Source organism: Equus caballus, chromosome 1, assembly GCF_041296265.1.
Source record: "Equus caballus isolate H_3958 breed thoroughbred chromosome 1, TB-T2T, whole genome shotgun sequence".
NCBI classification, from domain to species: domain Eukaryota; kingdom Metazoa; phylum Chordata; class Mammalia; order Perissodactyla; family Equidae; genus Equus; species Equus caballus.
In genome coordinates, this window is record NC_091684.1 from 146,387,437 (window position 1) to 146,531,615 (window position 144,179).

A 144,179-nucleotide genomic window follows, 5' to 3' on the forward strand; every position below is an offset into this window, starting at 1 on the left:
AATTTCTTTTTAGGTCCAGTTTTAGCTTCATCCAAAAATGTTTAGTATGGCATATTTTTTGTTCTATTAGTTTCTAATTTCCATTATGATTTTTTTCTTTGATCTGTTAGTTGTCTATAGGTGTGTTTTAAATGTTGAAATGTAAGGAAATTTTGGAAAGCATCTTTTATGTTACTTACAGGGAATCAATTACACTGTGATCAAAAAACGTGATCTTCATCATATCTCATATTTTAATTGGTTAAGTTTTAATGCGTATCTCCAAATAGCTTACTGATATTTCAGTCTGAGAGACTGAGTTATGAGAGAGTTGTCTTAAAAATCTCTCAGCATGATGGTGAGAGAAAAATCTCTCAGCATGATTTGACTATTTCTTCTTGTGGTTTTGTCAATTTTTACTTTATATACTTTGAGAACTTATTAGTGCATATAATTTTAGAAATGTTATTTTCCTAGTGAAATAAACTGTTGGTTATGTGCCTTTACTCTAGTAATCATTTTTTTGCCTTGAAGCCTATTTTGTCTGATACTAATATCAGATAAAAACCAGGTCTCCTTTGGCAGTTGTCTGATCATTTTTAACTTTTTTTTAAATAATTGTTTATTATCTTTCAACAATTCTGGGAAAATTCTCAGTTATTATCTCTTCAAATTTTGCTTCTTCCCAATTTTCCATTATCACCTTCTGAAACTCAAATCAAGCATTTGTTAGTCCTTGGCATTCTAACCTCTATGTCTCTTTATCTCTTTCACATTTTCCATCTTTTTTTCTCTCTGTATTCTGGAAATTTTTCTTGAATCTATCTTCAAGTTCACTGGTTCTTTCCTGAACTATGCCTAACTCTTATTATGTCAAATTTTGATTTTTTATTTTCAATTATTGTATTTTCCTTTCTAGAATTTTTACTTGACTCTTTTTTCAAGTCTGTGTGGTCATTCTTACAGTCTCTTATTTTTATTCAAGTCTCCTTTTTACTTCTTAAAGCATGTTAAACATATGTATTTTATATTCTTTGGTAATTACAATATCGGAAGTCTTTATGGTTCTAACTTTGGTATGTATTGGTTTTGCTGGCTGTTCCTCATGATAACTTATTTTCTTGTGTTTTGTAATTTTAACTGTAAATTCATAAGTGGGAATTCTTTGAGACTCAGGCTAACGTTGTGATCCTTCAGAAAGGGCTTGTGCTTGCTTCTGCAGGTTCATGGGAGGGTTACCTTTCTGGAAACACTTTATTTTTATTTCACAGTATATTTTATTTCACAATATAAATTATATTTATATTTTTATTTTTGAAACAATCTCACTTACAGAAAAGTTGCAAGGACTGTTCAAAGAACTTTTTTCCTGAACTATTTGAAAGGAAGTTTCAAAAGTGATGTTCCATCACTTACATTTATTCTACTATTCCCTTCACAGAAGGACATTGTCCTACATAGACACAATACAACCACCACAATCAGGAAGTTAATATCGACATATTACTGCTATCTAATCCTCAAACCCCATTCAAGTTTGAGCCATTGTCCCAATAATGTATTTTATAACAAAAGAAGCCAGTCTAGAATTATGTGTTACATCTACTTATCGTGCTTCTTTAGTCTCCTTCAATTGAGAAGATTCTTTTCTATACTGTCTTGATCTTGACACTTTTAAACATTACAGACCAATTATTTTGTAGAATGCCCCTCAATTTGGGTTTGTCTGACATTTCCTCACGATTCAGTTGAGAAAGAACACAATAAATGAGGCAAGATTCTGGGACTGAGAATGGAAAGTGAGCTCAAGAACTCAGGTGGAGAGGCAAATCCTGGCCCAGAAGAATGGGTTTCTTCAGAAATAATTAATATTAATGAGAAGATTTTTAAAAATAAATGTTGAGGCTGAGTAGGGGGAAGTTGGAAGAGCTCATGTCCTACTGCCTCGTCCTTCATGGCCAAACTTCTTAAAAGACTGCTCCGTCTCCACTTCCTCCTCACCCACCCACTTCTGGTCCCACTATTTCAGAGAAGAAATTCCCTTTTTAAAGGTCACCAGTGAACTTTTAATCATCAAATCCTATAGCCTTTTCTCAGTATTCATCCTGCTTGAACTTCCTGCAATAACTGATACTATGGACCACTCCCTTTATCATTCTTTCTTCTTAAACAGCTATATTGATATATAATTCATACAGTTCACCCAGATAAAGTACATAATCAATGGCTTTTAATATATTCACAGAGTTGCGCATTATCATTACAATCAATTTTAGAACACTTCATTACCCCAGAAAGCAACCCCACTCTCCTTAGCTGTCATCCCACAATTTCTCCCACATGCCCTCCAGCCCAGGCAATCACTAATCTACTTTCTGCCTCTATGGTTTTGTCTATTTGGTATTTTATATAAATGGAATCATATATGTAGTCCTTTGTGACTAACTTCTTTCACGTTAGCATAGGTTCATTCATGTTGTAATGTGTATCAGTCCCTCATTCCTTTTTATGGTTGAGTAATTTTCCATTGTATAGGTATACCACATTTGTTTATCCATTTACTAATGGCTGGACATTTGTTTCCACTCTTTGGCTGTTGTGAATAATGCCTCTTCCCTTCATCTTAAATATCTTCCTTCTTTTGGCTTTGATATTACTGTACATCATCTTACTTTAAGGGTTTTCTGTTACCTTCTGAATCAAAAAAGAGGGAAAGAAAGGAAACCGACCAGCCTGATAATCAGTAATCTCCATGGTATTGGTTTCCTTTTCTGTCTCTACCTTCTATCTCATCTCTTTAACGAGAGGCCAACCATATCCAGTGATTACAAGCCTCTGGATTTCTAGATGCTTTTTCCTTTATTCATTCCTGCCAAAGCCATCCTTCCCCATCTTTCAAGGACCAAAAAAATCCTACCAAATCTTCAAGCTTCTCAAATGACATCAAAAACTTTTCCATAATCCTCCTAAACTACACTTTTAGTGCTTTGTTTCTGCCACTCTTAGGTTACATGTTTTACATCATAACTACTTTCTTATTCACTATCTTCCCTACCAAACATACTCCTTGAGGGCAGGAACTATGTCTTACCTTTGTATGTCTGTCACATCTCACATACTTGACATATTCAAAGTATGGGCTTGATAAACATTTGCTTGTGAAACTACTTGAGGGGAATCGTGAATTACTCAATATTTCAAAAGAATATCTAGGTAATTGGGGAAAGGCTATTTTGTGATTCTGAATTATCCAGAATCTAAAACCTCAGCTAACTTTAAATTTAAGGCATGACCACAGAAAGATGATTATTCTTTTCTGACTAATTTCTATCATATTCTTTTTGGGGCAATGAGTCATTGTTTTAAATGTACTTTGACTCAGTACTAACTAACTAAATATCTATATACATAAATAGTGAATGACTTAAAAAAATAGTTGATTTACTAGACTTAGGGGTATCATAGTGTCCAAAAGTCCTAGATTATAGCCTTTTATAAAAAAGCAAACAACAATGAACCAATACAGCCACATCCAATGGCAACAAAAGCTCACAAAGTTTTGAGGTAAACTGAATGGAACTACCAACAAGGTCATGATTATGTTTGAGTTTGTGGCAGAGAAAGATTTCTGAGACCGATTTTAAAGCAGTTAAAAATACATCGTTAGTCATCTTCAAAAGATTGCTATCTCTAGCACCACTTGTGAAGTATTCTTGCCTATAAAATTTGTACACAAACCTAATCAGGCCTCTAGATCCAACCACCAGCATACAAGAAATGCAGGAGATGGTGGAACAAGTTGAATCCCAAGCGGAAACCATTCCATAACACAAACAACATGTTTTCTTGCTTGTTTTTTTCTTAACAAATCAATGGCATAAAGTAAAAAAAATACAAAGGATTGAGGACTACTTTACAATAAAAGAAACTTAAGAGCATAATAAATACTATATGTGGACCTTTTGGGGAGCCTTTTTCCAACAAATTGGCTATAAAAAGTACCTTTAAGATAATCAAGAACATTTGCATATTGACTGGGTTATAGATGATATTAAGGAATCACTTTTAATTCTGTTAAGTATAATAATGCTATGGGAGTAAGCTGGAGATGCCTCCTAAAGTATTTATGTGTGACATAACATAATGTCTAGGATTTATTTTAAAATATTTCTGAAAAAAAATTGTCAAGAGATAAATAAAATGAGTTTGACAAACGGTTGACACATGTTGAACAGCGGGTAATGGATATATTGGGGTTCTTTATAATTCTCTCTCCTTTTGCATATGTTTGACATTTTCCATAATAAAAAAGGTTTTCAAAAAGTTGCTGATACAACAATTTTTGATTTAACCAAAATATGGCAGGTACTTTCTTTCTTTTTTTTTTTTTTTTCTACTTATTTTTTTTTTTTTTATTAATGTTATGATAGATTACAAGCTTGTGAGATTTCAGTTGTACATTTTTGTTAGTCATGTTGTGGGTACACCACTTCCCCCTCCGTACCCTCCCCCCACCCCCACCTTTTCCCTGGTAACCACTGATCAGATCTCCTTCTCAATATACTAATTTCCACCTATGAGTGGAGTCATATAGAGATCGTCTTTCTCTGACTGACTTATTTCGCTTAACATAATGCCCTCGAGGTCCATCCACGTTGTTGTGAATGGGCCAATTTCGTCTTTTTTTATGGCTGAGTAGTATTCCATTGTGTATATATACCACATCTTCTTTATCCAGTCATCAGTTTCTGGGCATGTAGGCTGGTTCCACGTCTTGGCTATTGTAAATAATGCTGCGATGAACATAGGGGTGCAACGGACTCTTGAGATATCTGTTATCAGGTTCTTAGGATAGATACCCAGTAATGGGATGGCTGGGTCATAGGGTATTTCTATTTTTAACTTTTTGAGAAATCTCCATACTGTTTTCCATAGTGGCTGTACCAGTTTGCATTCCCACCAACAGTGTATGAGGGTTCCTCTTTCTCCACAACCTCTCCAACATTTGTTGTTCTTGGTTTTGGATGTTTTTGCCAATCTAACGGGGGTAAGGTGATATCTTAGTGTAGTTTTGATTTGCATTTCCCTGATGATTAGCGATGATGAACATCTTTTCATGTGTCTATTGGCCATATTCATATCTTCTTTTGAGAAATGTCTGTTCATGTCCTCTGCCCATTTTTTGATCGGGTTGTTTGTTTTTTTGTTGTTAAGCAGTGTGAGTTCTTTGTATATTATGGAGATTAACCCTTTGTCGGATAAGTGGCTTGTAAATATTTTTTCCCAATTAGTGAGCTGTTTTTTTGTTTCAATTCTGTTTTCCCTTGTATGGCAGGTACTTTCTATGGGTCAGTGTGCTAGACATAACATTTTTTATAAGCTATACCTTACACAATTCTCAGTATAATCCTAAGAGGGGTATTCCTCTCACCATTTTGCACATCAGGAAGCAGAGCCTCAGAGAGATCAAAGAACTGACTTGTGCTCATGGAGTTGGTAAACAGTGGAATTAGAATGCAAAGCCAGATCCTATGATTCTGAATCCCAAACTCTTTCACAGCTATATCACATCTCTTTCATAATCTTGTCAATAATTTTGACATGATTTTAGCCAGATAAATTAAACTGATCATTCTCTTATGTTATGATGGGAAGACAGATCAGAAGAGAAGGATAGGAAAGCTTTCAGAGGTTCATTTCTTTCTGTAAGGTGATAAAATCTTAGAAAGAAATAAAAGATGAAGGAACCTGGAGTATTATGGATCCAAAGGGAAATCTATTTTAGGAGAGGGAGGATGAGAATGTGTGAAGTCAGTGACTTCTGGGGAAACATAGAGGAAATCAGACAGGACAATTTTGAGAAAAATTGAGTTGCTGGTGTTGAACTGTACCGATTCCACTCCCCTTTGCCCTGGTTACATGGCCTTCTCCTTATGTTAATGATATTTTAATGAGAAAAGCCACTTGCAATTGAGGTAAAACATTACTAGGGACCAAGCATCATGTTGTCTAGCTACCTCTGCCTTGGAGCAAGTCTAGGAAGGTGTTTTCCAAGATTTATGCAGCAGACAAAAGATTAGGTCACAGAAAGATGGACTTGGTTTCTAAGTAAAACTAAGAACCTACAGTGGCGAGCCTGAGAACGACTTGAGGTTGGCAGTTCTGTTGGATCTTCCAATAGTGCAGGCATGATCAACGTAACTAAGCTCAGTGTTTGTGGTTCCACCTTGCCCATCAGCTAAAAACAGGCCACTGCTGCATGGGAAGAAATTCCAGCACTGGAACTCTCTTCTGGTGTCCCACTCTTTGAATTAAGTCATCAACAACTGATAACAACTTCCTTTTGTTAACTTAGATCCTTAGTAACTAACAACCGTGGTAGCCTGCTGCCTTAATTGCTTACCCTACTGTTTGCTGCTAAGGAGAGTCGAGACCCCAAAGGTCTTTCGACAGAAGGCTGAGTCACAGGATGATTAGAGCTATTTGATTAAGCCCATTGCAGGAGCTTGCTCCTTCACATAAACTTTCTGACACATCCCTGGGCTAACTGATACACAAGGTGTGAACCTAGCCTTTCCTTGCTCTGCCACCACATTCTTAGCTTCTCCCTCCACTCTCTGTCCTTTTCTTTCTGTTCAGATCTTCTATTTGACTGCCTTGAAACAGCCAAATTATAGCTATTTCTAAGTTAAATGATGAGAAACTTTTGAAGTAAGCCCACAGAAAATATTCTGATCAATCTTGTCATTTTCTAGCAGATCCACTTTCTGGGTCCCACCAGGTTCTATGTTGTGTATATGCAAAGGCAGGTCAATGACAGGTTGCACAGTGGGCCCTTAAGGGTGGTTTTACTTCTCACGTACCTTCCCCTAGAATTTAGCAATCCAGCTAAAAGCCCAAGAGGATTCTACAAGCTATCTTGTTTCAACAAAGTGTCTACGTATGTCTCCTACTGCCAGGGACAATATCCTTGCCTTGGGAAATTGTGGTGATTTATATAACTCTTGTGAAGGACCACAGCTCCTACCCAGTAGACATGTTAACATACTCTAAATAGTCATGTGATGGGCTGACTTGTGTCCTGCACAAATTCATATGTTGAAGTCCTAATGCCTCCCTCCTCACAATATAACCATATTTGGAAATAGTGTCGTTAAACAGGTGATTAAGTTAAAATGAGGGCCTTAGGGTGAGCCCTAATGCCATCCAACTGGTGTCGTTATAAGAAGAGGAAACTTGGACACACAGAGGGATGCCAGGGATGTGTAGGCACAGAGAAAAAACCACATGAAGAAGCAAAAAGGGTGGTCATGTTCAAGCCAAGGAGACAGGCCTCAGGAGAAACCAAACCTACTGATACCTTGACCTTGGACTTCTAGTCTCCAGAACTGAGAGAAAACAAATTTCTGTTGTATAAGTCATCCAGTCTGTGGTATTTTGCTATGGCAGCCCTAGCAAACTAATCTAAGTCATCACTTATTTTGTCTAGTTACCATGATGATTGAAGAGATAGAGATTTTTCAAATACCAGACAATGGGAACCCATAAATCATGGCTGGAAAATTAGACTGTGAAAGAAAAAAAAAGCCATCTCTATACATATCCTGATGGACATATACACACAAACGCGCGCTATTAAATTACCGTACTAATTCCATCATAATTTATTGACTGCCTTTGGGTTCCTGGAATTGTGGTAGTAGTAGTAATAATAATAATGATGATGATGATGATGATGTCAAAAGCTTAAATAGCATTTGCTATGTTCCAGGCAATATTCTAAGTATCTTATCTACATTAGCTCATTTAATCCTAGCAACAAACCCACAAGATAAACACTATTATTATCGACATTTCCAAGTTGATGAACTAAGGCACAGATAGGTTAAACAATTGCTCAAGGTCACAGAACCGGCAAACTGCAGAGTTAGGATCTGAATCCAAATAGTTGGCTCCAGAAACTGGATTTTTAAGGACCATAATTGCCGGTCAAGTTCTCACAATGTAGTAGAGAATGATTGAGATGCTGGGGTGGACGCTTGCACAGGGCTAGTGAGAACGTCCACCTATTTCAAGGCTTAGCAGCTAAGATTTGAACACTCACCCCACTATTTGAGTATGATCTGTCAGTTTTTCACCGTGTGGATAAAAACAAATTAAACAATTATAACCGACAACTGCAGTTTACCTTCAATTACCGCCGTTGTAAAGATATGGCCTAAATCCACCATACTTTCTGTGAAAAGAGTACTGAATTTGAAAGTCGAAATACCTAGCCACAAGGCCCTGCTTTGTCACTGTGAGCCATTTAATCTTGAGCATATCACTTAGATTCAGAAAAGTTTTCCTAACTATCAAATAGTGATAAAACACTACTTTGTGGACTTGAAGTGAGGACTGAGTAAGATAATGAATATGAAAGATCCTGGGGGCTGGCCCTATAGCCTAGTGGTTAAGTTTGGTGTGTTCCACTTCAGCGGTTCAGATTTGGTTTCTAGGCATGGACCTACACCACTTCTCAGCAGCCATGCTGTGGCAGAGACCCACATGCAAAACAGACGAAGACTGGCACAGATGTTAGCTCCGGGTGAATCTTCTTCAAGCAAAAAAGAGGAATATTGGCAACAGATGTTAGCTCAGAGCAAATCATCCTCAACAAAAAAACAATCTTCCTAGGATGAATAAAAATGCATGACAGTGTATGTAATATCTTATTGCCCACCACTCCTAGGTAAATTTAGAGATCAGTCTAATATTTAGCAGGAAGAATAAAGCATAAATTAAGTTAAGGAAAACTTTAATTTATTTTGGTTTTGGCCTGCATTGCTTTCTTAAATATCTCTTAGACTTTTACACAGTACAACCAAATATACTAGACAATTGGTAATAGAGTCTTGCTCTAAATGGTGAATGGTATCCTACAGTTAACACTATACAACCAAATCATTTGTATTAGTAAACACATCCATACTCCTTCAGTATTTACCATCATCTTTGGTATCAAAATGGCACACAATTGTATAAATTATGTAAGTCTCATGATTATCATTATTACACTCATTTACATTAAAAAGGCCACGACCTGGGGCTGGCCCCGTGGCCGAGTGGTTAAGTTCGCACGCTCCGCTGCAGGCGGCCCAGTGTTTCGTTGGTTCGAATCCTGGGCGCGGACATGGCACTGCTCATCAGACCACGCTGAGGCAGCGTCTCACATGCCACAACTAGAAGGACCCACAACGAGGAATATACAACTATGTACTGGGGGGCTTTAGGGAGAAAAAGGAAAAAATAAAAAAATAAAAAAAAAAAGGCCACGACCTACCTTCCTACAGTTGAGACCCTCTTACCCTCCAACTTGTCTTCCCATGCCCCCTGTGAAACCCCAGGACTAAGGTTTCCTCTGAATCTGGATGCTATGAGTAGAGGCAACAGAAACTCTAGGTTCTGATGCCATGATGTTCATACCTGGAGAGGAGGCAAGGAGAGGACACCAACCAGGAGAAGTGTGCTGTTAGCCACTAGAGAGGAACGAGACTCCGTAAGTCTAGGATCTGGATATAAGGGAGGAGAGGGAAAGGCTGGGGTAGGAGAGGGTGGGAGAGAATCAGCTCAAACATTTTGCTGTCCTTACTGACTCTCACCTTTTAGGTACATAAAAGTAAGAGAGTTCCTAAATCAAACTAAAATTAGGACAATTTTCCTAAAAAGTTAAAAACTTTTTCCTGCCCTACCATTCCCACTGGCCTGGATAACGTAATAGCCTCCCAGCTGTTCTCCTAGCCTCTAAGCCATCCTTCCCCCACCATCCTATTTCCATATTACCACCAGGGCTACCTTTCTAATTTGCAATTCTTATGCCACTTCCCTGATGAAAACAACTTCACTGGTTCCCCAGTGTTTTTAAGGTAAAATGCAACGCCTTGGCATGACTGTATTCATTATCTATTGCCATATAAAAAATTACCCCAAAACCTGGTTGTTTGAAACAACAAGAATCGTTTGTTGTCTCTCATGGTTAGTATAGGTAGAAGTTCGGGCAGAAGACAGCAGGGGTGGTTTGTTACTTCTCTGTGATGTCTGGGGCTCTGTGAGAAAACTCACTGGCCAAAGTCATCTGAAGGCCTGTTCATCCCACGTCTGATGGCTGCTGCTGGCTGGGGCCTGGGTGGGGCCAGGGGCCAAAACATGCACATTTAGTCTCTCCATTGACCTGGCCTTCCTCACAACATGCTGACTTCCAAAGACGAGGGTCCAGAGAGATGGGGAGGGAGGCAGGAGGAGAGGGAAAGAAAGAGGGAGGGGCGGAAACACACTGGGCAGAAGCCATGTTGTCTTTTATGACGTGCCCTTAGAAGTCACGCAGCATCACTCCTGCCACATCCTATTGGTCAAGAGGTTATAGAGGTAGCCCACGTTTAAGGAGAGGGAACAGAGATCTCACCTCTAGATGGAGAAATGTAAGATCCTGTGGGATGGGATGTATATTGGTGAGGTCATCTTTGAAAAATAGTCTGCCACCTGACTTACCTGACCCTTCCCCTCCACCTGCCTTTTCAGCATCATTTTCTTCTACTCTTTGCCATTCACTCTATACTTTCCATACTGATCTTATGTTTTGTTTAGTTTTTTTCTTTGAACACAACAAACTTTTCTATGCCTCTGCACCCCTGTATATGCTGCTCCTTATGCTTGCAATCCTTCTCCCTGTTAACTCCCTAGTGAAAGCTTTCTCATGCTTTAAGTCCAAGTTCAAGTGTAGCGTCTCTGTAAAGCTTTCTTGCCCCAGTCCAAAGAGGGCTAACTATTCTCTTTCCTAGGCTCCTATATGTTTTGCATATCTCTGTCTTATAGTACTATCTGGTTGAATTTTTATCCTAATCAGACTGAGCAACTCAAAGAAAAGGACTAAGCCTTGCTCTTTTTTTCCTTTTCCCCACATTTTCTTTATTTTCTCCTGGATGCCAAATATTTAACACAGTGCTTAACACAAGGTCCCCACTCACTAAATGCGAGTTGAATGGCTGAACAAAACTTTAAGGCAACCTTTGAAAAACTATCATTTCAAGAGCAAGGTGATTCCCTTGACATTCTAATGCAAATACTTTTTCCATCTCTATTGTTACTTGAAATACTTTACTTTTTAAAGACTTATGTTTATAAATGAGAGAGAAAGAGAGAGAGAGAGAGAAAGCTAGCTAGTAGAAATGCCTGGTCAAGGCAAAACACTGCCTCAGTCAAAGTATGGATGATGACAACAAAGCCATTTCTATGTATCTAGGGAAGGAAAGGTAGAGAACAAGGGCACACTGGTAGAATGGAGGGGTGAGGACACGAACAAGGTGGGGAAAGAAAGCAAAAATGGAAGGCTGTATATATACCACATCTTCTTTATCCGTTCATGTATTGATGGGCACTTGGGTTGTTTCCAAGTCTTGGCTATTGTGCATAAAACTGCAATGAACATAGGGGTGCACATATTTTTTCAAATTAGTGTTTTCATATTTCTCTGGATAAATACCCAGAATTGGAGTAGCTGGATCACATGGTATTTCTACTTTTGATTTTTTGAGAAGTCTCCATACTGTTTTCCATAATGGCGCCATAAATGCACCAGTTTGCATTTCCATCAGCAGTGTATGAGGGTTCCCTTCTCTCCACATCCTCTCCAACAATTGTTATTTCTTGTCTTTTTAATAACAGCCATTCTGAAAGGTGTGAGGTGATGTCTCACTGAAGTTTTGATTTGCATTTCCCTAATTAGTGAGGCTAAACATCTTTTCATGTGCCTGTTGGCCATCTGTATATCTTCTTTGGAAAAATGTCTGTTCATATCCTCTGTCCATTTTTTGATCAGATTGTTCATTGTTTTTTGTTGAGATGTATGAGTTCTTTATATATTTTGAAAATTAACTCCTTATCTGATATGATTTGCAAATATTTTCTCCCAGTTGGTGGGTTGTCTTTGTTTTGTTGGTGGTTTCTTTGCCTTGCAGAAGATTTTTAGTCTGATTTTGTCCCATTGATTTGCCTTTTCTTTTGTTCCCCTTGACTGAAGGGACATGGTACTCAAAAAGATACTGCTAAGACAGATGTCAAAGAGCATACTACCTACATTTTCTTCTAGGATTTTTATCTTTTCAGTTCTTACATTCCAGTCTTTAATCCACTCTGAGTTAATTTTTGTTATGGTGTAAGATAATGGTCTACTTTTATTCTTTTGCAAGTAAGTTTCCAGTTTTCCCAACACCATTTAGTTAAGAGATCTTCCTTTCTCCATTGTATGTTCTTGGCTCCTTTGTTGAAGATTAGCTGACATGTAGGTTTATATCTGGGCTCTCAAGTCCATTGCATTGATCTGTGTGTCTGTTTTTCGGTCAGTACCATGCTGTTTTGTTTACTATAGCTTTGTAGCATATTTTGGCTTCAGGGAGTGTAATACCTCCAGCTTTGTTCTTTTTTCTCAGGATCGCTTTGGCTATTCTTGGTCTTTTGTTGTTCCATATGAATTTTAGGATTCTTTGGTCTATTTCCATGAAAAATGTCATTGGGATTCTTATTGGGATTGCACTGAATCTGTAGATTGCTTTAGGTAATATGGACATTTTAACTATGTTTATTCTTCCAATCCTTGAGCATGGAGTATCTTTCCATTTCTTTACGTCGTCTTCAATTTTTTTCAGTAATGTCTTATAGTTTTCAGGGTGTGGTCTTTCACCTCCTTGGTTAAGTTTATTCCTAGGTGTTTCATTCTTTTTGACTAGTACTCAGCCCTAGAAAAGAAAGCATGCCATTTACAACGACATGGATGGATCTTGAGGGTGTTATGCTAAGCAAAATAAGTCAGACAGAGAAAGACAAATACCATATGATTTCACTCATATGTGGAAGATAAACAAACAAACAAACACATCTATTAGGAGAACAGATTGGTGGTTACCAGAGGGGAAGGGGGTGGGGAGAGGGAGGAAGGGGTAAGGGGGCACATATGTAAGGTGACAGATGGAAACTAGACTTTTAGTGGTGAACACGATGCACTCTGTGCAGAAGTCGAAATATGATGTACACTTGAAATTTACACAATGTTATAAACCAATGTGACCTCAACCAAATAATTTTTTAAAAAGTAGAGGGGAGGAATGCTGTAGACACCAACAGCAAATTCTGCTGTGCTCAGAATTTTGCCCTCAGGCAAATCTTGCTTATCTTTAGCTGTCTCTGGATAGCTAGAAGCTGGGGGCAAAGTACTTCATGTTCTGCCTGATCCTGGTTCCTCAGCAGGAACACAGCCCAGGATTTCCCTCCCTTTCCTGCCCTCCCACTGCCTTCTCCAGCCCCTGCTGTCCAAGAGTCACTGCTGTTGTAGCCCCACAAGGTTGATGCAAACCAGAGAGAGGCCCCTCCCTGCCAGGATCACACACTCCCAGGAGCCCCAAGGTGGACCCTAGATTGGGTTCTGGCATGGACAACTGGGGAGATTATCATGAGGTCTGCAGTCTCATTCACAGCTATCCTTCTTTGCTGTCCCTTCCTTCTGGTCCCTGCCTTCATTTTTTGGACTTCTGCAACCAAGATGTCTCTCTGGACCTGAGTTTCCTCATCTGTTGTAAAAGGTGTCGGGTTCTACCACTGTTTCCCCAAACTGCCTGAGCATAAGAAGGCTCTGGGAGAGCTCAAGTTAGTAAACACACAGACTCCTGGGCCCTTCCTTGGGAGACTGATCCAGCAGACCTGGGAAGAACCTTAGAATCTACCATATTCACAAGTGATGAGGGGAGTTTAGGAAAGCCTGGATTAGATGACTTCAAATTCCTTTCTTGGGTTTGAATGGTCTACTTCTAAATTTTCTCTTCTCTCACGCATGGTTATATGATTAACCTTTCAAAGTCACAACTCTGATCAGTTATTCCATGTGAAGGAGTTTGGGCTTCATCCTATAGGCACTGGGAAGCCACTACAGAGAAGAGTAGCATGATCCTATTTGAGATGTTGAAAGGCCACTCTATTGGCAGTGTGTAAACAGTGGTACAAGACTAAAAGCTGTAAGGACAAAATTCCATTCATGCACTGCATAACGTTTTGGTCAACAATGGATGGCACAAACGACAGTGTCCCATTAGATTAGTACCTAGGTGTGCAGTAGGTTATAGCATCTAAGTTTGTGTAAGTACACTCTATGATGTTTGCACAGTGACGAAATTGCCTAAAGACGCATTTCTCAGAACATATTCCAGTTGTTAAGGGACGCATGACTGTATTACAAGAGTCCAGACATCCTCTTCTCCCATCAGTGGCTCAGAGCATTTCTGCTTCCCAAATCCCACAGGAACTGACCTGGTTATCACTTAACTTTAACTGAAATTCATTCTCATCAGTGTAGAACTTGGCAGAGTTATACATGCTATTCAAGAGATGGGGAGAACCAGGACCAGAGCAGTAGCATTAGAGGTGGACAGAAGGGAAAGGATGGGGGAATGACAGGGAGACGGAAGATACAGAACTTGGTGGGGAAAGGGTTAACACAGAGACCAGTCCATGCCTGGCAAACTATTGGAGGCAGTGGAGTGAGAGTGAATTCCTCTCTCTTTCTTAGCAGCACCTTCAGGCATCTCACAACCCTTTCCTTTCATCACCTCGCCTCCTCCTCCTATGGCCCTAGGAATTTCTCTCATATCTGGGAATCCTTCGATTCATGCATAAACCTTTTGGACCTTTTTCTTCTTTTGCTTGGCTATTTACAATGCTGAATGGCAATAACTTACACATCCCCCTTCTCTAGGACTTGCCACCATCTAACTCACATACTATCCCAGAGTAACAAGGTGAGAGAGTAAGAGACAGAGAGAATGCTGATTTACTCTGGCTCCCCATTCTACCAAATCAGATTCTTAGCTTATCATCTAGGCAATGTCCCAAGCAGTTCTCTATAGGTATGTTACAGGTTTTTTTTCTTTTCCAAAATTTGCTCCATCTTCCTGCCACGATCCTAGTCTTGCCCACGTGCCCTCCTGTCCTGTAGGTACAGCTCAAATATCACCCTCTGATTACCTTGGAGACATAGCCACTTCTCTTCTGATCTCCTTAGCACTGCACAACTGTTAGAGAATGATGTCACCACTATGCTCCCTGCTGGCCTGAACGCAGAGCTCCTTGACGGGAGACAATGGTTTATGCACCTTTATAGTCCCCACTTCCTAACAGTGTTGTGGTTGTTTTTGTTGGATTATGAAGATGTAATGATCATATTTCACTTATACCACAACTTATTTAGCCCAATCACACCCTAATTCTTTTTCCACGGTTTTGAGAATAGCTTTGTAATATAAATAAAAAGTTAGACTTGTTTTCCTTCTGTAGTTAAAAAAAATAATGCAGATCTCCTAATAGAAACTTTGGCACTTTCTCATGAGGATAGACTCCAACTAGCATGGACATTTCCTATTGGGGGAAGGGGAAGTAGGGAACATTTCAGCGACTCAACACAGTGAGTAAGGGAAGAGTCAGGAATAGCATTTGGGTTTCCTGAATCCTGATCTAGCATCCTCTCCATATTGAAATAAGGAACACAAACAAAAACTATTACAAGATAGAGAAAATCCCAACATTGACTCAACCTCTTAACAATACATGAAAACCACTTAAAAATGAAGAGCCAATTAACGTATTGAGTTCAAATTCGAACAATGTTTCTGGAACTACTTTACATACCTTTTCAGAGAAAATTTTAAAAATATGCGGAAGGATTATCACAAGACAGTCAACAAAAGCAAGCAGTGCAAACTCACTGAGTGTCTTTGGGAAGTGACCTGGAATCGGGACACAAAGAAACACCAATTTCTTAAGCCCATAGGGAAAAGCAGCTCCTTAGCTGGGGGCCCACCCCTAACATTTATGGGGTCCAGATAAAGAGGACAAATGGAGACCCAAACACCATACATTGACTATTTTACAATTTTAAACTAAACTTACAAATTCTTAAATAAAATGTTTTCTTCTGCTTTAACAAATAGACCTTCATGACAGCAGAATTTTTAAATATGTAAAGCTATACTTTTTATTTGACTGAAAGTCAGCAAACTATCAAGACTAGTGAATTTCATTATCATGTATGTCTAGCGTTCCGTTGATGTGAGAACGACGTTTGGGTAAGTAATAAAATAAAGATGTGCATGACTCATAAATTACATATTTACTCCCCAAAATGCAGCTTTTGCCTTTCTTTTATCAAAATCACTATATTGTTATAACCAAGATTTTCACGTAATTTGGTAATATTGACAGTAATGATTTAAAGTTTCTTTTAAAAAGGAATTATCTTTGAAGTGTACAAATCTGAACAGATTTCATCAGAAATGTGAGTTAAATAAAAATAGAAACAAAGTATTTCTCACAGATTTTTTCAAAAAAGTTTTTTTCTAAAATATATAAAATTTTCTATTAAAGTTAAAAGGCAAAATAGAAATTAAATAATGAGTGTCAAACCTACAAATAAGATTAGTCACTTTTTAAAAAATGCAATTACATCTCATAAAATATTTTTATATCAATAAAACTATTAGAAATTCTAGAATTTAACGTCCATCTAGTTGCCAAAGAATCAATTTCACACTTAATGCATGTTATGTGTGGAATTACACATGCACAAATTTTAGAGCACTATACATTGTTTAATATTGCAAAATGTTCCTTAGTTAATAGATAGAACTTTGAAGAATACCATGTTAATTTGTGACTACTTCAAAAACCATCAATTGGAACACAAAGAGAAGCAAGAAAATGGACACGGACGCTCTCGGGAAACAATACTTCCACTTTTGAAGAATCTACTGCATTCACACTGTCTGAGAAGAAGGATTTGATAAGTTAATTCATTTGTCTTTTCTCTCATCTCCATGCTTGCACTGCTCGTATCTTCCCTGTGTGCTATTGATGACAGCCGCTTAACACACTGATCTTCCAGCATTCAAATGTTGTCTTTTGTTTGCAGGACACAGGACAAGAGAAGAGGAAGAGCAATTCCTTGGGGCCTGAACGGTGTGAGTGGTGACAGTGGATGTTTAGATTCACTGGGGCTGAGAGTCAGATCCTGAGTGACAGAGTTCCAAGATATTTTTTGTTAAATTTGCTCTTTGTGTATTTGCAACTGCAGGGCCCTCTGTAACACGAGTACCGGGGCAGACATCTCTCTTACTTGGGTAGTGCTTATACGTTTGCCTTCCAGTCCCCCTGCGCATGCCAGGTGCCTTTTCTCTCTCTCTCTCTTTTCCTGTGCTCCTTACTTCTACTGAGAACAGCCTGGGGAACATTTACACTGTGACTGTTTTTCAGCTACTGAAGAGGGTAAACCATCCTTTAAACCATTAAATCTTGTGGGCCTCAGTATATTTGCTGTCAATTATGAAGATTTTCTTTATGAGATCAAACTATGAATTCCTTGAGGTGTGACGAGACCTATGGTTTTCTTTTTTATACACCCAGGCGTCTAGTGTGGCATGGAACATGGCAGTAATTCATTTTTAGAATATTTGATAAATGTGCATTTGATAATCTAGCAAGAATATTGGGACTTTGCACTTGTATAATTAAAAATAAGAATGTGTTCTTTTAATAATCCAAGTGTCGACTTGAATGTAAGGAGAGTAAAATGAAAAAAAAAAGACTTTGAATGCCCCAATAGGGTAGCATGAACATGTCCTGAATGAAATACTCTTAGCATCCCACTGCAGACAGACGTCTACAGTCACTTGCTCAATTCTTGCTTGAATGTGAAAGCTATCACATGCTTTGGAAGTGATTTCTGATTATGTTCCTCACAGCCTTACCACCTCTAAAAATAGTTTTTCAAGTGAATTCTAGCTTTCACCCACCTTTCCTGAAACTCATGGCTTTTTCACAATCACTAAAAATGTCTATTTCTTCATAGTCAGAGAAATTAAAAGCCAGAATTTTAATAACTGAAAATATTGTGGAAATTCATTTTAGACCTCTGAATTGTCTAGATTCCAAATATAACTGACTACTGAAACAAAGTAATGCCTGGCTGTATCTTTAAATCTATAAATCACGTGAGTTTGGAATGATCCTAAAGAATATTATAGGAAGTTAAAGGGTTTTTTAATTTGTAACATTAATTTCCTCATTGAATTTCTTAAGGATTTTTTATGAAAAACTCAGGTTAGAAAAACTCAATAGACAGGTAGCTGTCTCTGGATGGCATACTGTCGTTCCTATGTTGGCAAGCACATAAAACTCCTTAAGCTCAGTACAGTACACAGAAATGTCAAAACTGAAAGTTTAGGCTGTTTTAGTTACATAACAGACTCTTTTCTCTTTTCACAGCAGAAAAGTTGGAGTCCTTTCGACTGGCAAGCAGATGTTGCCCCAGTGCTGCCTCCATATTCATTAGCCCATAATGAATCCATTAATTGAATATGTAAGTTTGGCTAATGAGATGTAAGACATTTCTTCAGAGTTAAAGGGTAATAATAAAAAATTTAAACTGCAACACCAGACCAAGCATTTAAGAGTTGATAAATGTGAACTGGAAAGTGCACAATTCCAATATAAATTAGTTAATTGCCTCTGTTAATTTAGGTGAAATACATTAGCAGAAAGGTCAATCCATTTGAGGCTTGATGTGTTTTTCAAATAGTAAATTGAAAATAGCAAATCAAAGAGCACCACAAAGTAGGAGGCACGGAATTCGCTTTTCCAAGCTGGAGATGGCAGAATGGACTCAAGTAACCCCACAGAGTTAACCTTCTGTGGGTTGACCAGTAGTTCCCAAACCAGGCCGTGTCTTATGGACACCAGGAAGCTTTGTTAAAATATCAATGCCTTGGACCCTGCCTTAGACTAATTGAAATCTCTGGAGGTGGGACCAAGCATCCGTATTTTCAAAAGCTCCCTAAATTATTATAATCGGAACCTGGGTTGAAAACCATTGGACTATCCTATGAGTGTTTGAACCTCCAGTTAAGCAGGAGTAAATCGGCGACATCAATCTCCAGCAGGTACGTAAGCATAGAAACATGACCTAGTGTCGTACCTAATGCTCTCTTTTCTTCCTAAGTGGAGAAAAAATAAGCTACCCTTGGTCCCTCCTCTATTTTCTCTTCTGCTTAGGTCTGTACCAAAGCCTGCTATACTTGAGAACATTTAAGTCAGATTTGGGGAGTGGGAGGCAATCTCAGCTCCATGTATTTGCGTTAGGGAATTCCAGGAAAGGAAAATAAAAAAGCAAACTTAACTCAGTTACATGCCAAGCACTTCTCTGGGCAAGAAGAAAATATAAATTCTGGAGCTTGCCTATTAGTAACTCTTCCCTGCCCATCGCAATAAAAATGGTTGCTTCCCATCTGAGACACACCCACGTGACTTGCCCTGGGGTCCTGCATGCTCTGACCGACTGCATGAGCCCCGTTGCAGGGTTCTTAAGTCCTTTACTTTCTGTGGTTAACTTGGCTAATGAGCACTATGATTCTTTTCCTAAAAGTCAAAAAGTCTTTTAATGAAAATCCCTCTCCTAAGATAACTATACTCTAAAATTTGCCTGCATTCTGAGATTTTTTTCCTCCAAACTAATTCAAATTAAAACTGTAATGTCTCCAAAGATTTCTCAGCAGCAGCAGCTAAAATAGCTTGAATCTAAGCTGTTGCTTTTTAATGATACTCACTTGCACATACGTGCCATCCACTGCAGAGGGAGCTAATGCCTTTTTCCTCGGGCCAGTCGGAAAAGGCTGCATAGCTGGGATTTTAATTTCTCCCTCTGCCTGTTAAGTGTGATTATTGATAGAGTTCTGAGGTCCTCTCCAGACCTAGACTGAAGCCTCTAAAACATAGATGAGGTGGAACTGGGCTTTACAACAAAGACAAATCTAGTTTCCACTTTTAAAATAGTCTCTTAAGATTCCCAAAATGTGGAGGACCTATTTTAAAAGGAAATAATTATGTTTTGTATCAAAACATGACTTTTGGAGTCATAACCAATTAGGAATCTACTCCCTGCAGCCATAAATACCCCTTTTCATAGAATACAGTGACCAGAGGCCACATTGGAGCATGAGGCACTTCACATGGAGAGAATTTTTACAGTTAATAAATGCCATAATCTCGGCCTCTTTTCTTCTAGATGTTGGAAGGAAAAGAATAATCAAATGAGCGTTTAGATCCCAAATAAAAAGTTATTATTCATGTTAAGTAAAAATATAAGTGAATTTATTTTATAGATGTTTTCATAATGGGTCCAAAATACTTCATTAAGCATTTCTGGATAAAATTATATAAGCCTCTTTATAACCTTTTGTTAATAAATTAAATACCATTTCTCTATAAATACACCTTGCATTAAGCTTTGCTGTTAGAGTTTTCAGGAAACATTTCAAATCAAGTAGCTGAGCACATCCCACTGGAGACAGATGATATCGTTAGGAAACACATCTCTGCATCTCAACACATGGAAGCTTGAACTTCAAGCCGGACACTGTTATTGTCAAACCCAAAAGTGTTCCTTTTGTGGGAATCTGTGTTTCCCTCATTGATTTCTAAAGCATGTTTCTCAATTTAACAAACACTTTCCCTCTTTAACTGAAAACTAAAAAGAAGCCTACCTGGCTATGATTTCATAACTTAAAATCAAATTTCACATGAAGCTGATGGCTTAAAATTACAACTTTGCATTCTATTATTTAGGTGAGGAAATATGAGGCAAGAATTTATTTTTCTCCTCCACAACTCCAGGATATTGGCTCCACCAGGCCTAATAAATTGTTTTCACAAGGAAATACAGCATACTGTAGCTTATGTTCCCTTGTGCGAGGGGTTTTAAACAAGATGTATCCTAAACAATAAATAATTACAGATGGGGGATGGTGCAGCAGGAAACATTATAAGGGTGGGAAGAAATGCTTCTTAACTGAATCAGGGAAAAGACTGAAATTCAAAAGGTTAGAAATCTGACAGCGGTTGTGGGGAAGACTGTCACTTTTACCATCATGAAATGAGAAGATAATAAAACAAGATAATAAAAGGAAGAGAAGAGGAGGAATGAAAAAGAATGTGAGAAGAGATGTTAAGACAGCCTCAAAAGTAAGTAATAGCAGGGGCTGGCCCCGTGGCGGAGTGGTTAAGTTCGCGCGCTCCGCTGCAGGCGGCCCAGTGTTTCGTTGGTTCGAATCCTGGGCGCGGACATGGCACTGCTCATCAAACCACGCTGAGGCAGCGTCCCACATGCCACAACTAGAAGAACCCACAATGAAGAATACACAACTATGTACTGGGGGGCTTTGGGGAGAAAAAGGAAAAAATAAAATCTTTAAAAAAAAAAAAAGTAAGTAATAGCAGAGTAGCCCTATGAGCAGAAACCAAGAAGATGCCCATTAAAGAACTAGTTAAAATTCACTGTTCTTTTCTGCTAGCTCTCGTCCCTCATCTTGAATTAAAGAGCTTTGACAAAAAACGGCTGCAATCATGAGCTGAAGATGGGGGAAAATTTTTTTTTCAGAGGATGATTCCATGAAGAAACAAATTCTTAGAAATCTATGAATAGAAAAGTTTATGGTAAGAGATGAAGCAAGGGAAACCTAAGGTCAGGAAAAGAAAATGTTGGAAGTAGTCAACAGTGCCATAGGGAATATGCTTCGTCTTTTGCTCAAATCACTTAACAAAAATTCTTATGAAATAGTTACTATGTACTTCAAGCTGTTTTAGGAATTGAGGAAGGCACGAGGGAAATAGAAGACGTGGTCGCCATGCTGATGACTTTCCTGTCTAATTGGAGAGTAACTCTAACACAAAAGAACCCATAAGGGAACAATTCGAACCAGTATGCCGTCTGTCACTGTACTAGGCCTCTTGGTTATGTTTATGAGAAGACTCCAAAAGATCCTCTCTTTCCTGCTTGAGAAGAAGGGAATGTATTTGCTCTGCCTCACTGTGCAACAAATGCTAACAACCGAGCATATTGTTCCTTCCTCGGGAGAGATTTTCCAGCCATGGTGACAGAACTCGGGTTAGCAAGCAAGAGGTGGGTCAAGGGTGAATAGGCCCGTCTTACGCTTTGAGAAGAACGTAAATCAATGGTTTCTAGTTTGTGATAGTCTTTCTCGGCAATATTCATTCATCAGTTCAATTTATACAGATTTCCCTTTTCTCTTCCTCAGAAGCTTTTGATGGCTTCTCAGTGTCTCAGGAATTAAGGTCATTACCACCTTGAGTCAACTGCCTTGTCAGCCTATGTGTTCCTCCTCCAGTCACATTGATGTCCCCTAAAGAGTATTCTCACATCTCTGTGCTTTGCTTTTGTGGACTCTCCTGCCTACACTGTCCTTCCCTCCCTTGTTGAAGCCTCGCCTTTCCTTTAAGGCCCAACTCCAAAGTCAGCTTCCCCAGTGAGCTCTTCTTTGATGGAGCACCCAGATCACGTAGCTGATGCTCTTTTGTAACCCTCCCCACAGCCTCTCACAGTCAGGGATCTGTCTCTCTCTGTGGGCGAGCGTTTCAAGCTCACTGACAGCAAGGGCTGTCCCTCTTGTTTGTAACCCAGCCTCTAGCATGGAGCCTTGCACTGGAAGGGGCCCAAAACACTTTCGAGGAATTGTTCCACGAGCATCATTGACTTCCCTTGCTGCTACCTTACCCTTCTCTCCCTAATAAACTCCAAGACCTTACTTTTCTATTCCTCAACTGTATCTCTAATTCACTAAGGCTTTAATAAAAGTGTGTCTCATAAACACATACTGTTACTAAAGCACAAGTTTGGGCCATAGAGATCCCCTGTGACTCAAAATCCCCCAACCACCGAAGCTAAGGTCCATAGTTTCTTCACTTAGGGAACCTTGAGTGAAACAATTCACTCAAGGAACCTTGGCTAGATACTTTGGGTTCTGAGAGGCCGCAAGTTATTGCTATAGCCCTAATGCGAAAATGAAAGATTTTTGTCTGTTCCTACTGTTGTTTAGCATGAAAGCCCCGAGGATTAAGCGGTTTTAGTTACTGTTAAGTATCTAAGGCAAGATCTTTTCTGGCTCACCCTTAATATCCAAAGAAACGGGGTTCTAAGGGGTCTGAAGACGGTGTTTAAGATGCGAATCAGTAGGCCCCTGTCAGGTTTACACCAGGAGTGAGGAGGGGAAATGACCTATAATGGTGTTTTTATCTGGACCTCAGATTTAGCCCACTGAGCCCAAAGCCCATTCTGGGATGGGGGTCCCTGGGTTCTTGATGACCTTCTATATGCTCACCTCTAGAGTCCCACAGACTAGAAGGCGGCTCCTTGGAGCTACAGAAACACTTAAATTAGGGAGTGTAGATGCGGAAGCTCAACCCTAAAGGGGCAGTTAAGTGAGGAGGTCAATGTCTGGCAGGATGGTAGCTGTTAACGTGAAGAACAACAGAAAAGCAAAACAAGTGTATCCACGTGTATTTTGGGGCGACGAAGGTAAGGGCTGGAAGGAGGGATCGAGCGGAAAGACTGGAGGGGCCAGTGAAACGTGCAACTCCGAGGCGTACATGAGGACCAGGTCCACAGGCTCCGGGCGGGCGGTCCCGGCCGGCAGAGGGCAGCAGCTGGGCGGGAGAAGCCTGGCGAGGGCTGCCCAGCGTCGACCGGCTCGCGGGGATACTCACTCCGTGTGGGGCGAGGGACTCGCACTCATCACTACCCGTCCCCGACCCTGCGGCCACCGCGCCCCTCGGGCCCCGTTACGGGGAGTGGCTGGGTGAGGGGGCGGGGCTCGCTGCGGAGGGCCTGGCCCTCTGCCCCGGGAAGGAGAGCGGAGGGCGCCCCCACCCCGAGTCCCCGGGAACGAGAGGGACGGGGTTTGGCGGGCCCCAGTACGCGGCTGGGAGGGGATCTCCGCGCTCGCTGCAGCATCGCCCGCCCCATCCTCGGCTGGACCCCTGGGCGCCCCGGGAGCCGTCCTCCAGGCCTCAGGCTTCTCCGCCGACACCCTGGCCGCTCGGGTTCCCGGCCAATCCCCGGCAGTTCGGCTTCCCAGGCCACGACTTGCGCCCGACAGCGGCCAAGGTGCGCCCCCGCCGACGCTTTCTGGAGTCGGGTCCAGCTCGCCGAGTCCCGCGCAGCAGCTTGGCGCTCGGGCCGTCGAGGACAGCCGCAGCGTGGACGTGGGCTGGTCCCCGGGGCGCCGGGCGCACTTGACCGTGGGCGCCGAGCATCCGGGCGGCGCGGCGCGGGAGGCGAGCTTTATGTAAATCCGGGCTGCGCCCGGGCGTCCTAGGTAGGATGGACCAGCCCCCCGCGCCTCGGCCCTCACGTCCAATAAGAAAAGCCCCAGCTTGACACCTGCCTATATACAGGCGAGCGCGCCCCCCGCCCGCGGACCGCGCGCACAGCCCGCACAGCCCACGCCGCGGGCCAGCGAGACCTCGGCCCGCCACCATGACTTCCAGTAAGATCGAGATGCCCGGCGAGGTGAAGGCCGACCCCGCTGCCCTCATGGCGTCCCTGCACCTTTTGCCGTCGCCCACGCCCAACCTCGAAATCAAGTACACGAAGGTAAGGGACAGCCGTCCACAGAGACTTTCTAGAACCTTCCTTCCTTCCTCTCCGTCATCTGTTAGGGGGCGAGGGAGGCGGGATGGAGTCGGGGGCCGGGGTCTCCTGGGCCCGTCTGTCATCCCCGCGCAGCCGAGGGACGCCCCGTCCTTGGGGCTGAGGCTTGTGAAGTCCTGCCCGGGTCTGGGGACACCTCGGGGACTCGCCCCCACCTGAAGCTGAAGCGCCGCGCCGAGGGGTCGCCGTCAACGGCTCCTTCCCCGAACCGCATCTGCCGCCGCTTTCTGAGTCTGTTCTCCGGGGTCCCCACTGCGGCGGGGAAGGTGTCGGCGCCGCGTGGACTCCTCGAATGGAGAAGCAGGGGACCGTGCAGTCGGGCTGTCGCTTCTTCCCGGCCCTCCGCCTTCGGGGGCCGCTCGGGGCTCGTCCCGCCCGGGTCCTCGCAGCCGGCACGGTGCGGAGCGGCTTTCCCGAAGGAATTGTCAAGGACGCAGCGCTGTGGCCGCCCTCGCAGATTTCCTGGAAACCTGGCTGCGGAGCACGGTAGATCCCATGTCAGCGTTTCATTCGGATTTTGTAGGCAGTGGCAGTTTTCCTGGAAAACTCGCAAACTCTTTAAATTTTGTGCAAATGAACGGGTTCGCCTTTGAACGGAAAAAAATTATTGTTTATAACGAACCCTGACATCTTGGGTTTGCCAGCAGGAATTTCTTTTCGTTGTTGGACCAAGGAAAAAAAGAATATGCGTTCGCCCCCTTAATGTAAATTGAATTTACTTACTTTCTACAAATACGACATCGGAAAAATTTATTGATCACACACATGGGGGCATTATAATGATATAGCATTTTCGGGGGGGAGAGGTAGATGGGGTTTAAAGTCGTGTTTCTTGGAGTTCATTTTACAATTCTCTTGTTTGATTTTCTATTCCTTTCAGTTGATTTTTATCTTAAACTTCTCCCGATTGACTTAAACACATACTGCGCACGTACAATATGGTTAAAGTTGTTTTCCATCATACTTATTACAAGATAAACTAAATTTTGTCGAGGAGTAAATTGTTTGGTTCTGGCTTAATGGTTGAAAGAGAAATTTTTTAAAACCCCACGTCAGAATATTGAGATTTTACTTGCATTGAGTTTTAGGATACAAATCAGGGTGATTCGTGTTTTGATTGCCGATTTAGGTGGATTTGGTGTACCTGTTAGCTTTTTTAGATGGTGTGACAAATTTTTGAAAGCCGTTTTAATGAGAAGTCGTTAGTGGTTACAGCCGTTTAGGCATTGTTTGCATAATAATTGTGCCAGTGTGTTGCACACCGGGTTTAGGAACAAGCTGGGAAAGCATGCAGCATAAAAGTTTTGTTTTATGAGGGTCTCTAACCTCTTCAGGCTCTCTTTTAAGGTCTTAAGATGCAAGATCCGCGAGGGAGAGAGGACCTAACCGTAGGCACTGGCATTGGGAAAGTCTAATTTTAGTCTTACTTTTGATTTGATTTTCCTCCCGGCCCCGGAAAGTTGTTTTCCGCATGTAGTAGGTATCTCGGAATTTAATTTGGAAGCTCTTCCAGTTCTCTTTTCTCTAAACACCCCCCTCTCTTTTTTCCCTCTTGTTCTGCCCCAGTAGGAAAGACAACTGATTTATAGCTAATTGAAGCCTTTAATGTGGGCTCTTTTAGCTCTGGGGGACTTTTATCCAGTATCCACTTTCCCACTTATTACAAAGAAAAACAATCAGAAATGAAATAATGGATTGTAACTTGATTCTTTAATTTGTGGGGAGGAGGCTCCTTATTTTTGGTTTGACAAACAACCCTCATAAACACTGAGTAATGCTGATCTAAAGGCAAGCTCTTTGCGCGAAACCTTGTAAAGTCAGGTATCTGAGAACGTTCGCGGCAGCTCTCCCCCTCGGCTCTTTAGGGAGACTTCTAAATTCTCCGAGACAAGCGTCGTGGGCAAGCAGCTTCTTTAACACGAACAGCAGAAGCTGCTCTTTTGGTAGCCAAGGGTAATGGGTAATGATTTTTTACTTAAAAGGAAAATAAGATTAATGGAGAGGTTTTTAAAAAAATTCGCTTATGATCAGAAGTGAGGGAAATTATATCAGCAATTTTAAGCAGAAGAATGAAGGAGGTAGAATAGACAGTCCTTTAGAACAGTGATACCACATTCATTAGGAATTTTTTAAAGGGTGATGGCTAAAAATAAAATTATTATGTTGGAGAGCTTGTCGAATAACGTCTGGGAAACAAATACAATATTTGTGTCAGAAAATGGTACCAGATGTAGACGGATCCTTCATCATTTTTGTCTTGTTAAACGAATACATCTTTAGTGAAGGATGCTATGATAGGATCTTTCAATATGATTTTGGGACCAACTTAAAGTCACAACTTATGTGTAAATGGTCATATTATGAGACTTTCAAGTAGCACGCATTTAGAAAACTTTGCACTTGTGATCTTGTAGTTTTCTGTATTTTTCACCATTCTCTTTCTTCTTCTAAAAATATTTTACATTTTTTATAAAAGGGGAATGGGGGAGAGCGTTGGAAATAAAAGTTACTGCCTTTGTCTGTCAAAGGTTCAGTGAAAATGCTCCAAAACTAAAGTTCAATCCCCAAGGATGCTAAAAGGGCGAAACTTGAGGTTCTGTATCGACTTTCAGGCGGTTAGACTTAGTTTTAAAAATAAGCCTACCTCTCTGAAGTTCCAATACCCATTTTAGACTAATGATCAATGACAATACCGTCTTTGGAATATGTTTATTTTTATTTCCCTAATACAGCAAGCTAGACACCAAGATTTAAAGATGGCTCTATATTAAGGAATATGTTTGGGAAAAAAAAAAGACTGAGTTAGTCAAGAAAGAGTGATAACTCAACCAACATGAAGTAGCAAGGGGATCACTCTGGAGTGAGAGAATGTGTACTCTCCTTGCTTGTATCCTAAGGACACTGCTTAACAGCTAGCATAGGAGTCTGATTGCTTTTAGTTATGCTTTTATGAATTAAAGATTTTCTGAGTTGCTTCTGTTTGATCAGTCTGGTTTTTAGAATTTTGTATAGCTGAATATATTACAGGAGTACACACGTTGTAAAGTCAAGTCTAGCACTTTACCGATTGCCCTTAACTGCAGGGGAGATCTCTGCCAGATTCCCAGAAGGTCTTTCCTATTGGAAACTTTCCTATCCCACCCCTACCTTCTCTATTGTCTCAATCATCAATTCTGGCTCTACTAGTCCCTGCTTCCCCCGACCTCCCCACTACACACACACACACACAAACACACACACACATTGTGCAGTCTCTCTGTTGATCACTTTTTCAGTGAGAGTTTATGCCCATAACCTACTGTAACACAAAGAGTTAAGTTTCCCTCCAGCATCTGATACTGTGGGGAGCCAGGACAGAGGGAAGAAGGGGACATTTAGGGAGTACTGACTTACTAAACCAGAAGAGAAAAAATAAAAGACAGTAAACTGAAAATTAGAGCTAACGTGCGTTGGGTAACTACTATTTATTTTATTTGTTCATTTAACAACCTTTTATTGAACATCTGCTGTGTTCTGGGGTCAATTTTGATTCGGTTTAAAAGATATTTGGATGGCCATGTTCCTAACAACGGTGCTTGCCACTATGCTAGCTGGGCTGTGGAAGCGTCCGCCTTCTGGCAGCTTAGGGTCTCATTAGAAAGACTGAGTGCCAAAAATTGGTTGTCAGCGTGGCGGCAGTTCAGTTGATCAATGTAATAATTACGGTAATGGTAATAATACTTATGATGCTGCTTACATTGTTTATATGGCCTAATGGTTTACCTAGCCCTTGCATATATATCTTATTTGATCCTTGCAAAACCTTTTAAAGGAGAGAGAGTAGAAAGAAGTAGTAATTGATAAGGAAGACCTTGGTCTTGACTTTTAAAAAATTGATAGAACTTTCCTCACCATACGCTTTGTTTTTTCTAACAGTTACATACTTTTTTCTTTTTGAGAGAGAGAAAGAATTTAAATCTTTATTTTTTGTGTTGCTTCTGTTGCACACATGGAGAGAATATGAACTGGTCTACTCCTCTTAAGAAGGAGCTACCTTGTGGCTTTTGATTATCTGACGTTAAATTACTGTTTTTGATGTGTCTATGAGGGGTTTTTTTTAGGTCTGGGGCAAGATTCTTGCCTGTCTCAGGGATCATTTCTTAAAAGATGATGTGGATCTAGTGGCTTCCAACCCTCTAATCAAGATTGTCTGTCTTGATCATAAATTGTTAATCAAACTTCATGTTGATAGTGGACCTCAGGCTTTCAAAGAATGCTTTTTCATAATCGTACAGCTTTTTGATGTTTGTATCATCTCCATATAGCCCAGGGAAGCTAAACAACCTCATCGTGGCACTTAAATTAGATCATTCTCCTGGGGTCCTGCCCCGATGCCTCCTACTATGCAGGCTTACGTTGCCATATGGAATCATTGTTTGCTGAGGCACTTCTGTCCTTTATTTCCAGAAAATGAGGAGTGATAGTCTCTCTATTTGGGGGTAGAATATTCTCTCTGAAGAGCCTGTTCTGTGAGGTCTGATTTACTTTAAGCCAGGCGTGCATATAAGTTCTCGCTGCATTAGACAAGCATGATGATCAAACCATGACCAAACCAAAAACATCTCAAATACCAATAGACACAGTTTTCTCTCAAGGCTTTCTCAGTTGGATGATGGAATACAAATACTGATGTATCCTTTTGTCTTTTTAATTATCTTAGTGACAGCTTGCAGGGGTCAGCGAACTACGGACTGTCTGCCTGATTTTGTAAATAAAGTTTTATTGGAACACAGCCACACCTATTCAATTACATATTGTCTGCGGCTGCTTTTGGACTACAATGGCAGAATCAGGTAGTTGCAACAGAGACCATATGGCCTACATTTTAGAAAAAGTTTACAAGCTCTTCACTTAGAAAAATAAAGTCTTGGAGTTAAAATAGGCCGTTGTTCAAATCTTGGTCAGATGTGTACTTATTAGCTGTGTGGCCAGTTAACATTTATTTATCACATGGTGCCAGGTATGGTGCCAGGTTCTGGAGATGCAATAGTAAACAAGGTATGGATGGGGTCTCCTCCCAAGGAGTTTCTTCACTGAGTGCCAGCTTCAACATCCATCAAAATTGAGATACTTGTTGTCAGGATTAAATGAGCAAGTTTGTGGAAGCAAGTGGCATATAATGACCGTAGCCAAGGGCTAATTCTATTTCATATTGGTAAAGTGATGATTGCGTTCCAAATTAATGGAGACCCATTTTAAGAACGATCAGAACTGTATGATCAATAAAGTTTTACAAAATAGGCTGTTGTTTACTATTTTACTTATCCATAAGAATTTAATATTCCAGGTAACTATGGAATCCTTATGTGTTTTCACTGGATTTTCATCAAATGGGATTCCTTGAGGTTTCCCTACCAAGATCTTATCTTTACTAAAAAGTCATTAAATCAGACAATTTCCCAGCTAGTATTTTAGTAATCATATTAGATATCTGACACATGCCAAAATTCAGCATTAATATGCCTCAGTATACCCACTTGGCTGGGCCTAAATGTCAGATTGCAAGCTGCCATTTCTGATATTTTAAGTATTTTGGACAAAGATGTTGCCAAGTCATCGGTAGGTAAATCTGGGAAGTATGGCAGCATATGAGGACATTCTCAGAAGAGAGATACCTTTTGAAAGTGGGAAGCTGTCTTAGTTTATATAGTTTAAAACCGAAGAGACATTCACTGGTCCTGAGTGCCCCATTTGGGGGCACCTCACCTTCCAGAAAGTAAAAGCCCCTTGCAGTGACTATTTTGAAAGCCGTCCTAACATTTCTTTAGTTTCTTTATTCACTGTGACCAGTCATTTCAACTCCAGTCATTTCCCCTCAAACACTAAATCTAATGCACATGGAAGTGATTGCCATAATGTCACCTTGGTTAATTTTTAATTGTTTTTTCAGACATATCTTTGAGCTCTATTCCATTTTACCTTTCAGATATATATTATATTATCCAAAGTTGGAATTTCTCATCTCTGGCATTTCTCTATTGCTTGTTTGTCTGCCTTTCACATGGAGTTATGTTTAAATGGTTTCCCTTCAAAATCTTAACTCTTAATGAGTTTATTTACAGCAAGTGTCTGTTGTGTCACATGATTTCAATACTTTTCAGCCTTTGAAAATTCCAGTTGGAATAATAATTGGGTGCTTTCTCCATCTAGACTTTTGCTGGGCTGGCAACAAAACTTCCCTGGGGCTAAACAGGGGGTTTATTGACCTCTGGAGAATGTGGTTAAAGATTAGAATGTCTGTGAGTGAACATTCTAATTTGTATTGTAGAAGGAAGCTTTCCTTTTACTCCAGTTCAGCTCTGTTACCTCCAGAAGTGGTTATCTGCTCTGTTTCCTTTCCTCATCACAGTCTGACCTTTGGAGAGCCCAAGTAGCAGTTTCTTTATCCCCAGACCTCTGGAAAGATAAAACGATTGCCCAGTTGAAACTGGAAACACCTGTCTCTTATTTAGAAAGAATTTAGGATATCATGGATACCAAAACACTTTCCAATCTTGATCATAAAGTAAAAGGGAAAAAATTCAAAATAATTAAAGATTATAATTTTATACATTTTTTCATGCATAATTGTCATTCATCTAGTCTAAACCTTCTGATTTCAAGTCTGATGACTCTTAGAGTTTTTTGCCCCAGGTCATTCCTAGGTATCTTTTAAAGGTTAAACTCAGTCAAAAAGTGGTATAAGTTGTGTGGCTCTTTCCACAGGTAGGATGGAACCTATCACCAGGTAAGTGGATCTGGTGAAATATTGTGGGTTTCGTAAGCCCGCTAACAGGCAAAAATAACCTACTTCCTTGCTCCCCCACCAATACACACCCCAAATCTGTGGGCTGAGGTGTGTGTAATGATGGAGGATTTAGGGTGGCAAGAAGAGGGGAGATGAGAACACCTCACCTGGGAAGACAACATTATGAAATGTCTATACAGATCTACAGAGGGTAACTTATAGTTTTAATTCCCTGGGTGTGAAAATTGGACTTCCTCACTGAATCCTTTTCGGGAGGAGATCAGGAATCAGTATGAGACTGTTTTCGTTAAATTCTCCAGCAAACGTGAAACCAGTGAATACTGCCTCATCTATATTTAGAATCTGATACCCAATCTACCAATATAACTTGATTTTCACAGGAAAGGTTATCTAATCGTGTTATCGCAGGGTCATTTTTATTTTTAACTGCAGCCAGATCTGCCCTTTTGCTTCCCTGAATTTATTCGTTTGTTTATTCATTTGACATTTATCAGAGCCTCTTGTGTACAAAGCACTGTTAGTCACTGTCTGGCATGAAGAGATACGTAGATGTGGGCCCTGCCCTGAAAGGCGGGAGAGGGTTCCGGCTTGGGTGCAAATGTGCACACGGTGGTGTGGTGGTCGTGTGTGGTAGAAGATGCTAAATGCCTGAGATGAATGTGCTAAAGCGCTGTAGGATTCAGAAGGTGAAGAGAGGTTTAGGCTCAGCAGGTCAAAACACACTGTATTGTTAGACACACTAGACAGGAAATGAAATGTTTCAATCATACAGAAGAGTATAGACAATAATACAATAAAAATGAGTATACCCATAACCAGATTTGTTAGTCTTAACATTTTGCGATATTTGCTTCTAATTTTTTCAGAGAAATCCATTGAAGCTCTCCCTTTGAACTCCCATTCCCCTCTCTTTCTCCCCCTTCCTTCTTCAGAGGCATTTATCTTTTTCACAGGTGTATGTATGCATACCTGGATATGTATTCATAAACAGTATATGCTTTGTGAATGTTTTCTGTTTTGCATGCTAAATCTTTTTATATAAATGGTACCATGATGGTATATCCTTTAATTTGCTTTGTTTGCTTAGCATAATATTTTCAAGATTGACTCATGTCGTTAGATGTACCTACAGTTCACTCATTGTAATTGTTACATGCTGTTCCATTCTTTGAACATATCACAATTTTTAATTCATTCTACTATTGACATTTAAGATACTTCCAGCATTTTGCTATTACAATAATGCTGCATAAAACATTCCTGAGCATATTTCCTATGTGCCTGGGTGAGAGACCTTCTAAGATATAGACTTAGAAGTGATACTGCTGGCTCATGGGATATATGGGGCTACAACTTAACTAGCGATTGCCAAATTTCTGTCCGACATAGTTAGACGAGTTTCCACGGCCACCAGCAGTATGTCGGAGTCCCCAGTGCTCTACGTCCTCACCTGTATTTGGAGTTCTCATACTTAGTAAATTTTGCCAACCTGATGAGTGCGAAATGTTATCTCATTGCTGTTTTGATTTGCATTTCATTGATTTCTTGTGAGCTTGGGCATCTTTTCATATGTCTATTGGCCATTTGGTTTTCTTCCTTTGTGAATTGGCTAGTATATCATTTGCTCATTTCTGTTTGTGTATTTGTGATTTTTACTGATTTGTAGCAATTTTTGTATATTCAGGATTATAATCCTGTGACAGTTATATACCATGAGAACATTTTCTTCCCCCTTGTGCTTTTTCTTCCTTCTCCTTTTTTTGGTATAGTTGTCGTATAGTTTTAAATGCCAATGGAGAAGAATTTTTCTTTTTTTTTCCTTTGTTTCGTGCTTTTTGGTGTCTTGTTTAAGAAATCCATTCTTATTCCAGGTTTTTCAAGATATGCTTCTGTATAATCTTCTGAAAGTTTATTTTTATTATTAAAGATTTTACTTTTTGTGTTTGTGTCTTAATCCACCTGCAGTCGGTATTTGTTTATGTATAAGGACACAGATAAATCTTAAGGACAGGTGATGTAACTTATAGGAAAGGCAACCAATATCAATGTGTAAAGAATTTTTCAAAGTTGTACTCTATGCGATTTGACCAGAATGTTTGGCTTTTCTCTTTTCTCCGTAATAGGACAATATCAGAAGCTAGTCCTTCGTTGGTGGATGATTTTAGTACATGTTTATGTCCTTAAACTAAGAACAATAGTGCATGCCATAAACCTGCCTTTAAGGGGTCATTGTACAAAACTCCAGGATAATGTGATCATTGTAACTTTTTCATGTCAAGACTGATTTCCCTACCTTTCTTACATTACCTGCAACAGAATACGTGCTCAAACGTTAGCACGTGTGGTTTCTTCCTTTCTCTCACTCACACACACACCTCCCACTCATTTTTGAAAGGCCATCACCTGGTAAATAGATGAATTCTTCACTGTGTGCTGTTTTGTGTATAGGACTGGAGAAAAACTGGAGAGGTGACAGTTAAATAACGTGAAAAAGAATTTCTAATAGAAAGAACTTTCTCTTGAATAGCTAGTTCAGTACTGTGTTTTGTCTTGTTAGTTTAAAGAATTTAAATTAGTCCTTAGCACCAGGCTTCAAAATAACATTACTTTGTATTTTGTTAATGTTTTAACTTACTGTGTTTTAAACTGAAAGCTGGTGTTATACACTTACCTTTGTCTTTGGGTTTCACAAGTTATTCGATCCATACGCGTGTGCCTCTAATTCTAAGGAAGCTACTGAGGAAGAACTATTCTCCAACCTTAAAACGTAATCTAGCCTTCTGTGTTTATTACTCACGCAATACCTAAGAGGGCTGGCCCCACATGTATTTTTTTAGGATGAACCTATTTTCTCTGAACAGCCATGTTGCTCGTTTGCACTACTCCTAAATGGTACAATTTTTGCCTTGTGTTACGTTTTACTCTGTAACTCCCTCCTCCTAAACTGTACCAGATTATAAACCCTTTTTCATCTTGGTATTTCTAAAGCATCCAACTCAGTGTCTCACAATGTAAATACTTAGGAAATGTTTGTTGAATGAATACTTGTTATATTTTATCATTAATAGCTACTAATAGCTACTCCCTTTATTAATAATACTACAATTTCCAAAGTGCTTTTCACATATAATTACATTTAATCACTGTGACAGTCCTACGGTGTGGATATTATATTAATATCCCCCATTTTATAAGCAAGAAAATCAAGCGTGTTCAAGTTAAATAATTTTTCCGGGCTCAGTAGTTGGTAGGTGGCAATTTCAGGACTTGAATGATCGTCTTCCTTCCCCGCTTATGACAACAAGAACAAGCATAAGAAGCACAGCAAAGACAGTCAAATTGGAACAATTTGCCTGAAGCTCTGCTGTGTTTTACAGGATAATCCCAAACCCAGTTTTCTGACTACAAATCCCGAGCTGAATTCTAGTTGGTATTGTCGTGGCTACCATTAGCAACAATTTCAACCTGCCGTAAAGATGAGAGTATGCATTCAAACCAAAAAAAAAAAGAAAAGAAAAGAGAAGGTATTGATGAGCTCGCCCCTTTAGGTATGAGTGACTTGGGTAGGTGTGATTCTTTAGGCAACGGTAAAGAACTGTGTTTCTGGATTCTCACTGGTTGGGTAGTCACACAGGGCCCTTAATAACACCTGTTTTTTTGTTTTTTTCATTCAAAAAGTACTTTCTTTGTTATGGTTATTGAGATTCATTTGGGAGTGAGGATGGATGAGATTGTTGAAAGCAAGTCTGTTTCACCTTCTTTCTAATGCCTCCTCTCCCCCTTCAGGCCATCGTCTTGTGTAACTTGACTGTGACCTGTGTGGGAGAGACACTTGCTAGAAAGAGTTGGGTGGATGTATTGCACCTTGCCTTTTATGAGCAATCATTTCTCAGTAAGGCTTTATTAACTACTATTAGATCCGTTTCTTACGTGTAACCTCAGTGGGGATGCGGAGTAGAGAATTAGAGAGTGTTCCCCAGAAATTCGTGCACTATCCAAACTTTAATAGAGTTTCAGTGACAGAGGGTGGTGGTGGTTGGGGAGCACGATTAATGTTTCATTGTAAATGGCTCAAAAATCCTATCTCAAGAAACTGCTAACAAGTGATCCCCTTTAAGCCAGATCTTATAGTCTCCAGATTTCTCTGTCTTCACTTTTAGGCAGAACACATTTCTCTTTCTCCTCTGCTTCCCAGTCAGACTTACCCCTTCTTGTCACCTTTTCTGTCTCCTTTTTAATTGTTACGCACTTGTGCTTCTCTTCTGCTTCCCTAAGTATTTCTCTCAGGACAGGCCCTGATGAGCCCCATTTCTTGGTTAGACTCATTTACCTGTTTTCCTAAAATCGTTAGTTATGCCTGAGAACCTTTGTAGTCAGCTTTTCCAGCTGTTGGCCTAAATGGCCCTTAGGGAGACCAGAAGCAATGAACCTGGAATAACCACATTTGACTTCCGCGAGCCCTCTTGAGAATTTAGTAATTACTTAATGGATTGAATTGGTGACATACACTGTTCCAGATAACAACCTGGGTTGCATTAAATTAACCTTCACAAATGGGTATTTATTGGTGTACTTTTAAAAGACTACATGTGTTGGCTGTAATTGCTCTTCCGTGTTTCTCCACGCTGCTAGGTATTTGTACTGGGTGAAAAATTTCTCAGATTAGAGCCTGGGTGGTAGTTCCAGCCATTTAGTGATGTGTGTCATTGTGTTCAGCACATTGAGCATAAATCCTGTCTTGTAAACAGCAGGGAGACTAATGAGGTTTGCCCACATTCTGGTATCATTACCAGAAATTCCAGCAGAGAAAAAGAGAAGGCTTCGAAACGAAGTACACAAGACAGAGGGATTTTTGGAACTCTTCATCTGAATTAAGGAGAGAGATTTCTGCTGAACATTTAGTACAGACGTATGTACAGATATGGGTACATAAACTCCATTTAGCTAAAAAAGAAACCAAACATTTGCTTTTAATGACTACTTGCACAGTCACTAACTTAGCTCTACAGAGAGCTAATGAGGGGCTTATTTATGAGTGTCTCTAATTGTGAGTGGTATAAAGGGGACAGCTATTGAAATAGCACAGCTGTTAAAATGATAGCATGCTTTTTACTTTCTTGGAACTCTTCAACATTTCAGCCAACTAAAATTTCAGACCAATTTTAGTCTTAGAATTTTTGGAGGGATGCTGCTGTTATTTTTATAGTGAAAAATGACTTCTGAACACACCAGATCTCTTGCAAGAGGCCTTTCAAATGTGGTTTTTTAGGTTTATTTCAAATCTGTGTTTTTATTATTACTGTTAAATAACTTGCGTGTTTTATAATGTCCCATCAGGGATACAAGTGTTGTTTAGCACCTAGACTAGTTTTCTTCCTGGATTTTGAGTTTTCGTGAAAGCTGGTATCATGGCAGCCTTGACACAAAGTGTGGTGCACACATCGTTGTGTTTGAATAAATGAGTGAATGAATTAATACTAGCAAATAAAATTATCTGGGTCCATTTGCAGAGTTACTAGGAGACAAAATGCCAGGACTAGAAACTGAATTCCAGGGCGTAGTGTTTTGAAATGAGTAGCTTTCTTCCTTTGAAGAAAGCGCGCGCGCGTGCACACACACACACACACACACACACACACACACAGTCTTTAGGATGGAAAACTCCCCTCTTCTGTTCCTTCCCACTCACTTACCTCTTCTTTTTTTTTTTTTTTTTTTTTTTTTTAAGATTTTATTTTTCTCCTTTTTCTCCCCAAAGCCCCCCGGTACATAGTTGTATATTTCGTTGTGGGTCCTTCTAGTTGTGGCATGTGGGACGCTGCCTCAGCGTGGTCTGATGAGCAGTGCCATGTCCGCACCCAGGATTCGAACCAACGAAACACTGGGCCGCCTGCAGCGGAGCGCGCGAACTTAACCACTCGGCCACGGGGCCAGCCCTCACTTACCTCTTCTGAAATGTAAACCCCTAAGGCTGCATTGTAGAGTAGTGAACAAGGCTGCGGTCTGGGCATTAGAAGACCAGTGTTCCGGTCCCAGTTCTGCCACTGATGTGTGCTCATGTAACAGTTCCTTGTACGTGTAGGCACACAAAAAATGTTCATTTAATTAATGAACGAACAAATTGCTTGATCATTCATTGAGTACTTCCTTCTGTATTAGGCTCTGGGGATATGAAAATGCCTTGTGATACTGGGTAAGTTACTTAAATTCCTAGACGTCGGTTTTAGTACTTCTAAAATGACAGTGTGGAATGAGATGCTTGTTTATTAATCCACTTACTTATGAAAAGGACTGGCTTAGAAGTGCTATGAGATTTCTTTACCCCGCCCTGACTCTTCAGAACGCTTTAATTTCCTGGGCCCAAACCTGGCATTATGAGGCTCAGAAGAAAAATGCTGAACTTGTTCACACGTCTAGTTGTTGTCTTTCTGGGACCCAAAATTTTCACTCAAAACAATCTTGTTTAAAATATTTTCCCAAGGATGTCCTTATAATTACAGAGAGTAGTCGACAGAAATCTGTGTTAATGATTCTCCTTATATAAGTGAGTGATTTGCAGTGTCATAAAGATCCACTGGAAATCAAAATTTTTGTTCACTGAAGACTTACAGGACTAGAAATTAAAGCAATGACTCCCAAGAGAAATAGCCCTTTAAATCTTAGAGAAAATGGATTTTAATACTTGGTAATGGTGGTAGAAAGAAAAGGTTTGTTGGCACTTTTCCTCCAAACCATTTCAGCTGCTCTTCTGTCGGCCTAAGCTCGTGAAAACCACGGTGGGTCGGGTGAACTCTGTGGAGAGGGAACTTGTCAGGAGCTTAGGGCTTTTCACTTGAGTCTACTAGAGACTTAGCACTTTGCAGGTCAGTGCCACTGCTATTTGTCTCCGACCTACGAGATCTGCAGTTCTTCACATCAAAACCACATCTTGCTGAGCAGAGATCAAACGCAGGAAGGTAAGGATTCTGCCAGTGATTTATCATGCCAGGGAGAGTGATCAGGCCAGATGGGGCCACTGCAAATGAAGTTGACATTCTGGCAGTTTCTCATATAGGTCTCACATGTAGTTATGGCTAGTTTTTCTTGTAGAGGAATTCCGGGTCAAGTGGCAGCTTTCAGTGGCATTTCTTAGCAAGACTTACCTCCAACATGAGGTTTGTTTCAAAATCAAGTCCTAGCAAGATTTTTCTAATGTTTTATTTAACTGGCAAATGGGGATTTCTTGACCAAATATTTGAAGGTTAATTTGAACTTTTCATTTGATGTCTCCTTTCCTCATTTTTCCTTTTCCAGGAAGGTGCCTATTAAAAAAAAGAAAAGAAAAAGAAAAATTAAGATGCTTTGAGGTCTAGAAAAAACCTTTCCTCCTAAATATTAGATATAACTTTAAGATGATGAAATTGACTATAAACTGTGCACGCTTAGGCTTATTAGTTCAGCTTCACATTCATTAACTCAGAGACTTTAGGAATGAATTCCTGCAAATATTACCATCCAGTGCCGGGCTGGGGGAATGCATCCCATAGACCTTTTTGCATATTTGTGATCACCAAGAACAAAGAGGGAGAATTTAATCATTTAAGTATAAAATAGGTATAATTATGTTTGAAAGTATTTGCTAAGATTTGAGTCAACGGCAAGAATTTTAATTGAAAGAAAAAATTCAATAATCCCTCTCTTCATTTAACCATGTATGTCAGCAGATACATGAAAATGATTGTGCTCCATAAAATTCAACTTGCTTTTTGTTTACACTCACAAGCGAATGTTGAGTCTCCCGTGGAGAAATCACTCATTGGTTGGTTCAAAGGCCTCTTCAACCTTAGGCTACGCACTGTTCCTGGCCCTCTGCCCAGGATGTTTGCCTTGTATCCTCAGTGGAAGATGATATTGGTGTTTAAATGTAGTAGTTCATGCCATTAACTTCTAATTCAATGGAAGATACCAGTTGTCCCTTTTGTGTTTTGCTTTTTCTTAATGAGGAAAATTACCATAAACAGAATGGACTTGGTGGTTAGAACCAGGTCTCATCCTGTAGTCAAAGTTCACTTGATTCCCTGAGGTATCAGTTTATCTGTTCATAAACTGGGAATTATTATCTTGACCGATGAAGTACTTCACTTCTGCAAGGAGCAAGTTTAAGTTATAACAATGAAATGGAATTTCTCCTAGTATTCACTTGGCATCCTTGGAATGTGTACAATATCCATGAAAACCTGATAAGATTACCAGATAAAATATAGTGCATCTAGTTAAATTTGAATTTTAGGTAAATAATCAATACTTTTTAAATATAAGTGTGTCCCATGATTTGCCAGTGATTTGGGACATACTTATACTGAAATTTAACTCATTGTTTTTCTGTAATTCATATTTAACTGGGCATCCTGTATTTTTACTTGCTAAAACTGGCAGTCCTAACCCGTTATGCACATGGTTTGTGATTTTTATCTGTGACCAGCAAATAAACATAATTTTAATGTAAAATTAATTGGCAATAAAATCAAAGACCAAAGGAATCCTTTAAAATTATTGCACTCAAATACTGAAGAAGAGTGAAGTAGACAGACTTTCTTTTTTAACCCTAGCAAATACTATGAATAAATAAGGCAACTAGGCCCATTGTAAAGACAGCTTAATCTCCTAAATGAATCGCTCCAGCCTTTTAATTCAAAATCATACAAACAAAAACATTGAGATAAGCTGGGTGCTTTTTCAAATGGGGACCCCTGTGGCTTTGAAAATAAACACTTCAGCCTTCTTCCCCCCCCACCCCCAACACCCACGCTCACACTCTCTAGCCTTTCTGATGTCCTCTATTTGCAAATGAACAGGCTGAATTCTGAGAAAGTCAGAATACTAATTGAACCTAGGGAAGATAGGCAAAGGAACATTTGTTTCCAAGCAGAAGACAAAAAGAAACATGTTATGACTTGCTTTCTCAAGACTGACAGGAGGATGGTAAAGCCCCTCCCAGTTTCCTCTTCTCAGAGCACATTCCCACCCGCCTGCTTAGACCCTCTCAGGGCCAGGCAGCCCTAGTAAGTTTGAACCAGCCGGCCTTAGCCTGTCTCTGTGGCAGACTCAGAAAACAGTAGCAATCAGAAATTCTGGGAGACCAGTTAATGCGTTGGATAGCCTTCACTATCTTTACCTTCTTCCAGCTTCCTTTTCCCCTTTGTGTCTCTGATGGTTTGGCAAAGGGGTCTTAGTTACTAGCAACAGAAAAGAATAAGTGAATGAAGAAACAAACACACACAGAACAAGGAGTGACTAGCTTCTTAAGAGCACTGATAAATTGCCTTAAATTGATTGTTTACATTCAGTTGAATCAGAATCAACTAAAAGTTTGAATGCATGCTATGCCAGGCTTTTCAATAATCCAGTACTTTATTTAATTCTTACAACCTCTGGATGGGGAGGTTTTATTGTCTTATTATACAGATGAGAAAAATCGAGCCATAGAAAGTTTAAATGACACACCTAAGTCACGCCATCTAGTAATCTTTATGCACATAGGAATTCCACCCATTAAGGAATCATGTGAGAACAGTGGGGAGGCAGAACTTGATTTTCGGACACCTTTGTCTATTTTTGTGGTTAAAGAAAACCAAAAAAACCTCCATGCAATTCAGCTTCTGTGCTAGTCCCACCTGGTGGTAGAGCTAAGGGAGACGGGAAAATTAGGCAGTGTAGGTCTGTGGTGGACACATCCTGCCATAACCTCTGGAATTCTGAATCCAATGAAACACTAGGACGGCCCTAATCTGTATCTCAGGTCCCTGGAATTACCCCCAAGCCCTTGAATCTGAGTGATCCACGCAACCTTATTCTGGGAAAGAGACCAGCAGCTCCCCCTCACTCGCCCCAGTTCATTTGGATCCAACCTTGTCCCCACAAGGCTAGCCAAACTGAACTGTCCTCTGGGGAACGTGACTAATGACCTTTTGTCTCTGTACTCTCATCAGTGTCCTTTCACTTTCAGAAAGAGACCTTGAGGATAGATGGTTATGTGAGAAGCTGGGTAGATCTTTGCTACCTAATGACTAATGTCCTAACTTATTTCTGTTTACAACAGTAACACAATTTGTGTAATCATTGCATGTTTGTGTGATGTGTTAGGCATGCAACATTTATTTTCAAATACTCTGGCACAATCACTTTAGATTAACATTTTAAAGCTGTTAGAAAACGTTGCCTCTAGTTTCTCCTTTCTTTTGGCTTGTGCCCTCTGCAGACTTTGAAAGTCTAGTTTGCAGTTTTTCTGGGTGAAAGCTTTCCTTGTTTCTGCTTTTCAACCTAGGATTCAGGATAAGTGGGGTTCAGAGCATACAGCGTGGGCCCATTATTTAAAACTTTTAGTTGATTTAAAATTAGAATTGATAAATTAGTCCTTGTCAAAGCAAGCTTTGTAAGACCACACTTTTTGCCAGTAAAAGATGACACCTATTGAACAAAGGCCATGTCTCTATAATATCAAAACATTGACTTTAAAGTGAAAAATGCAATCAATCATCTAGGTGTTTTCCTATACAATACCATTTGGGTGTTTTTTCACTTTTTAGGCAGATGTTTTGGCGTGAAGCCAAGCAAAGAATGGAAGTCAACAGAACCACTTTTGCTCTAGCTACCTAGATATTTCAACAGGAAGGTTCTCCCCCATAAATGATTTGAACACTTGCTTCATTATTTTACTTTAGATAGGAAGCCTCTTAATTGGAAGTAAAAGAAGATGGGGATTTTTTGCATTAAAGTTAAAAATACCTTTATTACCTTTGATTGTAATATTCAAAGGCTGCCAGCTTTGCAGAGTAGCATACTGAGGTGCTCATTGATAGAATTGTTTCTAACAATAGAACTGCAATTTTACATGGTTGAATGATAGCGCCGTCTGTTGTTTGTTGTGCATAAATCTCTTTAAAGTATATCAAGTAGCAATAGTGGCGCGATCATGTAAAAGGAGATAACTAACATATGACAAGTGCTCAAACTCTTTCTTTGTGCTGCTTAATTAAAAGTAATTGAACTTTTTCCTATAAATAGATCAGTCTGGTTATCGATTTGCTATCTGGTACTCTTCTTTGATGAACCAAAGGCAGTTTAGTGGCAGGCTGAGTAAAAGGCAACTCTCCAAGGCACAGTCCACTGCAGGGTTTCATACAAATCATTTGAAGCATTTACTATTAAAAAAACAAAACATTTTATTACTGAAATAAAACATGGCAGCTTTATGTCAAAGATTCATTGAAGATAGGAAATTATTTACACCTAACTCTATTAATGCCTGCTGCTTTGAGAATTCCTCAGGGTTTAGATTCCTCAATTAGAAAATTCATGGCGGCCTCTCTGTATTGTCATGGCCACTTTGCTGTGGGCTGAAAAGCAGTAAGTCTCGTTTGTCCTGGGTGATCTTCCTGCTCCGGAAGTGGCCAAGTGACGTGGCTTGGCTTGCATGGCGAAGCTTCACTGTTTTGTCATCTTTATCTAAGTAACTGCTGAGATTTAGAAAACAACTTAAAGCAACTTTTAGATGAATCGAATCCCTGTTGACAGCCAGTCTGAATTCCTTGTTCCGTTTTCACTTCTTTCCCCAGTAACATAATTTGTTATATCTTTGAAACACTGACTGCATGTTAGGATGTACGGGAAACCAAATGAAGCCAGGAGACCTTTCTTCAAGGAACTTAGAAAGGGGAGAAACTTCCATTTTAGCCAGCTAAGCCTTAGCCACATTCACATTTTATCTCACTTAATTGTACAACAGCTCTGCAAGGTAGATAAGCCTTATTTCTGTTTTTACAGAGAAGGAAACAAAGCTCAAAGAGTTTGAGAGTCTATTTAAGATCGGTCAGGATTACGCAAGTGGTAAAAGGCAGACTGGTATTTGAATGGAGATCTTTCAACTCTGGTACCTCTCTTCTAGTTTGGTCTATAAGGAAGATGCAGGAATACATGCAAGATTAATCATCTCCATCCTTGATGAATTTCCTTATTTCTCTACTTTGTTTTATATACATACACACAGACTTCATAACCATTAACCATCATGATTGACTAAATTAAGCAACTTCAGTCCCTATACTTGTCTTGGGGAGAATGGACTTGCGAGTTACTTTGTTATCCTGATAGTCTCTTTTGAAAGAAAGAAAATTGCATAAGCCAGCCCAATCACCTTGAATTGGCTTTCAAGAAGCCCACCTTTATGATCTTTACTGTTTTAACCCAGGAACACAAGCATGTACTCCATTCATATTTCAGACCACCTCTCTTGGACGCGCTGAGACGTGTGTTCCTTTCAGGTTTGGGAAGGGACACTTCTGATTGGCAGAAAGCCTTCATTGCGGTGGAGTATTGTTCCTGTTAGCATTCTTAAAGGCATTCCACCAAGAAGAGAATAAGATTTCTGAGATGGGGAAATATATGACACTTCCTTCCAGGGTGCTCAGAATCTAGGAAGCTATGAAATATTTATGGAAGGAAATTGTTCTTACAGATCTTTTTGAAATGCCTTTGTGGAGTGTCTCTAATAATATGCCATTATGAATTTTCATTTTAATTCTTTTAGCTGGGAGAAGTACCTGTGAGCCAAACAGCTGTGACTGTTTTATAAAGACTTTGGCATGTGATGCCCTTTTCTTAGCCTTGGATACCTGGATTCTATAGAGAAAGGAACATATGAAAAAAGAATCACCTTGATGCAGTGAAATTGTAACCAGCTCCTAATTCAGTCAAGGTTGGCCATTCCGTCTTCCTCTGCTCATCCAAAACCAACCATCCTGTGAGAAGTCATTAGGTAGGGATTGGTTTTGAAGCCCCCTTCCTGGACCTTCAGATATAGCCCTGTGGTTGTTAGAGTGCAAAAATTTTCTTTGCTAAGCCTAGGAATACAGTTTCCTATCTGAGGATCACAATAGTCTGACTGCTGTCTGTCCTCTGGCAGAAGTTTCTACTTCTGCACCTGGGGAGACTGCAGAAAATGTCCCAGGACTTCATCCCTAAGCAGAGTCACATTAGGAATATAAATCACCACCGTTTCCCTGACACATTTTGCTTTCAAGAAAGGAAATGAAAAATTATTTTGCTGTCACTTGTGTGGATTTGCTGAAGAAAAATGGGACTCAAGCAAGATTCCTCATGCTGAATAATTTTTGAAGAGACATTGTGAAAGAGATGTAGTGAATATTGCTCAGATTCCCCGGTCACCCATCAAATCGGCTTTCTAAAGAAACATCAACAAAAGTTAAATTTAGAAAAAGCACCACAATGGGAATTGGAAAATAGGGATTTCAGTCGCAACTCTGCCGCTAATGGGATGTGTGACCTCCGGCAAGTCATTGGACTTCTTCTGATACATTTTGGGGGGGAAGGTGGGCAGTTCCCAGTTGTTCTTGGTGATGACTTTGAATAGGTTTTAAAATGCTTGTTGTAGGACTCTTTTCCACCTAAATTTCACTTTCTCAGGCGTTCCAGGTTTCAGATCACTCAAGAGAACTCCACTGTTATGGCCCAGTGCCCCAGAGAAAAGTGGTCCTTTTTGAACCACCTTCATTCTAAAGGGTTTTAAAGGGTTTTAGCAACATACTGTGGTCCTGCAGTCTTTTTAGGTGAGTAAATAACTCCATCGTCTTGGCGGTGTCTGTCTGGTATATTGGTTGTGTGTTCAAGCTGCACATATTTGGAAAAGGAGGCAGTCACTTTTGAACCCGGAGGATGGACCCTGCTGTGGGCACGGAGATGTGTTATTCAAAAGATTGTGAAACCAACCTGCGCTTAGAGAAGGAACAAGACAAACCTACAGTGTCACAGGACTTCTGGTAAACTTTCATATTGAGCGCCCACTGGTGGCCACATGTGTTCTTTATCCAGTACCTCAGATGTACAGAGTTCTAGGAGTAGGAAGTCCTTAGGGTTGCCATCTTCCATTCAATTGGTAGTAGCTTTCTAAAGTGCCATGTTGGAAGGTATTCAGAAGTTTAACCAAAAGTGTCATAAGCAATTATCAATGTCTGTCAAGGGGGCTGGACAGAAGATTTGTATCACAGGTGCCATAGTCTAGCCTGTCTTTGGTCACCAGGTCTGGTACTGTCATGGATAAACTGAGGGCTGAGGAAGCCGGGAGACTTGCTAGACATTTAGTGTGAAACCAAGACCAGAACACAAGCACTTCACCACCTCTTCATTTTTCTGCTGTAGAAGAAAATAAGACTGTTAAAGTGGTTACCCCATGTAAATAAGTCCCCAGGCATAGTCAACATAAATAGTAAACTGTCAAGTGGCCACACTGCGTAAGTGCTAGTGGTCGAATGAGGAGACTGCAATTCCAGTTTGCCGTTCCAGGCTTCAGATCACTTAAGAGAACTCCAGTGTTATGGTCCAGTGCCCCAGAGAAAAGTGGTTCATTTTGAACCACCTTCATTCCAAAGGTTTTAGCAAGGTACTGTGGTCCTGCAATCTTTTTAGGTAAATCACTGACTCCATTGTCTTGGTGGTCAGGTGTCTATCCAAAACCAGGTTCTGGATGAAAACAGGTTGTCTTAACCTCAATTCAGACAAGAAAGAGTAGGAAGCATACAGTATTCGTGGGATGGTGTTCAATGCAGATTGAGGGCCCAGCTTCTCTCGATAGATGAAAATCGTTCTAGAATTCCAAGAACTTTGACTCCTGAAATTCAGAACGTACATTGTTTTGCTTTTTGTTGGAAGAAAGTATTTGCTTCTTATGTAATAAAAATACATATCAGACATTTATTGAACAACTGCTACTTCACTTTTTCCTTTTCTGGGTACTAGAGATGCAGAAATAAAGAAGGTGTAGTGACATCGCATGTGTCCTTATGGAGCAAACGATCTAGTGGGGGACATAGGTAAACTGTTACCGGACAGTATAGTATGTAGGCAGAAGTCAGGTCAGAGGTCCAGCAGTTAGCTCTGTGTGACAGGATTTGGGAAGGCTTTACCAAGAGGTTGTATTTGAACTCAGTTTTGAAGGATGACTAAGATTCTACTGTTTTGTCAGCTGAATAAGGGAGGGAAGCACAGCATGTTCAAAGATCTTTATTAAAGTTCCTAGCATATTATAAATTGGTGTGGTTTTAGGATAGTGGGGGAAAGGGAGGAGGAAATATGGTGTTGTTTTGTCTCTGTCTGTTTTTCGTTTACATAAATGGTATTGTGCTCTGGACGTTGTTCTGGCTTAGAAACTTGGTGAGGAGTGGCCAGCGGTGAGACTAGAAAGGTTGATTGGGACTAGATTATGAAGGAACCTATCTCTTGGGAAGAAACATGTTTAATTAATCATTGTGACAGTACAAATGGCACTTCAAGGTTATGCAGCAGTGAACGAAATTGAGCGAGGGTACTAGTCTCTTACACATGCCAGTATCGAGGACTGTGAGGTAAAGGTAGGTTTTGAGTCCCAGCTTTACTCCATTCCTAGCGGTGGGCAAGTTTCTTCACATCTCAGAGCTTCAACTTGCTCGTCTATAAACAAGGATAATAATGGGGCCCAGCTTATATAATAATTTTGGGGATTAAATGAGTTTTTACATGTAAAGTGTCTGAAATAGTGCTTCGAACATAGTAAGCACTCAGATGTTAACTTTTATTATTCCCCCGACTGATTTCATTTTTAATTCTGACTTTACAGTAAATGTCCTAATTATATTCTTTCTATTGCCTTTGGCCTAACTGAACACAGATCTTTAATTTAAAGTTGTAGTTTAGCGGAGAAGAGCGGAGAAAACCAGTAACGTTGAGAGGAATGGAAACGCTCTGTACTTAGCTGCAGGAGACTAGGTCTAAGTTTTTGCCCCACAAATTATTTGCCGTCTAAACCTGCCCTTGTAACATAGACCTTAGTCTGTTCATCTGGAAGGACAATACCTACATCACAGATTTCTTATATAGATTAAATGAAATAGTGAAAATGCTCAGTATGTGAGGGGCACCAAATAATGTTAATAATCTAAATTATTTATTGAATGCGTGTCGTCCACGTACTTAGGATTAAAACAAATTCCTGTCCCTGGATCATGTCCCTGCAGGTTGTTTAGTGTTCGTGGTGTAGCAGAACCCGTGTCGATGAGCTCTGAGGGACTTACTCTTCCAACAGTGCTGTCTTTCCAGCTGTGGGCTCAGAGCCAGTGCTTTCTTTGATGAAACCTGAGTCCTCTCCTCAGAAGGACGTTCTCTTGGCTTCTGTCAGGCATGGCGGGTTCTTCGGTTAGATTTCTTGGAGGCACGCTAATTACCTGTCTAGTGTTTTATGAAATAAGGACATAAAATGTATTATCTTTGGAGCATATTCACAGTAGGTATTCAACAAGTATTTTTGAGTGTTGTTACCGCATCATATTATGGGAGCTGGTACTGTGTTGGTCTTCCCCCCTGCAGTGCTGAATACTTGTTTCAAGGGCAATGGCTGATTCTTACTTATTCTGTATCCCCCAGTGCCTAGCATAGTGCCTGACATGTAGTAGGTCGTAATAAATGATTGTGAATAAAGGAAGAAGTAATAACTTCAAGGGAGATAGAACAAAGATGCCAACCGCCTCCCCTTTCACATGTAACTCTCCTCCCCTTCTCTTCTCTTCCCTCTCTTTTCAGCTCCGCCCTTCCCCCCAATAATCAGTGTTGTGAGTCACTTACTAGCCTTAATTCGCCTTTTTAGAAGATAATATTTCTTTCATTTCCTCTCTTCACAAAAATGAAAGGTGGCATGTCTTCATTATAAAGAAATGGCCTCAGCAACTTCTGGAAAAACTCTAGTGGTTAATCAGTTACTTTTAATTTAAATATATATGCTTAATGCTGAATTACATTGTAAAACTCCCAGGCTGATTTATGGTCTCAGTCCGCCTTAATTAACATCGATTCGAGGGGGATAGTAAATGGGAATGGCCTTCACAATTGAGGCTGAACAATGAACTCTCTGGGTGTTGTCCAATTTGTAACATGATTTACATGGAAGCGAGCCCTGCCTTTCCCGGGGTTATCCTTTTTTCATCTGGTGTTTAGGACGGGTTATATATAATCCATAGATAGGAACATTTGCTGTCAAATACTTTTGCTGATTTAGAGCTAGGCCACAAAATGGTCACTATTAATAAAGAAGGAGAAAAAAACCTAATCTGAGGCTTTGCAGGGATTCCAGGTTCTTGCTATGTGTCATCGCTTGTCCAGTCTGTGGCGTTTTTACGAAGTGGCCATAATGAAAGTCAGATTAAATGCACAGGATATATACATTTAATCAACAGCCATTGGAGTCTGTGGTGCTGGAAGAGTTATAAGAGCCCCGTGAATGCAAATTTATTGCAAAAGAATTCAAGGGGTGGGGGAATGAATGTCTGCTGAATGGTACTACCTGACACAGGACACCGAAAAACTTTCCAGAGTGAGTGATTTAAGTGTAAGGTTTGGCTTGTAAAGCTGCCAGCTGCTTGGTTTCAAAACTTGAAACATTTCCAAAACATTGGATGAGGCACTTTATATGTGCACTAGAGTAAATACTCTGGTTTTACTGCCAATTTAAATGTGCTCAGTTTACAGTAATGAGCTTGTATAGGCATTACCTTGTTTATAGAAAGTGGAACAGGAAGAAATGAACATTAACCATTACCAGTAGCAATTCCCATTGCCTTCCACCACAACACTGAGGGCAAGTATAGTTTCTTCCAGTTTGGGAATATGTCACAACTGATGTTGGGGTGTACTTGCCTTTCATGCCGTGTTCAACAGAGAAACAAATGCTGTAATTCAACATGCCTCTGATAAGGCTCCTCAGACCAGTTGACTGTTTCTTACTATTTTTCCTAAAGCAGATGTCAACAGCATTCTCAGATATGGGGATATGGGACAGGTTGGTGCCCTGATTACACATAATTGAATTTGTTTTAGCCAAGTCTGTTTTCTACAAGTCAGTCAGTCATGAGAGTCAGTTATTTTCTCTTAAAAAATTATTTAGGTGTGTTTTGATGCCCTACATGGAAGCAGTGGCCTTTGTCTTTGGGATGGCTGGCACGGGAACCCCTTTACCCCTCTTGTACTCCTAGGAGCATATACTGCAGACATATAGATATATTTAGCCTGAAAGACATATTTGCTCAGCCTGGAAAAGAAAGAAAATGAAAAATCTAAGGATACACTAGCAAGCACAATACTTAGAATAAGCACTCAGTAAAAACTGTTAAAGGAGATAAAAAAGGAAGAGAAGAAGGGAAGGGAGGGTGTTAATAGGAAGAGACCATGGAAACCCCTATCCTTAGAGACGTATCCTCATGACTTCAGCTGTGTTTAGACTGGACTTTTCAAAACAAAAAAGTCCCTACCAATTGCCAGGGACTCCTTCTCTTTATTTCTGCGTTTCTTTGCATGGCTTCTGAGAAACTTTTGGCCCAAGCACACATATTACAAATATTAGGATTATGCTACCCAAGGAATTCCACATTTCCCCTGCAGTGTAATTCCTTCTCCATTGGGTGGGATACCAGCAAAATGCAGAAATTGACCAAAACCCCAGGCATGGTAGATGTCTTCAAATACCGGGATTCTGATGACACAAGCATGTGGCTATCAGATTGTTCTCATGCCGTAAGCGCTGTAGGTTTCCAGGCTGGCCTTGCTTTAATGCTTTTTCTAACAGTATTTTCATGGTGACAAAAAAAGAAAAGAAAGCTGGTTATTCAGCATTGAATAGTTCAAAATATTGCATACCCAAACTTTCGTGGGAGATGTTTCACCTCTTTCTGTTTTTCCTGTCACACCCTCTCCTTTTCCCTCTGTCTCCACCGGCCTTCATCCTTGGGTCCCTTCTCAGTTCATTGTTTCTCAATATAAAATCTATAAGGCTTATTTTTCTCCATTTCTTCTATTTTAGCAGAACTATATTTAGAAAAAATAGTTGTTTTCTATCAATATTTTTCAATGTTCATTTTCCTTATCTTTTAAAAGTCTCCTTTTTCTCTTTCCTCTTTAGTATTTTTCACTTCTTTTAATGACTGCTCTTCCTAAATGTGATTAAATTATAACATTTAAAAAATTCCTTTCTCATCTCTTCCTTCTTTTCATGACTCTGTTTGACGTGGCTTTATGAGTTTCTGCGCTGTTTACTCTGACTCTGGATTTCTGTGATTTGGGGGCCTTGCTTGCGGTGCCTCGTCTGAAGACAGTGCTGTGGCAGAGGCCGGGGCTGAGGGGCCAGGGGTCACTCGACCACTGGAGCTGCTGATAGGGCCCAGGGACTCTTAGGAGGGAAGGAGAGAAGCTAAACTTCGATTTCTTCCTTCTCTGTCACGTTCCTTAAACCAGATTATCAGATACTCTTCAGAGAGGAGCTGAAGGCAAGCAAGAGGGGCTGATCAGGCCAGCTGCATCATTTTATTAGGGGTAGGGTTTCCTTCTTCTACCTTATCCATTCCGTACCCCGGGTCATACTTCCTCATTATTTCTTGTTTCCCTGAAGGCTTCTTCTAACCTGTCAGCCCACACTGATCTCTCTTTCTCCGAAGCCAATTCCTGCAATGTTTATCTCCACCATTCATCTGGGCACTAAATCATAGAGTGTCTTATGTTATTTAACTTTCCTGAAAGTAATCTTGTCTTTGAAACATGGTTATAAGCTCCAGGACAGCAGAGTACATGTCTTCTGTGGATTTTCAGTAATACTTACAAACAACTCCATGTTTAGAGTAGGCCTTTAATAAGCTGTTTGTAGTTTTTTCTGTGAAATCAAATTTCTGCTCAGCCATTCCTTTCCCTCTTAGTGCCAACTCACACTATTTTTGTTCTATCAAAGCTGGTTCACAGACGAGTATTGGGAGAGGGTTTTCCAGGTCCCTCAATTTTATGAAGTAGTTGCATTGTGACTGAGCCATAGCCCTTCTTTAGACTCTTTTTTAGATTATTATTTTTAAACTTACATCATTTAAGTAGTTAATAGTTGCTGCCTAGGATTTCCACTTCTGGCATTAAAGTAAACTGTACATTCTAAAGGCTCCTTCGGTCACAATGCAACTAGATCTTGTATGAATTTAATGTGTGTGTATAAATATATGTATTTAAATACATTTTCCAATGATTTGTTGATAGTTTATTGATCTTGTATCCTGGGACTTCGCTAAATTATACTTGTAGCAGGTTTTAAAAAATTGATTTCTTAGGAATTTCTACATAGACAATCATTTCATCTGAGAATAAAGATAAATATTACTTATTTTATTTTCAACCTTTTTGCTTTCATTTGTTTTTCATGCTTTGTTACCTGGCGTAATATCAAATGTTATTACAACATTAAATAGAAATAATGAGAGCAGCTATCCTTCTATACATTATTTTTAATGTATTGATTAATTAAAAGGGTGGTGATCTGAAAATGAATCAATGGGCTGAAGGAAAATGAAAAAGCTCTGTTTTCTCTAGAAGCAAATTCATTACCAGCTGGAAATACTAAAGCAAACCTCCATCGCACAGCAGCAGATACACAATTTTCTCAAGTCCACATGGAACATTCACCAACGTAGACCACAGTCTGGGCCATAAAAAACCCTTTAACAAATTTAGAAGGGTAGAAATCATACAAAAAATATACTCCCACACCACAGTGGAATTAAACTATAATAACAGAAAGATAGCTGGAAAATCCCCAAATATTTGAAGATTAAACAACACATTTTTTAAAAAACATATGGATAAAAGAATAAGTCTCAAGAGGAATTAAAAATATTTTGAACTAAATGAAAATATAACATCAAAATTTGTGGGATGCAGTGAAAGAAGTATTTAGAGGGAAATTTATAGCATTGAATACATATAATAGAAAATAAGAAATAGTCTAAGCTTTTACCTTAGGAAACTAGAAAAAGAAGTGCAATATAAACTTCGAAGAGAAGAAAAATAATTTAAAATATAGCAGAAATCAATGAAATTGAAAACAAGAAAATAATAGACAAAGTCAATGAAATCATACCCTGGTTCTTTGAAAAGATCGATAAAATTGATAAACATCTAGCTTGGCTAACAAAGAGAAAAAGAGAGAAAGCACAAATTACTAATATCGGAAATGAAAGAGGTGCCATCATAGACATTAAAAGGATAATAAAAGAATATTCCGAATGACTCTATGCCCACAAATTTGATAACTAATGGGTCAATTTTTTAAAAGACTCAATTTACAAAAACTCACACAAGAAGAAAGAGATAACTTGACTAGCCCTCTATTTATTAAAGAAATTGAATGTGTAGCTGAATAAAGCTTCTCACAAAGACACCTCCAGGGTCAGATGACTTTACTGGTGAATTCTACCCAATATTTAAGAAAAAAATAATGCTACTTCTACACAAACTCTTCCAGAAAATTGAAGAGGAGAGAATACTTCCCAACCCATTCTTTGAGACCTGCATTACCCTCATACCAAAACCAAAGATAATAGAAAAAATTTATATGGAAAACCTTAAAATCCCAACACCTACCAAATTGGTACCCACCCCTCAGATATTCGTCACTTTTTGTCTTCCCTTCTGTAGTTCTTTTGAAAAGCAGTTATCCTGACCCAAGACTTGGCCCCTAAATGGCCTTGAACTATACTGCATGGCCTTCTTCTTCCTGGTTCCAGACGTTTGGACCCAAGGGCAATAATTTAATTTACGTCTGGAGACTGGCTTCCAAAGATACTCTTCTCAGGAGGTTGACCTAAGAGACGCAAAAGGAAGGAATAGTTGATGGTGGGAGCTGAGGCTGGAGACCTAATATTGACTGTACCTAGGTAGGCCTGTATCTGTTTCAGAAACTGAACCAGTAATTAATAACCTTCCAAAAGAAAAAACACCCGTCCACATGGTTTCAGTGGTGACTTTTACCAACCATACCAATTCTCTGCAATTTCTTCCAGAAAGTAAAAGCAGAAGGAACACTTCCTAACTCATTTTATGAGGCCAGTATTACTCTGATGCCAAAACCAGATAAAGATATTATAGGAAAGGAAAACTATAAACCAGTCTCTCTCATTAACATAAATGCAGAAATTCTCAAAAATATCAGCAGTAAAATCCAACAATGTATAAAAAGTATTATACATCACAACCAAATAGGATTTATTCCGGGTATACAAGACTGGTTCAACATTCAAAAAGCAATTGTTGCCATCTGTCATATCATCAGGCTAATGAAGAGAAACCATATGATAGTATCTACACGTACAGAAATGGCATTTGACAAAATTCAACACTGATTTATGATAAAAACTCTCAGTATTGTAGGAGTAGAGGGCAACTTCCTCAACTTGATGGAGAACATCTCTGCATAAAACCTATAGCTAACATCATACTTAATGGTGAGAGACTAGATGCTTTCCCTCTATCATTGGAAAAAGGCAAGATGTTACCTTTCCCTCTCCTATTCAGCGTAGTACTGGAAGTCCTAGCTAATGCAATAAGAAAATAAAAGGAAATAAAAGGTATAATAGACTGTCTTTGTTCGTGGATGACACAATTATCTATGTAGAAAGTCCCTAGGAATTGACTAGGAAAAAAACCCACAAAACCAAAAAACCCTCCTGGAACTAACAAGCGATTATAGCAAGGTTGCCAGATACAGGTTAATGTATAAAAGTCATTTGCTTTTCTTTATGCCAGCAATGAACAATTGGAATTTGAAATAAAAAACACAATTCCATTTATATTATCACACCAAAAAAAGAGAAATACTTAGATATAAAAATAACAAAATATGTACAAGATCTTTATGAGGAAACCTATAAAACTCTGATGAAATTAATCATGAGATATCTAGAGAAATAGATATTCCATGGACAGAAAGACTCAATATTGTTAAGATGTCAATTCTTTCCAACTTGATATAGATTCAATGCACTTCTAGTAAAAATCCTGATAACTTATTTTGTAGATATCGACAAACTAAGTCTAAGTTTTATATGGTAAAGCAAAGACCCAGAAGAGCCAACAACATTGAAGGAGAAGAACAAGGTTGTAGGACCAAAGTTTCCAACTTCAACTTACTGTGAAACTATGGTAATCAAGACAGTGTACTTTGGCAAAAGAACAAGTAGATGAGTGGAATAGAATAGAGAACCTAGAAATAAACCCACACAAGTGTAGTCAACTGATCTTTGACAAAGGAACAAGGCGATATCTTTGAGAAAGGATAGTTTTTCAACAAGTGGTGCTGGAACAACTAGACAAGCACATACAAAAGATGAATCAAGAAACTGACCTTACGCCTTTCACAAAAAGTAGCTCCAAGTGGATCACAGACCTAAATGTAAAATGGAAAACTACAAGACACCTGGAAGATAACACAGGAGAAAATATAGATGACCTTGGGTTTGGCAGTGAGCGTTTACAACACCAAAGGCATGATCCATGAAAGGAAAAATTGATATTTTGGACTTTCTTAAAAAAAAAAAAATCTCCTGACCTGTGAAAGATACTGTGAAAGAGAATGAAAAGACAAGCCACAAACTGGGAGAAAATATTTGCAAAACACATATCCAGTGAAGGCCTCGTGTCCAAAATATACAGAGAACTCTTTAAATTCAACACTAAGAAAACAGTTCATTTGAACAGTGGGCAAAAGGTCTAAGACATCTCACCAGAGAAGATATACAGACAGAAAATAGGCACATGAAGAAATTCTCAACATCATATGTCTTAAGGGAAATTCAAACTAAAATGAGATGCGACTATATACTTATTAGAATGGCCAAAATCCAAATAATTGATAACACCAAATGCTGACGAGGATGTGGAGCAACAGGAGCTTTCGTTCATTGCTAGTGGGAATGCAAAATGGTCCACTCACTTTGGAAGACATTTTGGCCGTTTCTTACAGTGCTAAGAGTAGTCTTACTGTGTGATCCAGCCGTCACTCTCCAAGGCATTTACCCAAATGAGTTAAAAATTTATGTTCACACAAAAACCTGCACACAACTGTTAATAGCAACTTTATCCATAATTCCCCAAAACTGGAAGCAGCCAAGATGTCCTTTAAAAGGAGAAAGAATAAACGAACTGTGGTGCATCTATGCAATAGAATATTTTTCAGCATTTAAAAAATGAGCTAACAAGCTGTGAAAAAACATGGAGGAACCTTAAATGCAAATTGCTGAGTGAAAGAAGCCAGTCTAAAGGGGCTGCTTACTGTATAATTCAAACTATATGACATTTTGGAAAAGGCAAAATGATGAAGACAGTAAAAATATCAGTGTTTGTCAGGGATTTAGGGGGAAGAGGGAGGGGTCAGCAGGTGGAGCACAGGATTCTTGGGGCAGTGAAGAAACTATTCCATGTTGTACTGTAATGGTGGATACACGACATTATGCATTTTTCAAAACCCATAGAACTGTACAACACAAAGAATGATGCCTAATGTAAACTGTGAGCTTTAGTTAATAATAATATATCAATACTGGTCCATCAGTTTTAACAAATGTACCACACTAATGCAAGATATTAGAAGAAACCGAGGAGGGGAAAGGGGGTACGTGAGACCTCCATGTACTGTCTGCTCAGTTTTCTGTACACCTGGAACTGTTCTACAAATTAAAGTATTAATTTTTAAAACCAAAACAAAACGACCAGGCAGACTTGAAAAAGAACAGAGGAGAACTTTTAGAAATAAAAATATAAACATTGAAATTAGAAGATTAGATCCGGGTAAAGAAAACTGGATGATAGATCTGAAGGAATTATGCATTGAAAGCACATAGAGAAAAGGAGATGAATGGAAACAACGTAAATGTCCTTGAATAGAGGACTTATTGAATAAATTAAGCTCCCCACATGCATGCACACACATCTACATACCTGTATACATATGCACAGATGTACACGTTAGAATACAAAGAAACCATTAAAAATGCCTATAGCATATTGTTAAGTTTTTAAAAGGCAAATTGTAAAGCTCATGTAGATTTGATCTGGTTTTGTAAAATTATATACATACATGTATGTGGGCCTAGAGAGATGTCCAGAAGGATGGTCATGAATATGTGAACTTTAGTTATCTATGGATGATGAAATTTGAGGCAACTTTTTACTTTCTACTTTGTGCTTTCTTGTATAGTTTGTTTGGAAGAGTGTATTCCACATTTACAAAAATAATAAAGCTAATTTTACATAAAATATTTTTTAAAAAGGAGTTGGAAAATATGAGTGGTTAAAAGACGTTGAGGATGGACTAAAAAGGCATAACACTTAGAGTTCCAGAAGGAGAGAATAGAAAGAATGATATTCAAGGAAATGACAATAATGATTAAGAATATTCCAGAACTTATAAGAGACAAAAATTCACAGACCCTGTAAGCGCAATGTTTAACTATCAAGATAAATAAAAAACAAGTTTATGCTTAGACATACTGTGATGAAACTTAAGAACACCAGGACAAAAACATGATCTGAAAAGCAACCAGAAAGAAAAGGCAAGTCATCAACAAAGAAATGATAATCAGAGACTTACGGCAGACTTCTTATAGACACCATTGCAAGATAGAAAATATTGGAATAATAGCCTCGAAGTATAGTGGGAGAATAATTGTCTACCTAGAATTGTGTAACCTTCTGGGGGTACCTTTTGAGGAGGAGAAGGAACGATAAAAATGCGTTTGGAATTGAGACTTTACCCCAAATCAATCTTTACTAAATGAGATTCTAAGGACTCTTGAAATCTTGAAAATAAAAATAAAAAAAATCTTCTTAAATATAAGAAGTCATTTTCTGTATAAAATAATTTTATAACAAATAAGCCCTTGTAGAAGAGCAATTAGATTTAGTATTTGAAGGCCCTTATAATTAGGAGGAATGTTGAGAGAGAGATATATAACTTTAGACTTCAAGCTGTTAAATATGCATGATAAAATATCATAGATAACCAATGGAAGAATGGAAATGTAGTGTACAACTTCTAAATCAATAAAAAGGGGAAATTGAATTGTAAAATGAGCAACAACAACAAATATTAATCAACTAAAGAGAGAGAGAGAGACAAAAAAGGAGAAAATAGGAAGTAAAATAAAGTAAGCCAAATAAGCATCAAGTCCAAATATTACACAATGTATAATATAACGCAAAATATAATCACAATAAATACTGAAGTATTAAACTTGCCAGTTAAAAGACAGAGATTTTCATTTTGAATAAAATCTAGCCATACATCGTTTAAAGAGACACATCAAAAAAATAAAGATAGAGTTAAGAGTAAAAGGATGGGAAAAGATATATCAGGAAAATGCTAAATAGCAGCTTAGGTAGCTTTACTAATGTTAAACAAAATAGGCTTTAAAACGCAAAGCTTTGTTAGTAATGAAGAGGGTCACTTCATAGTGATAAATGGTTCTCTTTTACCAGAGAATCAAGAGTTACATACTTATATTCACTAATAAAATAATCTAAAATTTATAAAGATAAAAATGATGGGGCTAAGGGGATATATTGAAAAGCCTGCCACTAAAGTGGGATATTTCAACACAGCTTTCTAATTATTGGTAGGACAAGCAGATAAAATGTTAATAAAGATCAGTTTGTCCCATTACTGGTGATGTTAACTTTGGTCACCTGACTAAGGTGCTCTCTGCAAGTTTCTTCAACATAAAGTCACTCTGTTTCCCTTTGTAATTAATAAGCAGCTTGAGAGGAGATACTTTAAGACATAAACGTTTAATTTTTCATTATTTTGTCCACTAATTTTACCATCCATTGATGAAGCAGTGATTACTGTGCTGTTTGGCAACTGATGATTATCTAATTCCATCATTTCTTTACAGCTCTTAGTTGGAATTCTATTGCAAAGAAGAGCCTTTTCTTATCCCTCATTTATTTATTTATTCATTAAAAAATTTATATCACTATGGACTCTTGGATGCCTTTCTCACCCTATGGGTAATAATTCATTACCATCATTATTTATTTTGTTGCTTAAATTACTTCACTATTGGCCATTGGGAGCCCCTTTGTGTTGGCTCCTGTGTCTTTTTGATATGTCCTCATCAGTTTTTGAGCATGATTTCTGGCATCACAATATTCCAGGATCATCTTGCGCTTTCCCTGCTAATGCCCCGAAATAAACTATTTCGCCCAGGAGCCCCGGTCAGAGAAGAACACTTCACACCGCATTCAAAACTTGTGAAATTGCCCAGAGAAGCTGAAAATCCTCAAGTATTGTGGGGGTGTTTGCTATCCAGTGTACCAACAAAGTTGTCAGTACAAGTTTTTTAATGTTGTATTATAAGGCTAGGTCTACACAAATGTTAACATAGTAAAATGTCAAATATTTTAACCTTGGGAATACAAGGAAAAATAGTCATCACATTTACCATCTGGGTCCAATGGACTTTTTATATTTTTGAAAGTTTAAGTTATTTTATGAAAGATTTATGGAAGTCAGAACAGAGTGAAAACAACAAAATAAGAATTTAAACATAGCAAACCAAGTTTTTCTTCCATATTTTCCTGGTTTTGGAGATGCATGTACCTGAAAAGGGCAATGACCTTTGAATGCAACTGTCTGCTTATCAGCCATCATGGATGAAACCGGAAAAACTGGAAATATTCCTGTCATAAATACTGATTCCAGGTTTTAAACACGTCTTTAATAGGCCTTAGCTTATTGTTGCTTCTGGTTCTTCTCGCGTGTGCTTTATCATGATGTAACACTGGTGAAAAGTTTGAAGGCTCATATGTTTGTAGAAAAGAGGATGGCCATTTTTTTGTTCCATAATTACAAAAGCATTTTCATTTTGGTTTCTTAAGTATAAATTAGATTTATCGATTCAGTGAACTTTTTTATTTCTGCATAATATCTGTCCTTCCAATCACCTTGGTATATACACCTACCTTCAGCATGTGTCCATTTATGAATCATATCAAGTAGATTTCTGCCCACAAATATCGTAAAAGATAAAAGGATTGTCACATGTCCTTTTAGCAAAACAGGATGTCTGGGTTCTTGTTGCAAAATATCAAATGATTAAGTCCTTCCTATTGAATGACTAACTAGGTTAGAAGATGATATTTTCTTTTTGTTTTATAAATATTTTGTTTGCTGTTTGAGTCTTGAGTTTGAGAAAATTTATTTATCCTAAAGACTCATAGTCCGAGATTTTGCTTATCCAGTCATTTCACCCTTATCTGTAGGGTCTCTAGTGTTTCTGTCTCGTTGCCTTCATCTTCTGACTCATCTAATGGTTGTGAAATGTCTCTCTCGGTTAATTTTCTTCTCTTGCTTATTATGGACAGAAATGAAAAATTGTGAATTCTTAACTGTGTTCAGTGAAACCTAAAAAGGATATGACAAAGATGGTGCTTTAGACATCTTTTATACCTTTTTGAAAGATGATGCATTACTTTGGACAACACAATAAAAAAACTGAAGGATGATTAAATAGTGATGATGTATTTATTCATTTCTGGGCAGTTCCATAGCTTTTTTTGTTTCCTTATTATTTTAGGGTTTTTTTTTTTTAGTGTAGTTGGAAATAATTGATGAGTAATGATGAAATTATTCCTAGAATGATGAAATAGCAAAATGTTTCAAGATATAGGATAAGATCAGTAAGATCCCATAATATATCTCCAATTTACAAAATGATTAATGGACCTAAATGATGATAGTAGGAGAATGAATTTTGTCTAATTAAAAAATAAGTAATTTTTCTCTTTGATCTTTGAAAAACCTCTAAGAAACAATAAAAGTCATGAACTACTAATCCTTAAAAATAGAACTGCTCAACAAAGAAGCTTAAAAACTAAAATTGGATCCTCATGATATTCCAGAGGTTAAGAAGTTTGATTCAATCAAACAGTGAATAAAAGGACTAAGTTACATTGGCACGACCCTTTCTTCCTTAAACCTGATAATACGCTAGAAGTGAATCCATAATGAAAGTAACCTCTGAGCTTTTTTCTTTTGTTCCATTGGAGATTATGTTGTGCTTTTTCAAAGGAGTATGCAAATAAGATGAGCTGTGAACTGTTGGGAAATTTGTTAATTGGAGTGAAAAGAGAAGTAGATCAGGAGTCCAAGAACTACAGCTCTAATTCAGGCTTGGACGTTAACTAATTGTGTTTCTTGGGCCAAGCAGTCCTGGAAACCATTCTCTGGTGGAAAGAGCAGTAGATTTTGAATCAGAGCCATGATGAGAACCAGCTTCTTCAGACTCTTGACCCCGTGGCCTCTCGGTTTTCTCTTCTTTACTAGAGAAGTAGAGATAATAAAATCCTGCCATTGGGGTTGTGAGTATGCAGTGAGCTGCTAGAGACTGAAAGACCCTAGAGGGCTGGAGCTCTCAGCCGTCTTTGCCTCTCCTTTGCCTCTCCTGTGTCTAGAGGTATCTAAGTATTTACTGGATAATTTGATACATTATGTTTGTATAAATTGTATATTAAAAACTGTAAAATGTTATACAATTACAAGGTCACTGTGTTTGTGCTCAATACATTTGTATTAAGTGCTTATACAGATTTAAGGGTTTTTTTCCCTTTATCTTAAAAAGCCTTCAGGAAAAGGAGATTCTAGTTTAATCAGTGCCTCTTTCAACACAGGATCATTGTTTTGTCAAATAAGGGAAAAAGCAAAGCTTTAGAGTAATCTAGAACTTAATATATAAAATTGTAGATCTATGCTCATTTAGCCTCATCTGTGATTGTTAAAATGGCAGGCAATATCAAATCAGTGTGTCCTTGTGTTTGTTCTAAATTGTGACTGACTGGCTCATAAGTTCATTGTCATGCCATATATTTTAGAGAGTAAAATATCTTTTTGTATTCTTTGAGCTTTCATAGTCCAAAAAATATTAGTTTAGTTTTCTGTCTTAATATCAATAAAAATTTCTTTGCCTATATTTTCCCTTCTCCTTTAACTCATTTCTTACAAATTTTCTGAGAAATTGACTTGAATAAATTCTTAAACCATTACTCTCTTTGCCATTTTAGTATAATCTTCACTTCCTGTGTAAGGAAATCAAATCTCTTAAGAAATCCTAGAGAGACTAATTTGGAAGTTACAGGCATTTTCCCTTTGCTGAGCCTTGTAGCCTACCCAGCAAAGGGAGAGACGTCAAACTTGGATTTACACATGTAACTTATTTAACTCACCAGTTAAATAAGAGTCATTGCTCAGTTCAGGATCTGACTGTAAATCAGACGAACGCTTATTCCAGCACTTTCAGGTTTCCCTGTGAAGTCACTCATGCCTCTGACAGAGAAACTAGGATCTAAGGTGTGATGACTGTCAGTTTGATCCACGAATTACCCCTTGTGGATATTGACTGGAGCTTGGGCTATCGATAAATATTTTCTCAGCCTCAGTGGTTTGTAAGTATGTGAGACTCTGTCCTTCCGTGCTTGTTTGATGCTCTCACTGGTTGACAGGTTCACAGGTAAGGGCTATTATTAATCTTTGGATGACATTGAGGTAAAGATATCATAGAGGAAATTCTTGAATTAAGGGTGAGACTGGACTGCATATCATTGAAGCGTCTCTCGTAACTCTTTCAATTCTATGCGTTAGTTATACACCAGCAAACATATAGAACAAGTGTTGCTACCATGGTACTTCCGTAATACTTCGCCGTTGACTGGCTTCTTATCACCTGTCTCACCCATTCTGTTGTCTACTCCCTTAGATTTTTATTAACAACGAGTGGCAGAACTCAGAGAGTGGGAGAGTGTTCCCTGTCTATAATCCAGCCACAGGAGAACAGGTGTGTGAAGTTCAAGAAGCAGACAAGGTATGTCCTTCTTAGAAGAAGATTCCCCATGAAATAACTACCTTCAGACAACAGAGCACCAAACTTATGCTCTCTAGACACCACTGATGTTCACTCGTCACCTTTTTCGTGAAGTAGATGGTTCTTCCTTTGTTTGGAGTGTTCTCACTCTTCACTTGTGCCTCTTCCTCTCCAACAGGCAGATATAGACAAAGCAGTGCAGGCAGCCCGCCTGGCTTTCTCTCTTGGGTCAGTGTGGAGAAGGATGGATGCTTCAGAAAGAGGACGTCTATTGGATAAGCTTGCAGACTTGGTGGAACGAGACAGGGCAGTTCTTGCAGTAAGTAGCCTAAGAAAACATTGTCTTTACCCCAAATTTACCATTCCACTGAGATTTAGATTCCATAGTCTTTCTGAAAATAGGATGCGAAGTAGTCCTGGGGGACAAACTAAAGAGTATGTAATGCATATGAAATAGATGTTTGGCTTTCGGAATCAGATGGGGAAGTGGAGGACCATCTGAGTGTCTCTCACTGAATTTTTTGAAGAGCAAAACTATAGCTTCCCATGACTAGTAAGGACCTTCCTGCCTTCCGTCCCTGCTCTCAACAAACAAAACAAAACAAAAACAGCTAAGCAGTGGGAGAGTCACCACACTGCTTGCAAAAAACAAATACCAAATGATTCAGTTGAGAATCAAATAGGACTGGCTTTGCCCTCCCCGGAGTTAACCCCTCTCGACTAAAGAGAGCCCTTCAGAAGCAGAGGCATGATGTGGACCTCTCATACACTTTTGCTCTCTTTGTTCTTCCGTCACATTCTAGAACCAGCAGAAAGGAGAAATAGCGGCTTTCTTTCACTAAAACAATCATTTTCTCGCATAAGGAATTTCCCCTCTCCTAGTGGTTTGTGGTGGTTGTTATTTTTGCTGTTTTTAAAATAAAAGTCAATTTCTTAGAGAATACACGTTTTTTTGAAACTGGAAGCATTTTGGAATATCTGTGCTGTACAACAGGGATCTCCGCCTGGATGACCCACAATTGATCAGTTAATATTTAGGGCATCCTAGTTAGACAATGCCCTGTTCAGACAGGTCTTTCAAACCATGAGCACCATATCCTACTCTCCCTGTGGGAAGGCGGGCCACTATTGGGCTTGCTTCGGGAGAGGGACACGCTAGTGCCTTCCTCAGTGTCCCTTCTGCCAGGGCTCTTCCTCCTACCATCCCCCTCAGGGATCTGTTCATACTATGGGAAGAAAAATGAATCCTTTATGGAGATGGTTTGGAACTCTAGCTATAGGTAACACTCATTTGTCTATAAAAACATTTTATAATCTCATTCTTCAAGGAGTACTGTTCCAATCAAGTGTCTATGCATATTGTGAAAAAGGTGTTTCCTGATGAAGTAACTCCTTGGAGATTCACAGGACACTGAGCATATTAAAGATTCTCAAAAGCCCTACTCAATGTTTCTCAAACTTATTTGAGCCTCAACACTATTCTTTTGGCTAACCTATCAATATTGAGCAAAACTGAATTCTTTGGAACACCTTGGGGAATGCTGGTCTATATCCTTGTCTCTTCACTAGATTATGATTTCTTTGAGAGTGAAAATTGTATTTTACTTCCTTCTTTTTGTAATCCTAGCACAGTTGCTGACACATAAATGGTCAGTGGGGGGCACATTGATGGTCTATAATTGTCTGTTTAATTGAGTTAAATCTACACAGTATTTGTAGATGAACGGTATGTACCAGATGATGATACAGTTCATTTCTGCAGTTATATTTTCATGTCATAAAATTCAAATGCCGTCCTTTTTCTGACGTATGTCTCACTGATCAAGTCCGTTTTCCCATCACACTTAAATGAGATTCCTACTTGTAAACACTACCAAGCCATGAGAGGAATGAGTTTTAATAAGAGGTAGCCTCTGGAATATAAGGGAGCTCCTGACCAGAAAACTGCAGTTAGTGCTGCATCCAAGTACACACAATTGAAAATGACCCAGGCCTGGCAACTCTCAGGTGTATTCAGCTGTGTCAGTAGCTCATAGGGACCATTTAGGTGGCCCAGATTCTGGTTGTTGACTCTACTTCACTCTATGCTGTGTAGACCTTGGCTCTATGCCAGCTGCATGGAGAATGTAATGCCCATCTCATGGACATATAAATATTCTAGAAAGTACTGGGAAATAATTTGAGTCCCTTTAAGAAATGTGAGCCAATGTACAGAGATAAGTAACATGATATTTTAAAATGAATTTCATCTTATGTACATAGTAAGTATCCAGTTGTACTGTAAATAATACTGTTTTCATGTCATTGAATGGAGAATATTTCAGTTTTAGTTTTGTATCACTCCGTTAATTTTCACACCAATATGTATTATAAAACGTCCTTACAGAGGACATAAGACTACAAACATAGGTTTTTGTTTATTTCATTTGTTAAACTTGTAACACCTTTAATATTTTTCAAGTCAAAATACTCTTTTCTCATTTCAGTGTATTCATTTGTAATTCTTTTTGTTACAGCTTTAACCAGTTTAGGAACATGTCATTACAATAATAACATTCGTAATCAAAACTGCTTAATACCTCTGTTTTTATTAAATAGACCAGTTACTTTACTCTTAATAGATAATGGTTGTTAACATAAATATTTGCAAAACACCAGCCCTTAAGTTGTTAAATTATGAGCTTCCCTCGAGGAGACCTTGTTTATTTGGTGGTAATAAATAAGCTCGCTGTGCGCCATGGATATTCCGTTTCTCAGCAGGGGTCTTGGCAGCTGTGGAGAGCGTTTTATATTCTCATCAGTTGCATAAAGGCCCATGTCCCTGCTCCTCTTTATGGATTCGGATTACTGATGTAGACTCCAAAAAATCCCCGTGCAGCTCTGATCATTAATATAACAGAAGCTAGTTTGACAAGCAGAACATTTCTTTATCATCAGTTGAAGAAATGCTGTGTTTATGGATTTGGATAGTGGTTCCTGGAAACCCAGAGGCGCAAGAACATGCACATGTATATTCATTGTGGTTTTTACTGGAAATGAAACTAAACTGGCAGAACCAAAAATCTTTTTATTTGGGAAATCAAAATTGACCAGGTATGCATCACTATTCATATTCACTCGTATTCTCTCTCTTCCAGTTTTCTTCTGCTCCAGAAATTATTTAGTGTATCACTGGAAAGTTCTCTCCATTTCTTTCCCTGCAGACCATGGAATCCCTAAATGGTGGCAAACCGTTCCTGCAAGCTTTTTACGTGGATTTGCAGGGGGTCATCAAAACCCTTCGGTATTATGCAGGCTGGGCTGATAAAATTCACGGGATGACCATTCCTGTAGGTATGTGAAATTTGAGTACATTGAAAAGAGAAACATGAGGTTCCACCATAAACACACTTTCACCACCAAACACAAACAGCAGTCACATAGGATCCAGATCTGAGCACACTTAGAGCAGCTTGAACCGAACAAAGAACCAAACAAATTCCGTCACTAACTCTGACGACGTCCCTATTTCTGTACGTAGACAGTTTGCACATAAGTGCAGGGGCAAGCCACTTACATCAATACATCAATCAGCTAAGGAACAGTATGTGTTTGTCAGCTGCTAAGTGCTTAGCACTGTGCTTGGTTAGGTTCTGGGGGTGTGGAGAGGCATTGGGCAATTGGGAGTGGGGAAGTCAGGGAAAATTCCAAGAAGATTAAGACTTGGTCCTCGCCCTCCTGAAACATAAGATCTACTTGTTTGCAAGGAAATTCTATAAAATGTTAACAATTGTTGTCTCTTAGTGGTGAAGTTATGGATGATATATTTCTTTTTTTATATTTCCTGTTTTTATTGTTAGTGCCATCAAGTCAATTCTGACTCCTAGCGACCCCGTGTACAGCAGAGTGGGACCCTGCCCGGTCTTTTCACATCATCCTCTCACCTTCCAGCGCTGTATCAGACAATACTCCACTGCTGTTCATAGGGTTTTTGTGGCCAATTTCTTCGGAAGTGGGTGGCCAGGTCCTTCTTCCTAGTCTGTCTAGTCTGGAAGCTCTGCTAAAACTGTCCACCATGGGTGACCTGCTGGTATTTGAAATACTGGGGACATAGCTTTCAGCATCACAGCAGCACGCAGCCGCCACAGTATGACAACCGACAGACGGGTGGTGTAGTGTCCTGATAGGGAAACAGACCCAGGCTGCAACAGTGAGCGTGCCCAATCATGACCTCTAGACCACTAGGGCTGGCTGTGTTTCCTGTCACGACCATGAATTACTTGCACAATCTGCAATAACTACAACCATCCTTACACATTTTTTTTCCTTTTTTTTTTAAGATCCAGGTTAGGAGATAACACTGACAACACAAAACAAAGATCCCTACAGGAGAGTCACAGTCAGGTGCTAAGTCGCGTGGCGTGGCCTGTCAGTGCTGCAGTGCTTTAAAGGAGAGAGAAAGTATCCAAATTCCATCAGTCAATGGAAAGGTCTTGCTCTGAGCATGAATACTAGTGATAGCTAATACGAAATTGAGTGCTTCCGCAGCATCTCCAAAGGGAAAGTATATTGTAACATCCTCATTGACAGAGGAGGAAACTGAGGCGTAGAGAAGTTAAATAGTTTTCCTAATTCACACAGCGAAGAGTTGCAGAGCTGAAATTTTGACATTAGAGCTTGGTGAATTACTTCAGTAAAGGATCCATTTGAGATACAGGGAGGAAGAGATGGCATGACTGAAAGGGACCGACAGAAAGAGATTTGAGGATGTCAGGAGTAGTGAATAGATATAAGGAAAGAAATACGTGTTTATCGAGCGGCTCCCAGATGCTGCTAAGTACCATGCCAGGTACTCTACCTGTGTTCTCCAGAAAACAGCCTGCTCTCTATGTGCATCCCAGGAAGAGTGGAAGGGATGCTGGCACTTTGGAGCGCCCTGTTAGGGCCTTCCTAGGCTGGGGAGTATTGATTTACCAGAAAAGCGCATGGTTGGCTGACAGTGCAGATGACTTAGAGCAGTGCTTCTCAAAGTTTAATGTGCACATCTATCCCCTGGGATCTTCTTCAAGTGCAGTTTCTGATCGAACAGGTCTGGGGCGGGGCCTGAGATTCTGCATTCCTAACCAGCTGCCAAGTGATGCCTATGCTGCTGGTTCTCTGCCTTGAGTAGTGAGGATACAGAGCCCAGCAGCACCCAGGTGGCTGTTGTGATGCCCCATTTAGGCCTGGGGCAGAAAGAGAAGAAGTCACAATGAGAGTGGAGAAGGGACAGAGAAGAGATTTCAAAGGACTGTTTTCAAATGATCTCCATGAGTGATGGCAACATGTGGAACATTAGTCTTTAGATAATGGGTTTCCGATTATAGGTACTCTTCCCCAGCATCCCGAGGGTTCCCTTGTTCAGCAGGCTCAGAAGGATGGAGAAGATTACTTTTAGGGGATGCCAGCATCTTAGTTCAGTCCTGGCTCTAAGGATATTACAGAACCACGCTTCTCTAGCATCACTTGCAGGATTTGGGAATGACCTAAGTGAGGCCAAGTCACTATTTGGTGCGAGCATACCTGTTGGAGGGCCTAGGAATTGAAACTTCATCAAAAACAGAACATATATATGGTGATGGACAAAAGTTAGACTGTCGGTGGTGAGCACGAAGCAGTGTTTACAGAAACTGATAAATAATAATGTGCACCTGAAATTACACAATGTTATAGACCATTATGACCTCAATAAAATAATTGGGAAAGAGAAAACAGGACGTATGTCAGCCTTCTTAGGTTGGCCTCTCCTATTTCAATGCAAAAAGATAAATTAGCAGTATCAAAGGCCCTAGTTTTTTTGCTCCCCCCTCCCCACCTACCATTTCACTATTAAAACAGCAAATATGTTTCCGGCCTTTAAATTTATCTTTTCAAATGATTTGCAGATATCTTAGAAGTAAGGTGACAAGGAAGGTTATACACATAAATCTCATTTGTCCTACCAATGTCTTAGGTTTTTTTTCTTCTTTAGGAGACAGGACCCTGGTTAGATAGATTTGGTGGAGTCAATGATAATGTTTGATGCTTTACTCTAACTTTGTCTGACAATAGAAGTGATTGGTCCATAAACTCCACTGTTTTCATCTGATGCTCTTCAGAGATCCTGAGGATGTTGACCTAGGAGTTAGAAATAAGGGCTTAGAAAAGGCTTTCACAGTAGCCTCTCCCGTCTTTACTCATCAACTGGTGTTCAGCCTGTGAAGGGAAAAAAGTGAGGAATTCTCTTAAATACTAAGTAAATTTTTGTCTCCCTGATTTTTCTTGGAGTGCGTTTAGAGGGATACCAGGATGAGGGACTCTCCGGGGAGTCAGGTCTGTAGGCAGACCTCCTAGGAGGCCGGGGCTTTGGCATGTAAGGGCTCTTGCTGTGGTCCCTCAAGTGGATGAGGAGAGGATGGAGGCAAATGTGAACTTGGCAGCTTTCCTTTCTGTTCCTTGGGCTTGCCTGTGGGCTACTGAAAAGTCAGCTTACGGCCCCTTTGGCTAGCTCAGTGTTCAGTGAAGCTAGCTGGACTAAACCAGGGGGGCTGTCCAGGAAGATCAGGGAAATGGGGTGTCATTATTATTCGCTTATTTATTCTCAAATTTGTTCAGTCAATTCTTTTGTGTTTATATGTCATTTGTAACCCCATAATTTAACATCGGTTTGATTTTGTCTCTGCATTCTTGGCTTTTTCCAGTGAAATCTGGAATGTGAGAAGGCTGTTAGCCTTTAAGCATGAGGTCGTTACTGTGTTACGTGCATTTCCCTGTGAAACCCCCTAATTTTGAGTTTGGAACTATAAAGGAATATTGCATGTTATATTTGCATAGCACTTGAGAATGTAGAATGTTTTTTCACATACAGAATCTATGTGATTCTGTGAGAAAGATTGGATTTTAAAGGGTCTTGTACCCATTTTACAGGTAAGAAAATGAGACAGCGAGCAAGGGTTTAATGTGAACAAGGTCACGTGTCTAGTAAGTGGCAGGCCTGAGATTCAAACTCAAGTCTTTTTCTGGCTAAGCCGCTATCTAGACCCTCTTCTTATAGAGACCAGTTTAGCAGGGCAGGAAGAGGAAGAGACCAATCTCCCCAGTGATGTCTTTAACCCTCTGCAGATTTTTAGATTAATGCACAGTTGAGTCTCGTTATTCATGGTCGTTACATTCTGTAAAGTTGGCGTGGACACTGAGTTACTGAATACTGAACCATAGCCCTTAGAGGAAGTACACAGTTCTGTCTGATCACCCATGAAAATAAAATTGAAATTTTTTTTAATATAAGATTACTTTGTCATATTGAATTATACTCCCTGGTTCATCCAGCTTAGCTTCTCCGACACTAAAGGGTAAGAACCAAAAAGCATGGGAAGAATTATGCTGTTATCTTTTCCACTCCTTCCCATTTAGGAAGGCCGGGCAATCTACCTTATGATGGGAAGAGCTCTCCCTTCACCTCCTCTGCCAGGCAGCAACTTCAGCCTCTCAGTCATTCCCTCATTCCTTCATACATTCATTCATTCTACAGATATATTTTTTTTTGAGTACCTGCTATGTTTAAGGTCCTGTGTTAAGCACTGGGGATACCAAGGTGAGTAAGTAAGATGCTCATAGAATAGGAAGAAAAACAAGTAGACAAGCAATTGCAGTGTAGTGTGGCTTATTCAAATATGATAGCATGACAGTCAATGGGACTCCGTAAGAGAAGCATCTCACCCAGCACTAAGGCTTCTTGGAGAAGGAAGTGGGATGTACACGCTGATACCTGAAGGGCAGGTAAGTGAAGATGGAGACAGGGCCATCACAGGTGGTGGTAATAGCCTGTGCAAAGCATGGAGGGAAGACAGTACAGTGCGGTAGTGGATCTGAAAAGATAGCCAGATATAGAGGACAGTGGGGCTCTGGGCCTGGGTAAACCATGCTACAAGTTTTATTCCATAGCAATGGTGAGTCACTGAATTATTTTAAATAGATGAGTGCCTTGATCAAAAATTCATTTTAGAAAGAGCACTTTGGGGGCCAGCCCCATGGCCAAGTGGTTAAAGTTCCACGTGCTCTGCTTTGACGGCCCAGGTTCGCAGGTTCGGATCCTGGGTGCAGACCTACTCCACTCATCAGCCATGCTGTGGAGGCATCCCACATATAAAGTAGAGGAAGATTGGCACAGATGTTAGCTCACAGCTCATCTTCCTTAAGCACAAAAAAAGAGGAGGATTGGCAACGGATGTTAGCTTAGGCTGAATCTTGCTCACAAAAAAACGAGAAACAAAAGGGTGGAAAGAGCACTTTGATTACATAATGGATAATCAGTTGGAGAGAGCAAATATTCTGCATTTTTTCCCTCCCCCTGAAGGGTGGCCTTCCCGTAGAATATTTGGGAAGAGGAGAAAAGGGTTTTGGCATGACCACTGTTGAGCCATCCGCTGGACAGCTGTTTCTCCCTCTGAATTGAGAGCTTCTCCCATCCCTCTCCATCACGTCCCACTCAAGGCCCACACTTGGATGTTACTGCAGGTCATGCAGTATCACTTTGATTCACAAGGGTCTCAGTGTCGTTCCCTTTATAACACTGTCTGTCATTTCCTGCCATGGTATCAGTGGAGCCGTTCTTTCTGACCGTAAATCCTGTGCTTTGACCCTTCTCCTGTGGCAACTCCTAATTATGATGATAAATAATAATCATTACTATGATTTATTGAACACTTTCTTTGTGCCCATTATATATCTCTAATCTCATAGCAGCCCTGAAGGGGAAGTATTCTTTTCTCCATATAGATTATTTTTAACCTATATCAAAATCTTCTGCTCCTCTCCTCACCAGAAACTCCTTGTGATGGAGGCAGGATCAAAGCTTGTTTTTAATTTACTGAGGGAGAAATGGGGGTTAATTGACTTTCATTACTTGTGATTTTTCTCTGTAACAAGTGTTGATTGTATTGATTTTGTGATACATAAGCAGAGAAAATGTAGTTCGTGCTTTAAGCTGAATTCTGCCATAAAAATGGCTTTATGATACATTAGCATATAGGAAAGGTTAAAAAAACTACCCAGGTCATATGTAATTATTTTATTCACTTCACCCCCTTCCAGTTTACCTGTTAAGCTAAAGAACAGGCTCAAAATGTGCAGACCTTGACTCAGATCCTGAAGATTTGCCTTCAGCAGCTTGGTCTAGTTTAGTGTTGTCAACAGAGATCTCGGATGGTGAGATCTTGTGCGCTCAGAAGGAGAGTCAGGAGCTGTTCGCTCTGCCCGCCTAAGAAGAACCTGGGGTGTTAGAGGGAGCTGAAGGGTTGGTGACAGGAGGTCGTAAAGTCTGCTTCACATGTAACCTCATTGAGAAGTTCACCCTGAAAAAGTCATCAGGAGTCCCGAACACCAAGCTCCTCATTTTTCAGACTAAGACACTGATGTCCAGAGAAGGAAAGTAACTTTTTTTCAAGACCACATAATGGAGTAGTGGTAGAGCTAAGATACTTCATGACAGACTCAGGAACATGTGGTCTAACTGGTGAGGAGCTGGCTACCAGCAGATTCCTGAGAGGAAGAGTGTTAGCATAACTGTGTACTAACGTAAAGTCTCTGTTTGTGTCGGCGTTTATAGAGTTTATCATTATAGCTGTGAAATGTCCAGTGAGGTCTGTTCAGTGTCAGAATACATAGGAATCTGCTAGGGTACATAATGGAATAGTTCATGTAGTTGGTCTAATTGTTTAATACTGCGGTCATCAGAAGGGTTACTAGCCCCCCAAAAGTTAGTTCTGTACACAGATTAGAGATTGGAAGGTGACCTTCCATTTACTGAATTGTGTTACAGTTTTTTATGCTATTAAATAAACTCATTTTAGTGTTACCAGGTATATAAATTTTGCTGTGGTTCCTGAAGCACTCGGTATTGTAATTGGGAGCTATTTCTTGAGGTCCATATTGGATACATTTCTCCTCAATTTCTGGCACATTTCAGATTTTTGTGATCTTATTGATTGGACGTATCTCGTAATCATGCTCAATCTAGTTTATGTATAGACTGTGCCAAGGCTAGATATTCTTATGAGAATAAAATTTCTATCAAAAATTTTTTTCAAGCAACTATAAAATCTGCTTTAAGAAATATGTTTACCCTGAAGGAATAATCCAAATAATTAAATTGTTCTAATTAACTAAATACCTGCTGTCTCTCCTGTGTAATTTGATGAACCCCATCCAAGAAAATAGAACAGTGGTTCGACATTTCACAGATATAGAAGAGGCTTATTCTAGTACTCACTTCTAGGGAAAAATTGGCTTTCTTAGTATAATTCTAGAAATGGCTCAATCTGCACATATTCAATAAAATTTGCTCCATAGTTCAACCAAATTCATAATCTAATAAAGTACTTAATTTTATAAAGATTTTTACATTCTGCACAAGGTGGAAACACTTAGATATAAAAACACATCAGAAAAGTTGTCTCTGGCTGTGCCTTAAACTCTTTTTAAGAGCAGTATGTACTACTCTGTATTTTTTCCTTTTTTGAATGAATGGAAGAGAGGCTAAGAGATAGTCTTATGCGTGATTTTGTATTTCTGTTTTGGTTCTCATCTCTTCTTTAGTTTTCTCCACCATATGTAATGTTCTAACTCGTTGGCTCAGAACGTGGTATTCAGGACGTTTCTCTGGTATCCTCATCACATGCGTCCTTCCTTGCTGAGGCTGAGCTCTCTCTGTAATGCCTCACATTTGCTAAGAAGACCTAAAATCATCATAGCCTGTAAAGGAGTATCCGTGTTTGGGTGGAGATTTTCTTCTATATCAAGCGGATATGCTTTATAGTGTAAAGCTAGAGAAATGAAGGGACAACCTTTTAAGTCATCTTGCCTTATTTAGAGAGCATTATTAACATAAAAGATGGGGAAATGGGCTGTAGTTTTTCTTCTAGGCAGAGAAGAGTGCTCATTATATATCATCTTAGGTTTACAAGAGAGAGAGAAATAACACTCTGTCACCCTTCTCGTAGACTCTGCCTGGATGAGAGAGGAGAGAGGCCCTCAGTCCTGGGCTCCTCCACCCAAAGGGAGAGAGTGTTGCTCGGCACTGTTCCCTTTAGAACTTAGGATACCAGAGTTTGTGTGAGTTCTTTGTGTCCACATACCACGTCCTCAAAGAGTCATCTTCACCCTTCACAAAGGAGTTGTCATTTTCCCCCAATTTGCACTCCTTCTTGACATTGCACTCTGATTCTGTGGTTTGTGATATCCAGCTAAATCCAGCACCTTATTCACAAGAGTCTTGAATTTGTTCCTATGGGTAATGAACTTGAAGTCTGGGGACCCAGATTCAAGTCCAGGAGCCACAGCTTAACCAGTTATATCACTTTGGACTTAACCTCTCAGTTCCATATTTTCTCTGTTTATAGAATGTTGATAATAACAGTTGCCCTATCTTTTTTCATAGAGTTGTTTTGAGTGTGAAATGAGATAAGAATGCGAAAATATTTTGTAAGTTTCCATAGAAATGTATGTTTTTGTACTTACTTCACTATTTTAAAAGTATTAACAACATTGATCAGTTTCTCCTACACTTCAAGCTCCTTTCTGGCAAATTAGTAGTTATCTGAGAGGCAAAAAATAAACACACAGAAATATAGTCAGCACCTGTAGGTCATCATGACCTGCAGACTTCCCTGTACCCTCTTGGTTCCTCTGAACCTCTCTGCTCGGAGTGTGGTCTGTGGACCAGAAGCAGCGGCATCACCCGGGAGCTTGTCGAAATGCAGACTCAGGTCCACCCCTGACTTACTGATTCAGAACCTGCATTTTAACAAGATCGCCAGGTGCATATTGAGAAGTGCAATATGGCATACCATATGGCGCTGGGAGCATCCAAGACGATTCTATCCGGTAAAGTAGTGAACATTTTTTATTTTAATTATGAGGTTTGAATATTAGAAGAAAATATTGCTAGCTCATGACACCTGTTATTTCATAGATTTTCCTTAAGGTGAGGCTAACAAGCAGCATTTACATATTTTTAAAAGATCAGTTGATTTAACAAATTATTAAGTAAGAGAGTGATACTTGGATATGGAAAAAATTATGACGGTGGCTCTTGAGTGACTGGCTTTTGGGTAACCTTAGTGTAGAAGTGTGGTGGGACTCGGAGCAGAGTCCTAGTAGGTGTGAAGGACCACAGAGGTGCCTTTAGGCCTAACCAAGGGGACACGTAGAAGGTACAGCATTGTGTTTGCCGGGCACCTCAAGTCAGACTAGGAGTGTCCAGAATCATCTTCCACTAACCAGACGAGAATGCAGACAGAGCTCAAGGTCTAGGGCCCTTTCTTTATCTCTTTCACTCTTTGGGGAAGAGTTCAAGCACCAAATACGCTTCATTTCTTTATATACTACTTAAAGGAACTGTAGAGATAGAAGATCCTTCAGTCCCTTCCTTTATGTCAGCCTTTACCTAATTGTCAGATCTGTGAACCGTTTATCTAAGAAAGTTTTCGTTCCTCATAACTCAGTTTCTCTTGGGACACAATTATGGAGTCAAGTTCAGTTCTTCAAGAGGTCACCTTTTTAAGATTTTGCCGATATTTTTTCCTTCTCTCATTTCTTAAGTAACTTTCAAAACTATGTAGGTAATACAACTAAATTCTTCAAAATTTGGAATGTAGAGAAGGGAAATGCTTTATGAATTATTATGCTGTGCTTGTGCAAGTGCCCTGTATGTTTTCTCAGAACCATTCTAGTTTCCCACACATGCTGCTAAAATAAACACCTGTGTTCTTCTTCAGCTCGTATTCCCATTTTTTTCTCAGCCCTTTTGCATTCCATGTAGACATTACACTCTGATTCTGTGGTCTGGGATTATCCACGTGAATCTGTCACCATAGCCAAATTACACAGTGTAGTTGGGGAGGAATTCCTTGCAAAGAAATTCTCTCACCTGTTATCAGTGTCATTACTCTTCATGAAAAACCTTTCCATAAAGAAGAGCCTGACATTACATTCATATCTTCTGAAAAAAAACCCATGAAACATTAATTGGTGTTAATGTTTAAAAAAAAAACATTCCCAGAGATTTATAAATTGAAGAAGGGTAGTAACTTACACTATTGTAGAGAGTCATATCTGTGAAGATTCTTGAATTGTCCGCATACAAAGCTAACATAGTTAATTTTATTTTTAAAATATTACTCAGACTTTTTATTGTCATCCTGTGGACAGCCTCCACTTTTTGGCTCTTTTTTTTGTTGTAATGGAGATATAATTTCCTTCCTACATTGCTGAGCACTACCTACTTCGTAATTTCTTCCATTTAAAGTAACATGCATAAAACAAAATAAAGAGACAAGCAGCAGATTAGGCAAAAACTTTGCAAATACACATGACAAAGGCCTCATTTCCTCAATATACCTAGAGTTCTTCCAATGACTGAAAAGATGAATAACCCAATAGAAAAATGGCAAAGGATATAAACCTGAAGAAAAACATTGAAAATGGCCAGTAAACATGAAAAGATACTCAGTGCATGTATCATTAAACACAAATCAAAACAAGTTGCCATTTTTCACCCGTCAGGTTAACTGAAATTAAAATGTTTGCAAAACCCTGGTGTTAAAGGGTAGGGAAAAATAGCATGTTATTGGAATTATGAATTGTGTAATGTTTCTGAAGGGCGATTTGGTGATATTTATCAAAATTTGAAATGTACATGAACTTTAACCAGGAAAGTCCACAGATATGCAAAGATATATAAAATGATAGTGTTGCAGCAATATTTATAATAGCCTAAACTGAATGCAATCTCTATGCCCCTCACGACAGTTTACGGTAGTACCGTTATTTATTCAGCCAGTGGAATAACACGCAGCCGTTCAAAAGATGTTAGGTTTATATGAAAGAAAAAAGTGGGAAAAAACCCAAACACAGAAAAAGGAGGAAGAGGGAATAAAAGGATGCTTCATATACTTATATGTGAAAAAAACTTTTTTGAAAAGATTTACCAGCAACGCCTGTTAATTCTGGGAAGAGGTCTGGGAAAGAGAGAGACCTTTAATTATTTAAAAATGTGTAATTCTGAATTTAATTAAAACAATTCTGTGTGCTAAATATTAGTGATTGAGGTGTGTTGAAGGACAATGGTAAACAATCACACCATTTCTCTTCCCCCAGCCGGCACCCTCCACCTGCGCCCCCTCCATCCCCACCCCTGATGGTGACGCTGTTCACCAGTGCTAACTGGGGGTCTTCGCTTCCCCTGAGAGAGAAACACATCAGAGAAGTGTCCAAAAGGCTGGAGGTGGAGGGAAAAACAGAGACTTTGCCCAGTACCAGGCATGAAAAGGCATATGCCAAAAACGTGCCTTTCCTTGGTTATTTCAATTAGCCATTTAAAATAATTCAGATAAACGTCGTGGCATTTTCCTAAAGATGCATTTGGTCTGGCCTTCCCGGGTGCTTATTCCAATTGCCTGTTGCCCCTGTAAGGAACACGAGGTTGTCAAGCCGTCCTCATTTCCACTGCGAGTTTGCGGTGGAGGCTCTGGGTTCTTGATGGAGTTTTTGAAGTGGGCTTTTGCCTTCTTGCAATAGGCCTAGATGGGCCTTGTCCCTCAGCCCCAGGAAGTGCATTTGGACGCCTGGATTGTCGTGGAATAGACCTTTTCCCCTCCTCACCTTTTCCGGTTGCCTAGCGCTTTAAATTTACCCAATAGCATTTTACTTAGTTTTTCTTTTAATACTTCGGAAGGTTATCTAAAATTTTGAAGTACCTCAGTTTTTAAATCAGATAACTGTTCTACATGCATCGTTTTAATATTTAATATAAAATTTAGTATTTAATATTTGCCAGTTTCCAGCTCCCCCCGACATGGTTCACGCAAGGACTTCTTCCAGTGTCCTCTCGTGTCCTTTTACCTTTGAGGTCCTCTTGTCAGTACTCTGCCCGGGTGTCTGGGAGCCATATCTGGAGATGCCCTATGCCAGGTAGTGACCCTTCCACCAGATTTCATGCACAGTTGAATAGGATGATTTTTCAACTTTATTTCTGTTTTTTGCTGCCACATGAGTTCTCCCTCTGCATTTTTGTTCTAATCTGAGCTCCCTGGGAATGACCATGCTCATTTCTTTCAGATGGAGACTATTTTACCTTTACAAGACACGAACCCATTGGAGTGTGTGGACAGATCATCCCGGTGAGTGTATCTCCTCGCGCTTCGTATTTATTTTCATTTGAACCAGTTCTCTTAAAGATACATAAAACACAGACCTCAGTGATGTGTGTTTTCCATTACTGGGGGAGAAAAACTGAGCTCATGTTGTTGACATATCTTTAACAGCCTCCCTGCAAATGCTTATTTGAACAGGTTAATAGGGTTTCAGCTCCGTTACCAGGAGTTGAGTTCTCAAGTCATGGAATTCTCATGATTAAAATAAGCAAAGCAAAGCCCAGTGTATTAATAACCTGCCCTCGGTTATGGATGTCCATTCTGCTTATGGAAAATTAATGCTTTGTTATATTTGCTTGTTTATTTTTTAAAACTGTGACTCACCATCTTTCCAGGCATATTGTTTTATATGGTCTTTTAATCCCATTCTTTCCCACTGTTTCTTTTCACAAGAATCTAGATAGAAGACTCTACAGAAGACACAGCAGTACAATTAACGTCACGGTCATAATTGAAACCATGCCGGGCTGTTGTGTGTCTTGTAAAGGGAAATAGATGTAGTGCGTAGTGTTTGGATTGGAACATTAAACATTGTCTTTTTTCTCTCTCTCTCATACACAGCTTTGGCTCTGTACAGAACATCGAAGCTTCCAGCAGTACTAGCTAAATCGTTCTGGCAAGGATTTCAGGGGAGGCTCAAATTAAACTCTTACAGTACAGACAAGTTTTCTCTTTGCAAAATATGGGAGAATAATTCAAGATAATCTTTGGCTTTGGGGGCCCAAGATTTTTGAGATGTAATACTGTTTTCTTTAATGATCTACAAGTTCCAAGTTACCGTGAAATTTATTAGAGAATGAAAAGGGAAAATGAGAGGTTTGGTTTAAGTTCTTCTGCTCCTAAACCACCCAGGGAAATCCCACTTGGATCAGAGCAGGGTTGAGGTCTGTTGCCTTAATTGCAGGACCTCGAACCTGCTCTTCTTGCCCTTCCCAGATCTCGGAGCTACAGCCTTTGCTGAGAGGACAAGAGCCGCTTGTCAGCCAGCTCCGGCTCAGTTACCGCACTCCCAAGATTTATGTACTGTAGATGGAATTAAAACATCACTGTGGACTCCCAAGTTTATAAACAACTAAGGGGAAAAGAAATTGGGTGTTTGGTGAAGGCAAGACACTTGTATATTTTTGCAAGCTTGCCAGGGCCAGTGAGAATCTTTCAAGGATGGCAGCTGAGATGCTTCAGGCAGAAACACATTGTGGTCAGGGGCTGAAGGCAGGGGCCAAGATTTCTGTTTTCTTTCTTAATGAAATTATCAACGACACCTGATAGTACTGAGGCTCATGCCTGCGCTTATGACAATATGAGCTTAATATCCTTTTAAAATCAGTGGAAGCCTTTTTAGGCCCCCAATTGAGATACTCACATATGCTTTTTAGTCTCCATTAGTTTATTTTGTGGTCGAAGGGAGACAAACTAAAATGTTTGCATACTCATCAGTAGATTTACTTTATTTTTTTGATCATCTGTTTGGTGACAATACATGTATGCCAAGAAGTGATGCTGCCTTGAAATTCACGTTGATTCAAATATAATTCACAGCTGGAGTTTGCTCTTCCAGTTCTTCCACACTGAAGAGCTGTCAAACCAGCCTGAAATCTCTGGTGTAAAAATCACAAATGCAAGTAAAAGGTTTCAGACGCAAGACCTTAGTGAAACCAAAGTCTGATTTTGAAAACATATCAAGTAACAACAATGAAAAACCAAAACTAAGAAAAAACAAAGACTCCCTTTTCCCCGTGAGGTTTCTTTTGGTGGGTAGTTGGAATATAGAATTTGTTCAAGAGAAAAGAGGAGAGATTTTCAGATCAGTCCTATTCTGTTCTTAATGAAGTAATTAAAAAATCTGAACATCTATACTTTGTGGTGGGACGAGATGTATGTTGAGGACTGGCCTGAGAAGTCACAGCTTGAAAACAAAGTCGTGGAGGAATATTTTTCCATCTATCAACCTTGAGTTTTTCCCTTTCAGTGGAACTTCCCCCTGCTGATGTTTGCCTGGAAAATCGCCCCAGCTCTGTGCTGTGGCAATACAGTAGTTATTAAACCAGCGGAGCAAACACCACTCAGCGCGCTCTACATGGGAGCCCTCATCAAGGAGGTAAGAGAAGCCGACCGCAGGAGCGGCTCCCGCTGCCCTTACAGTTGGGGCCTACCGGAGCATATCTGATTTAACGTGCTTCATCAGCTTTCACAAGCCGTGTTTCCTCCAATTCTGTTTTGTTAGGCTGGCTTTCCACCGGGAGTCATCAATATTTTGCCAGGATACGGGCCAACAGCGGGGGCAGCAATAGCTTCTCACATCGGCATAGACAAGATTGCGTTCACAGGGTCCACTGAGGTAGGTACCTGAGAAACCATGGGTGGGGGGCAGCCCTGCAAATGAGTAGAAGGTTTAAAAGAAAACTGAAAATATCAGCTGGAGGCTGGATCCCAAAAGAGCAGTGAGTATCCAAGCTCCCTGGGGGCAGCATTGATGTCACGGCTAGAACACTGGTGAAAGTCAAAGTGAAGGCATGCATTGACCATTGGATGCCACAGATCTCTGAGCGCTTTTGTAGTGCCGTCTGTGTAAAATCTGTCCCAGAAAAACAAACAAAACTCTATATATTTTGAAATGAAAGGAACACATATTAGAGGCAAACACAAACAAACAAACAAACTCTCCCAGAAGAGACTGTCCCAGAAGCTGGGGTTCTAAATACTTTCTTGAGTCAAGAACAATAATGGCAGAAGCAAGTTAAGAAGCTGGAAATCTAAACTAATCTGTGGTTAAAATGAGGTTCAAATAGAAACACAGCTTTCCCTTCTCTTTATTTCACTGGATCCTGTCATTGCAATGGGCAGCTAATTACGCCCGTGAGCCATAGGGGATAATAGAGAGCAGGGGTCAGCAAACTTTTTCTGTAAAAGGCCAGATAGTAAATACTTTAGACTTGGCAGGCAGTACAGCCCCTGTGTCAGCTGCTCAACTGTGCCCTTGTAGCATGAAGTAGCTGTAGGTAATGTATAAGCTGAGCATGGCTACAGGCCTATAGAACTTTATTGGTAGTGAAATATGAATTTCATATAATTTTTACACATCACAAAATATTAATCTTCTTTTGATTTTTTTCCAACCATTTAAAAATACAAAGCTGTTCTTAGCTTGACAGGCCATACTAAAATAGGCAACAGGCTAAATTTGACCCCTGGGCTGTTGTTTACTGACCCCTGATATAGAGTCACAAGTCTGCTTAGAGAGATTTCTTATAAAATGTTACTCCTCACTGTCTTGGATTCAGGTAACAGATGATAAAAAAGAGGATCTGATTTATTGTTTCAAGTAGAACTTTAAGGTGTCGTCACTATTGAGCAAAGGATGTTTGCAGCTCTAGAACAGTGCTACCTACTAGACATATTATGAGAGAAATATTTGTAGTTGAAAATTTGCTATTAGCCACATTAAAAAAATTTTTAAAAAACAAGTGAAGTTAATTTTAATAATATGTTTTATTTAATCTGGTATTTCCAAAATATTATCATTTCAACTTATGATCAAGATAAAAATCATTATCACTGTATTTTGCATTCTCTTTTCAATGTGAGGTCTTTGAAATCTGGTGTATATTTTACATTTATAACCTGTCTCAGTTCAGACTAGCCACTTCCAAGTGCTCTGTAGCCATGTGTGGCTGGTGAATACCGTATTGGACAGCGCAGGTCTAGGGACTGGGTTATATCAGCTGATACAGTTCATGATACTTGGTTAAACTGTCTTATGTTAAAAATTTTCTTAATAGATTCAGTAATAAACCTGAGTGTTAATTTATAGTTAGAGATTATTGAGTTTTGATGTTTGTCAGGAGCTAATCATGTTTGTTTCAAAACCTTTTATTCTAATTGTATTTGTTATAGTAATTTTGTGATTTTAATGAAATCTGTGAGCCAAAATGTGAGTTTGGAAGGGAATTATTGTTTCTATTTAAACTAAGTCTAAAGATTTGCTAAGGGCTAGATGCTAAGGAAAACTGTGGTCAACTAGGAGTGGGCAAGACCATTGTAAAAGATTGGGGAAAAATATAAATCTAGATAGAATGTGTACTGGATTGTTTTGCAAATGTTTTTAAGTCTTCACTCCACTTTAAAGAAACTGAAACTAGAAATCTTAAACAATATTTTAGGAGTATGCTTTAATCAGAAAGGACAAGTGGACCCATAATTAAAGAATAAAGTCCTTGGTTCTATTGCCAAAGACTGGAAAATGAATGTATATATATTTTTTATTAAAATGAAATACTTAAATTATCTTTCCCTGCTTTAGCCTCTTTTTCAGTTAACCAACCAGTGGTCCTGGTTGAGTTAGTTAAGAGGCTTCTACTGTATGATTTTTTTTAATAAAATTGAGATCATGATATATAAAATGAGATATAACACCTAGTATGTCAGTACCTGTAGATCTTCGTTCTTTCCGCTAGCTGAGTAGAATGCTCTTGCATCAAGGTATTGTAGTTTAATTAGACTTACTAAGGTACACGTCAGATTTTTTTTCCTTTTTTCCTTATTATACAGACTACTGCAATAAAAGTCCTTGGGGATCCAAGACGAATTTTGTATATATACAAATATATTATATATGTATAAGATATTCTGTTGGATACATTTTAGAAGTGGAATTGCAAGATAAAGAGATGTATGTTTTAACTTGCTTATTACTAAGAATACGTTAGAGGGATGGTTTCATTTATAAGATCTCTTTATGTATTAAGTGTGTTAATCTTCTGGTCCTTGTAGAATTTGCAGATATTCCAAGTTTGTTCTTTGGTTTTAAAGTTTTTTTAAATAGAGTTATTTACCATGCACAAGTTTAAATTTGTATGTGGTCATATCTTTCAGTCTTTGTCTTAATGGCTTTGGGTTTCCTGTCATCTTTAGAGAAACCCCTTCAAGATTATGCAAATGATCCTTAACATTTTCTATCAGTACCTTTATAATTTTGTTTTTGTCTAAATCTTTAATCTGGTTGGAGTTTATTTTCACGTGTAATGAAAGGTGAGACCTAAGTTTACTTTTTTATAAATTACTTCAACACCATTTATTAAACAGTCTATCTCTTTGCAGCTCACTTGAACACAACATTAAGATTATAGGATAAATTTTCATATGTACATGTTTCTGCTTTAGGACTCACAATTTTATTTGTCTGGTCTTTCCCTGGTACCAGGTTGCTTTAATTACTAGGTTTAAAAGATGTGTTGCAATATGGTAGGCAGGATACCCTCTTATTTGGTTTTTCAAAACCTTTTGACACTTCTTGACCGTTCTTTCAGGTAAAGTTTCAAATCAGTTTTCTAAGTGCCTTACCTTCCTCCCAAAAACGCTCACTGGAATTTTGATTGTCCGTATTAAATTGAGGGTAGGGGCTTTCTCCAAAAGACTGACTCCTCATCTAGTAACATGGTATAAATCTCTTTGTTTATTTGTCCTGTAATGTTCATCACTGAAGTCATCATACAGGTCTTAGGCATTTCTTGATAAATTAGTTTTTAGGCATTTAACTTTTTCTTCCAAGGATATTTCAGTCTAAAACCTGAGCACCTCATTTCTTTAAAGTCACAATATCATGTATGGGAAAGTTATATTCAATGGATGACCTGCTCTTCCAGGCCAGACAAGAAGTGGTATAGTGAGTCAGCAAGAACATAAGCACTTGTTTCTAGGTTGCTTGGGTTCAAATCTCTCTTTGGCCATTTAAAAATTTTTTTAAACTTTTTAAAAGACTATTGAAGTATAATTTACGTACAATAAAATGCACCCATTTAAGTACCAAATGTACACACTCATATAACCATCACCCAAATCAAGATAGACTATTTCCACACTGTAGAAAGATTACTCATGCCTCTTTGTGGCTAACACACTTGGCCCCAGGCAGCCATTGACTTTTTATTAATTTTGCCTATTCTAGAACTTCATGTAAATGGAATAATACATTATGTACTCCCCTGTGTTGGTTGTCGTTCAATATTTAATGAATTATTGATATAGTTGTGTTTAAATCTCCCATCTTAATTTTTGTTTTCTTCTTGTCCCATTTGGGTTTTTGTTCCTTTTTTCCTCTTTTCTTCCTCCTTTTGCATGAATTGAGTACTCCGTTTTATCTTTTATTTTGGATTATTAGCTATACCTCTTTTTTAAGTGGATGCTTTAGTAATTAGAATATACATCTTAATCACAGTCTGCCATTAAATGCTATTATGTTACTTCATACAAATGTCATAACTGTACAACAGAATTCTTCCTTTTTTCATCCTGTCCTTTATGCTGTTGTTGTCCTATAATTTACTTTTACATGTGTTATATACCCATAGTACATTGCTACTCTTTTAAAAACTCAACTTTTTGAAAAATTTTCAAAATGAGAGAACAAAATTATTTTACATTTACTTACATACTTGCCATTTCCGGCCCTCTTCTTTTTCTGGTCTGGGCCCAAGTTTCTTTCTGATATCATTTCCTTCTGTGTAAAGATCTTTATTTAAAATTTTATGTAGTTCAGGTCTGTTAGTGACAAATTCTTTCAGCTTTTTGTTTGTCTGAAAATGTATTTTGTTTTCATTTTTTATAACTTTTTTCTGAATATAGAATTCTGATTTCAGAGTTTTTCTTTTGTTTTATTTTACCTTCAACACATTAAAGATGTCATTCTGCTTTCTTCTGACTTGCACTGTTTCTGATGAGACGTTAGTAGTCACTCTTATCTTTGTTTTGCTGTGCATAATGATTTTTCTTCGGCTGCTTTTAAGATAGTTTCTTTTTACTGCTTTTTAACAATTTAATTATGATGTGCTTCTGTGTAGTTTTCTTACTAATTGAGGTTTAGTGAAAATTCTTGGATCTATGAATTTATAGTTGGATTTATGAGTTTATAGTTTTCATCAAATTTGGAAAACCTTGACCATTGCTTTCTTCAAATACGTCTATCTTTTTGCTTTTTTTATTTCTGTTCATTTTTGAAAGCATGCTGAATATTGTGGCCATTACGTTATTGAACACGTGGATTTTGTTGTCTTTCTTTAAAGAGTGCTGGGCTTTTTTTTCCTGACAGGCAGTTAAGTCGACTGCAGTACAACTTGACTCTTTTGGCACTGAGTTTTAAGCTTTGTTAGGACTAGTTTATCTTTTGCTAAGATTCTAAAATGTACTAAGATTACTAAATTCAGATCGTTCTGGAGTTTCTATTGAATGCTGTCAGTGTTCATGTTGAACACTCTTTCCACTCTGGCTGGTCAGAATTCCAATATCCCGCAGCCCCGTATGAGCTCTGGGAATTATTCAGCATACGGATTACCTGGTCTTTGTTCTTTATCCATTCTCGTGGAGTCTCAGCCTACATATTCCCAGCTTAGCATTCAGCCAAAGACTCAAGAGGACCCCGTGCAGGTTTCTGGACCTCCTCCCCTGGCCCGATACTAAGCCCCTCACATTTTAGTCGCTTCAGCCTCTATGAACTCTAATCTATTCCATCAATTCAGCGAAACCATGTTCTACGTTGGTCTCCCCATCTCATGCTGAAGTCTAGGAAGTCTTGGCAGAAAGATCTTCCTTTATTTCTTTCTCTTATCTCTAGAATCACAATCTCTTACTGCCCCACGTTCAGCTTGAAGAAAGCAGTTTCATGTACTTTTCTAGTTGTTTATAGTGGGAAGGCAAGTATAGTGCCAGTTACTCCATTATGACCAGAAGCAGAAGCCTCTGTGGCATCTTTTGATTAATTTTGATGTTGTTCTTTGATTTCTTCCTTTAGGTTTCAGGCAGATCACTTAGCCTCATAGTTTATCATTGCCTCCAATTGTATGTATTGTAGTCAGTGAGGTTACAAATTTATTACTTCGCTTGATATAACTAAAGTCTTAAGAATACAACCCTAAAGACATTTGGCTTCAGGAAAGTCCTTGGTTTGTTTGGTATAGAATATTTAAAAAGTACTTTAGTCCCATAAATAGCTTATTTTTAATCTCTTTGGGTGAATTGATTTGCTTATCAGTTTAGTGTTGATTTTTTTAGCTTTGGCTTCAGAAGATGACAGTTTCTGGTCACATAAGCAGATTTTGCGGGGAGGAGTGGCATTCTCTTTGGAGTCTGTCCCCTAGGCATTCTCCTCACTACTGCAAGAAGTATCTGATGTGTAGTCAACATGCATTATAAGTATTTTTTAGCTACATGAAGAAGGAAAGATTGAATTTGAGAAATGAAAACTTAATCTCAGACCTAAAAGGTGATATATTAATGGAACACTTTCCTTCTTTAAAATGCCACCAAAGGATTAGAGTTTAATATCTTTTATTTTGTAGCTATACAATTATGGACTAGTCACTTAATTCTGTACAAAATTGTTTTAATAATAGTAAGCACACATATTTCTCAAGGTTGTGAGAATTAAATGCAGTATGAGTTTTGTAAAGTGTAAGCAGTAACCAAATGTTAGTTAGTGATGCGACATCAGCATCCCAAGAAGGGAAAGATCTCTGGGAGTTCAATGGTCTGTCAGGTCATCAAGAGAAAGGGAAATCTGATATAACTCTTGTAGGATATGGTTAAATAGAGTGAATTGGGAAGAAGAAGCCGTATTGGTCAACAGCTGGAGGCTGGAGAGTACAGAAAGTCTTAGTGGAGTAGAGTGGGGATCGGGGAGAAACGTTAGGAGGCAGATGAACTAGAAAGTAACATTCTGCAAATCAAGCCATTGAAAAGAATTCTCAGTTAAAAAATTGAGGCCAAAGTTTAGAAGACCTTCTAGAAAAGACATTACATGAAAACTGTACACCAGTATCCTTTATGAATGTAGTCACAAAAATCCTCAACAAAATACTAGCAAACAGAATCCAGTGACATATAAAAAGGATCATACACTATGATCAATTGGGATTTATCCCAGGAATGCAAGGTTGGTTTAATATCCAAGAATCAATCAATGTAATAATCTATATTGATAGAATAAAGGACAAAACCACACAATCATCTCCATAGAGACATAAAAATTATTTCACAAAAATCTAAGACCACACAGAAACTTGTCAGAAATGTGATTCCTAATTGCCAAAAAGTGCAAATAACCGAAATGTCCATCAAATGAGGAGTTGTTAAACAGAATGTGGTATCTCCATATCCATACAAGGCAATATTCAGCCATGAAAAGGAATGAAGTATTGATACATGCTACAACATGGTCGAACCTTAAAGACATTATGCTAGATGAAAGAAATCAGTCAAAAAAGGCCACATATTATATGATCCTATTTATAGGAAATGTCCAGAATAGGCAAATCTATAGATAGAAAATAGATTAGTGGTTGCCAGAGGCTGGAAGAAGGGGAGAATGGGGAATGACTGCTAATGGATATGGAGGGTTTTTGGGGGATGATGAAATGTTCTGGAATTAGATAGTAGTAATCATTGTGATGGTTACACAACTCTCTGAATATGCTAAAAACCATTGAAATGTACACTTCGAAGGAGGATTTTATGGTGTATGAACTATATCTCAATAAAGCTGTTAAAATGGATGATTTTTTAAAAGTATTTAAGGTTTTGAATTGTAGATATTAATAGCCAACATAGATATAGCACTTACTGTGTGCCAGGTACCTGCTAAATGCTTTGCATATATCATCTCACTACGTCTTCACAACAATTCTAGGAGATACCCAGGTGAGCAAAGGGTGACTGGGAGAGGTTAGATTACCTGCCCGTGGTCACATGCTAGTAAGTTGTAGGTCTGAGAGTCATACCCAGAGCCTATACTCCAAACCACAGTCTTACGCTGCCTCCCTGGCTGAGGGACTGTACACCATCCCATTGGAGGGGGGAGACATTAAAAATCCAGAAGGACATATCAAAGGGGATACTTAGGAAGGTTAATTTCTACGTAGAGCATGTTTTGTTCAAAGCATGGTTGAAAGTGTCTAATTCTAAAGGGCTATAGACACTGTTCTAAGTCAGTTTTTTCCCTTTTCTTCTAAAATTACTTTAAAATTCCTCTTTAGCCTCTTTACATCTCATTTGGTACAATATAGAGCTTCCCTCTGACACCCTCTGAAATAGAACTTAAAGTTTTAAACCCAAGATGTCTTAACTCAATTCCACAAATATTTGTCGAGCACTTATTAAATGTCAAGTACTATGCTAGACCATAGAGAACTTATGTGATTCCATCTAACCCAGGTGATAATCTGTGAACACGTGTTGAGAGTGTTCACAGTGTGGTGTGTATGGGAGTATGGAGGAAGAGAAGAATAATTCTGCACCATTATACTTAAAAATGTCCTGATGTTGAAGATGCTTTCTAAGATCAAGGCTGGAACTAAAATTCTCTTGTTCAACATAGTTTTCACATGTATCTGTGCACTAAGGAGAAATATCGTTGGTTCAGGATATTTAAATTTAAATCAAAAACTACTTCATTCAAAGATAATATTTAAGAAAAAGATAATTCTACATTTTAATTCCACAGTTGTTAATATTCACAACTGGGAAGAATGGAGGCCTATCTTTCTTTTCTCTTTGGAGAAAATGAAATTGTAGTGGTATGGGAACCAGAGTACAAAAAGGACTTGGAGGAAAGGAACCCCAGATGTGGGGACCCTTGTGAGAAACGTGTTGCTTGATATTGGCAGATGGTCAACAAATACTGGTATCATTTAATTCTCAGAATCATTTCCCGTGCCTGATCTTAAGGCCCAGCACTTTCAAAAAACTTAATACTTATTTTGCTGGACTGTAAAATGGGAGATTAGGTTTCGCTGTTGCCTCTCAATAGCCAGTGCCTTTTCATTTTTTGTCATTTCAGGCAGCTCTACTTTTAACAGGCATCCGGAGCTGTAGATTTTAAACTAGTTCAGTGTGTGTCTGTCCTTTAGAGTCTCTTCTGGAAGTGAAAAGTGTTATAGAGATGGAAAACAGCACCACCACCAAAAACCAGCCCTAAGGACCTAAATCATGACAGATGGTACAAGTTGAGGAGTTAGTGAGTGTCTGATTTCCTTGTGCCCTGAGCTCTTGGTAGAGTGAGATGTTCAACGAGTGCCAAACACATAATTCCAGTGTTCTAATGAAAGTACTTAATATTTAAGGGATGCAAAAGTGTGTAAAAGTTAGGTCAAATGTTAGGTTTTCCCCTATACCTATTTCACATAAATCATATTCCTAATCCTCAGGTTGTATTACTCTCACCTACATTCAGGCCGAGTAATTTGCATCTACAAAACTATCCAGTGGCTGCTCGTAAGCAAAGGCAGTAACTGAGCTGAACAGTTAATAATCAGTCCGATCAATCTCATGATCAACGAATTTTACATTAGTTTAGGAAATTTAGAGCTTTAATGCAGTTCAGCTTGAGTTAATTTCTTTCAATCCTTTATTTAGAGTCTCTTAAAGGAAAATAAAGTATCCTCATCACTTTGCTAAAATGAAAGCTTGAAAGAACGCTGTGTCACAACACATACGTTGCCTCTCTGAAAAAACTAGAGGAAATCTTCACTTTTTCAATAAGAAATTCCAAACACAGTCTCCAAATCATACTAAAAGCAATCAAAATTGAGTGAGATACTTCAGACCCATCTCAGAAAACTAGGCATAATTTAAACCTCTATAATGGTGGTGTGGATTCGTTCATGGTACGTGTTATTATTTAACCTCTCCAGCCCTCAGATTTCCTGTCTGTGGATAAGGGATGATTGTACCTAAAGGATGGACTGTGAGGATGGAATAAGCTAGTATATCTAAAGTGTTAGCACAGGGCCTGGTTCTTAGTGAAGTGTCAGTAGATATCAGCTATCATTGTTTTCTGTTTCTTTTTACTTGAAATTCATGGAATAATTTATGCTTGGGAAAGTGTGGTATGGTAGAAGGGAGCAAAATTCAACCAATCGCAGCTCTCCTCCTGTGTGACCTTTGGCAATTTATTTCGTCTTTCTGATCTCTCATTTCTTCATCTGTTAAGAGGCCCTGTGAATACCTGCTTATAGGTTTATTTGTAGATTAATTAAGATCATGTATTTGAAAGGCCCGGTCCTATTGTTTGGCACATTGTAAGAACTCAGTAAATATTAGTTGAACCTGAAACTTCCATTTGCAAATAATGTGTCTGTGGAAAACTAATTCCTGCTCTCCTCTGGCAGTTTTACTTTTCTTTTGTTTGTTTTATGGCTTTTATAAATATTTTACAGATATTTTTGTCTTCTAATAAATGTTTATTTTTTCTGTTTTTTGCTGTTCTATTTCACTTTTTTTTGGAAGATCGCCTGGGTGCTTGCTTGGATAAACTGATTCTGAATCCTTTTTCTTTTTAAGTGAAATAGTGTCCTTGATTTAGAAAGTAGTGCTGGAAGAGAACATTTGGTACCTATTAAGGAGCTCACTTAGGACTCGGCTATGGCCTAGAGCAGGGCCACTCCTTTAACCTCAGTTTGCTAGAACTGAATTCTGGTGTAGGAGGAATTTCTTTGCAGCAAAATGTAATCTAGTTGCCATTGTTTTTCAGTAGTTCTTCAAAGACTCCCTCACTGGCAGTGATGGGGGCATGGAGCTGGTGGGTGGAGAGAGGGGCTATTTAGATGCAGATTCCTGGGCACCACCCAGGATCTTCTAAAGTAGAACATTTGGAAATGGGGTCCAGGAATTCTCATTTTGATAAGCTTTTGTAATGATTCTTATGTTTATTAACATTCAAGAACCACTAGTTTACCCAGAATTTAACTAGTTGGGTTGTATTCCAGAACATGTTCCCAGGCCCATTTAAGAAAAAAACTACAGCTCTGAGTTGATGACTTTGATCATCTTAGAACTGAGATTCCTCTTTCCTCCAATAAGCATTTTAATTCCTCACTGTGTGCCAGGCACTGGTAAATTTGCCCTTAAGTCACTCCTTATTTTCCAAATGAAGGAACCCTGGGTCCACCCAGCTTACAGAATGTAGAACTAATTCGTGGTGAAATCACCTGAGTTCTTCATGAATGTATTCCTCTCTCTCCTCTCTATTTCTTCTGTGTTCCAGGACTCTTCACCAGAGGGTTTCATAGGTCTAGCACAGCTCCAATGCCATCGCACTGCACCATTATGCCCCCAGGGCGATTATACCCCATCTGCATGGGTTATTCTAGGGAGACCAGAGAATCTAACTGATGAATTCATAGAATTCCGATGGTCAGATTTTATTCATAAGTAGTTTTTGTTGATTTAGCTCTTATCTGCATTGAAGCACTATTCCTAAAGGAAGATCCGAGGTTCATTTCAGTCATAACTGTCGGTTTCTGAACACGGAAATTAACCACCATCCCCACTCCAACTCCCTTCGTCCCCTATAAGACCATCAGTATAAAATCTTTTTCACCTGTAGTAACCTAATTGATCTATTTAATTTTTTATTTATCGATATGAAAGTAATTGAATGAGTCAACACAATATTTCATTTAGAATATTTCCCTGAAATAGCTCACTTATAATTATTAACCTCTCTTTGGAGCTCCAGACTTCCATTTCTAACTGCGGAGTGGACATCTCTGCCTGGATGTCCCAGCTCCTTAAGGTAACAGACAAGCTGACTCATGACCTGGCCCCAGGACCGTCCCCTGCTCTCTAGCCTTACTAAGCTGCGTGCACACCCCCAGATACTATGTGCCTTTCACAGTTCTGTGACTTTGCACATGCCATCTCTCCGCTGGAAATGACCTCCCTTCCCTTATCCACCCAGTGAGTCCTTATCTCAGTGATTTTCTTCTACCTTCTGTGCAGAGAAATGAGAACTGGTCAACTTCTATAATGAATATGATGTTTTATTCTTATTTAGATTTATAATCTCAAATGTTGCCTCCTTTTAGATCCAAACGTCGTATCATCTTTTCTTGGCCTCTGATCTATTCTTTATTTTCACCACCTTTTCCTTAACTTTAAGTTTCTTTTTTTCTCTTCACTTATTCTCTTTCTCTTTCAGGCTCTAATTATTTTAAAATTTACTTAATTTATTGCTAATGCATTTGACTTTAATTAAAACCATTAAATGATATTTTAGTCAGGTAGATTCAATATAATTTCCCTACCAACAGTCTACAAAGGACAACAAAGAGATGTATGGCATAATTGCTCTAATAAAGTAACTATGTTTTTGGTTAATGTATCTTTGTTAACAGCTTTATTGAGGTATAATTGATATACAATAAATTTCACATATTGAAAGTGTGCAAGTTGATAGCTCTTGACATATTATCCACCTGTGAAACCATCACCACAGCTCAGATAGTAAATACATCCATCACCCTCCTAAGTTTCCTCCTGTCCCTTTGTAATCTCTCCCTCTTTCCCTCCACCCGCAGCCCCACCCCCACATTCCCAGGCACTGATCTGCTTTTAGCTACTGTAGATTGTTTACACTTTCTAGAATTTTATGTAAATAGAAACATACAGTATATACTCTTCTGTCTGGCTATTTTTACTCAGTACAATTATTTTGAAATTCATCCATGTTGTTGTATACATCAGTAATTCATCCTTTTGTTGCTGAGTAGTATTTCGTTTTATGGCTATATCACAATTTGTTTATCCATTCACGTGTGATGGATGTTTAGGTTGTTTCCAGTCAGGGACTACTACAAATAAAAGTTCCCATGAACATTTCCCGTGCAAATTTTTGTATGGATATGTATTTCCTTTTCTCTTGTGTAAGTTCCTAGGAATAGAATGGCTGGATCATATGGTAGGTTAGAAAGTGCCAAACTGTTTTCCAAAGTGGTTGTACCATCTTATATTCCTCCCAGCAATGTTTAAGACTTCCACCTCCTTCACATCTTCACCAGCATTTGGTATGGTCACTCTTGTTAATTTTAGCTCTTCTAATAGGTGTATAGTGTTATCTCAGTATAGTGTTAGTTTCCACTTCTCTACTGTTGAGCATCTTTTCATTTGCATATTTTCTACTGTGTATCTTCTTTGGTGAAGTGTCTTTTAATCTTTGCTCATTTTTGGGGGGGTTGTTTGTTTTCTAATTGTTGAAATTTTTTTTTGCATATTCTGAATACAAGTCCTTGGTGCTTTGAAAATATTTTCTCCTAGTCTGTGGCTTATCTTTTCATTCTCTTAACAGTGTCTTTTGAAAAGCTGAAGTTCTTAATTTTGATGCTGTCCAATTTATCATTTTTTTTAGTTTTCTGGATGAGGCTTTTGGTGCCATGCCTAAGAAATCTGTGTCTAACTTAACATAGCAAAGATTTTCTCCTATGTTTCCTTCTAGAAATTTTACAGTTTTGTGTTTAATGTTTAGGCCTATGATCTATTTTGACTTAATTTTTGTGTATGTTGCAAGGTAAGGATCTAAGTTTTTTGTTTTCAATATAGATGGCAATAGTTCCAGCACAATTTCTTGAAAAGATTGTTCTTTTTCTACTGAATTGCCTTCATGCCCTTCTCAAGCATCACTTGGCCATATTTGTGTGGGTCTATTTCTGGACTGTGTTTTGTCCCACTGATCTGCGTGTCTATCCCTTCACCAATACCACACTATGTTAATTACTGTAGCTTTATAAAATATAACATGGGAAATTATTTATTTTCACAGGAAGAACATTAAAAACTAAATATGTAATCTTCGATGATACAGATATTCCAGTGGGGAACTGAGAGAGAAAGAAAGGAGAACTTGGGAAAGAGAATGAGGTAGATAGTGGCCCTGTGAAGGGTTTGCTCTTAGGAACACTCGTGGCAGTGAGGTAGCGTATTGCAGTGTGCCCAGAGCAAGCGTCAGCTTAATTTTTCTGACAAAGTCTACATTTACTATTTCCTTCTCTCTAGAGAGGCTTACATTCACTTGGAATGGAACCAATCCTGTGGCCTGCAGAGTATCTCCCAGTTTCTTCTCTGGAATGATGTCATTGGCAGACAATAGAGAACTGAGGGAGAAGCATTTGTCTAGATTATGAAAGCCAACTTGTAATTCTCCATATTAATGGCGGCAGGTGGAGAATTTTCACAGGCAAATCAAATGATCACGTAATCTCCAAACCCCTTTTCAGCTTGTTTTCAGCAATTGTTTTTACTTCTTTATCCATCTTTCCTTTTTTAACTTTGTGGACTACTTGGGAAATTGTATAGATTCTTCCAGAGGGAACAAGTCACTTAAATGTGTATTTGAACGTGGCTCCTGTTGTGATTACCTTGGGGAGAGGGAACCTATTGGTGCGTGACAAAACGCCTGGAACAGTCAACAACAAGAAGCTTATTTGAGATGGCTGCTTTCCATTTTACTTTAGCAAAAGGTCTTTAAAAAGCAAACAAAGTTACTCAGATTAAAGATAGGATTAATTTCTCCTTATGCAGCTAAATACATAAGCAATGCATGTAAATATTGAATAAGTGGATATGAAAGGGTTCTTATAAACACAGAGTCAATAAACAACCTCAGTAAAGTACAGGAAAACAGTTCGCATTTTGCTTGGTATGGTGTTTTCTTTATTCAGTTAGATTAACAAGCCATGATTTCATCATTAGTCAACAAGATAGTAGAGAGACCATCAAAGCAAACTACGGGAGAGTCCACATTGATTCGTGCCAAACAAATGTTTGTAGCTAACAGCTGTATTATCACTGATTCTCATTTACGCAGCCGGGGTTCTCCTTTCATTTCCTAAGTGAGATGAATGTCGTGTTGCATGATACAGGCACCCTCTCTGCTGCTTGAGTCATGAATCGGGTCAGCTGTCTCCTCTGTGCAGCCTCACCCCTCTGTGTAGGTGGGGGAAGTGGCCTGCTACAGTTTTAGCTATTATTTAAAACAGCTAATGGGCCTCTTTCTAAGGTTGTATGAGTCTGTTAGTGAACCATCTAGCATTTGGGTCAAAAATACCAGTTGGATGTGTCAAAACCTTTGGACGTACAGGTTTTAAATTATTAGCTTTCTTCCTTTTCTTCTTTCTACTTAAATCAGAACTTGAGTGCCAGAGAAATAAAAGAAAGCGTGCTGTAGTCTCTGCCTGCCAGAGAGAGTCCTTGAGTTCCTCTGCAGTAGGTTTCTCTGCTCAGAGCTGAGACTGAGTGTGAATAGGCCCTGAGATGCCCACCCCTTTCGTGCACCTAGTTAGTGGGATGGTAGTACCTTTGGCTTGAATACTCCAGGCTTCTTCCTATCACAGCAGACCAAAAAAATCAAAATCTTGACTTTTTTATTAATCTAAACTAGAAAGGGAGAGTCTTAAGTAACCAAAGGGATAGCTAAGTCTACAAGGCAGTCAATCTAGAATATCTGTTAGTTGGGGATTGTGTGTTCAGCTGTCAGAATTCTACTCATAGCAGAGGGGACCTAATCCCCAGAACATCTGGAGAAGAGAAACAGGAACCACAGAGAGAAGCTAGAGTGGAGCAAGAAAAGCGCTAGGCTTGATATGAGCAGTCTGAGTCCAGTCCTGGCTCTGCCATGCAGTGGGTGCCTGTCAGCAAATGGTCTCTTGACCAATCTGAGTTGTTTCTATTTTTCAGCTATAAAATGGGGCAATAATTCTTGCCTCACAGAATTGTAATGAAGATTAATGTTTGTGGGAACAACAAGCACAGAATATGCTCAATAAACAATAATGTTAAACAATTGGAAAATAGAACCAGCGATGAAAGGTTAGAGACAAGTAAGAGAGAAATGCCCTTAAAGATTCTTTAATCTCATGGTTCCTAACCCTAGCAGCACATTAGAATATTCTTGGGAACTTTTTAGAAATATCCAGGCCTGTGTGCCCCTCTTCCAGACTAAAATAATCAGAATCTCTGGAGGTAGAGCCCAGATGTAGAAAAAGATTTTAAGTGCCCCAGGAACTCCGACGTGCAGCCAGTGTTAGAATCATGAAGCCATCCTCTTCGTTAAAGATGAGTATATTTAAGCCAAAGCTAAGTAAGAGGGAAGCCCGAGATCATTCTGCTAGTTGTGGCAAAGCTAAGCCTTGGACGTAGGCATCCTGTGTTCCATTCTCTCACCTGTCTCCCCAAAGACCTCCCGTTCTCTGAATTCCAGAGACCACTAGAGCTGTCCTGTTCTGGCCCATTGACTCAACAGATGTTATTGAAAATCTTCTGTGTACACACACACGTATATAAAGGTAGAGTTCGTCTGTTCGCAAATTCAATCTGGTGGAGAAGACAGCTAATAAAGCAGAACAGTGAGAAAGTTATGTGGGATCAGAGGAGCAGGACCGCCAAACCCTGTGGGGAGGGTGGGTCTGGAAAGCTGGCTTCTCAGAGGAGGTGGTGGAGGCAGTTCTGGCAAAATGAGTTTATCGAGTAAGCAGGGGGAGGAAAGCCATTTCAGGCAGATGAAACAGCTTCTCCAAAGACGCTGGGGCCTGTACCAGGAAGGGCAAGTGGTTTCGTGTGGCTGCAGCGGTGGGTGCGGTGGTGGAATGGTGACGAAGAGCCGGAAACACCGCATTAGCAGTTCTACTGGTTTTCGTAATCTGAACCTCACAAGTGAAGTTTTGAAATTACTGTTATCACTTAAGTTAGAGGAACTGCTTAAATGCCTTGGTCCTGTTACTTTCTGGTAGAAATCTGAACAGATTGATTTGGGCTGTTATTTCAGAAAGACAAAAAATATTCAATTATACATATTTTTGGCATTTCTATTTCCATCATAGTTGGGATCAGTAAGCACAACAATGAAAATTAAGAAACGAGAGGAGAGAAGAATCATAGAGTCAGTCTGTTTGGAGTTTAAGAAATGAAAATATAGGGGCCAGCCTGGTGATGCAGCCGTTAAGTTCGCACGTTCCGCTTCTCGGCAGCCCAGGGTTCGCCAGTTTGGATCCCAGGTGCGGACTTGGCACCGCTTGGCAAGCCATGCTGTGGTAGGCGTCCCACATATAAAGCAGAGGAAGATGGGCACAGATGTTAGCTCAGGGCCAGGCTTCCTCAGCAGAAAGAGGAGGACTGGCAGTAGTTAGCTCAGGGCTAGTCTTCCTCAAAAAAAAAGAGACAAGAAATGAAAGTACATTGCAAAAAGCAGGCGTCTTCAGCCAGTTTATTGAGATCTCTACTAGAGATCTGTCTATTTTAAACAAAGTTGGCATATCTCTGAGAAAGAATCCACCCTAATATGTGTAATTAGCTAGTCAAGAAAAAGAAATATCTCTGAGAGAGAACCCATCCTAATGTGGGTAATTAACTGATTAATAAAAAGAAAAATTTTACCCAACTTTAGAAACTCTGTTCAGGGAGCAACAGCCTTGAATAAAAAAGGTGTGGAAAGCCTTCTGTCTTCCTTTTTGTCCTGTGTCACGAATCGTTTTCCAAGCAAAGCGCCGAATTGCACCTCCTACCCTGTGGCATTGCCGTGAACATGATTCTGGACATTGTGCCTCTTCCAGGGCTACTCCTGATATCAATCTTGAAGCCTATTCAAAACAAGGATGGGAGTCAGAGTTGATCCGTGCCAACATTCCTGCTGAGAATTAGCCCAGTTCCATTATGCGTGGGGGAGCCCCAGTTACCCGCCCTTGCCTGTTTGGGGTACACGGATACAGCTGAGAGACTGCAGGGAGTGCAAAGTTAAGAAACCACATGATAGGAACACTATCTCTGACTCTTTCATAATGAGCTCTGTGTGGGAAACTAAAAAAGATCAGGGTTTTCTACCATTCAGCACAGCTGTGGTGCTGCTTTGAAAAGCTACTTCTGCTCTGTAAGGCAAGAAGAATTCAAAAGAATTGCGGACAGACTCTCAGAATGAGCGGGGGCTCAAGGAGTTCTGTGTGTCTTTTTAATCTCTTCCAACTACCTGGAGTACGAAGGGACAGATTAACTGCTTGCCTTGTGCCTTCATTCATCAGAGGAAGAAACCAAGGCCCAAAGAGGGGAAGTGGCTTTCCCAAATTGAAGGGAAGTTAGGAGCCAAGCCAGAGTTTGTAGTACCTGCGTCTCCTGACTCCTATGGGCCGAACTGTAGTCCATAAACCTCAGTATGGTTATCATTAACCAGGTTGTCAGAGACAGGACAGGAGGTGTAATAAGGGTATATTGTGAAATCGTTTCTGATTGGAAAAAAAAGATAATGATGAACTCAAACTTTGGTGATTTTGTGACTTTGTCCTATTTAATCTATATTCACATACAGCATTTAGCTTCTCATACTGTGTGCTTATCTATTTTATCTTACAGATTGCCTATTCCATCAGAATAGGGCTTGGTTTTATGAAGTTCATCTCTATTGACTTGACTTTTAAGCACTCAGAAGAACTGTGCCTCCTTGCAGCCTCATTTATCTCACCCAGCACGTCCACCTCCTGAGCATGTGTGAAGGCGTTCTGTGTGACCATGTAGCACAAGTCCCCAAGGACCCTCCTTACTACTGTTCCATCTAAGATGGCCGGTGAACACCAGGCCTTTGTTTGATGTCTGCATTTTGCTCTTTCTTACACTTTCTAACCCCATGGCTTTTAGTTTTGCAAACCTTTGCATGGGATTTGTAATATTTTAGGTTGGTTTGCAGACAACCTACCATGTTTGGTAAGCAGACACGGAGTGAGTTCTGGCTTGAACTCTTCGTTTTAAACATTATTCCTCCCTCTGAAGAATCTCCTGCTGTGGAGTTGCCTCTCTTCTCCTTCCCCTCGCCTCCTTCCCCCTCATGGTAATAACAATGGGGAGTGCCTCCTGTTTGGGGTCACTTAACCTCGCTCCACTCACAGACGGAATTCATGAATAGTAATGTGTTCTCCAAAGAGGGTCCAACCTGGAAACTGAGAGTGTCATGGGCAGGTCTATGACACCTGATCCCGTAATTAGTGAAGGTTGCTGCATCCTCGCCCTGTTTTATGGGGAAGGCCCAGAGTAGTCTGACTCAGGGTTATAACAAAGTACTGCAGAACCATAATTTCATCTGTTCAGATCTAAAATTGTCAGATCCAGATTTTTCCCTAAGTGGACTGAAAAACTGCACTGCCAGCTTTACGTGGGAGTCCTCTCAGCTGTGGATTCCTTGTCAGTGAGAGACTGTGCCCAACATTGCAGCTGGCATGTAGAAGGAGAACCAGGAATATGTGTTGAAGGAAGGAGATTGGTAAAAACTGGGATTTTTCAAGTATCCTGTCCTGAGGCCACTCCAGATGGAAGTGGTCCTCCAGTGGCCTGACTCATCCAGTTCTTTCTTGAGGCTGGGCTGTAACTTGACCTTCTTCCAAAGATGAAGAGGAAAGGCACTATTCATCTGAGATTTGCCTTGCAGTGTTTAGCACAAGTTTGGCTTCTAAGCAAAGGCTGGCAAAGCATTGATACAAGAAAATTATTCCTAGGTATTTTTCTATGATGACCATACGTTGAGCAAAATTTTTGTATAGTTACTGTAGCCATGAGAATAATCACTGGACAACATTCCTAGGGGCAAAAAATATCGACTCATAGAGTGATTTGATGAATGGCAGAGAGTAAGACTAACAGAAATGTGATGCCAGCTGGGCCAGCACTCTTTACCAGCCCCAAACATTTATTCTTACTGTGTGGAAAATCTATGATTTCTCCTTGCTTTTGCTTGTTTTTAAAGTGTCAATCTGAAGGCAGAATGTGACTGATGATTTGTGATCATCATTTGTGTCTACAAAAGGGTGATATTCCTACTCACTTTGAAATCCATTTGGAATTCAAGGACAAGGTTTTGGAGGTGTGCTGTACACGTTGGGTGCTTGGTAAATACAGAAAGGAAGGCAGAATGCTGGAGGAGGGGATGGAAGGAGAGGGAGTGAGCCCACACTTGGGCCCTGGAGTCAGCCTGCATAGCGTCCAACAGCTTCTGCCAGTAACCTGCGAACATCCATTGACTTCTAACTCTTGAGTTTGCTCATCTTTAAAATGAGGTAGTACCTACTTTGTAGAGTTTTTGAGAGGCCTAAATGGGTGAATGTGTGTAAATGTCTGACACAAACCCACTCAGTAAAGCTTAGTTTTTAATGCAACTAATAATATTCATAACTTCCAGTGATTATCTTCTTTGAGAAAGCTCTTGTCTGTTTGTCTTCCTGGACTTTACAATGAGTCTCCACCAATCAACAGGGCAGAAGAGCCGAGCACGCTAAAATGCCTCAGAGGAACAGGCACTCACAGGCCGTAGCCTTCTCGCGGACCCCCATGGCGCTCTTGCCCCCTCCTGCCCTTGGGTGCAGGTTTCTCGTCTCATTAGGGGTCTCAGGCTTTGGTCATAATTCTCACCTGACTGCTGGTCTCTTGCCAGAACAGAGGACCAGGTTCTCCTTTCCTTCCTGTACATGGATTTACTTCTTGAAGGAGAGGGAACGTGTTGCCTGAGGATGGGGCCTTCACTAACCTGCCTTTCTAGGGAGTTTATCTCGAGGTAGAAGGGAGACAAGCTGCAAGGCAGAGAAGGGGCAGTCTGGCTGATGCGCTGATGTTAGGGCCAGATGTTAGTGCTTCTTATCTGCTCGGTAAGTAACATTGTTCTGTAAGAGACTCTAATTTTACCTTTTTCAGAGACATCGCTGTTTTTTCCCCAAGGTTAGGTTTCCTCAGAATGAGAGTATGTTTCCTAAATTTTTTTGCCATGAGATAGAGTAATAATAAAAACACAAAGGCATTTAATCCAGCTAATGAGTAGAATTGGAGACTAGGGGGCAGTCAGAGAGTTTCCCCAGGGTTTTCCTGAAGCAGTCGACACATGTAGACAGTTTGGCAGATGAGGAGACCTGCTCTGGAAGGTCTAGTTAGTACCCCTCTTACAGTCACCTCCATGTCCCTCACTGAACATGGAAGAAGAGGGGCCTAGCTTCTCATGCACATGGTTAGCACATGTGGGTGCTTACTGTGCGCCAGGCTGGGTTCTAAGGGCCGTATATCTGAAATCACTTCATCCTCAGGACAACTAAATTCTGAGGTGGATACTATTTTTAGCTCCATTTACAGAGGAGGGGACCCAGGCCCAGCAAAGCTAAATAAATTTCCCAAGGTCGGATAGTTGCTAAGTGGCAGAATCAGTAAACAACTCAGGCTCCAGGGCCTTTTCTCTTAACCGCAACTCTTCACTGCTTGGGCAGTAATTGGTCCTACTTTGAGGATCTCAACAAGGGACCAGAGGAGTCAAATGTAAATTTAGCATTTCTCTTCTCCAGGCTTTTAAAATACTTAATTTTCAGTAGGATTCCAGGCACAAGTAGCATTTTGCATCTCAACAAGAGCAGACTGCCTATATGGACGATATGGTGGCTCTGCATTTTCCATCAAGTGACCTCTGCCCTCCAGGAGAGCAGCACTCTGCTCCAGGTCAGGTCATCCGGAAGGAGTCAGTGAGCTGGAGTTTGGCATGCAGGTTGTTCATTAGGGATCTCTGCTGAAGGGGAGCAGACACGAGGGGAAGTCCAACTGCACTGCAGCCCTGACGGCTTCACCCAACCACATGCGGCGTGGTGGAGCATCTATGGTCTCCCTGAGTTGTCCTGTGGTGGGCTGAAAGTGCAGGGCCTTTATCCCCCTGCCACCTACAATCAGTGGATGTGGGACTTCCAGGGGAGGGTATTCCCTTGAGCAAGGGAGCTCATTGTAGCTGAGGCAGACTCTGAAGGAGCTGACAGCATTCCTAGTCTCTGAGGCAGTGCATTCTTCCTTGGATGGGGGCTCTAGGTGATGTATCCCGGTTTCCACTTTGACGCTTTCAACTTCAGTGGAAATAGGAGTCTACACAACGATAAACTCTTTCTCCAAACTCAGCCTATCGTTTGCTTGGATTCTGGATAAACGGGCAGTGCGCAAATCAAGACAGATCCTGAGCTTTCTGGAATCCTTTTACTACAGTCCTAGGCAGAGGCAAAGGCATAACATCGAGCTTATATATATATATATATATTTGGACCATGTGATTAAAGTCATACCTGGCATTTTTGGAGATAAATGAGGAATTTGCGTTGCATTCATCATGTCTTTCAAGTGGAGCCAGTTGGCTTTTTTCTAGAGGCCAGAGTCCAAAGCTAAAAGCAACAGTGCGGTGATGGAAAATCTCTAGTTACATTCTGTTTGCCACTTGTCTTCAGGGAAATCTTTCAGAGATTCATATTTGAGATTTAACCCCCTTTTCCTTGCTCCTTCCATCATGAACTAAAGCAATCATCTAACTCACTTTAGTGTGGACATTACACTGTATCCCAGCTGACTTATATCTTGTCCACACAAGTTGACCACAGGAGCTGTTCCTGTGTCACCCAGTGGCGGGTTTGTCTTGCAGGATCCATTACTGCTGCATCCCGCTGTTGCCCGCAGCTGGCTTTGGCCACTGACTATCTCATTGGCTAGGTGTGTGAAATGTCTCTCCGTTTCCTTTCTTTCAGGTTGGAAAGCTTATCCAAGAAGCAGCTGGAAGAAGTAATTTGAAGCGAGTAACTCTGGAACTTGGAGGGAAAAGTCCCAATATTATTTTTGCAGATGCTGATTGTAAGTCAACCTCACATCTCATACATGTCCAGGCACATTGCTCTTCAGTGCTCTCTTTCGTGTCTCCACTTCTGATAGGACGCTAAGAAAAAGATCTTTGAAGCTAAGGGCATTCAAGAAGAAGAATCTGAACCCTTCCTTCTAAGGAGAAAATAGTTTAATATTGGGAAAGAGCACTTATCAATTGACAACTGAATAGAGTTTGTTTTCTAGACACTAATAAGCCATTTTGACTCAGTGATTTTGTAGAACAGGGTAGAAGAGATGAAGGCTTGGTCATTGCCAAATGGTAGAAAGACCAATGGTCTAAGCCTCTGTCAGAACCCCTGAAACACGAGCTCTCTGCCTAGATTCAAGAAATCTGAAAGTTCTCACATGTAGCTTTGGAGATCACTAAAACAATTCTAGTTCGCTAACCCTGCCAGCGTTTTCCCAGACCCACAATCCTTTCTCTGTTCAGTCATCCCAAACCCCTTCTGTTGCTCCCTTGCCTTTCAGTCAAGATGACAGCACACTATTCTCAGTTCTGTATGAACAGACCTGAGTTGGAGGTGATTGCGCTTGGCAGTAGGACTTTCTGGAGGCTTGGAGCAGTACCGAGGAAACCATGTCTCCAGGCAGGATGCTGTCTAGCCCACTGCGCACAGGTGTGGTCTTTCTGTTTTGAAAACTTTGCAGGGAACAAAATGCCCAAATCTCTCTCAGTCATCTTTTTTCTTCTTCACATCCTGCAAAGCAAAGCTGCTTCCCCAATTTCACCACTGGAGAGGTGAGAAAACAGAAAGCAGATTGCCTGAATTTCAGCCCCAGCTTGAAATTTTCAAAGAGTTCAGCTTCAGCTTTATACTAGTTGTCAAGGGGATCGGAATTCTTCTACCTGAATTCCTCTTGAGGAGTAGACAGTCCATTGACATGACATTGATTGATTGACTCAATCATTATTATTATTTAGCAACTAGCATACACTGGATTTATTAATACTCTCTTGAAGTATAAGATAAAAGAGATGAAAATGAAAGAGTTGTCATATGCTATTGTCCAACTCCATGTAAATATAGAGGAAATTTAATGTCTTCAAAGAAGTGTCATTGCGTTACAGTTTAATTCACCAAAATACTAATTAAACATACAGCTATAAGGTCCTACAGGTCAGGGTTTGCAAATTGGCAGTCCAAATACAGGATCTAGCTATGTTTACCTGTCTAAATAGTACACAGTGCTTAAAAAAACAAAAACTACACGTTATAAATACTGATTTCTGTTTTTTCTTAAAATTGCAACTCGGGCAACCACGGGCTTATCTTCATGCATGGCCGCAGCCAGATGTAGTGGCTTTCCTTCTGAGTCTCCTTCACATTGTTTTCCTACCTGGTAGATTCATACTGTTACATTATCTGCTGAGCCCCTTTGAATATTGGGGTTTGAGACTCCCGTTAGAGATGACTTGGTCCACTCCCTCTTTTTACAGAAGACAGGGACTCACAGAAGTGAAGATGTCCAAGTTAACATAGCAAGTAACGTGAGGGTCTAGTTAGAATCAGAACTAAATTGCATTCTCGGTCCAGGGCTCTTCACCCTGCTACTCACTATTAGGCTCTGTGATGAGCATGACATTACACTTGGGGCTTTGGAGAACGGAGGGAGGTGGCTCCGTAGACAGGCCCTCTGCAGGCGAAGCAGTGTTGAGAACATGGCTGTTTCCTCTCGTAGTGGATTATGCCGTGGAGCAGGCTCACCAGGGCGTGTTCTTCAACCAAGGCCAGTGCTGCACCGCGGGGTCTCGCATCTTTGTGGAGGAGTCCATCTACGAGGAGTTTGTGAGAAGAAGCGTGGAGCGGGCCAAGAGGCGCATAGTGGGGAGTCCATTTGACCCCACCACTGAGCAGGGACCCCAGGTAGAGAAATCATAAACATTCCCTTTCTTTACTTAATTCCTGGTGAGCATGACACTCTAGTGAGACCCAACAAAGTACCATCTTCTTTTTTCTGTTGCCTCATTACTCTTCTGCTTTATCTTCATGGCTGGAAGTGTGGCCAGTGAGGCATTGCTTATTTCTTATGCTTCTCTTTCCATTTCTAAATTTCATCTCTGAGAAACTAAGGACTTAGGGTTGCTTTAAGGATACCTTGAACTTTGGGATAAATTGGAGTCTCTCAGCTCTAAGGAAAGACCCAGGCATGACAAGGTGGATCTTGACACTAGAACCCAGCCCCAACCACTGGACCTCAAGACATCCCCATAGATGCTACAGTCAAGGACAGTGGGTATCTCTTATTCCCGGAAGTCATTTATCCTTTTACCACCTGCCAAGGATTCTCTCCACCAACCTGACCTACTTTGGGGATATCACTTGTAGCTTGTAAATGTGTAGGAAATGACGGGCTGTCTGCTTTCCATTCTGCGTGCGTTCTCTCTTGCTCTGAATGCTTCATGTACTGTGGCGGACTGGTGAGGGCCTGCACAGTCCTGCAGGATGTCCTCTTAGCTCTGCAGGTTCTCCACAATCATCCAGGCATATTTCCAGATGGAATTCTGGTTTCAAACGGTAGATAGAATCTGAGAATTTTTAAGGGAATATGTGCACCAGATCTCATCTGGGCCACCAGAGTGTGGGTTTTCCTGATAAGAAATAACATCTCCTTGGTTTTGAGGCCATTTGAGAGAAGATCGATGTTCTAGCTGAGCAATTCAAACTCAGGTGAATGTAGGTTTTTATATTATTTACCGTAATAATTGAGTGATAACTCTATAACTTTGGGGAGCAAGACTGACCTTATTTTGTGATCTAGGAAGCTAGCCTTTACTCTTTAACTGGATCCTTTGCTCTAAAGGTGTAGTAGTAGTTCCATTAAAAATATACCCCAATAGGACCTGATGTGTAGCAAATGTAAAGAGGCTGTATGTTAGCTCATCTGTTGTTTTCATCTTTTTAGTGTCAGTACAAATTGCTAAAGTATTCATTTGGTTATAGAGCTCAATTTTCCCCCTTGTAAGCAGTGAATAGCCAGTTATCCAGTGTCTGTATCGTTTAGAAACATTGCCTGAATCTTCACCTGGTACTTCTGATTCGGCAGTAATCATCAGAGGAGTGCGTTTACTGGAATTCTCAATATATTGGGTTGAACCATTCAAAATTCCCATTTTTGTAGATCAGAAATGGTTAAATAACAGCAGTTCCATATGATTTGACTAGGTCTAATAAAGTCTTGAAAAAAATCACAAATGAGAGATTCTTGAGAATATGCTTATTTCCATTTTTATGGAAGATTTTGCTTGGAGTCATTAGGTAATTTCTTCTGTAGATTGATAAGAAACAATACAACAAGATCCTGGAACTCATCCAGAGTGGTGTGGCCGAGGGTGCCAAGCTGGAATGTGGAGGCAAAGGGCTGGGCCGGAAGGGGTTTTTCATCGAGCCCACGGTGTTTTCCAACGTCACTGATGACATGCGGATTGCGAAGGAAGAGGTATCGAATACGGACTTCTAACAAAAGCCACATCTTTCCTGGGATGGTTTCCAGAGCATTTCCAGCGAACGATATTAGAGTTTAATTCTTTGTATTTTATATACATTATATAATAGCAATAAACATGGCTATGAAAATCCCAGTTTCAGGAAAAAAGTTAAACAAAAAGGCATGCAAGCTAGATGGAGGCCAGGTGACATGCTGTATGACTGCAGTTGTTATTAGCCAACAGAACACTCGTAATAGCCAATCATCGGTCTCAGTAATGCGCTGGGAGCACTTCAGTTCCCCCAAATGGGAACACTTCACTTCCCCCAAATGTGAGTCACAAGGGTGTTAACCAGGAAAGAGATAACATCCAATCATCACGTTTATGTGAGAGAAAGACCAGTTGCAGATAAGCCAGCCATCTAGAGCGGTAGTTCTCAGTTCCGGAGCCATGCCTGCGGCTCATGGAGAACCAACACACAGTGGAATCAAGGGAGGCCAGGGAGGGTGGGGATGTGGGGGTGTTAAACTCTAGGGGTAGACTCTTATGTAATCTTATTCTGGGAAAATGTGGGATATTTTACAGTTTTGTGTTACTAAACTTAAATGGCGTTTAAATAACGAAGGCAGAGTAACTTTGCTTTGAAATGTAGAAAGCAGGTGAAGGCATGGCAGAGCAGTCATGTTGGGTCAACCTATTTCATTGCAGATCTTTGGCCCCGTTCAGGAAATTCTGAGGTTTAAGACTATGGATGAAGTTATTGAAAGAGCCAATAACTCAGACTTTGGACTCGTAGCAGCTGTCTTTACTAATGACATCAACAAGGCCCTCACAGTGTCTTCTGCAATGCAGGCTGGGACGGTTTGGTAAGATCAGAGTCAGTCTCGTTGTTCTGGCCATAACACATTCTGCTGGTGGTGGAGGGGTCTTGTAATTCCCCGGAGCCTGGGTGAAATAAATGCACGTCTTTTGAAAATTGGGGGAAGACCGAAGGCAACCAGACTTCACCAGAGAAGGGATGCCCTCCTCACTGGCTAGATCAGGAAATCAAAGTAAATCTTAAGCTGTAAATTTTTCATCTGGAAAAAAGAAACTAAAAAATAAAACTTTTAAAAGAAATATCATGTCAGTGGGATTATTTCTGTGCAAGCAGAATTCATACTAACAGTACTATGTTTTGTTCTTTTAGGATCAATTGTTACAATGCCTTAAACGCCCAGAGCCCCTTTGGGGGATTCAAGATGTCTGGAAATGGGAGAGAAATGTAAGTGTTCAAAGCTGCTGGTGCCTGCAGAGAAGTAGGGATTGTGAATATCAGCGTAGAGGAAAATAGTTTAATTCTCTTACTGTCATCCATTCATTAAACAAACATTCTGTTGAACACATACTCCTGTAAGCTGAGCACCGTACTACATGTTACAGAAATGAATAAAACACAGCTCCCTTACCTTAAGTGGGAATGGAGAAGAATTAATGTGCCAGTAATTCCATATAATAAAGGCTATTATAGAAGCACGTCAAACATCGTGTAAGTACAGAGGAAACTCAATTAATTTTGCCTAATGGGGTCAGAGAAGACGTCACAGAGGAAATAACATTTCATTTTTTAGGAGCAGGCATTCCAGGCAGAGGGAACAGCAAGAACAAAGACACGAAGGCATGACAAATGCGGAATCATCAGGGAACAAAACCGAGTTTGGTGTGTTTACAACAAAGGTCACCAACTGCCAATCCAGGGACAAATCTGCAGAAATGTTTTGTTTTGCCCCACAGCATTTAAAAATCTTTACCTGCTGTTCAAAAATGAGGAGGCTTTACATAAATTCTGGATTTCTTCCTTATTTTCATTCCCCCATAGCAAAATTGCCACAGCTGTGAGCACTGCAATTCGGCATATTTCCCACCACTCCTGTTGCTTCTGGGGGCTGAATATTGGTTGTCAGTCATTTTACACACATGGAATTCACTCACTCACGTCACCTGCTCGTAGGTTCTTTGAAGCTGGGAATACAGGGTTAGGGCACAGGATGAATGGGGGGACCTGCTGAAGATATAGTAGAAAGGTTGGCTTAAACCCAATCTCAGAGGGTTTTAAAGGACGTTCTATGGGAGCTGAGTAGATAGCAAAATTTTTAAGGCCAAGATTCTCGGCATATAGAAGATGTTTTGACAGCGATTACAGAAAGAAGACCCCTGAGAAGGATTTTGCAATAACAGTAATAGATATCCTTAATTAAATGCCTGCCCTGTGTCTGACTTTATGCTAACTTCTTTCCTAACATTGATTTGGTTGATTTTCACAATGATTCTATGGGGTAGATATGCGTGTCTTTGTATTACAGATGGTTCAGATGAGGAACTAAGGCTTCGAGTGGTTAAGTAGCTGGCCCAAGTCATACAGCCAATAAGTGGCAGATCTGAGATTTGAAGCTAGGCCTCAGTGGCTCCAAATGCAGTTAGTTCCCACAATATCCAGCCAAGGAATCCCGGGCGCCAGGCCCAAGGACTCTTCAGGCACAGGATCAGAGCTAGGCTGAGTCCTCCTGCGATGCTGAGGACCTGAAAAGTGGACCTGGAACAGAGAAAACTTGACTCACGAGGGATTTTACTTGCAGTTGTCATATATAAATGGATTTTTTCAGTGGCATTCTGAGGATGAATGGTAGCCAGGGTCTTCTGAGGTGACATAACCCCCCCTTCGAAAAAAATTTTTTTCCTTCATTTTGAAAGGAGCTAGATTCATGTTTTCTGAATCCTGTGACTCACAAGAGGGAACATCTCTGCCCATTACCTCTGCCATTACTGAATGTTTCCTTTTTTGAGCAAATGCTTAGTTCACAATCAATCTACTACCAAGTATTGAGCATATGCTATATGGTAAGCCTGATGCTTGGTCTGTGGGGGAAGATGCAGCTCATTGAGGGGCTTAAAATTTTGTGGATAAATGAAATACACAACATTGAAAGAATCAGAAGAATTCCAGAAAAGACTATGAAGTGATAGAGGAGTTCAGGGATGGGAGAGATCATTGGGAGCTGGAGAAGTCTGGAAAACCTTTAGATATGATCTAATAGAGGGGTTTGAATTGGTCTTTAAAGGAGAGGAAGCTTTGGGTAGATGGAGAGAGGGGAATAGTTTTTGCAGGCAAAGCAAGCTAGCAGCGGGGAAAGAGGGAGTAAAGGCATTGTGGGAGAAATAAGTATGGTGTTTGGGGGAAAGTGCAGTGAGCCCATAAGACTAGCGCCGAGGATATTCATGCTTCAGATACTTTAGCTGGTAATTTCTAGCCCCAGCCATTAAACCATAAAGCAGGTATAGCTTTGAGGCTAAAAGCAGAGCTTCTAGAATCACACTGCTCAGATAGATATCCTGCCTACCACTTAATACCTGTACAACTTTGGACAAATTGCTTAATCTCAGTAAGTCTCAGTTTCCTCATCTACAAAATGGGGATAATTATAGTACCTACCCCCAGAGGGTTGCTGTGAGGATTAAGTGTTAGGATTAAGTACTACGCCAAACATCCAGCAGAGGGTCTGGCAAACTTTCAGAAAATCTTAGCTGCTAGCATCATATTGATGAAGTAGGTGACTGTCATAGAGGTGATCCTCTCTTTTCTTAATAAACATATTACTTTGGAAGTGTGGCAGAATTTTTCCTCATTTCCAGCTAGTATCACCAGCTTACGTCCTGTCTCTGGCACTGCCAGGGAGAAACTGCTTTTGCTTGCACCCTTGCTTCTGGCTTCCCGTCCCTCTCGCTTGCTTTACAGCCAGAGCCCATAACCAATCTGGACCCTGTTTGCCCAGTTGTTAGCATTCCTTCAGCTTTTGTAACGTCTTCACGTCCTCCAGGTATCTCTTCTTAACTTGCATGGGGCCTTAACTCTCTGCTTCCACTTTTCAAGATGCCTTCAACTTATTTCATTTCTTGCCCCTGTGTTTGTGCTCTCCCAGTCTCTGAACTGTCGGGGCAGTCACTGGTTCTGGGAATGCTGCTCGCCTTGACTGTTGTTACAGATCATTAACAGGGTGAATCATGGGCATAAAATATACTTGTAATGAATAATCGCTGGTCAATGGCTCCTAATCCCAGGCTGGGCCTGGACCCTCATCAGAGGCAGGCGTCCTGCCAGCACTCAGGCTTGTGACATTGTCCAGATCCAGTCTTTTCCTATCGGAAGCGTTCCCCCTTTCTAGAAATATGGTCCAGGAGACAGTTTGCTGGGTCAGAACCACACAGAACAGTGACCAAGAGACTGAAGAACAGCCTCTCTCAACTCGTCTCATAGGCTCTGTAGTGATGGCCTTCCCGGTACGGTTAACAAATAATTAGGAAACAGTGCTCTCTGATGAGACTCACTTCATCTTGTGTAAATTGTATGGTTCCTTGTCCTTACTTGCCTCCCAAACATGTGTTATCTTCCTTAAATGACCTAGAGTGGTAGGAAACGCTTCAAATAAAAGCACCTCTCCTGTCCTGGTCCCCACTCTTCCTTCTCATTTAACACAGTCCCAGAAACTCCACATAACCCTCCATCCGGGCCGAATCGTTCCTCGCATGGCCTGCAACTCCATGCAGCTTTGGTCCCTGACATCTCTGCCCACCTCTAAGAGGAACAGAGATGGGAAGTAGGACTTTCTGGAACGAGACTACAGGGAGTGCTGGCGGAGCCCCTCAGCTCGCCCCCACAGAGAGCTGTGGAGAGGGCTGCCCTCTGCAGGTCACCTGAGGGGCCGGCCTCTGACTCCTAGGTCTGAGACTGGCCCGAGTCTGTCAGTGCTGCCTGTCCAGCTGATTCCGTCTGTTTCCCTCTCCTGTGCTTTTCCTTACTTCCTCATTTAAGCTCCCCTGAGACAAGGAGTCGTAGAGCTCAAGCTATAAAATATGTGTCACAAACCGAGGGGATGACAAGAAAGCCGTGAACCGCAGCATTTTAAAAACTAAAGACACAGGCTTTGAAGATGAGAAGCATTGTTAGGATACTCTAAATAAGGGCTTCCCAAGTTTGCGTCTGTGTGCACACGTGCATGTGTGTGCAGAAAGTCACCTGCCATCTGGGGGAAGGGGCTTGCTAAGCAAGCCTGTCTAGGGACCCACCCTCAGAGATTCTGATTTAGTAGATCTGGGCCAGGGCCCAGGATCTGCATTTTTAACAAGCTTCTGGAATGATTCTGATGCAGGTGGTCTGGAGACTCTGCTCTGAGAAATGCTGCTGTAAGCCAAAGAAATGGGCAGGGAAATATACACCGTAAACCAAAATCCCTGTTTGTTTTATGTGTGAGTCTGACTGATTTCCTAAAACAGCTGGCTGAGAGACACGGAAATCTAAGATCTCACCTCACCTGTAGGCATGCCAAGTTTGCTTCAAATTAGGGAATACAACCGCGTCTGCCTGAGGAGCAGGAGTGCAGGCTTCTGCATGTGCCGCTGCCCTGATCCATTGTCAGGCTCTGCGGGTGACTGTGTGGAGAGGTCGGGACGTGTCGATAACACCACGTCTGCGTTCCGTGCAGTAGTGGAGCTCCTCCGTAACTGCGGAACTGTGTGTGCACAGAACTGAACTGGAGTAAGTAGAATTTAAGGCGATTTGAGAGAGAGACTCTGGAATGAGATGGTGAAATAACCCAAGACGCTGAACTTCCGGGCTTTCGGAGACCTTACAGCCGCAAAGGGTGGGCAGGTAACCAGCTGTGTCACAATCTCCTGGGTCCCCTCAGACTTACTAACGCAGAATCTTTGGAGGAGGAGGGTCAGGAATCTATGGTTGAAGCAAGCTCACGACTGATACTTATATTTGCTGACGTTCAGGATACTGCCTGAGAGATGACTGGTCACCAAGAGGATGAGGGTGACTCGGCCGGAGTCACACAGCCAGTTAATGGCAGAGCCGAGTTGGCACTCCTGTCTGCTGAGCCCCAGCTCCAGTGTACTTTTTATGGCAGATTTGAGTCCGGAGCAGGCTGTGTATGGACCATGGTGGCAAGTGGCTGCCTGGGACCCAGGAGAGGAGCACCTCCAGTCCAGCAGGTTTTTCCATTGCCTCACACACCCAAAGAGTACTAGGATCCGACAGTCACATTCGAAAGCAGCCATCTCGTGAGACTTCTGACTGTGGACTTCCTTCCGTTTCTCACAACCCAGTTATAGATTTGAGCGGGAGGAAAGTGGTTCGGGGTCTGCCCCAAGTGCGTGCACAAGCCAGGAAACCAGAAGGGAGTAACTTTACTTCAAACAGGAGCCAGATGATGTCCGTGATGAAGAGACATTTTCTGAATTGCCCAAGGGCAGGAAAAAGTTCAGAAAGAGCCAGAGCTGAGCTGGTAATAAAGAGACTGGGAGCCTGGATGGGGCTAATGAGGGGACCATTTACTGAGGGGGGCATTTCCAAGTTTCTTCTCATTCCTGTGAGCAAGATGGCCAGTGCCGATGAGAGAACAGCACGCTTGCCCCAGGCGCTCCTTGGCTGCCCGCTGATGTCCCTGGGCCGTGTCAACTCACGTGCCCTTGGTGCACAGAGGAGCTGCTGGCGAAGTGATTGGAACCTTGTGTAGGGCCATGGGGATTCTTAGAAGGAAGCAGAAGGAGTCATTTACAGCAGATCTCCACTATAAAGCCCAGTTACAGTAACTTTGTGCCTTTTATATGTGACTGTTTTTAAAGACAGCCTTTCCTAATCCTTTCTTATTTGAATGTATCTCCAAGTGTTCTTTTGTTCTTTTCTGACAGAGATGGCAGATCTGTTAACTGGGTAGAACTGGGGAAGGGGTTGGCAAGAAGTGCGCCGGCCCTCCGTTCCTCCCTTCCTCCCACAGTGATCAAGTGCCTTCCTCGAGCCTGATGCCGTAGGCCACACGCTAGGTTTGGTAGAGGGCAGCCAGCCAGATCAGTAAGATACAGATTCGTGGGGGGGACAGGTCCTCAAGCAGCCCCTCGCTGTGTGACAGCACTGTGATGGAGGCGGGTGCCAAGCGCTCTCAGAGCACAGAGGAAGGGTGGAGAGCTCCTGCTGAGAGTGCCAGGAAAAGCTTCACAGAGGAGTGACTTTAAAAAGATTAGAAGGGAAAAATCTCAAGTATGTTAAAGAAAAGAATTAGGAGAACATGCTTGATTTTGCAGTGAAATAGAGAAAAGAAACCAAAGGCAATTAAAATGAGGTAAAAATGAGCTGGGACTGGAGAAGTGAAGAAAGGAACGTGGTAGCAACGAGGCTTTGCCACACCCCAGCATCCTTAATACGGTGGTTGGAAAACGCCTTGCAGAGTGTCTGAGGGCTGGGCAGGGCTGTGCCTCCGGTGGCCACCTAGACAGACAAGTGACCCAGCTCCCACCGCCGCCCTCTCAGGCCCAGCCACCTGCAAGCTCCTCAGAGGCTGGGACCGATTACTTGGTTTCTCCTTCACCCAACCCTGCGTGGTGCTGTCCCATACTAATAACTCAGTAGATGCTTGTTTATCAAGTGAATGGCGTTCCTTGGTCCGTGACCAACATCCCAGAGGGCTCTGTGAGCCAGGAGGGGAAGTGAGGAAAGAAGAGTCTTGGGGGACAGCTCCCTACCACTTCCCAGTTCTTTTATAGTCAGTTATTTTGATTTCCTGACTGTTTCCCCTGGCTCTGGGGCATCTGTGGACAGTGCTTATTCAGGATTATATGTTTAAGGCATTGCAGGTGATTTGTGTTCCTCTGTGGTAGGCCTTTGGGTATTCATTTCCATTTATTAACTCTAAGGACCAATGAGAAGGAATTTAGAATACCACCCGAGAGGCCCCTAGCCTGGCAATTTTGTAGTTTTCTCCCAGTTACCCATGGACTAGATCTCTAGGAGAGCAGACACATCCTGGGGGTCCGGTGACAGGCATGTGGGGTCTGAAGAGCAAGGCACACATAGTCCTGAAGAGCCAGTGCTGCCTTGGGGAGAAACTGGCCCAGGCATTCAGAGACCTGGGGCCTGGTCCTGCTGCTGCCCCCAGGGCCCACCAGGGGCCCAACCTGGTCTCTGTAACTGCTGGCCCAAGCTAACCCCCAGGTCTGTTTCTCTGAGTAGGTGAGAATCATTGCCTTTCTAGGCTATATTGTGAAGATGAATCATCATTTACCTTTAAGAAACAGTGACTGCTCATGAAATGACAGCTTTCCCAGCTCCTCAGAGGATGGCTGGGCTGTCCATCCATTAGGAATTTTTACAAGAAAATCCCAGGGTCTGCTGTCAGTAGGTGGTCAACTGCACCTTCCCACGACTCTTATCATCGCTCAGGTTGGGCTGCTTGAGCCTCTGGTATCTGATTCTACCCATCTCTTTTTTCCAGGGGAGAATTTGGTTTGCGAGAGTACTCCGAAGTGAAGACTGTGACAGTAAAGATCCCCCAGAAGAACTCTTAAGATGACCAAGAAGGAAGGTGAAGGCCAGCCTGCACGCTCTCCCTCTCTGCTTTCCCTGTGGGGCCCAGCTCTCAGGAATTCAAAGCTGATACTCGGTCCTTATTTAAAGATTTAAATAATAATATGTAGGCCAGGCCAGTCACTGCATAACTAGAGCAAACCAGTTGGCACTCTGTGAGGGATCACCTAATGATACCAAATATGGGGAGAGCGGGATGAAGGTAAGAGGTAGTTGGGCATATCCACTGTCTCCTTCCGCAGTGAGGGGCAGAAGGAGGGAGCTGTATTCGCTGATGCCTTTTGTCACAAAACTTTCCTCCTGAGGGAAGGTGGCCTTTCCATTGTCTTCATTTCCCCCTTCCGGCTCTCCTTGCTGACCCCTCTCCCGCTCCTCCAAGGAGATCTCAGTTGAGCTCATTTGGGGCAGATGTTTGGGCCGGGAACAATTTTCCAAGGTTTTGCAGCCAAATTACCATTTCATGTTATCCATTTCTTCAAAGCAAAACATGAAATGGTTTTAGTTAGAGCCAGACCAGACTGAAAATGCCAGGAGCTGGTACCCTGCAGATGGGCTAGGAAGTGAGAACTTGGAATAGTCCTGACCCAATCTGGTTGCCTTACATCCATAAATAACATGAGTGAAAGATCAGGAAGATGAGATCTGGAGACCATCATGTGTAGTTCACAGCTTCTGAGTTTGTTGCATGGTTTTGGGGTGGGAGGTTGTGCGCGTGCAGGCACATGTGTGCCCAGACACACATTTAATTCCTTCTGGGTTATTCTGGAATAAGGCAGGGGGTGCATTGTTTTTCATAGATTGATAAAATCTTTTCCAAAGCTAATCTTTAAAATCAACCAAAAAACGATCTGAGTAGGCTCAAGAATTTGGATAAAGGTAATGTTGGGTGCCTTGCAGAAGTAATTCCGTTTTCAGCACTGGCTGACACTTCTTACTGAGTGAACAGACTCTGCAGCTGGAATCTGTAGCTTCCCCTGCTCCGGCCCCCACTGCACCAACTCCTGCTGCGCCCCGTGCTGTGGTGCGCCTTGGGCCCGTCATGCCCTAAATCCCTGGGCAGTAACCTGGGAACCCTGGCCGAGCCTGGAGGTTGCCTTTTCCATTCGCAGAGTTCCGGTGTGCCACGATTGCCGTGCTCCACCAGAGCTGCTCCATCATGCCTGTGGCTCAGCCACTCACCATTCTTGCCTCTCGGCTTCCAAGCTGGAGGCGTGCGGCAGCCAGTCTTTTTCCTCCCAGCCACACACTCCTCTTCTGCTTTCCGGTGAATCCACCAGTTCGATGCGGGCAGTGTCGGCTTCCTTTCCTTCTTTCCTCTTTCCGGCCGCCAAATCCAGTCCAGTCTCTGACCTAGATGAAGATCATTTATTTAAAAGTACCAAACATAATCTAGAGGTCATGAAATATGGGCAACATACGCAGCCTTCTCTATTTAACAGCCTTCTGCTTTCTGGCCATACCGGTCTTCTATTATAACCCCTGTCTAGTCAGGAGGCTTTAAAGAAATCTCTACTTGCTGTTATTGACAAACGACAGTGCATTGAGTGGCCCGATGCCTTGAGAGATGCCACGTTTCTGAGTTCTTCCATGTGAATGTCATGCTCTCCTCCTATAGCGTGTGTCCAAGTGAAAATATCCATTAACCAGCTAGTTACCTTTACACTGCAATATAGAATGTGAAAATGAAGATTTATTTCTTTTAATTTACTTAAAAAGAAACCTCTGTGCTAGCAATAAAGCATTTATATTGTGTACTCCTTGGGATTATTTGGCTGTGTTTGTAAGTCTTTGTGTCATCCTAGGTACATTTGGGACCTCCTCTCAGCTGCTGGGTTTTTCAGCTGTGTTGCTCTCTGGTTACTGACCAGAAGTCTGGGAGGGTATTTTTACAGAGTGCAGGAAGGTAAACAAGACCCTTATTTTCTGACACTCTTTAAAACCCATGTATGCATACAGTTTTGTGTGGCAAACAATATAGCTATGTATGAAATATATGAAGTGAAAATTTTCATTGAAAGTAGCCTCCACAAAAGCTGAAACGTTAAAGGAGTTTTTAAGGCCTTGTTCTCACAAACATGAACTACGCAACGAGAGCTCACACTGCTGATGGCATTTAGCAGCAGCTTTATTTTTATTTACCAAAGTGAAATGAAGTCAAAAGCTGACAACCTGATGCAGTATTTTTGCAGCTGGAGCAAGGCAGCTGTAATGGTGACTGTACTACCAGCTAGAGCTTGTTTGCTCTCTCTTGGTTCTCAGGGTTGATCTTTTGGGGAGTGGTTTCTACCCTCTAGACCTGCACCTCCCCTGCTTCCATCCCTTGGAATCTCCACCCAAGTCCCGGTCAAGTGAGACAAAAACAAAAACGGATGACCTAGCCCCAGAGGAAATCAGACGTGGGGAGTGGCGTGTTGCTCTGGACTCGGAGTCATTGCTCTGACTGCTGATTTCTTGTCCCTCAGGGGAACAGATTGAGCATGGGAGAGTGCAGTCCCCAGGGCACTGGGTTGAACTCTGAAATATAAGATGTGGGCTCCCTGCAAATCTACCTCATGTTCATTACTTTGAGCCAAGAGGAAGAACATGACACCATGAGAACGAGATAGGCATGGAGTAATTATTTAAAAGTTCTCTGGAAGACGCCACTGTAGAGCTTATAAATAGCAGGAATTGGAAATAAGATAGGCGTAATTTGATGGTTCTTCAAAGCATAAAGTTCCTCAAACCTTATCTCTTTGTGATCTCAACATAAAGGCAAATGAAGATGGCGTTACAAATATCATTACAGAAACTAACACAGAGATGCTCATCGGTCATTTGTCATCAGTACTGCATATTTATGGGTTTTTTTCTTACTGTTAACCCCTGAGATCTCTGTTGTACCCTTTACTCTAAAACAATCTCAGTGCATTCATATTGATGATCTCATTCTTTTTCCTGATATTTTAGACAAGTATATTATGATGTAGGGACTAAAGGACAGAAACAGTGACTTTACTGGACTGTGTAGTAGAATAGGAAGGCATCCAAGAGAAGAGGACAATCAAAGAGGGGAGTTTGTAGAAGCAGGTTTTGAACTGGGCTTGAGGAAGGAATGTAATTTGAATAGACATGCGAGCAAGAAGAAGGCATTCCTGGTAAAAGAGTAACCTGCCGGGGCACAGAGGTGCGGCCAAGGCAAGCTTATGTGATGGTAAGGAGATAGACTGGCAAGTGCAGGCCCCATGTGCTGGCCAGATTGCAGAGGGTCTTGGGGGTGAGCCAGTGTTCCATGGTACTGTCATAGGATATAGGGAGTCTCTAGTAGGTTTTGAGCTGGAGAGTGATGAGGCAATGGTTAGAGCATACTGAATCTGGAGCAGAGTGGATGGGAGGAGAAACAGACTGATTATGAGATGAGGCTGGTGTGATACTGGCTTGGGTCATGGGGATGGAGAGGAAGGAAACAAATCAGTGGTGAAGTGAGCAGAAGTTGAATGAATGTGAAAGAATGAAAAGTAAATGAGTAGGATTTCCAGCCTGGTTGAGTAAGGAAATGGCAGTGCCACTGCCACAGAAGTTGCAACATGGAACAAGGTTTTGGGGAAAGATCTTGACTTCAGGCTTTGGACATGTAAATTTTGGAGTGATGACAAGATATCCAGACAGAAATCTCCAGCAGGCAATTGGAGAGAGGGGATCGGAACCAGGCTCAGGTGACTGGACCATGGCATGAACATAAAAGGGAGGGCTCTATGTACAGAAAATGCAAGAATAAAACAACACCAGGGCCACGGAGAAGGAGCCGAGCAGAAGGAACGGAGGCTGTAGTCGGAGACATAGGAGGAAATCAGGCCGGAGGTATCCCACAGAAGCCCAGGGAAGAGAGCTCAAGGAGGCAGGCAGCAAGAAGGTTGAGAGGACGAGGATGGTTTGAGGAGCCCCTGCCTTAGGGGATTTTGAATTTCTCTTTTCACTTAGGAAGTTAAGACTGGGGGTGTCTCTTAGCTGAGGGAGATGATAAGCAGCCACTGCGGCGCATGCGCTTTATGCCCAGAGCAGGGAGGACTTTCACAGAGCTGCACGGTGCTCAGCAACAGCCTTCACAATCCTCAGGCCTCTCCTGAGCCGCCCTGCAGGCTCGTCACCAGTCAGCCAGTGTTTACGTGGCACCAGCTCTGCGCTGCTCCAGGCTCCTGCCCACCTCAGAGGCCCATGGAAAAAGAGGACAAGCACTCACAATGGAGACATTCCACGTTAAGTTGGAAGAAACTAGAGCTGGATGAGCTGGCGGAGGGCGGGAGGAGGAAACTCGCCTTGGGATAAGCGATAAAGAGCGAGCAGAATTTGGAAAGGTGTGAAGAGGAGGGATAGCGAGACTGTGGGAAAAAGTCTCCACACGGAGGTTGTTGGTGCCACGTTGGCCGCATTCTTGGCAGAGGTAGGGGTTCTGCTGCAGCCAGAACAGAAATGCTCATTGCCAGGTATATGTATTTATATAGTCATTTATTTTTCTAGTTTTTTCCGTTGACTGACATCCCAGAAATATTTAAAGTCAATCACAAGAATGCTTAAAATGTAACAGGAATAGTAAAAATGACAAAATCACATGAATTAAAAGTGGGAGTTTCAAAAAAAGAAAACAAAGATGGGAAATTAATGCAGCCACAATGAGGCTGGAAAATACACATTCCTCAAAGTCCTGTCACTCTTCTTAGGGGTCGCTGTTATCTGATGAGAGAAGAGCTGACCCTGCAGACTGGTGATCCTAAGAAGCTAAGCTCCCTTCCTCGCTCCCCTCTCCTTCCCTCCCTCCACAGATGTTTGTTATGCCAGCCGCCGGCACAGGTGCTGGGATACAGAGGGAGGCAGGCCTGGCTCCCACCCCTGTGAGGCTCACAGTCTAATGTGGTAACTCACAGCCAAGAGTCAGTGGCCTTCTTTGCCCTCTCACTGTAGCTCCTTGCCAGGCCCATACTTGCACTTTATGGAAGGATAATATAGAACCTTTCCCATGTCCTCTTGGTTGGTAATCCAGAGTGACAACTTGCCCACAGAAATAGCTAACAAAGTGGCAGAGTGAAGCTGTTACACCAGAGGGCCAGAAAAGTGATCAGAAGTCCTCACTTGGAGTCCTTTACCAGCCATTTACAAGTTGTGTAAGTTTTACAAGTTGTGTGAGTAAGTGACTGGGTAAGTCACTTAATTTCTGTGTGGCCCCGCTTCCTCCTCTGTGGGATCCAGATGATCGTTCCTGCCCTGCCCGCCCCACAGAGTGGGGTGAGGATTGAACCTCATGGATGACGTATTTCTTCAGTTGGTCTGAGACATCGTGCTGCACCCACACGACTCTGAACAACTACAAAAAGCAAAAACAAAAGGACCCTCTGTTGCTTTGCTGATCAGTCTGCAGGACACGAGAACACGTCCTTGCTCACCCAGCTCTGAGGCCATCCTGTAGACCCTCACTCTAGGGTGGGTTTCCTGTGAGTTTCCGGGGAGGCCTCCTGGCCTGGAGGGGGACCGTGTCTGAATTCCTCAAGCCAGCTGGGAGCGAGGGAGATGAATGCAGCTGCGACTGTGCCCCAAGTTTTGGTGTGTATTCAGCGCAGTGTTCAGACCCTCTGTAGGGTGATTACAAGACCCGCAGGCTCTGGCCAGGCTGTCTGTGCCACCCCGAGTGTCCCACACAACTGCTCCTCAGCAGACACCGGCCGGGAGCGAGAGCATGGGAAAGTCCCGTCTGCAACGGCGTGAAGCCCTCTCCTAAGCAAGCACATTGTCGAATTCTCACTTGGTTATTGGCTAGATTAAAAGGAAACTCAGCTGGCCATGTAGCCTTTGATGTGAAACTACTTGGATAATGTTTCCGTGAGCCATTTATCTCTGTAGCGAGGAGGAACCTGAAACCAGCATGGCCTGGGCCGCAGTCCTGCTGGGGCATGAGCGCCTCTTAACAGTTTCAAGGTCCTTTGGCCTTGCTTTTTTCGTTTGTTCTTCAAGAGCAGGTCCTTGTCCTGCTTCTCCTTCTCATGAAGTAGGTGTTATTCATCAAGTGGGCTTGAGTTGCCTGATTTCTTTTACAGCATGGTTCCCCCAGTCTGTTTTCAAAGATGTACAGCTTGTTTCCTATTTTATATTCTGAGTGGGAAAAAAAGTACACCAACCCAAGCACTCCTGAGTTGCACAGAACAGCGACCCCTCCAGTCCCTACCCCAACTGAAGCCAAACTCGGGAACTCCAGGACCCTGGGAAGACCTCTCTTTTTCCAATTCCAGGCAGATACGTCCACTTTACGGCAGGAGAATGTAGGACCTTTCCCAGTTCCTCTGGGCTGGTAATGCAGAGTGAGAGCTCGAGACTCCCACGGGGGGAGCCAAGTGGCACTGAAGAACCCGTAGTGCTTCAGGAGCCTGCCAGAGCTTGCTGCTCCCAAGGGAAGGGTCTGTTTCTTAAACTTCTGAGATCCCAGTCTCCATTTCCCAAGTTAGGTTCATTCATAAACAACACAGGATTCGTGTAAAATTGAATAAATTCCAGATGCCACTTGTTAATACAATTAGCTCATGCTCCCTAGTGGCCCTGAGGGAGGTGTAATGCCCACGAAACTCTCAGAGTCTGTGGCAACGTCCACTCCTAGCCCCTAATTGTGTGTGCTGGAAGGAATGCTGTGCCCTACCGAGGGAGTGGGGACAGCAGCTTGTCAGACAAAGGTTGGGGACCAGGAGTGTGTGTGTGTATATGTGTGTGTAGAGTTATTTACCCACCATGTCTAGTCTTTTAAGTTCAGATCTGACACGCTCTAATTCCATAAAGAGAAGCCTGTTAGTAACATAAAGAGCTTCTCCAATGGACAAAGGAGCAGAATTCTAAAGCGTTCCACTGCTCACTAGCTGTGTGCCCTTAGAAAATTAGTTTGCTGTCCAAACCCTTAGTTTCCTCACTTGGAAGATGGGGTGATAAAATTACCTACCTCACGGTTGTCAGGAGAGTGGAACAAGAAGATGTGTGCCAAGTGCTTAACGGTTCCCATTGTAAGAGCTAAAAAAAAGTGGTAGCAATTAATAAAAATGCAGAAATAAATCTGTCTTCCCTAGCACTATAGTCCCGTGGAGGGTGTATGTCTCACATTCCCTTGGGGTTGGTCAAGAACAGCCATGGCTTTGGGTTCCTGTGCAGAAGCGAGGCAGGAGGACACCTGCTGTATGGTGGCCTGAGGTGTCAGGATTGAAATCAGGAACTTTGGTGAATGCTGCAAGATTGGCAGGATAATGGTCATTTAAAATCACATGTCTGTGCCCTGTCAGTTCTGCTCCACCTGCCCAGTCACTGAGATCTAGAAATTTCCTTACACAGAAGATGTTGTCCTGGCTCGTATTTGTCTAAAACAGATAGCAAGGAGGGGGGAATTGGTGAGGAAGGCAAATATTCACTTAGAAGAGGGTTTTGCCACCTGTGCTGAATAAATGTCAGCTGTGTTGAGGTTGTTATTATTATTGTCGTTATTCTTGTTACCCAGCTCCAGGAACACAGTGGCTTTTCTGCTTGGGTCGGGGGAGGGAATCACTTGTCTGTTTGAATATTTAAATTGAAGCACAGCTGAGAGTCTCAGGAAGGGGATGGTAACACCTCTGGAAGAGTCACATTCTGGAAAGGCACCTCGTCTCCCCAAAGCTGCAAGCTCTTGGCCCTTTCAGGGGAACGGGGGCTGCTCTGGCCAAGATGTTGAAAACAGGAATCCTCTCCAAAGCAGGGACCCACGTAAAATCAGCTAGGGTAAAGGAAAGCAGAGCGCAAAACTGAGAAACGCCCAGAACATGTTCCTCTGCTGCCTGTTTGTTATGTTTCATTCCCACAAGAAACTGTGATTCTTACAAAGGAGTTACAAGGCTGACCCGCAAGAAGAACTGATAACCTTAAAAGACCTAGGGAAAATAACACCAGCCTGGAAACTCACTCAATCTCGAGGGCTCTGCTTGGGGCATGATGACCCAGGATTCTGATTTGGCCTTTATTTCTTTTCCCTCTCAAAGATAACAAATAAATTAATGTGAAAAGCCACATCCATATTGGAAACACTTGTCTTTTTTTTCCGCTTACCCTCAGCGATATCAAGGGCTTTGTAATAAATAAGCTTGTCAGGAATTTTTTTCAGGAAACTAAACCACAATTTTCGTCTTGTCTATTCAACACATTGTTCAGAAATGTTTTGATAACCTTTAAAGCCCTACTCTAGGAGAGAGGTTCCCATACCCTCCAATTAAATTCTTTCCTATTTTGAAGGTCATTAAGACTTTAAGAGATGTGCTTATAGATGGGTTGGAGTCACACATCCGTCTCCTCAGCTGAGGAGGTGAGAAGGTCCATGCTAGTGAGGAAAATGTTCCACAGGGCCACCAAACAGTGCTGGGCCAGGCCCTCCCTCCTTGGGAAGGAGAGCCTGGGGCTATTGGACACAGCTGCCCACTAGGGAGGGCTCACCATTGGTGGATGCCAGGGAGTGCACAGACCTAAAACAGTGAGGGTGGAGGACCCACTCCATGGGAAGGCTGTGAAAAACTCTGAAGGAGGGAGTTATTCTTCACTTCCCCAACCCGCCAGATATGGTCCTCCCACCCTATCAAAACCTGGGCATAGCAGGGACTGGAACAGATATGTATACACCCATGTTCATAGCAGCATTATTCACAATAAAGACGGAAGCAATCCAGGTGTCCATCAGTGGATGAATGGATAAACAAAATGCGGTCTATACATACAATGGAATGTTATTCAGCCTTAAAAAGGAATTCTGACACATGTTACAACATGGACCAACCTTGAAGACATTGTGCTAAATGAAACCAGAAACAAAAGGACAAATATTGCATGATTCCACTTATATGAGGTCCCTAGAATAGTCAAATCCATAAGGACAGAAAGTAGAATGGTGGTTGCCAGGGTCAGGGGAGGGAGAAATGGGAAGTTAGTGTTTAATGAGTTCAGAGTTTCAGTTGGGGAGGATGGGAAAGTTCTGGAGATGGATGGTGGTGATGGTTGCACAATAATGAATATACTTCATGCCTCAGAACCGTACACTTAAAAATGGTACATTTTATGTTATGCATATTTTATCACAAGGAAAAAAACTGCCTCATAAAAAGATTTGATAAGTCCATAGATATTCAGGGGTATGTGGCTGATCAGGCTTAGGGTGTTGCCTCTCTCAGGGACACTTGCATTTCAGCAGGAGAAAAGCCTTAAATCAAGGCTCCTTGTCCCAGCTGGTGCAGGGAGACTCACAAGGGAATGAAAATAGAGCGTCTCTTCTTGACTCTCCCTTTCTCGGACACATACCTGGCTTTCTTCCCTCTGCAGGAGCAGAAATCACTGGAGATCAAGTGTGTCCATGCTGACACACAGCTTCCCGTGCTGGGGCCTCTCCAATCCTAACAGGCTATTTTCTATCTTTAACTTTCGTTTGATTTACATTTCTTTTAGTGAATTCCAAGCTAGTCTTCTTTCTTGTGATCGAGACTGAATTTGCACTGAATGGTCCCCTTTGCCACCCACCTAATCTGGAAATGGCTAAAACCATGTTACCGGTGCTCAGAGCTGCAAAATATTGTGTTCCTGGAAACTGTTTCCAGAAGGACAATTATATCTTCCAATGCTTACCACTGACAATGTAGATTTAAACAGAAAAGAAATATTTAGACAGGGATTATATAATAGAATTTTGAGTTAAAGGGGACGTTTGAGGTTATTCAATCTAATGCCTTCATTTTACGAATGTAGAAAATGAGCCAAAAAGAGAAGCAACTTCACACAGTAAACCTTTCAAGCCAGGTCTTGGGACTTAAGTCCACTGATTTTTCTCCTCTGCCTCCTGGGATGGAATTTGGGAAAATTGTTATACTGAATCCCTCGTATTACTTTACAGAAAGTAAAACAAGTCATTAATTGCAAATGTTTCCAGAAGGGTTCACGTAGTGTTTTTTAATAGAGCACATTAGCCCATTAGTACCCACTAAACACATCATCACTCAGTTTACCAGATTAGCTTGAAGAAAGCTGGGTTTGAAGGGCAAGGGATCTGAGAAAGAAAAGTCTTTCTTGTGCAGAGAAGTGGAATTGAGAGGAAAAGATGCTGGAGGTCGCAGTGGGGTGAGGGTGAGTGCTGTCATGGTTTGGAGATCTGGGCGCTGGAAACCAAGATTTTTACTTGCTGTTCTGTTTCTAAGCAATGGTGTGACTTGGTGCCATCCCTGCCCCCCTCAGAGCCCAATTTTCTTATCTGTAAAATAAGGGTCTTGCATGGAGAGGGAAGAGACATCCTTGAACTGGCATCGGAGTCACTTTAGAGAATTGGTTTAAAACACTGCCCCATTTCCTCCCTGGTTTTTTGATTCAGCTGGACTGGAAATTCATGTTTGTGGTTCATCTTGTTTTAAGTGGGAGTTTTTTTTACTTGTTTTTGAATAGCTGCCTTAGGTTCAAAACTCAAAAGCCAAAAAAATAGAGTATTTGCATATTTGAAGATTTCCTTCCAATGCCTTGTCCTTCGTCCCCCAGCCCTCTTTCCAGGAGCGATTTCTTGGTATCTTTGCAAGGATGTCATCGACATTGTTGACATGTAGCCCAGGTCATTGTGGTGCAGCTGGTTGCAGGACAGGCATTCGAGACTCTCATTATCCTGCAGATGAGGGAACTGAAGCTTCGAGTTGTTAAAACATCACGCCTCACAAGTGTTTCGCAACTGACAGCGGCTCTGACACACAGTGCTCTCAGTTCTCTGCTTGGTGCATGCTAAGACCCAGCCTGTGTGTGCTGTTGTCTTCCCGAAGGCCACTGCTCCCTGAGATTGGAGGGCTATGGTGTGTCCATCCCCAGCACCTCTCTCCTCTCCTGCGGATGGGAGAGCTGACTTCTGCCCCTGGCATGGGACCCTACCAGGAAGGGTTTCTCCTGAGCTCAGAGCCAAACACCCAGCAGTGGTTTCAGGATTGCTGGATGAGTGACTGTATGGACCCATAGGCGCTGCTTCAGAAGGAAGCTCGGCAAGGCAAAAACGTGCCTCTCCCCAGGCCCCTGGGAAGATACAAGCTCCGTCATGGGTACTGCCTCTCGCCCTCCTCTCTCTGTCCTTTGCGGCATCACCAATTTAAATGCAGGGATTGTTTCCCAAAGTTGACTGATTTCCTATCTGAAAAACCTTCCCAGAAAAGGAGCTGGAAATTCTAGAGAGTAAATAGCCTTCGTTTCCAATATTTGAGTCAGCAATGGACTTAAAGATCTTCTAGTACTGGTCTTAGCAACCTTCATTTCCACATACCCCCACCCTTACCTAATAAATAACACAGTGAAGCTTCACCAAGGGTCTGTTTTTGGACAAATTATCTTTTCAACACTTGGATCAGTTTACTTCATAGCTTGGTTGTTTCCTGTTCCTCAGCATCCAATCGGCTTGCCTCGGAGCTGGCCGTGAGTATGGGCTTTGTGTGGGAGCATACGAAGAATTCCTTTGCATTGCTTAAAATCCAAGGTTCCTCACTCTAGAGCTCCCATGGGGGCAACCCCATGTTTTGGGAGGGCCCTTGATTAGCAGTCCAGGCACCTGGGTTCTGGTCCCAGCTGTGTGCTGACTCCACGCCCTAGGGGCCAGCTTTCCCCTCTCCATATGCTGGTGCCTCTCATTCATGCAGTGTCTTCACATTGCATTGTTCCATTTCAATCTCGCCATGACCCTGAGTGAGAGGTGTGATGAATCCCATGCCATTGATGGCAATGAGATTTGAGGGGAACACGGAAGTCACAGCGCAGGAACTAGAGTCTAGTCTTCTTCCAGGCGTTGGGGTGGAGCATCAGTAGAGATGGTGGGACCCCAACCCCCAGCTTCTGCCCAACCACACATCTCCATTACCACTCCTCACTCTCCACTCATCTCCTCCAACCCTAACTCACCCACTTGTTATTGTTCCCACTCTCCTGGCACCTGCTCCTTCTGCCCAGAAACCAGCCCCACTTCCCCGACTTCCCCTTTTCCTCTGTCGTTCCTTTATACTGTCAGCAGGATGATCGGCTCATACTCAGTATTGGCTCTGTGCCAGGTGCTGGGAATACCGAGTGAGTGAGAGTGTTGGTCTTCTGGAGCTCACAGTCTAATGTGGGAGACAGAGAAATCAATAAAGCACTCTAGTATCATAGGTGCTGTACCAGGAAGAGGACAAGTGACAATGGGAAAGCAAAGGAAGGAAGTGGATTTTGGCAGGGGAGGAGGGGCTGGGCGAGTCTGGGGGGAAACTCTATAGACAAGGTGACATTTGGGTTTTTAAATACTTCCCTGCTTCTAAAAAGGATTTTAGAAAGACAAATATAGGGCGGGGATCAGAGAGTGAGAACATTATGGTTTATTATGTAGCCTGCTACATATCAAGCACTTTTTACTTGCCTGGTGGCACATAGCTGGAAGATTCAGAGGCATGTCCAAAGCCTAGAGTCTTACTTAGTTTCACACTGACTCCCTCTCACACAGTGGCTTCTAGGAAAAAAAAAAAAAGTGTAGATATAAGCAAGAAAGAAAATGCAAAGTACCTGGAATCAACATAAAAGGAAAAATATCTGTCCATCAAGGAGGTGTAGATCCTGGCTGTGCATCAGCACAGCAGTGCGGTGCCAGCAAAGCCTGGAAGACTGATTCAGGAAGGCAGGGGAGGGGAGCAGGAATCAATGGCCAGGACGTGTGAACACCTGGTGCCCGGTGTGTGGAAAGGCTCGGTCATGTAGCTTTTACTGTCATTGCCCTCCTTCCTACAATGGGTCAGCAAAAATCATCCCGGGGTGGAGGTAGGAAGGCCCACACTTAGCCCAACATCATTCTACAGGTAAGGAAACAGGTCACAGAGATTCATGGCTTGTCCAAGTGGCACAGTTAGCAAGCTGTCCAGTCCAGATTCTGGTTCCCGAGTCTTCATGCTCTAATGACACAAAATCAAATTCTCCAAGGCATAAAAACACTCAGACTTGGCTTCGTTTCTGTGCCCATAAAACATTAATGTCTCTTTCTTTACACACACCTTACAAGACCTCCTTAGGAAAAGTACAACTCCAATAAAAGCCTAACTCATGGCATGAATATTTTGCTTGAAGGCAGAGGCAAAGGGAACGCTGGTTATAGTGATTCTCCTGTTCCCAATCAATACTCCAAGGAAATACAGCAGTCCCTCTTATCCACAGGGATACACTCCAAGACCCCCAGTGGATGGCTGAAACTGCAGGTAGTACCGAACCCTATATATACTATGGGTAGATATATATACCCATATATATGTATACCATCTACATATACTATGTTTTTTCTTGTACATACATGCCTATGATAAAGTTTAATTTATAAATTAGGCATAGTAAGAGATTAACAACAGTAACTAATAACAAAATACTGTCATAAAAGTTATAGTAGATCTCAGCAACCTCAGCATGTGATTTTTTTTCTTTCCTTATTAAGTCGAGAACTTTCACCTTTCACTTAAAGGAAGCACTTTATGGCTTCTCTTTGGCATATCCGAATTGCCAGCATCACTACCCTTGCACTTTGGGGCCATTATTAAGTAAAATAATGGTTGCTTGAACACAAGCACTGCGATACCATGCCGGTGACGATATGATAACCAAGACAGTTACTAAGTGACTATCCATACACAGCGTGGATACTCTGAATAGGGGGATGGTTCACCTCCCAGGCGGGATAGAGCCGATGGCTTGAGATTTCCTCACACTACACAGAATAGCATGCCATTTAAAACTTATGAATTGTTTACTTCTGGAATTTTCCATTGAATATATTCGGACTGCGGTTGACCGTGGGTACCTGACACCCGGAAAGTGAAACTGCGGAGAAGGGAGAATTACTGTAAATCACTAACAACTGATGTTTGTATTTCAAAGCACTTTCATGTATCATCTCATTTGGTCCCCAAGACTCCATGAGACGGGTATCATCATTATCCCCAAATTACAGAGGAGGAAACTGAGACTCAGAGAGTGTAAGTAGTTTGCTCAAGAGTTTTAAAGAGGATTTAAGTTTCTACTAAATTAAATGGCAACTTCAAAATTAATTTAAAAAATAAGCAATGGAAAACATTTGGAATATTGTTTTGTTTTTGCAGAGTTGGGATAGAGACAGGTTAAAACATCATCTATGAGAACGTGTATCTGTGGACATATTCTCGAACAGAACCATTTTCAAATATCTTGCCTTATTGACAGAGTATGCATGCTGATGTTTGTTTCAGAAATTATAATTACCATCCCTATGGAAAAATGCTTTCATTCAAGATATATTAAAGGTCAAAAGTATCATTATGAAACAGTGATCATAATTTCTGTTATACTTTTATCCTGGTTTTGGGTTGCAAATAAATATAACTTGATAAATAGAGCCAAGTAAGCTTTTAAGAAAGTTTCAAAAAACTCAATCCAAACACGTGGTGCACTGTGTGAGGGGCTCCCCTTTGTGGGATGCCATCTGTAGATAGGTCCAGAAGTAGCGGGGGGTGATACAGAAATATTAAAGAAAAATACTGCTCATTGCGTGCGGAAAAATGCCTCTGGGAACAAAGATGCTCAGCTCTCAAATGCAGGGCTTGTATCTGCGGAGAAGTGTTGGTTGATCGCATTCCGTCCTGGCAGAGCCACCGTCCATCTGAAAGTTTGCGTGAATAGAGCCAGGTACTTACCTCTCTCTAACCCACAAAGTTAATCAAGGGAGGCTTATTGGAGTTGGACAGGTGTGTCCAAGGAGGCATAAAGTATGATATAAATGAGAGAAGAAGGGGCTCGGGAAACAAAGGAGAAGTTTCTGAGCCGTAAGTTCCTTTGTCTTGGAGAAAAAAGGCTGCCTGGGCTTCCCTGAGTAAGGCCTGGGCCTGGGAGGAGAGTCCTGAGGGAGAAAGGGAACCCTGTCTCCTGGGAAGGAGGGACTGCACAGGCTGGAGAGTATTTTAATGCACTTTTACCTTTGGGTGGACAAGTGGTGAAGTGCAAAATGCAAATGGTGCAACAAAGAAATGCAAATGGGATGCCTGTTTGCCCAGTGGAGCCCAGGATGTGGCTCTGAAGGTGATGGATGGAGCGGGCTCCTCAGCTCAGCCAGCTTTCAGATTCAGACACCCACTGCTCCTGGACTTTGGGTGATCAAATTCTCACAATAGCATCTGAACATTTTTTGTTATTCTGGTACGGACTTAACATCTTTTAAATGCAGCTGGCGGGGGAGGTGTTAGTGGCCTATCTTCTTTTCACAGAGTCTGGTTGAGCACACTCATCAGTACACAGGATTTGTGTGTGTGAGGAAGATGGGCCCTCAATTAACATCTGTTGCCGATCTTCCTCTCTTTTTATTTTTCCTCCCCGAAGCCCCAGTGTATAGTTGTATATCCTAGTTGCATGTCATTCTAGTTCTTCTATGTGAGATGCCACCATAGCATGCTTTGATGAGCAGTGCTAGTTCTGTGCCCAGGATCCAAACCAGCAAAGTGGAGCATGCAAACTTAGCCACTCAGCCATGGAGCCGGCCCCCAGTACACAGGATTTACTTTCAACATCTCTCCCCCAACTTCAGAGCTTGGTGATGAGGCCAGTGGATGTCAGGGCATATCTCTTTGTTTGCCAAAAGATTTTTTAAAAATCTCCACCATAAGAAACAACTTAGATAAATTTGTGATGATAACCAGTGAGTGACACCAACAAGAATTAGTACTTTAAAAGCTTGTTCATGAAATGCATTCTCTTTGGGGCCCATGGAGAACCCACACCTTGTTCTCATGGTTTGGACCCCAATACCAGGATAATGTCTGCCCTCGAAGCAGCCATCACAGATAAATTGCTAAGAAAGAAAAGGAAAGAATATAGTACCAATGGCCTTGAGGAAAAATTGTGCTTATGCAGCCACTGAAGGAATCTCAATTTCTTAAGGAAATAGGAAATACACTGTTAGCAGAATGCCTGCCAAATTAGGAGCAAAAGTTAAGCATGCCCAGAAAGGAAACTCGGATGTCAAGGTTTCCTGTTAGTGGTAGACTATACTACAAATGGGCCCGATAGAGATGAAGTGGAGAGGATGTGAGGGGGGCCCCCAGCTCCTAACATGTGGTATGTGGCTCATTCAATGTATATTAGGCTTGAGATATCTGGGACTGGGAGTAAACTATAAGAAAGAAAGAGAAAAAGTGAAGGAAGGAAAGAAAGTAGAAAGCAGGCAATGAGCGAGGGAGGAAGAAGGAAGGAAGAAATGAGAAAGACGTTGAGGGCATGCACTTTGTTGCAGCTGCTCCATGTGGGAGTCCACAGGGTCTCCTCAGCACCATAAGCTGTTCTCTGCTGCAGAAAGAAGTGGTCTGATCAGATGGACAAGTTGAGCACAAGCAGGCGACCAGACAGAGGGAACGAATCCCAGAGACACTGTTCTTGACATCTGCCGAAGAAAAGGTGGAACGTGTGCTGGCCATTCAGATCCTTCCCTGGCCTCCAACATGCACAGGGAAAGGGCTTCTCTTAAAATTGTCAATTTTTTGGCAGTGGAGAGAAACTGGAGACCCTGAAAACAGGAAGATGCAATGACAGAGTTAATTGTGAGGATTAAGGAAACACATGTAAGTGGTACAGGTGTTTGCTTTGGTTGAGGGTCTTAACCCCTGGTCCTACGGTTAACCATTCACAGTTGCAAAAAGAGGACCACAGCCCGGTGTGTCCTCACAGTCCCAGGTGTCAGAGCCAGCAGGGCCACTGACATCTCTATGGCATGAGACAGGACACAACACTCAGGTTTTGATGCCGAATCTGTAAACACAGAATTGGATAAGGGCCTTGGTAAAGTTCATTTCACCTCAGAGAACCAGTAAGTCTAGGATTCATCTCTATTTAATTCTAGTTATAATAAATATCTGAGCTAAGGGCGAGACATTTAAAATTTGTTGAGGTTTTGAAATAATCCCCACTAGTGGTGCAAATCTCCTGAACACTCAGATTCACGGCAGTTTTGTCTGTTATTGCACAGTTAATTGTTTTTCCTTTGGAGAAATTCATTTTATAACAAGAAATCAAGGAACTAAAAAAAAAAAGTGGAAAAACAAATCTCTACCTATCTATCCAACCTATAACTAGGAGAAAGATGAAGATGAAGTTTCAGCTGTTTTTTCCAAACTTAAGTTACTTTCTTTGCCTAGATAGGAATAAGATGTTCATTTGGAGTGATTTTTTTAAAACTGTTTTTTCCCATTTTTGTGGATGAAATAACTTAAATATTTAAAATATTCTCAAAAATCTATTACACATATCTGATGGCAAAGAAGGAAGTCTAAAATGCTTAATGAGTCATACTAAAGGCAACGACTTGAAGTACGGTGGTTACCTGCTGCCTTGGACACGGGCCATCTCCCAATAACTTGCTATATTTCTTCTTGATCCAGCTTTCAAAATAAAAGGGTCCAGCCATTACTGGGTGTTCCAAGGTGACGGCACCCTCATTCGCCCTTGAGGAGCTTCCCAGTGAGTTTATCCATCCATCAGGCCTCTGACCTACAGCTTGGAGAAAAGGCTGAGGTGTCTGGTTTCTGCTGACCTCGGGGAAAAGGCTCTTGCTTTTAGATGCACAGGGCCAGCTCTGTACCAGATGAAGAGGACAGTCTAGCCTGGTCCTTCCCACCCTGATCTGAGAAAAACTTCAGGATTCGTGAGAGCAGAGGCTGCCGATGAGTGGTTTTACTTAGGCCATTGTGCATCTCTTGCACAATAGAATAACTCTAGAGTAATCTGTGACAAGTCACTTACATATGAAGCAGCTGTTGACTGTCCATGAACACCGAACTCTGGCTCTCTGAGGGCACACACATTTTTATTTAGCCTGTGGCTCTGATCATAGAACACCAGCATGCAGGGCATTGCCACACACATTTTAGGTCCCTGGGCAGAGCTGCCACTTAAAGAATGATGAAGGTGCTACCCTAAGTTATACCCATGAAAGGTGAGGGATGGGATGGGGGTGGACTCAAACCCATCTTTGCATCAAAATCAGTTGGGGCTTTGCTAAAATACAGGTTTCCAGGCACACCAAGACACACCAAATCAGTATCTATCTGGGTGGGGTCTGGGAACAGCACTTTTGAAAATCTCCTTTCAAGATCCATATACCGCCGGCCCTACATTAATCCTTGGGCTGGTGTTTGGAAACCACGGAACTAGACAACCATTCCCAGTATAGTAATTTCCCAGAAAATAAATTGGTTTCATCTAGAACTCTGGCTAAGCCCAAGAAATATTTCTGACTTGAGAGAGGCTCTCTGTGGAAGTTATTCATTTTAACTTGGCTGAAGTTGTTGCTGTTGCTTTTAACCACACACGACTTAGTTCTCATTTGTAATCAGACGAGTAAAAATTAAAAGTTAACTCTATGTCTATTTTTAGGTTATTATATATGCTGGCTGATGAGGAAAATTCAGAATAGATATATAGAATATATATTCTAGAATATATATTCAGAATGTATATATATTATAAATTATATATTGGTCAACTGGAACAGTTAAAATGTCTATGACATTTCAGCTTTGGGATTGTACAACTTATACAGTGTCTCTCCAACACAGCTGTGGTTAACCCACTGAACTGGAATAGGTTTTCTTGAAAAAATACTGGAAACGTGCCTCTGCTTGCAAAGTTTATATTATTTCTTTTAGATGGAAAGAATAGCTCTGAATCTTGCTCCTTTGGATAACATGATGTTGTCAATGACATTCCAATCCTTTTCGCTAAACCAATGAGAAGAGCAGAATGCAGGAGCTGTGGGCGTTCATTTCTCTAGATTAATTTGCTGGCAAAGATTTTGTTCAAACTTTGCACTGAACCAAAATCTTTTCCAAGACTCTTCAGAGTTCAGTGAAATTGTTTGTTTGAATAAAAACTGAAAATTGAAAAAACCATTTTTTTGCTTGCTTGCTCTAAGATATTTTACACACCATGCTCTTCTCCAACTTGAGAAGAATCAGTGGTAGACATACCACATCAGGAGGCATGAATACAGTCTCTCCAGTTGTTGGAAAACTCATGGAAGCCTGTAGGAGATCACAGCCAGTGAACTGAGCAAAGAGAAGAGAAAGAGTCATCTTGTATACAAGCCCAACCCCAAACTTAGAGGTTGACTCATCCTTTCAGACAACCTCTCTCAGGTGTCTTCTATGTAGCACCAAGATTGGGGATGTACGGAGACTAACACACAGTTCCCACAGTCAAGAAACCTTGAGGGAGAACGACAGGTATTAAATAATTATAATACTATTGGATAATTCAAATACAGTGCAATTAGAATATACAGGACAGGGGCCAGGCTGGTGGCACAGCGGTTAAGCACACACATTCTGCTTCGGCAGCCTGGGGTTCGCCGGTTCAGATCTTGGGTGTGGACATGGCACTGCTTGGCAAGCCATGCTGTGGTAGGCGTCCCACATATAAAGTAGAGGAAGATGGGCATGGATGTTAGCTCAGGACCAGTTTTCCTCAGCAAAAAGAGGAGGATTGGCAGCAGATGTTAGCTCAGGGCTGATCTTCCTCAAAAAAAAAAAAAGAAAGAATATACGGGACAATTCATGAGTTGGATCTTACATGATGCCTAGGAGTTCACTAGGTAAAGAAGGGAAGGACATCTTCCCTGCCTCCCAAATATTACAAGCACAGACAAAATATTATTTGTGGGCAATGGCCAGTGGCTTAGTGTGGCTGGAATACAGGACTGTGAGATGTGGTTTGCCTGAGGCTGCAGGTCTTAGCAGGGTCCAGGTCATGAAGAGTAGTAACTCATGCTCATAGTTTAGATGTTATCCTTCAAGGCATGGCGCAGCTTTTCAAAGATAAGATTTCTGATGGCAGGATGGATGAAGGAGATGAGACTGAAGGCATGGAGAGCAAGTAGAGGTCTATGACAAAGTCAAGGTGAGTGGTGATGGGCATCTGAACCAAAACAGTGGCAACAAGGAGGAGAGAAGTCAGATGTGAGAGCTCTTTGGGGGATGCACTTGATAGAATTTGATTGGATGAGGATGACCAATGGACTTCAGGTGAGGAGGTAGGAGGGAAAATAACTGCCCGAGAGTAGACACTTCAACATCTTGTCTTCTCTACTCTCTCCTTGCTGCCGTGGTGCCGGTGTTTTCTTAGATCCCTGTCCTGTTCTCTTGTTCCTACTTTTTCACTTCATCCGTGAAGAACTGAACTATCACCACCACCATCCACATGGGGTCCCATCACCACAATCTTACAAAGTGCAAAAGCTCAGGCCACAAACAGAAGCTTGTGCAGCAGTGAGTTCTTGGTATTCATCATTTTTCAGCCACAAAAATAACAACAAAAACATTTGCATATGGCTTCACAGTGCCATTTTTTTTTCACATCTGTGCCTCACTCGTGTCTTACTACCACCCTTGTCTGTAGGAAAGACAAATTTTATTGTTCCCATTTCAGGGAGAGAGAAGCTGAGGCTGAGTCCACAGTCCACTCTCAGGGCAGCAGTATGGAGCAGCCTAGGAAGCCCATCTGAACCATCCCAGACTGGTCTCCTACCTCCCGCCTCCTTGATGTCAGGCCTGTTACCCAAACTCTCAAAGTCTCAACTTCCTTCTCTGAAAATGGGAACAAGAAAAGTACCTGCCTCCTGGGATCATTGCACAGACTAAAGGAAATAACGCATGTAGGGTGCTTGGCACAGACCTGGTTTAGTCTTCATAAATACCAGCTGTTGCCTTCACAGCTCTTCTAGCTCCACAATCCCAATTGGTTCTCTTTTCCCACGGTGTCCCCGCTCCCAGGAGAGGAGACATTTTTTCCAAAGGCTATAGTTTGCCACTGGATGAATTTCTGTGTGCTGACAAAAGAAAACACACCAAAAGGAAACATGAATGTTTCCCTGGGCCTGCTATATCATTCAATAGCCACAGCCCATGCCCTGAAGTTATTTCAAATACAAAACAGATAGTGTCAATGAAGAGATGTCCATTTTTTAAGACCCACTCACAGGTTCCAAGAGAGCTTCCTGTTCTTGCAGGAAGGGTAAGTTTGATAGAGTAAAATTCAACACGTCTGTGTATCTTACAAGAGGACCAGCTACAGGGCTCAGGCTGGGTCTTTGACTTGCCCTACTTGGCAGCTTCAGAAGCTGCAGTCAGAACCATGAGGATGTTCCCGAGATCCTGGCGATACTAGACGTCCACCTTGGTGACAAGTCCAAGGGGCCAAGCAGGGTGTCCTCCTTGCAGCCACTTAGTGGCTGGAAGTGTTTCTTAAGAAAAACGTGTTTCCAGTTCCTGTGTCAGGATCTATTTCCACCTCATATGGCTTTTCTACACACTTCTCCCCAGTGTTAATGATCCCTAATGAACAACGGGAAGATGGTGGGGGGGGGGCGGGGAGGAGGACAAGCGTATTGGCATATTATTTTGGGGCATGATGGGGAAAGATATCTGAAGGAAAACAGTTCAGGAAGAAAGGAAGAGGACTTCCATTCTGCCGGTGGAATAAATGTTTGACTGAGCAGCCTTCTGTCCAGCTGGGGAAAGGCCAAGACTAATTTAACCTTTGGTCAAATGGTTGGGAGTTAGCTAGTTTCCTTTTTCCTCTTACATCATTCCCAGAGATTCAGACAAAAATAACATGGTCCCGATTACATGACATTATGGGCTCTGAAAATACACCAGGGAGGATAGTGTTGAAACCCCTCGGAGACAAATTAATCCTAGCAAAGAAACAGCTGTAAGATTGATACAAACAGAAGAAACAACAGCATATTGATTCCAGGTTTGTTTAAGAGTTGATTTTAATCCAAGCAATTAAAGAAAAAGGTTAAAAGCACTAATTTGGGAACATTTCTGTTACTTGAAGATGGTGCTTTATGAAATACTCATCAATCCTCCATGTGCAATAGTCTGCTGTTTGGCACACTTTGGGATTTAATTCCTAAATTTGATTTTTTTTTATCCTTATTGTTTAAAAATGAAATAAATGCAACGAGAAAGAGCTGGCCTCCGCTGAAGCAGAGTTTCAGCATTAGGCCTTCTACTGCGGAAGCCAAGGTATGGGAGTCACAGCTGCCCTGGGCCCAAACCCAGCCCTCAGGGGCTGGGCCCCTGTCCCTCCTCCCTGGGCTCATTGTGTCCAGAGTGGACACTGAGCTTTTCCTGAGAGCACAGCCAGCAGCCCCTTGGAGGACAATCTCCAGGACTTGTATGCACCACTCACACTCAAAAATCGAAATATTTCCTCTCCCCAGGATGCAGCCGCCCTCTCCACATCTGCCTGCTTTGCAATTGGGCACCAGTTGGAGGCCCCACATGAACCTTAGAATAGAAATCTCACAGCTGGAGCTGAACTCAACTGAAAGGAACACACTCTTAGAACACGAGGAAATTGATTGTAGTGTCTGTGGGCATGGTTTCTGTACTCAGACTGCCTGAATCCAAATTCAGCTCTGTCCATTGCTATTTACTTGACCTTGGGCAAGTCCTCCTCTGTGCCTCGGTGCCCTCATCTGGGAAATGGAGGTAAGAATAGCATCTATGTCACAGGCTGGTTGGGAGAATGAATGATCATGTTTGGGAAGTGCTCAGCACAGGCCTGACAAATAATAAGAACAAAATAATGCAACTGCTGTCATTGTCAGTTGTCTTGGAGGTCTTCGCAAACCCACTCGAGAAATTGGGTGGCTTCTGGTCCCCCTGAAGTAATCTTCAGGACTGGGCTTCAGAACACTTCTGATCACAAAAGCAAAGACTATCAGGACAGCAGCCACATAATCAGTAAAGAGTCCCATTGCTGGGACTGGCAAGCAAGCTGAAGAGATCTGGGCCTTTCTCCTGGGAATAGTTTGGGCTCTGCTAGGGGAAGGGTGGGGAAGCAGTCACTGGGGAAAAGGGAGGGAACTCATCAAGAAATAGAAGGCAGAAGTCCCAGCACAAAAGGGATGTTGAAGCTTCGGAATATGTTTCCATATTCACTCACTCACACACTCATCCATTCATCCATCTATCCATCCATCCGTCCATCCGTTCATTCAACAGATCTCCATTTAATCTGTGCCTGGAAGGCATTGCTAAATTCTGTTCATATAGAACAGGCATTTAATAGAACTTAGAGCCTAATGGCAGGCACATGTTTAAACCACAATCACACAAATAAATATTTAATTTAAAATTGTGTAATTTTTATAGTTTATTTCAAAAATAGGACATTTTAATAGGAAATAATGGGGAGCCTACTTTCGGTTAGAGTTCAAGGGGTGCCTTACTGATGAACTGACGGAAATGACCCCAGGCAGCTAGGGAGATTTGAACTTGTGCCTCCTCGTGTCTCAGATCAAGAGCCTCATCCCACCAGCTCTGGCCCTCGTTCACTTTGGTCCTGTGAGCTATCAGCTCTTCTGCCTCTGCAACAACAGCCCCAAGAGCCAGTTCACCCCTGGGAATAGGCATCAAATTGGTACAAGGCCTTCATTCTCTACATGCAGAAACTGGGCCAGGGCTGGGGTGGGCATTATGTTGTCCATAGTCACACGGCAGGCCGGGTCTAGACCCAGAACTCCTGAGGCTAGGTGAGGGCCCTCCCTTCCTCTCATGACTAACCCCTCTGATGTCTGACTTCTTCCCAAGTCAAGAAGGATGGGGGGCAAGTGTCTCTTAGAGAAATGTCTCCAGAGAAATTCTTTCCAAAGTAGTCCCACTGTTGGGGAAAAACTTAGTCCCTTCTTGGAGACCCCCGATCTACTGTGAGTTCTCTCCAGGATCCCACCATTAAGAATAATAAAAAATGAAATAAAATGAGCCATTACAGGGCATGTTAAAGCTAACACCTTCAGAATGGTAATCGCTGCTTCTCAGTTCACTGTGTTTGTATTCTGTCTGGCCTGGCTTCCAGCTTGCTCCAGCCCAGAGGGAACATATTTCTGAATCTTTCTTACTCATCTAGAGACTTTTGCTAGCACAGCACATAACTAGTGGGACTTCAACTCAGATCTTTTGACTCTAAGCCCAGTGCTTTTCAACTCCAACAAGTGAAGTTAGTAACAAATTCTTTTGGGGATGCATGGAGGTTACAGAAATGGCGAGTGTTTCAAATGGTGGTTTCCCAGGGGAGACAGAAAGAGGCAGATGGTCACTAATTTATTCAGCAAACATTTGCGGGATGCCAACAAGTCAGGCCTTTGTGGATTTCCTGGTGAATAAGACAAATTCAAGTCCCACCCTCATGAAGCTAATAATTGACCAGGAGATTCATGCAATAAACACATAAGTACCCAGATAATGATTAATTACCACAGTGCTGAGGGCGAGGTGGGGTTTGTAGAGGGAGGGCATAAAAGAACTCAAGATCTGCCCTCCAAAACCAGTTCCTGTTTTTGTCTGACCCATCTCAGAGAACAGCACCTCCTTTCCAGGTTAGAAATCAATAACTCGGGGGCCATTCTCATACCCCCTCACTCCCCATTATCAATACCAAATCCCCTGATTTTGATCCTAATCATCTTTCAGAATTATGCATCTCCCTCCATCTTCACTGCCATCGTCTCCACTAGAACCATCATCTCTTGCCTGCGCCACTGTAACACTCCCACCCACTTAAAACCTCAGTGTCTCTTCGCTCTTAGAATCAAGACAAACTCTGGAGCATGTCCTACGAAGTCCCGGATATTCTGCCTTTCCCTGTCTCCCCAACCTCATGCGGAAGCACAGCCTGTACTCTCTGCTCTAGCCACCCCAGACTCTTTCAGGCCTTCATATGTGCTTTGCTCTCTCCTGACAAATGATCTTTCCACAGTTGTTCCTTTGCTTGGAAAGTTCATCTGTCTCCCTGATTGCCTAAAACAGCTTTCCCCAACCTCCCTAACGAGGTCCAATTTCCCCCAGTAACACATTCCTGGAGCTTATCACAGGGGCACTCTTATGCCTACCAACTTGCTTGTCTGCTCCCACAGGACATGAGCTCCACAGGCATATGTTTGTTTTGGCTTATCACTATATCTCCAACATCTGGCCCAGGGCCTAGTACAGAATAAGGAAGGAAAGAATGAATGAATGAATGAATGAATGAATGAATGAACTCCCCGAGGAAGTTTGAGTTGAGATGTATGTGAAAGAGAGCAGAAGCCAGTTAGATAAAGCAATTGGAGAGGAAGGAACATTCCAGGGCACAGGGAAAGCACGCCTGTGGAGAGAGGAACTGAAATGGACCCTCCCTCACTTTCCAGGGAGAAACTGGGGGCATCCGAGAGAAACCTTAGAGAGATAGTGCCCTCCATTCTGAATGGGACAGAGAAATGGAGTCTCAGCCAATGTGGAGGTGGAGGCTGAGGCAAGGGGCTCGTTGTAATGCACATGATTCAGGAAGGAGGCAAGCATACATATGGCATAAAAAGCCCATAGTTAGTCCACAAGGTCAGAGTCATGTAAATAGAAAAAGAAAAGTTTTCTTCATAGACAAGACTGTGGCATCCTCGGGAAAAAATTAATTTGCACAGGGGCACATGCTTGTAGGCGATTCAGGAAGAAACCAGTGACAGGCGTCCCCCAGGGATGAAGACCAACCTGCAGAGGAAGCAATGACTGTCACTCTGCCCACCACCCCTCTGAGCTGGGAGAAGCCTGGGCAGAGGAATGAATGGCCCATGAGTATCTGCCAACGTCTGAGCCAGGGGCACAGCGGGCAGGACAGGGCTCCGGTTCCCTCTTGAGATGGCTGTGTCCCGAGGAACGGGGCCTGGGGTTTAGTCTTAGTCAACTCAGGCTACCACAACAAAACACCCAGACTGATGGCTTAAACAACAGACATTTACTTCTCACAATTCTGGAGGCTAGAAGTCCAAGATCAAGGTCCCAGCAGATTGGGTGTATGGTGAGAGCTCTCTTCCTGTGTTATAGATGGCCGCCTTCTCAATGGGTCCTCATATGGCCTTTCTTCAATTGTATGTGTATGTGGAGAGGAAGCTCTGGTCTCTCTTTTTCTTCTTATAAAGGAACTAATCCCATTACATGGGCTCTACCATCACGACTGCACCTAAACCTAATTACCTCCCAAAGGCCCCACCTCTTAATACCATCACATTGGGGAGGAGGGTTTCCGCATGTGAATTTGTGGGGGACACAACCATTCAGTCCAGGACAACTTGGAATGTGGAGAGTTCAAAAAGGGGTCCAAAAGTGAGTACAAAGATGCTTGGGGAGATAGAAGGGTGGAGGAGTAGGGGCACCATCTATTCAAAGACCAACGTGAGGTCATACACCCCGACCCTCCCTTCAGCCTCAGGGAGCAGTTAGCCTGGTAAGTCAGAACTCCTGGTTCCCCCACTCCATACAGTTTGGGGATGTTCTCTTAAACCTTCAGGAAAACAACGACTTATGACTAATTTGGAGTTAGCATGTGGTCTGTCAGGGGGAACAGGCAAGGTGGTATTAGAGGTAAGGAGGGACGGAAGCCACCAGGGGGGTTTCCAAGGGCCCCTGATTGCTCATATGATCACCTGTGTACATCCTGCAATTACTAGGAGGGCAAAGACTACAGACCAGCAGAGGACCCTGGAAGCCCAGGAGACTTATGGCCCCTTCCTTTGATATTTCCCTTCCCTCGGCAGGTTCTAAGGGAGAAACCCTGTGCTGCAGAAAGGCAAGACCCTGACATATAGGTTGCAGATGCTAAATTTTGTGTTCATAGGCTAGAAAGAAGGCCATGTGCTCTGTGCAGGGTACGGTGGGAGAGCTGCAGGGTGGGGCTGGAGAGGTGTGCAGAGACCACTCCCAGCAGATGTGGTAGCCTACACTCAATCTGTTGGACTCGATTGAGGCCAATGAGAAGCCACAGGCGGCTCTCAAGAGTGAAATACCACAGTGCGAGCTGCATTTTGAGATCATCCTGGCTATGGCACGGACAGTGGATTAGAGGGAGCAAGAGTGGATGCAGGGAGGCCACTGGGAAGCTACTATGGAACCCCAGGTGAGAGGGCATGGTAGCCTGAGCCGAGTGATTACAGACAAGATGGAGGGAGGATGTGGCTTCCAGAATGTGGTGATGAATAGTGACAAAGGGTGAGAAGGAGGATGCCTCGTAGACTACACCAGAGTTTCTGATATGCACAAACTACATCATGGGTGGCGCCGTTGCCTGGGGACACTGGAGGAGGATCCCACACACTTCTGAGGAAGTCATTTATGAGGCTCTTTCTTCAAGAGAATTCCACAAGCAGCTTCCTGGTGGCAGCAGCTCCTGTTGATGAAGTGTCTTCCCTCCTCTGCACAGCTTTGTGTGAGAGTGGGTGCCTGTGGGGGTTTCTGGTTTGCTTTGCTGCTTTTGAAATGACTGGTCCTCCTTTCCTCCTCTGCACGCTCTCTGAAGTCATGTGTTTGGGCAAGTTACATAAGGGCCCTTCTGGAGCATCTTTCCCATCTTTCTCTCTGCCCTTGCACCTCCCTGCCCAAAAGGACAGGCGACCACATTGGCTCCAACAAAATGAATTTACCAAGCACCTGCCTTGGAGGGCTGGGCTTAGCTCTCTGCTCAAAAGCCAACAAAAGACTTGGGATTAAAATCATCCTCCTTCCTTAAAAGGTTTAGATCTCTGTGACTCCCTTTCCTGTGGCCCCAGATAGATTTTGGGGATGGGCTTTGTGGTTAGTATAATAAAGAATATGATAAAGAATAATAAAGGAAGAATAATTAAGAACATTACCTAAAACTTGGCTAATGAATGCCAAGTAAGTGCCAGTTAACTTTGTTGCACTTTTTTGACGTACAGCCAAAGCACTTTATCTTTTGGCTGCTTCAGTTTTTCTGCACGCAGCCCCTGCTTTCCCTCTTAGGCCTCCCATTCGACTTCAGCAGCTTCATCTGCGCCCTCCTCGCGTCCTTCTTCTGGCAGCTTCTCTCTCTTTGCCATCCGATTGCTGGTCGTGGTTCTCCCCCCTCCCCCAGCCCACCCTCTCCCTCTCTTTCTCTCTCTTTCTCTCCTTGTCACCATTTGTTCTCTATCACCCTCCTTTCTGGCTGGCTGATGTTGGAAACATTTCAGGAATTTTTAATTGAAAATACCATGAGAACTGTTATCACCTCCGCTTCACCAGGGAGAGAACCGTGGCCGGGGGGCGGTGATGGGTGACTCCCGGGGCGGGTGGGGTTTAATATCTCACCCAGGTTAACTGGGGCAGCTGGGCTCTGCTAACCTAGGCCCCGGGGTGGAATGTGAGAAATGAAATATGGTCTGACGGCGGGGGAAAAGGGTGTGTTGAGTAACCAGAAATTCCTATAAAGTCTGAGGAGGTGGGAGAGAAGGACAGGATGAGGAATTAGTTAAAAGAAACAAAATAGCCAGGAGTTCTACTGGGGGCTCTCTCTCTCTAACTGTCCACCACAAAAATGGCTATGAGGGAAAGCAGGTACCACCTGGAAGTCGAGAAGCAGTCAGGAGGCTCCTTCCTCCCCGCCTGGAGTGCTCAGGCCCTCCTTCTGTTCTCCCAGCTGTCCCACCCCCGACTCTGCAGCCTGGGGCAGATGAGCTCAGCCTCCTTTGATCTGCTCCCCTGTGAGGTCACCAGCTCTCCCCCGAGGGCTTCTCCCAGATCCCAGGTCAGCCTTCACATCTGCAGGGCCTCGGAAACTGGGAGGCCGAGGAAGAAGGCAACCGCGCATCGTGGCAGGAGGTGGGCTGGCTGTTCTTACATAATGCCACGACGGAAAGGAAGGATCCTATTTTCACCAGTTACTGTGGAATAGGGAAGGCAGCCAGGGACACTGGGACTCTGGGGAGAGAAGGTGATGCTATGGTTTCTTACTCCTCTCCTACCTCCTCAGTTGGAGTCAGGGGCTATGACAGACTCACAGAGAACTGGAACTGGAAGGAACCAGAGCAGCGGGCGTCTCCTCCAGCAGTCCTCAGCCTGGGCCCTGGATTCAATGAGCAAGCCCTCCAGTTCACTTCAACCGGGGGAGCTCCACCTGTACCTCTTTTCTATAACAAGGGTCTGTGCAAGACTTCGAGAAAAGGATTCCACTGCTGACAAAATAAAAGAAGTATAACTTTGAAATCCACTGATTTGGTCCAAGCCCCTCCTGTTTATATATGAGGCCCAGAGAAGTTAAGCGATGAGCCACAATAATACAGTGGTAACTGCATGGCCAGCCCAGCCTTGGGCCTCATGCCCTCGGCTAATTTCCCCTGTGACTGAACAGCCTTGAAGGAAGAGGAGCAGGGCCACAGCACAGAAGAGGCTGATGGGAGTGGATTTGGCCGTCTCCATCCTCCCAGACAGACTCTCGCAGCTGCGGTTACTCCAGGTGGGAACTGAGAACTGGAAGTCCCCTTTCGTTTCCCAAAGGCATAAAGGTATGCCTTTTCACGTCTAGAGCAGAGCGGTCAGTATGACTTTTGAGATAAAGCATTATTACTATTTCCCTCTGAGCTGTTGGGATTGATAAAACCACTTATACCACCTCACAGATTATCTAGAGCTACGTGCTGAGCTCCCTTACCCCCAGAGCTAAGAATCCTGGAAATCATTTGAAAGAGAAGAAAAGAGGAGAGGGAAGGAAGGAAGGGTGGAAGGAAGGGAGAAAAAATACGTATATTTGCTTTTGCCAGATAGTACATATGACTCTTCTATTCCTGAAAAATAGTCTGGGAAATGGGGATGTAAAGAAGACAGATGCTTTGGGCCAGCTCCCACCACATGTCAAAGCTAAATACTGAGATTTTATGGGGCATTTTCCTTTGATAATTTTCTAAAAGGAGACAAAAGCAGAGAAAATAAAACCCAGGAAAGAAGACGTAAAGCTGAAAGCGTGCCACGGAAGGGGATGTCAGGAAAAGCCAAACATCTGGGCAACGAGATGGCGGGACTCAGGGTGTTGGTGAAGACGCTGCCAGCGTGTGACCGGAAAGGATGAATTCTCCTGCCCAGCCCTGGGGCCAAAGCGGGGTAGCCCTCAGCTCCCTCCTCCCAGATGGCCCTCGCTCAGCCCAAGCATGAGCAACTCTGCTAGCGCATGGTGTTTTCTTTTTCCTGAAATAAAATATCATCACCTGATCTTAGCTAAGTAACTGTGAACTTGTAAAAGTCTGTTTGTTGTTCCCCGGAGACCCATTCCAGTGGTTTTGCAGATGAATTTGTTCATTCAGACACTTTGCAATGTTTCTTTAATTGTTTCTCACGGCCCCGTTGTGAGGGATAATTATTCCGGCCCCCTCACTAAACCCTGTTGCTGGTGAGTAAACTGAGGCTCATGAAAGGGGTGACATGAGAGGCAGAAACCACCACGGAGCCACCCCTTCCACCGTCAGACACTCGCGGGCATTTTCCAAATCTAGAACTCTTGCGGAACTCCCAGACTGCGTGTTTCCAGCTAAGCCCAGACCGTCAGACCAGGCGTCTATTTGGTTTGGCCAGACCCAGCATCCTGTTGATAACCATTAAATAATTTTACAGTGTGTCAGGAGCGTCAGCAAAGCTAGTGCATTTTAGTCTTAGAAAACTAGGAGTTCGGGAGATGGAAACTAACGAGGACGGGAGTTCCAAGGAGTCTTTAAAACTATTGGAAACTTACAAGAAAAGCATTTTGGGAAATAGATTTGGGATCGAGTTT

The 144,179-nt window shown here is 41.4% G+C and overlaps 1 protein-coding gene across 2 annotated transcripts; it reads left to right on the plus strand.

Annotated features, from left to right (window-relative positions):
- The first annotated feature begins 23,566 nt into the window (after positions 1–23,566).
- On the plus strand, positions 23,567–115,315 carry ALDH1A2 (aldehyde dehydrogenase 1 family member A2). Of its 2 annotated transcripts, XM_070270965.1 has the most exons (14): positions 23,567–24,215; positions 24,295–24,493; positions 61,967–62,071; positions 62,250–62,390; positions 65,275–65,404; positions 77,186–77,247; positions 79,250–79,378; positions 79,505–79,618; positions 101,604–101,706; positions 103,417–103,601; positions 105,010–105,174; positions 105,872–106,029; positions 106,353–106,427; positions 113,470–115,315. In XM_070270965.1, the coding sequence occupies exons 2-14, from the start codon at positions 24,377–24,379 to the stop codon at positions 113,540–113,542; spliced, it is 1,557 nt and encodes a 518-aa protein (XP_070127066.1). In that variant the 5' UTR covers positions 23,567–24,215; positions 24,295–24,376; the 3' UTR covers positions 113,543–115,315. The 2 variants fall into 2 exon arrangements, with proteins under 2 accessions (XP_070127066.1, XP_070127070.1); XM_070270969.1 differs by lacking the exons at positions 23,567–24,215; positions 24,295–24,493 and adding an exon at positions 24,547–25,036.
- The last annotated feature ends 28,864 nt before the right edge of the window (positions 115,316–144,179 follow it).

What these genes read in the sequence shown, in the direction of transcription:
- ALDH1A2 (XM_070270965.1), top strand. Translation starts at nt 24,377, where the DNA reads ATGACTTCCAGTAAGATCGAGATGCCCGGCGAGGTGAAGGCCGACCCC. An exon ending in TGTGTGGACAGATCATCCCG is followed by an intron (nt 77,248 to 79,249) that starts GTGAGTGTATCT and finishes TTTCCCTTTCAG; the next exon opens with TGGAACTTCCCCCTGCTGAT. An exon ending in TATTTTTGCAGATGCTGATT is followed by an intron (nt 101,707 to 103,416) that starts GTAAGTCAACCT and finishes TTCCTCTCGTAG; the next exon opens with TGGATTATGCCGTGGAGCAG.